The sequence below is a fragment of the Hylaeus volcanicus genome, chromosome 8 (assembly GCF_026283585.1).
Source record: "Hylaeus volcanicus isolate JK05 chromosome 8, UHH_iyHylVolc1.0_haploid, whole genome shotgun sequence".
Taxonomy (NCBI): domain Eukaryota; kingdom Metazoa; phylum Arthropoda; class Insecta; order Hymenoptera; family Colletidae; genus Hylaeus; species Hylaeus volcanicus.
The window spans coordinates 5,506,404-5,649,888 of record NC_071983.1 but is presented as its reverse complement, the minus strand read 5'-3'; the positions used below and the strand labels follow the sequence as shown (position 1 = coordinate 5,649,888).

The 143,485-nt window shown below is 43.3% G+C and overlaps 9 protein-coding genes and 1 long non-coding RNA gene across 15 annotated transcripts in view; 6 read left to right on the top strand and 4 right to left on the bottom strand.

The window, feature by feature from the left end:
* The first annotated feature begins 13,859 nt into the window (after window positions 1–13,859).
* Window positions 13,860–18,317, top strand: LOC128881040 (uncharacterized). 2 transcript variants are annotated; one of them, XR_008457971.1, is made up of 4 exons: window positions 13,860–13,950; window positions 14,055–14,208; window positions 17,587–17,739; window positions 18,043–18,317. XR_008457971.1 is itself a non-coding variant. In XM_054131694.1 (3 exons), the coding sequence occupies exons 2-3, from the start codon at window positions 14,176–14,178 to the stop codon at window positions 17,956–17,958; spliced, it is 405 nt and encodes a 134-aa protein (XP_053987669.1). In that variant the 5' UTR covers window positions 13,860–13,950; window positions 14,055–14,175; the 3' UTR covers window positions 17,959–17,980. The 2 variants fall into 2 exon arrangements, 1 of the variants encoding a protein (XP_053987669.1); XM_054131694.1 differs by lacking the exon at window positions 18,043–18,317 and having other exon boundaries at window positions 17,587–17,980.
* A 17,588-nt stretch (window positions 18,318–35,905) lies between these two features.
* Window positions 35,906–59,870, top strand: LOC128881035 (dual specificity protein phosphatase CDC14A-like). Its single transcript, XM_054131683.1, has 11 exons — window positions 35,906–36,751; window positions 55,079–55,239; window positions 55,416–55,776; window positions 55,854–56,055; window positions 56,174–56,421; window positions 56,549–56,810; window positions 56,966–57,095; window positions 57,180–57,358; window positions 57,617–57,729; window positions 58,204–58,269; window positions 59,660–59,870. Exons 3-11 carry the CDS (start codon window positions 55,662–55,664, stop codon window positions 59,863–59,865), a joined length of 1,521 nt encoding a protein of 506 aa, XP_053987658.1. The 5' UTR covers window positions 35,906–36,751; window positions 55,079–55,239; window positions 55,416–55,661; the 3' UTR covers window positions 59,866–59,870.
* LOC128881041 (uncharacterized) lies at window positions 54,912–58,732 on the bottom strand. Its single transcript, XR_008457972.1, has 3 exons — window positions 58,620–58,732; window positions 57,579–57,749; window positions 54,912–54,997 (listed from the first exon to the last, which is right to left on the bottom strand). It is a non-coding gene; the product is annotated as an uncharacterized LOC128881041 (long non-coding RNA).
* Window positions 59,871–60,849: 979 nt separating the features above from the next.
* On the bottom strand, window positions 60,850–64,980 carry LOC128881036 (PHAF1 protein CG7083). 2 transcript variants are annotated; one of them, XM_054131684.1, is made up of 8 exons: window positions 64,713–64,980; window positions 64,092–64,174; window positions 63,781–64,008; window positions 63,488–63,697; window positions 63,265–63,414; window positions 63,010–63,174; window positions 62,753–62,929; window positions 60,850–62,545 (listed from the first exon to the last, which is right to left on the bottom strand). In XM_054131684.1, exons 1-8 carry the CDS (start codon window positions 64,774–64,776, stop codon window positions 62,348–62,350), a joined length of 1,275 nt encoding a protein of 424 aa, XP_053987659.1. In that variant the 5' UTR covers window positions 64,777–64,980; the 3' UTR covers window positions 60,850–62,347. The 2 variants fall into 2 exon arrangements, with proteins under 2 accessions (XP_053987659.1, XP_053987660.1); XM_054131685.1 differs by lacking the exon at window positions 64,713–64,980 and adding an exon at window positions 64,246–64,647.
* A 3,904-nt stretch (window positions 64,981–68,884) lies between these two features.
* Window positions 68,885–77,136, top strand: LOC128881034 (phosphoenolpyruvate carboxykinase [GTP]-like). Its single transcript, XM_054131682.1, has 8 exons — window positions 68,885–70,942; window positions 72,255–72,753; window positions 73,785–74,030; window positions 74,122–74,306; window positions 74,387–74,781; window positions 75,370–75,717; window positions 75,824–76,090; window positions 76,217–77,136. The coding sequence occupies exons 2-8, from the start codon at window positions 72,500–72,502 to the stop codon at window positions 76,673–76,675; spliced, it is 2,154 nt and encodes a 717-aa protein (XP_053987657.1). The 5' UTR covers window positions 68,885–70,942; window positions 72,255–72,499; the 3' UTR covers window positions 76,676–77,136.
* A 996-nt stretch (window positions 77,137–78,132) lies between these two features.
* On the bottom strand, window positions 78,133–87,851 carry LOC128881032 (uncharacterized). Its single transcript, XM_054131677.1, has 20 exons — window positions 87,500–87,851; window positions 86,762–87,220; window positions 86,241–86,668; window positions 85,978–86,156; window positions 85,506–85,906; window positions 85,260–85,437; window positions 84,970–85,181; window positions 84,707–84,888; window positions 84,467–84,594; window positions 84,244–84,375; window positions 84,042–84,176; window positions 83,843–83,969; window positions 83,201–83,763; window positions 82,770–83,126; window positions 82,323–82,695; window positions 81,916–82,244; window positions 81,011–81,846; window positions 80,794–80,927; window positions 80,535–80,713; window positions 78,133–80,443 (listed from the first exon to the last, which is right to left on the bottom strand). The coding sequence occupies exons 2-20, from the start codon at window positions 87,184–87,186 to the stop codon at window positions 80,180–80,182; spliced, it is 5,562 nt and encodes a 1,853-aa protein (XP_053987652.1). The 5' UTR covers window positions 87,187–87,220; window positions 87,500–87,851; the 3' UTR covers window positions 78,133–80,179.
* A 509-nt stretch (window positions 87,852–88,360) lies between these two features.
* On the top strand, window positions 88,361–89,434 carry LOC128881039 (mediator of RNA polymerase II transcription subunit 22-like). Of its 2 annotated transcripts, none has more exons than XM_054131692.1 (3): window positions 88,361–88,504; window positions 88,574–88,871; window positions 88,980–89,434. In XM_054131692.1, the coding sequence occupies exons 2-3, from the start codon at window positions 88,769–88,771 to the stop codon at window positions 89,297–89,299; spliced, it is 423 nt and encodes a 140-aa protein (XP_053987667.1). In that variant the 5' UTR covers window positions 88,361–88,504; window positions 88,574–88,768; the 3' UTR covers window positions 89,300–89,434. The 2 variants fall into 2 exon arrangements, with proteins under 2 accessions (XP_053987667.1, XP_053987668.1); XM_054131693.1 differs by having other exon boundaries at window positions 88,366–88,517; window positions 88,602–88,871.
* A 249-nt stretch (window positions 89,435–89,683) lies between these two features.
* LOC128881033 (uncharacterized) lies at window positions 89,684–118,674 on the bottom strand. Of its 3 annotated transcripts, none has more exons than XM_054131678.1 (5): window positions 117,226–118,664; window positions 113,778–116,751; window positions 103,331–103,504; window positions 92,687–92,864; window positions 89,684–92,206 (listed from the first exon to the last, which is right to left on the bottom strand). In XM_054131678.1, the coding sequence occupies exons 2-5, from the start codon at window positions 116,661–116,663 to the stop codon at window positions 91,989–91,991; spliced, it is 3,456 nt and encodes a 1,151-aa protein (XP_053987653.1). In that variant the 5' UTR covers window positions 116,664–116,751; window positions 117,226–118,664; the 3' UTR covers window positions 89,684–91,988. The 3 variants fall into 3 exon arrangements, with proteins under 3 accessions (XP_053987653.1, XP_053987654.1, XP_053987655.1); XM_054131679.1 differs by having other exon boundaries at window positions 117,589–118,664; XM_054131680.1 differs by lacking the exon at window positions 89,684–92,206 and adding an exon at window positions 92,225–92,534 and having other exon boundaries at window positions 117,226–118,674.
* A 433-nt stretch (window positions 118,675–119,107) lies between these two features.
* Window positions 119,108–120,997, top strand: LOC128881038 (uncharacterized). Its single transcript, XM_054131691.1, has 2 exons — window positions 119,108–119,538; window positions 120,004–120,997. The coding sequence occupies exons 1-2, from the start codon at window positions 119,514–119,516 to the stop codon at window positions 120,849–120,851; spliced, it is 873 nt and encodes a 290-aa protein (XP_053987666.1). The 5' UTR covers window positions 119,108–119,513; the 3' UTR covers window positions 120,852–120,997.
* A 2,159-nt stretch (window positions 120,998–123,156) lies between these two features.
* LOC128881037 (uncharacterized) overlaps window positions 123,157–143,485 on the top strand; it is a 76,190-nt gene continuing 55,861 nt past the window's right edge. Inside the window, exon 1 of the mRNA XM_054131686.1 lies at window positions 123,157–125,703. Within this exon, the coding sequence (XP_053987661.1) occupies window positions 125,678–125,703 (26 nt within the window). The 5' untranslated portion in view covers window positions 123,157–125,677. The remainder of the gene's footprint in view (window positions 125,704–143,485) is intronic.

The following is a 143,485-nucleotide window of genomic DNA, read 5'->3' as shown; positions in this document are numbered from 1 at the left end:
GCCATCCGAGTATTTTTATCATAGATTCCTCGAATCGCATTAGCCATGGGAAACGTCGAAAGGACCCTGTCACGACTCGTCGATAAGCCAAAAACGTGTCAAGGATCCACGAGGAGGATTCGTCGCGGCCCAAACGAGCAAACAAAACGGTTCCTCGACTCTTACGGTCGAATCACCACCCGAAAGCTCATCCAAAGAGTGGCGCATAATAAATCGGTGAAATTACTGCGTCAACAAGAAAATCACCTCCGTTTATCGGAATTATTTCTATATCGGGACACCGCGAATCGATCACGGTCGCTCGAGGGAACCGCGGCACGACGTCCGAGACTGTCGGTACGATATCGCGTTATCAGCTGCATCTGCGGACGTCTTCGCAAACGATAAACGCAAGTGGACGAAGGTACGCAAACACCGTGGCTCGTAAGCCGCCAATTTTTTTTTCGTTCATCTACGAGAGGCTGGCAAACAGTGGAGATAAACGCGCGATCGGGAAGTCGGAGTTGGGCAAAATTCTTATCTGAGTAAAAATCTCGAACGGCGAGAGGAAAAGGGGGAAAAATGCGCTCGTTGATCGTCGAACGAAACGGTAGTTTCACGGCGTGGAGTATGAATCGCGAAATGAAACAAATACGTGGTTTGGGCTTGTTTGAGAAAATTTGAATCGATTTTGTAAGTAACGATTTTGGTTAAACCGAGGTTTCCTTATTTATTGGCTCGAAGTTTGATTACTCGAACGATTTTGGAAGTGAAGGATGAGTTGGTGAACGTTTATCTGCGAGCGTTAATTCGACGAATAATTAAACAAAAATAAAGAGAGAGAAGCAACGCGTCGGAGATCTTTGGGATTATTCAAGGAACACTCCAACAGAGTTACGAATAGAACAAGTTGTACCAACTTAGGCACACAATTGGATCACACGGATTCAATATAGTGGAAGTTTACGCAACGTAAACGTCGAATCAAAGAAATAAAAAAATTTAGAAAGAAGAATAGAAAGACTCACCCATTTCGTCTTCTCTGAGATGACCGTCCTGGTTGTCAGCAGGGCTGGATCCTCGCGCCTCTATGCCTGGCACTCTCGATCGTTCCCCTTCCAACGATCGGTGTCGCCCGTCGATCGATCAATTACGCGACGGCACGTTCGCATAAACGGAATCGATTCGCGTTCGCAATCGAGCGATTCGAGCTGCCTCGAGGTTTGCTGGAACGCACCTGAGGGGGCGGGAGGGTGTGTGAGGGGGAGGATAGAACTCTCCCATAAGCTGTCGCGTATTTCACCGTTATGTCAAACGCGAGAGAGCGTCGGACATTCCTGGACCGTGTCCAGAAGCGATCTGAATTCCGAGGACGGAATTACAATCGACGACAGCGCCTATCATCCCAGATTCGAGGTGAACGACGATATGAAAAGTCCCCTCCCCTCTCTTCTGCGCGTCCCGAGGGATACGAGGAACCACCCTTCGGTCGTGCTCCAGTTAACGGACGATTTTCCTTTCGCAGGCCCGAACAGGCCAACCCCTTTCGATTTTTTGTTCCCTCTCGCAAGGAATCTTGACCGAGTATTTGGATCGACCCTCGTAAACCGTTAGGTACGCGTTCGCCAAGTTTGAAGTTGGAAAATGAGAAGCGTTGCGTTCGCTTATCGTATGGCGGGCCATTGTTCGCGGGCATTTTCTTTGGTGGTCGATGTACGAGGCACGTGCAACGTTATGCAAGGATATCTACAAAAAAGAATTTCTGTATTAGTCGAAGGCTTACTGGAATAAATTTGATGGATGTTTGTAAATAATTTGGTAGGCCCTAGGCTATCGTATCTCTTACGTTTCTTAGAAGTAAATTGTGGATGTTTATGCAAAGAGAGAAAGAACTGAAAATTAAATGAAAGTACGTCTTATCTCGTAACGGTGTAACATGTATAACACGTATTCTCATTTTACATATTTTTGCGTTTGCGCGCATTCTTCTTCGTTTTACCATATTTCGATTTCGACTTGCCATAAATGCGTCAACACACGCAGCCTACTCATAAGGAATACGAATTTCGCGAGAATACGTAGGCGTTGGAAATCTCCTAAAAATCTGCCACGCGGAAGTTCCCGAAACGAAAATCGAATACTTTCTCCTGGCATTCCGTTCTGGTTCGAGCGCGGTTTATTTACACATAGCGATAGTATTTCTAAGAATAGTGCACGCACGCCGCGATGGAAGCAACGCATTATCGCGGGAGTACTAAGGCGATCCTGCTTTTCACGTAATTACGGCAACGAGCCGCCTCGAGCAACCGGAAAAGCGGCTCGAATGCTCCGACGCAGTCGAACGTTTCCAATATCCGAGACTATATTACTCCATCTATTTAATATTCTACCTTTTTTAGACGTTAGATCACTCGTACCAAAATGATAGTTTGTAATGTATTAATTTCTGGTTAAGTTAAAACGTTGTCGTCGTAACAAAGAACGGAAGAAATTCTACCGTATATCGCTCCACAGAATTAAAGATAAAGAAAATGGCGATAGTTGGACGCAAATCAGCAAATTAAGAAACAATGTTCATCCAAAAAATACATGCATATTAAATTCCATAACTAGTGCTCTACAAACTGCTCCATCATCACCATACCAAAGAATCGAATAAGTTTTGTATAAATTTATCACAATTTACCCGAAAACCAAAAAACCCCAAAAATTAATGAATTCAATTGCTCCAACTGATCTAAACGCCACGGAATCGAGCGTAACTTCGTCGAAGTTAGGGTTGACGGTATTTCTGCCCTGAAACGCAGAACAAAGAGGCAAGAAAGGAAAAATCAACGTTCAGAATTTGGGTCATCCGGCGTACTGAAACGGCGGAATCTTTAAATCATGATTTAGAAACGAGCACGCGTTTTGCATACGGAGCAACACGTCGCCTTCCTGCTGCATAATCGTTGCGCAAGTAATGGTCGCCCCGACTTATCGTCGCGATGATAAAATAAACGCGAACCGGTTTCCTCCAGCGCAAGAATAATTCGCCCGTGGAAAATCGTTCCACCGTTCTGGAGGCGTTAAAGTCACCAAGTAAGAAGACAGAGGGGAGGAGTGGAAGGTACCGGCCGTTCGAATTGCGGCAGAAACTCCATTTTTCGTATTAATAGAGAACCAAGACCGTTCAATTAACACCTTCATGCTCGCGGTATTAATTTCGAAACACGCTGATTCTTAACGCTGATTCCGAAGCTTAATTCTCAACGATTGCTTCCAGTCATGTTCCAAACAGATTAATAAATATTTTAGACGAATGCTACGTATGAAACGTTTCCTTAATTTTTGATATTTTTGTTTCTAGTAAGGTCTACGATTAAACTGTTATCGTTGCGTTAAATCGCAGACTTTTGCTCGGATAGTAGAGCGTTCGAACAACAGTGTTTGCATAATACAGCATTCGTGCATCGAGGGTTCGTATAACGGAGGTCCCACTGCAGCTCAGTTTTTCCTGACGTAACGATTGGCAATCGTTGAAAGTCAGCCGGTCTACTTTCGGTATCGTAAATCATTCCCAAGACGTTCATCAGATGCGTGAAACATTTTTCCGTTCTCGTGGAAAATGGGAAATCGAGGTTGAATTATCACTCGCATCTATCGACTTGGATAGTTTTTAAAACGAACAGGATCGATTTAAATATTTTACTTCCACTCCGCTTTCTATTTATCAACGTTATTCAACGTCTTTATCGCGCCAAGCTTGCTGCGCTGGGCATAACACTGGGCATAACACTTATAATATAAAATATTCCGCGATTCACTTCCGTTTATAATGATTAATCTTCTTCGAATTGAATCCTTGCGTAGATGATGCTCTTTCGAGTGCGATTCACTCCTGTTTATTATTATTATAATATTTCAGTTCAAATCCTTGTGTGGGATACCGATACATCGTATTTACGATAGGTACAACTAACTTCAATTTAACATTTTAAGTTTCCGTTAGAGTAGAATAAAATAGCAAAGTCGATAATGAAGTGATTCTGACAACAGCACGAGAGGCTGGACCATTCGACTGGCGGGGAGATCAACATTCGGATTGGTCGGGATCCGGAGGCCAATAGAAAGCGAGGGGATCACGCTTGCGCAGCATCCGGTGATCTCTCCTCTCCCAGCATTCATCTCTGCACCGTGTGAATTTCCCCGCGACGTTGCCGTTCATCTTCAATAAAAGAACACAGAATAAGAAACGCAAAGGGTTGCTCGAAATTCGAGAAAATACTGTCATGTTCTTTTTATTAATGATCAAAGTTAAACGAAACCCTGGGTTCTTTGTGCTTAATTATTCTATTCTTGTGGATGCATACGCAAATACGTAACTTTATAGACGGAAGAAGAACAGGGACTTACGTTGGAGTATGTTTTGCCTTGTAAATGTTACAACGTGTATTTTACACATATTTATGCATTTGTACAGGTCCATGTATTCCTGTGATAAACGCACGAATAGCGATGCCCGATAGATCGAAGGTTGTATGACAAAATATGAGAACGAAGCGAAAAAGCAAGGAAATTATAAAAGAGTTTGCCGCATTCAAAAGTATTCCTAAAACCCTCCCCCGTAGATTACCGGAAGTCACCTTAAATCCGCAAATGTCTATGAACGCGAGATCGCCCAGTGTACAGATCGAAGAAGAAAAGGTTGCTCGGAAAGGAAGAACCGGAACCGCGAACGTCGCAAACGAAGTGAACCGAGGGTTCACCCCGAAGGTCGAAGGTTCATATACCTGCACGTTCCACGGGGACGTTGTCCACTACCTGTCCGATCGGAAGCGCGTGGAAAACCTGATCGCCGAGGGATCGACTCGATTCGCGTTACCTGGAGGGGAGCCGTCAGGTTCGCAGGTCAGAACGGGCCCAAGGGTGAAACGGTGAGGGTCGCGCAGGTACATAACCCCTTCGAGGCCCATTTAAATGCCCTTATTTCGCGCAAACCCTTTCGTACGCGTCCAAGACGCTTCTGATGAAATATCCGTTCCGTTGAACCCTGTGCTACGATTGGAGAACTTCAAGAGACGAGAAGGAAGCGTTCCCCTGAACCGCGTGCTCTGGTTGGAAGAGTTTACGCGATTCGTAGAGCAGAGGCTTCGTGTTGGCGCGTTCGAGAATTTCAAACCGTTTTCGAGGAAAGAGGAAGATGGTCAACGGACGGAACAACCGTTGGCTGTTTGCACGAGTCGAGAGTGATCTATTGGAATCGAGCAACTACCCCTGGCTAGCGTTTTCCACGAGGAGTGACAGGGGTTGATGGACGACGACTGGTTCTTGCGCGACGCAATTTCTCGGAGACTAATTTGGATCGAGGAAGAATGGATATTATCGATGAAATAGGGATGATGGCTCGTGGAGAAGAATCGAGGGTGAAATTTGGGGGTTTCGAAGTTCGAAGTTCGAAGTGGACGTGGCATTAATTATTGACAAAGTGGGAGACGAAGAGCGAGTAGCTGTTCAAGTTAGCTTGGAAACTGATGTATATTTAGAGACATTTTTTAAATAATTATTCGAGGTTCGAGAAATTTCTATCTTTTTTATTATTAAAAAAATTGAGTGGATCCCGAGTTTTCCATCTCTGATTATTCTACGTGTACCATGAATCCTTTCTCCTTATAATTTCATTTCAGACTTTCCTTCGAACCATCTGTATTGCGATTTATTCGTCTCTTTTAATTTTACTTCTATTCATGAATTTTCTCCCATCCTTATTATCCTCCATCATCTCTATCTGTTTGGAAGTTTTGTCTAGATCTCCCGATAATTCGTTTTGTAGGTTTCAGATTCGATTTTCAGCGAGCGTTTTTCCAGGCGTACCGTATACTGAATAATGCAAAGAATATGCCTGTACGCTACTCGCGATAACAGACGATAAACTTTTACCAACGTGCCTGGTTAAATTTCAAGGTTCAGTGTATAGCGGAACACGTGGAATTCTCTGAGCAAAAACTTGCGCGCAAGTGTAACGAACACTTCGATTCGCTTATGCGCTTGGAGAATAGAATGGGAAAGTCTTCGAATTTTCTAGGAGATCTTCGTAGATCGAACAATTCATTTTAAGCCACATAGTTGTTACTATTGTCGATACTAGAGAATTCTTTAGAGTATTATCGAAACTGCTTAGGCGTTGGAGTAATTAAAATTAAATTGAATCATTAATATCAGTTCCATAAATATTCGTATCTTCCATGTCTATTAAAGAAATCTGTCTAAATTAAACGATACGTTCGACGTTTTCAAACAAATGTTTCGTTATAAATATGTACATGTATACACTTGTATGTATCAACAATGAACTATTTACTTGAAAATAGCAAATATATCGTTTGATTTAGACAGATTTCTTCAACAGGCATAAAAGGTTATGAATATTTATAGGATTGACTATAGCTAAGTGCTATTAAAACACAAGTTAATTTTGTTGTTAACATGAAAGAAAGCACGTACAGAGCCCATGTACCCATATATTAAGTGCAATAGTCAAGTTTACATACAAAGCACTATTAAAAATGCACGAACATGAATTTACTCTTGCTTCCAACGGAAAAAGGTTCGATCGATCGAAAGATTTTCGCGCCAAAAACAGGCCGCGTATCGTCCCTACGTCCGTTGCTCCGCATAAAATCGAGCCTTCACCAATAGAACTGCTTTTCCAACGGTCAAGCAGCTTGGAAACTACGCGCGGAGCTATCAAACGCGACGCAGGAGTGGTGGGGACGACCGTTGCTCCAGTTAACGAAATGGCCCTCGCCAAAAAAGGAGGAAAAAAAAAAAGATTGAAAGACAACGTTAATATCTGGACGAAGGTTTTGTCCAGGTGCTCATCCCTCAACGGTCAGCCATGTTGGGTGTCTTTCCCATCGTCCAATGATACACACCGTGTAGATCGAGCTGGACACGGGGTCACCTGTGTCTAACGGAATTTTTCGACCTGATTTAAATAGGTCCGCCGCGTGTATCGCCTTCAGCGCGGGTAAAATCCACGGGAGGGTGTCCAGGTAAAATTTTCGACCGTGGATGACCGCGTTTTCGGGGGCAATCCTCGTGGAGAGGCTGAAATTCGGCCAGGTAGCCAGCGTCCATGGGAATCTAGGCCGAGTGACCATTCGCATAGGTCAGTCGATCTCGAAATTAGAATATCGGGAACCCCTTTCCTCGGGGGATCGAATCGTCCCATGCACGGGGTTGGGGTGGTTGCGATCTCTGCCGCGGGTCCTCGTTCCATTCATCCTCGGAGGATGGAAAGACGTCTCGAGGATGGGTCTCTTGTTTGAGGAAGGCCTGCGATGGACATGGTCCACGTCTCTGGGAGGGTCACATGGGAAACTGGGGTCCCTTATCGTCCTCGACGAGTGTGAGAAAAGAAATGGGGCTCTGGTTCGCGATAATTGCGACGATTTGAAGGTGAAGGTGGGAAAAAAGGTGAAAAGTACACTACGCTTGGCAAATATACATACAAAGCTTCTTCCGAGCCAGAAATGAATAATCAGCATTTCAAGCGAGCAAGTTACTGCTTCAACCACTATTTTCGAGCGAAGTTCAAAGACGCCCTTCGATCGACTTGAAAATTTTCAAATTACACGTCTACGGTAGCGACATATAATTTCTATTACGATTAAGGACCGCCGCGCGTACTTGAACGTAGCGAACGAAATTGTTCGTACAGGAAGTTTTGAAAGCGCGTTAACAGGTCGTCGTATCGCATCCCTTTCCTAAAGCATGCCGTCGTCGCTTGGTTTGAGCTTCCAGAACAACTGATACATCACGATTAACATAAATTTACAGACGGAACGTCCGGTGCGGTGCTCCGCGGCCGGCTATCAGCGTGGTAACTGTCTGCTTTGCATACGCTTGATCCCTAAGCGTTATTTATTTCTATGGATGCGCCGTGCGTCTACCAAGGGAGGAAAATACGCGTGGTTTACACGACCATTATAATATAACAAGCTCTAAACTGTACCATTCCGCGATCACACAGATAACAAACTCAACTAATATTCTACGGCCTGCCGTTTCCTTACGAGCGCGGTGCTTCGATGCTGAAGAGCAGACAATTGCGGGTCATTAAATTCGACCGAGAATAAGGGAATCTACCTCGCGAATAACAATAAAGAGCTTCATTCAAAGTTTCTAAGAACGCCTGTAAAACTCTTCCCTTCATTGTTGATTTCGAATCAAATTTTTATCTCGGAGTTCCTGCGGCGTGCTTTCGGGAAGTAATTACACTGGATGAGTCGAATACTTTTACTTTGAGAATCATGATTCATTTACCGAGAGAATATTCCTTTACGAGGAGGAATTATTTTAAATATACCGAGATTAGATATTGAATAAAAATGACTCGAGTACTTCGACAGCACACTTTGACAGACAGAATATTCCTTTAGGAGGAGGAATTATTCCAACTATAATGAGATTAGATATCGAATAAATGTACTAACAAGACACTAACAAAACGAAAGAAACTTTCGAGACAACCTGGTACACCTCTTCCATCCCTCCCAAAAAAAAATGCGAGCGCGATACCTGGAGTCGATTCCAGTAATTTTCCAAACGTGATCCTCCTTTCGGTTTCGATTTGCATTCAATGAAACAACGAGAAGGGAACAGACGCATTCAGACCGACGAAGATGCGAGGAGGTGGAGGGGAGCACGCGGTGACGTCGGGGGCCAACCATAATCGAGGCCCAGAAAGTTAGAGCATCCTCCTGACCCATGGATCAATGAGTGATCGACATCGTGTCGCTCGATCCATATTCATGCGGTATCGACGACCGTAGGGGGCTGGGAGGGTGGAGGCGGTGGAGACCCCGTCTCGGTTAGCCTCGAGCATCGGTCGGCTTATTTGCGTGAATGTAACGATGATGTTGCGACGCGCGTACCGAACGGGGTCGGAGGTCGTCGCAAACAATCCCGCGTGTGGGAAAAACCGAGCCGAACTCATGTCAGAAATGACAGTGCCGCGGACGACGGAGAACGCGGCCGTGGAGGGGAACCTGTATGCTAGAAACCGCCGGAAGAACAGATGAATGGAGACGAAACCGTTGGGACTCGTGGTCTAGCAGCTACTTGTATTTTAATAATTCTCTGATTCGGCCGTTCGAGAAGCTTGGCTGTTTAAATACTATGTGGTTATTTGAGTAATTTAATATTACGAATACTTGAGTGCTTGTTGAACACTTCATTATACGAATACCATTCATGATTCGAGTACTACTCGAGTACAGACAATTTAAATGTTACTCACATATCGACAATTCGAGCGACATTTACAAGCCTATTTAAATACTATTCAAAAAATTGACTATCTCGAAAGCATTCTCATAGGTGTTTGACTGTTAGAATACACGAATGGAATGTAATTCTAATTGTAGGTAATAAAAAACTTGACCACTTTACTTAAACTTTACTTAAACCTCGCTATTTGCATACCATTTGAAAGTTGTGTTATATGAAGCTCGCTATTTGAATGCCATTTGAAAAATATGGTATTTAAACCCGACGTTTATTCTAATACTACTCGAGCACTGGATTGATTCGACACACGACTATTCTGGACAGATAAGATAAAATTCCTATAATAGAGGTCTCCGCGCGATTTATTTCGAGGAGTACAATAGAATTGAACGGTCGTGCGTTGAAAATGTTTTGTTGTTTAGGCGAACGAGGCGATCCACCGGACGAATTCTCTCGCTTTTCCTTATGACTGGCATTACGTACGGTTAATAGTCGCGCAATTAACCACGATAACGCGGACATTACGACAGATACTCCCCGTAGGATGAAGAAAAAAAACAAAAGCCAAATGGCTGTACGGCCGCGATATGCTCGGCTAATGTTGGTCATTGGTTACGTTTGGCATATCTAGAGTTGGGGACGCGTGACTCACCTTCGCGTATCTGCGGCGTTTGCATGGAAAACAATTTGCCCGGCTCTGACATGAAAAATGTCAGAACATTGTATGGTACTCGGTATAATTTTCGAACTTAAAGACGAACAGAAAAAAGCTTCTGTGTTCTTTTCGTTGAAAATCGCAGGGGCTCAATTAATGGAATCTATTCGTTGCTTCTAATTTTTGTAGTCCTTAGGATAAGGTAGGCATGGCAACGAATTTAGAAGATTTAGAAGCGCCTTCGAGAACTGAGGAGACCATACAAGTATCGGTGAACTAAGGTTAAACCCAGACGCACGATCAACAGAAGCTCTGCTGGCTGCTGATATAAAGTAATTCTATTAACTCTCTTGTTGTTTAATGATCGAGAATCTCTCGGCTGTCGCGAATAAATATCGAGGAGACGAGTATCCTCTCGTTTCACAGAATCGAACTTAGGCTGACGATCGATAGAAGCTTTCCTAACAACTAATATACAATAATCGTACCATCTGACCTCGTATTCTATGTTTGCACGCTTCCCACGTGTCCTCTCATTCCTAATAAATGATTCAGAGGCCTCAGGTCCCCCAGATAGACATGACAACCGAATGGAGCTACTGAAAGATTCACTAATCCATTCAGGTGTCAGGTAACCAACGGAAAACATGAAAGTATTTTTCGAAAATGAACTTAATCACTACGACACTAGTCACAATAATCTGACGACTAACTTCTCGAGATTCTCTTCTGTAAACTAACTCTTGGATACTGGTTTTTGAATACTAACTGCTGGGTTAGGTCTGATTAAGCTGAGCTACAGCTGAGCTTCAGGTGGCTCTCCTTGTATACCCTTACCGATTCTTTTCTGAATATTCTTCGAGTCACACTTTTGGTGAACATGTTATGCATCAAGTTGCTGTCGATGTTTGAATTTTCTGATAGGTAATACCTTGCCTTATTTTTGCGCCATTTTTCACCTAAGAACGCGTTAAAAAAAAACTCACTAAATAAAAGCTCCTTTTTGAAAACCAAATTAATTTCTATGTATAACCATTGGGTGATTTCAGTCTTCGCAGTTGCGGAAGCGATGCGAAAACCTAACGATGGAACTAACACGTCGGTTGCTTAGACCCGACCGTAAGAGAGGAGGTGTTAAACACATCGAGGTTCGTCATAGCCCCGAATCTGAGCCGAATCTGACGAACTCCACCGCCCACCCAGACGAGCAGGCACCCCAGGCCCCAGAGGTATCGTCGTCGCCGGCATGATTCGAGCGGCCCGTCCTCGATAGAGCCGTCTCTTCCTCCCCCATGTCTCTTTTTTTATTCATTTTCCTCTTTTTCAGCGGATAATCGTTAAAGCAGGTGTCCCCGACGAGCGTGGGAGAGTCGAGCGCCTCCCAGCGCGACTCCCAACCCATTACTATAACGAACACCGAAGCGTCGCCATGGCTACCCGTGGAGAAACACACACGTGGGGTTGTAGTAGCTCGCTCCCGTTTTTTCTCTCCCCCTCTGGCCCGCGGACTAGGTCTCTCCTCGTCTCGCCGCCGCTCGTCGATCCTCCTCTTTCAGCCCGCCCTCGCGGCCTCTCCTCTCGCTTAGGCGCGCCCGTGCTTTTTCACAGCGTTCGCCCTCGCCCTCCGACCTCTTTCGCCCACGCTGAATATCTCCAAGCTGAGCGTAGAACCCGTCTCCTACGTTTGTGAATTAGAGCCCGAATGAGCCAGCGGCGTTACCATGGCCGCCAGGCCTGGTTGCCATCGCGATACCAGGGCACAACATAAAATCGCCACTTTGACGATTTGTTTCGGGCCATTGATGCCGCGCTGGAATCAATTTCAACCCTCCCACAGGGGCCGAACGTCGCCCTCCCCCCATGCGACGACCGCGATGGATTATCCTCTGTACTCCATTTCCGAACCTCGACGTCCCGATCGCCACGTCATATGTGGGTGACAGGCCTTTTCGACGAGGAATAAATTAATTCTGGAGGTGAGCGATCGAGGGAGGTAAATGTGGCCAGGATTCTTGAATTTCGACGAGTTTGCAAAAAGAAGACCGAGTACCTCGGGTAATAGAATACTAGCTATTCCGTCCACGCTTGATTATGGATCATGGGAAGAGAAGCTATTTGGGAGAGTCTAGAGGGTACAGGGCTCAGCTACGAGGGGTTAGGTGGTACTGAGCTCGGCTACGAAAAGCTAGAGGGTAGCTAGGTTCAGCTACGGGAGCCTAGATGGTACTGAGCTCAGCTACGGGAATCTAGAAGGTCCTAGACTCAGCTACGGGGTCCTACAGGGTGCCGAGCTCACGAAGGGTGATGACGTCTATGGGGTCGTATAGTTACATAATAATTTAAACGTTTATTCTATAGATACCAAACATCACAACCCTCCATGGCACAGCTTTTGTGGCATTGAACTTCAGTTTGTATAACGCTAATTGTAAAATTTTATGAAGTTTCGAGATGCACCGAGAGGTTTTGAATTTGACTCCCATGAAGTTTTAGCTCGTAAGTAACCCTCTCGCCTCGCGTTACTTTAATTCTAAGCTACTCCGGTGTTCCGTGTCTTATTGCCATTTCAAGAATTAGACTACTTTCAACTTCTTGATATCTTGATATTCGCCGGCTTCGTTTTCGTTCCCCCTTTTTTCCTGTAATACTCCTCTCGTACTTTCCAGCACTTTTTTCAATTTAATCCAAGTACCTCCGTATACGTACATTTCTCGTACCTCTTTCCTTCTATTTTAATTCTTTATACACACGTTTTCCTTCCCTACGATAAACACGCTATCATTAGCCGCTATTATTATTACTTTCCTAGAAACTAATTCTCCGTTCTCGACATTCCATCCTCTTAGCTTCTCACGTTTCTTTTATCGACGGAAGAGTCTTCCCTTCCGTCATCAATATTTTTTCCTCGCGCCCTGTATAGTATCTGGCCGTTCGTGCAACAAACGCATAAGCGTCGTATTCAGGTATTTAGGCGTTACCACGTGCACGTTTAGGTATAACGATCTCAAGTTCAAGCTCACACGCCACGGGCACGCGGCTCTATTTACTTGATAAAGTCGAAAACTCCTCGCGAAGTTTCTTTCGGCACGGGGCTGGAATTCGGTTGAAAATTGAATTTAATTGAAACGCTCCCTTAAAATCATTTCTCCGTAATTAACCGCGCCAAGCTTTCCTATTCAATATAAAAAAAAATTCACGTGAAAAGGAAAACAACGGAATATTTATTAGAAAAAAGTTTTGTTGAAATTTGATGGATTCCGAGGGAGCACGATTTCATAACCACGTATTTTTTTACGACCCTGAATCGCACCCTTTAGGTAACATGTTTGTTATTTCTCCTCCATCATCTTCCGTCTCATTTCCAAACAATTTTCTTCGACCTCTAGGATTTTTCACAACCCATCAATTATTTCTTTTCCATTCTATAAGTTTTAGCTAGTAACCCTCGCGTTACTTCAATTCCCACCTGCCGCGAGAGGGTGCATTTTTAACGAATTTGAGGAAATCCTCGTAGCGCTAGTTTCGCGAGTAGGAGGGGTCGATTCGAGTGAAAATCGCGAGTACACCGAGGGAGAGAGAAATGTCGGAGGAAAACGACGTTTTCCGTACCCGGGCAGCCATATTTACATAACAATCGCGGATCACGTAACAGTGTTCGCGCGACGCCTTCGTAAGGTCCGCGTGTGCGTTTAGGTTTATCTGTGGTGTCGCGCACCGATGATGATGTGTGCGCACCGCGACGTGGAAAGTCGTCGTAAACGCCTCCTCTTGCGCTAGTACTCGCCTTTGTGGAACGATCGAAAGCGCGAGAGGCTTCCTCGATGATCAAACAGAAGCGATTATTTTGAAACCGTTTAAAGATACCTACATTTAGGTACATTTCTGGAAGAGTGTCGCTCAAACCTGTCGCAGGAATGTTTATTATTTATCGAATTGTTGTAGGAGAAACTGGCCTTAGTCGTTCCCGGCTCGAAAATACTGTAATCAATTCTAAACGACGAGATTTATTTCAGTCTCATCGCGAAATCTAGATCCTTACGTATGTATGTATACTTGACACACTTCATTTTACTATTAATACTTTACTACTGTCAATCATATGCACTGGCTATTTCCATATTCGAACCATTACGATCCAATTATACAGGATGGTTCATGCGTTGTGCGCTGGACGGAGCAAATATAATTTTGCAGCGATTCCTGATAAAAAAAAAGAAGTTTTGATACTTTGTGCTGGACGAGAAGAGTTGGTGTAATTTTTCAGTGAAATGATGGGTCGATTCGTAAATGATCTGGTGCAGGTAAGAAAAGGTCATGCTTAGAGGTAGCAATTTTTAATTTATTTATTAAATAGAATTAGAATTCATTCAGATTTGTTACGTAACAATATATTTGAAGATAAATTGCGAGTAAAGAAAGAGAGGTTGATATTTTAACTCCTCGACGCAGGCATTGAAGTCTCCAGGAACTCCCATGGTCACCCATGGACTTCCATCCACAATTTCCTATTTTCGCACTAGGAAGCTACAAAAATCGAAGAAATCACAGGAACCTGATACAATTCATTACCCATAGAAATAACCAAATTCATCCTCGATGCTCGAGATTCTCCTCCAAAATCTCATTTTCAACCTCCCACGACTTCCGATCGCCCATCTCGAAGAATTCTCACAAAAATTTGTATACCAGCGGCCATTGCTGGGTTGGAAATGTCCCGTTCGAGCGATCGCGCGATGGAAAACGCGGAGCTCGCATCGATATCGCTGATGCTCGGCTCGTGTTCTCGTTGGACGACTTCGCGCCTAGGAACGATGGCCGCGGAGGAGCGGCGAAGAAAAAGAAACGCTTCTGATAACGATAAACGTCGTATCGGGCCGCGGGAGTCCCCCTTTTTCCTTTCGTCCCTTGTTACGAACAGCTCTCCATTGTCGTCGGATCGCATAATGCATCGACGTGGCCTTCCACCTCTTCGTCGAGCCTTGATCTGTTGCGAAGTTTTCCTGGAATCGAGCGCGCCGAGATTTCTCGAATTTAATCGACGATCTCGACCGAGCGGGGATTCGAATTTTTCTACGGGTCCAACGACACGCGACTTTGTAGCATGGCAGCCCGTTATCGATGTACCACGTGGGTTGCGTAACCTGAATTTTCGAGAAGCGGGGTTTTTATGCGGTTTCGGGCGTGCTTTGTAGGATTTCTTCTTTGCGAAGGAATGTTGTAATTTTGTGAGGGCCTCTGAATAGTTTTTATCTTTGTGTACTTTGTTATATGCGAAATATGGTAAAGAGAAATTTGGCTTACCCTCGGTTCTTTAATTAAATAGATTTGTTTGGGATCCTGACGAGAGTCGAAGACGAAGACGCTGGGGATTGTTTTTCTAGTTTTCTGGAAACATTTATTATTGGCACCTGCTGTTAGAATGACGAACCACCCGGGAATAAAAATTAAGATCGATAATCCTGTGTTTGCAAGTTTATAAGGCGGCCATTTTTAGCGCACAGTACGAAAATAGGACGCACACAAACTTGCCGAAGACGAAAATATCTTGAACTCAGGAATAAGGTTAAGTACGCTGTCTTTATATAAAATTTTCCTTATTTTCTTCGTTTAATGAAATCAGCTGGCAAGCTCCATTGACGAAGACACACCCTGCATACGAGTGACCTAAATAGCAAAAGTAGAAACTCAAGTATTCCTCTACTCTGCGATTATTCGGTAGATTTTTAACTCGCTGTTTCGAGTTCGAATTCGATAATCGAGAATAGGACTTGTTATGTTCGACGAATCGTCCTCGAACCCCAACAACTTCTCATGAAAACGAATCCATCTAATGATTCTCTAATCCATGCAAATTCTATGCGGAACGAAGGCGAACGTATTTGTCATTGCGTCGCTGATAATGCGCTTCCATTAGAGCAACGTTCTCGACCGAAGAAACGTAGAAAACAAAGCGCAGAAACCGTTTTCCTTTTCAACGTTGGCGTTTCTAATGTCCTGGGCGAATTTAATTAAGTCGTCACTATGTCACGTACGCCACAGTGTTTATCGGACTATCTATCTTACACCAGGCCCTCATTTAGGAACGAATTAAGTAATTCATGATTAATCTACAATAACGAAAAAGGAAAGTAAAGAGAGATGTAGACGTAGAATGAATAATGAATATAATATTCAGGCGAACAGGTGAGGACCTTTTCGATCTTGAAGATGTTCGACGATGTAAGTACGAGGTGGATCGAATCACACCTAATTTGGAAATTGTTTATGACGATGTTTGGTTTCTAACGTTTCTTAAGGCGAAGAAATAAAATAGCTTTTCTGAAACAGAAACGAGCACGTCTTAAATCATTTCTCGGCGTCGAAATAGATCAACAAAGCCTGGACTCGAGATCGGAGACGTCAATCGTCACGTTTCGCCACTAGCGTACCAACGCAGCAACGATAAAATGACCTTCCACGGCAGTATCGACAGCCGAATTGGCAATAAACTGCCATAGAAGAGATAGTCGCTAATAGTCGCGTAAACATCTTTATTTACCTAGCCGTTTCCTGGAATAAAATGTCGAGGCGAAGACAGAACAAAAAATTGAATAACATTTCCACAACTGGCGGAGCCTCTCCGTTAAGTGAAAATGAAAACTTTTATGTTCTCCTATCGCGTTATTAATACATTGTCGCAGTTTTCCAGGCCGACAAGTCGACGGCGGCGTCTGAACAAATTTACACTTTTCGCGTAGATCATTTTTCCGCTGACGTACGCAAGTGCAACGTCAATTTCCATCCCATCAATAATTCATCAACGAGCGCTCATGAGCCCATTCAGGAATCATTTTCCTGCGACGATGTGTTCCCATCATCGGTTTCATTGATTACCCAAGTGGCTGTTCATAGGCTGTTGATTGGTGGGGTCCCATGGGGGTGCGCAAAATCCTTTGGAAGGTGAAGTGAAAATTCAGCGAACAAAATAATTCATTGAATAATGAAATTGGACATCTTCCATTCGATAACTTCTCGTTGTGAAGTTAATTTTAACCTGCCCATTCGTCAGCTTCTCGATATTAAAAATTATTTTAACTTGTTCATTCGATGTCTTCTCAATGTGGAATTAATTTTAACCTGCCCATTCGTCAGCTTCTCGATATGAAATTTATTTTAACTTGTTCATTCGATGTCTTCTCAATGTGGAATTAATTTTAACCTGCCCATTCGTCAGCTTCTCGATATGAAATTTATTTTAACTTGTTCATTCGATGTCTTCTCAATGCGGAATTAATTTTAAGCCACTCATTCGTTAGCTTCTCGATATGAAATTAATTTTAACCTATCCATTTGATACCTTCTCGATATCAAATTAATTTTAAGCTGCTCATTCGACACCTTCTCGATAATGAAATTAATTTTAGCCTATCCATTCGTCAGCTTCTCGATGTGAAGTTTATTTTAACCCATCCATTCAACATATTCTCGATATGAAATTAATTTTAGCTTATCCGTTCGATACCTTCTCAACGTGAAATTAATTTCAAGACGTTCGTCCAACATCGGTGTGGTTCCTGCACCCACTCGGAAGTGTGCCATCATTTTCTCACTGCAAAGATCGTCATCGTCCCGATAGTAAAAGTCGTACTTTCGCTTTTGACGAAAATTACCGCAACTGCCACGCGTTTATTGTTTCCCAGGCTGCTGCGGAGTGTGACAAGTGCGACAGTGCGGTCAGCCAGTGTGTCAGGTCGTCTGCCATTGGTCCGTTTCGCGCGGATATTTTCATCTGCGCGGGATCGTTGACCGTTACGGGCAGGAGATGCCGATTAAAACCGAGAACAGGGAGAAAGGTAACGCAACGTAATGTAAATGCGGACGCGGTTGGCGCGTGCGCCTGCAGTAGGGCAGGGCAAGACGACAGCTGTTTCAGTCCTCAGGCAACATCAGCGTTGCACCTGCCTACTTGCTTGCCTGCCTGCCTGCCTGCTTGTCTGTTCACCCGCCCGCCCGCCTGCCTGCTTGCCTGCCTGTTCGCTGTTAGCCCGCTTGCCTGCTTGCCTGCTCGCTAACCTATAACCACCTACCTACACTATCGTCGCGGGCTCGTCCTTATTAGGTGACTGATCTCCCGATTTTTTCGGCGGGCCTCGAAGGACACCACGGGGTCGTCGACTCGTCCTTCGCGATTCGAGGGATGTGGCCACGATGCGGATTGGATACAGGGGATCCTCGTTTATCTTTTACCTGAACCGTGGTGGATACTGGGAACAGTAGAACCTCGTTTATAGTCATCTAGTTGAACTCATGGCTGAGCCTCTATTACCTGAACCGTGGTTGAACCTGGAGGTTTATGGTGGAGAGCTCACGAAGAGGACAGCTCTATTATCCTACTCAGCATATTAGGTGCTTAGGAATACCTGGAGTTAAATAATATCTATAAACTCATCATTGGAATTCTTTGATTCTCATGATTCAAATAAAAATCCCAAGATCCTTTAGTTTCAAGATTCTCACATTCACTGTCGCCCCTTTCATATCGTCCTTGTCGATCCTTCATCTGTTAATAATAAACAAACACGCGTTCGTCATTCAATATCTACGTAACCGAGGCATCGTCTCTCGCTGACCGACCGCCCGTGCAGACCGCTTGGTTTTCATCAAGGGTCCGCTCGGTCGTCCTGACCCTGTCATAAAACAGTCGCACTCCAAAATGCGACGAGCTATTTACCGTAAAAGGTTCCTAAAAGACGACGACGCTGACACATAAGTATACTTAACTCGAGGAGCCTCTTGTTCCTCTACACTCTTTGGCAAACAAAAAGATACAAAAACTCGTTTACTACCATTCTTGACTACCATGGAACCCATCTCGGTATAATGCAAAGAACACGTCCCTTGGTTATGGTTTTCCGCGTGCTTTACACCAGCCCCCCCTCGGAATTATGATTTCAGGAAACCTCTCGATACGTCGAGCAATAAATTCCACTCGAGTACCCCCGCATGCAATTTGTAAGACGTCCACGTAAGCACGTGTTAAGAACGTTAGCAGTTTATTTTCGGACGCGTGCACGCATAGTTCGGTGACGCCTAGTGTATCGGACGCGTCGTCGAACGTCGGCGCCCGCATAAGCAAGCGCGGCACGCGTCACGACGCCCCCGTCGCCGGTAAACAACGCGGTGGAAACGAAAACTAACGGGATTTAAAGACCGATCTCCGACTTTCGACCTCTACCCCTCTCTTATAACTTAGTTTTCCTACGGTGGTACCATGCGACACCTGCTCATTTTATTTCTAATGTAATTGGACCGTCGATAGTATCGGGAATCGATTATTTAAAACAGGGATCCTGAAGAGAATCGAAAGTATTGCAGACTTGACGAGAACAAAATGACAGAATAAAAATTGAAGACACGATTCTCATTTGCCGCGTGGCTTTTTTTTTTATTTTAAGTTACGATAGTACGCAGCTAGAAGCCACAACAATCGAACAGGTTTGATGTCGTTAGATCTTGGCTGGCATTGGGGGCCTGGTAATAAAAATCACGACTTAGAAGGTGAACGCTGTCACTGCAGGCCTACTTCGTGACACTAACGGAAGTCTCTTGGCCAATCGATCCATCGATTCTTGGTCAACGGGTCAGTCGGATTAAATGGAAGAGAAAATTAATGTGGCTCGACATCGTGGAATGCTCCTACATTTCACTACTCCTGATAGACCTCGCTCGCCTTCATCGATCTCCGACAAAAAAATGCTGTATAATCCTAAGAACCCGAAGAAAAATTTAATTTTACCCGTAGAATCTCGTCGAGTAAATATTGTATCGTGGAATGAATCGAGAAGAAAAAAACGCATAGATGTGTACGTACGAAGATGGTAAAGTTATGCCAGGGCTCGTAGCCGTGGTTTATTACGTTTAATTCGCCGTTTCTGCTCGGCTATTTATTAGACCGCGATCTAATCATGGAGGTTTATGCTAATAAATTGCCGTAACGCAGGAATCCAACTGAAGATTTCGTGCGGGCATCGTTTCTGTTAGCGGAATCTAAGTAACGAGGTATTTTCTCATATTATATGGCATACGTGGATCTCGTATTATACGCGGGAGCATCGGCGAGCCTAAGCCCGTTGCTTAGAGCTAACTGTAACGTCTCTTTCTCCTCGCAATTGGCTAACCTGCTCCTCGCTATTTCTCAGACTCACTCGAATCCGTGACCTTTTTGTCGTCGCGTTTTCTTTTCAGCTTCGTCGACCTCTCGATCCGCGCGCGCTCTCAAACAACCGATTCGCGTGTTACACTTCGCAGAAATCGCATCGAGTGACAGACATCCGGTGAATAATATGCGATACGATAATTGTATCTTTACAGAATCAAATTAATTCCGCCCTATCGATACCAGCGATCTACGATTTCGCGATACTGGATATCGAAACACGAAGCGTTCGCGATAAATCATTGGCGTTCGCAAAAATAAAAGGAAATGGCAAAAAATAATTACACAGGCGTAAGAAAATTGAGAGTCTGCCTTTGGGAGGGTCTCGAAGCCCCGATGAAGCTGCGCCCGCGAGGATAAAGCGATGACAGATGTTCCGGCCGCATTAGATAATTAATCTGCCCCGACGGAGAGGATCCCGAGCGTCGGGCGTGGAGAGATGATTATCGAGCGCGTCTAGTTTTATTAGGTCGTCGCTGAAGGGGGCGGTTGACCCTTGACTTCGTGCCCTTTTAGTCCCCACCCCCCCTCCCGTGATTTCGGTTCAACGCGCTGCGGATAACTAAATCTACCGCGAGGAATCCTGTGTGAAAAGCAAACCCCGTTGCCACACAAAGAACTTTGGGGTTGGAAAGGTAGATAATTAAGCGGGGTTTGTTGTGGATTCATTCGAATTGTGGGTGAAACGTTTCTTTGGTGAGCTAGCAGGTCTAAAAAATCGACTTTTTTTTTTTTGCTCAAAAATCTTCCTAAAGTTTTTCTCAAAACCACGTTTACCAAATTTGCGAAAGACACAGCTCATCGATCACCGACGCAATGTTGCATTTTATTCGATTCACTCGATTCAAATCTTAAATTGAAGATAATTAAGTTTATACGCGGATGAACCTCAACTCCCAATGAATGATTATTATTATATTATAAAGTTATCGCGAATTAACGGTTGACGTGTTTCGTTCGTTTTCATGCTTTTTCCGTCGTTTTTGCAATTAAAAATTTTTTTTGTGTAAACCGAGGTTCATCATCGCTCTCTCCCTTGTTTCGAAAATAAACGAAACCATCTCCCGTGTTCGCGTGGAGTTTGGACGATCCTCGAGCTCCAGTTTAGCAAGGAACACCCACAACCGCGTCGACGACTCGACGGACAGGAAGAGAGCGTAGATCGATTCCCAGGAAGCCAATTAAAGCAAAAAGTCAGTGATCGATCGGGCGAAAATGGGAGCGCGGCGGGAAAGGACGAGGATCCACCTACGATACGGGGAGAAGGATAAACAACCGATCTCCCCTCGGACTAAAAAAGAAGGCTCCTCGGGCTGGTTTCCTCTCCTCGGTCCCCTTTCACGTTCGAGAGGGCCCTTTGGTAGCGTGGTGAGCCACGCACCCTGACATTATCTCCCGGTTTATTATATAGGTACCTGGTGGCACGCGCCGTCCAGGCAACAGCTGCTCCTGTGCCGAACACCGGAGGTGGATGAATAAAGTGAGAGGCACACCTTGCTGCAGACGCGTGCCGGCAGCTTTCAAGATGTGAATACCGAGATCCTTCGGTAAGTCTGGCCGTTGCCCTTCTATCTCGAGGAATCGGACCTGGCGAGCCTTTCGAGGATACGGAAACCGTTGGTCGCTGTTTCACTCCGAAACTTCCGTTATACAGGTTCTTCCGTTAACCCTTTTATTGGAAGGCGATGTTTTTAATTTAAAAAAAAAAAACATCATCTTAGAGAGAGTGATAAGACGAAAGTTTTTTATATTTACGGCCTGCTCGTGCCATGTTTAGTTTCGAGAATAAAAATTCGAGACTCTTCTTACATTTGTAACCTAGCATCTCGGCCTCTATCTCCAGTAGCCTATTCAAATAAATAGAATAAAATAAATAAGAGGATTGGGCGCGAGGAGAGAGGCCTGCCATCGCTCGAAGGCGGCGTTGGTTCGTCCAGCGTGAAAGTAAAAGTGAGAAATTACCTGAAAATATCCGCGGTCGTATCTGGGTTAACGGAACGTCGAGGAGCCCGCTCTCGACTCGCGATCGCGTCGTCGGTGCGTCGAGTGATAAAAAGAAAAAAGAAATTTGTATTCGAGGATCTTCATCCGAGCGCGCATTGTTGGCTCAGGTAGCAGGTGCTACCCTTCATGCTCCGGGATGAATACTCGCGATATACAACTGGAGCTGACTCTTACACATGCGCAAACACGGGTCCCGCATCTGCAAGATGGTCGCTACGTTACGCGCATTCGCAGATGCGCCCTGTCCATTGTCGTCCATTGACTTTCAAAGTAATTTCGGCGCTCGGTCATTTTTTTCTTTTGTTTTTTTTTCGGAGTAATACTAACGAGTTCGTTAAGACTGATGATAATCACTGGGACGAGAAATGTTTGCGATACGGTTCTATTCGCAGGTGCAACAACTTTGGGTGTGGAGAAGATTCACGCTCGGGGTTGAAAGGTAGAAGCGAAACGTTGCCCTTGTTGATACCTTAATTCGATCATTGATTAATTTGGACTTGGCAGAATATTCGAAGGAACCCAAGTTGACGTTTCAGTCGAATGAAATATATCTCGTACCAGGAAAAAGTTATAATTAATTTCGAGTAAATGCTTGGCGTTCAACTACTTTGCTTCGGTATTTTAATTTATCGCACACCAAGGTTTTTTTAAAGTTGAAGATTGCTTAGACAAAGGTCGAAACGTTTAGGTGAACTATTATTATTTAAATCGTGCGTGCGTTAAACATCGTCATTTTCCTATTGATTTCACATTTCGCTTGAGAAAATTGCCGGCGATAAAGCGCACTCGGCTCCACTCGTTTCCGCGGTAGACTTGCAAAGAACCAATCAGAGTAAACTGTTTCAACGAGAATAGCTTCCCAGGTTGAGAATATCGTGTGAACCGCAGAAAAACGCAGAAAATGTTGCGTACGAGTTTGAGCTAGCTATAAAACGATTCCTTGGAATGAAACATGAAATATCCATTTTTTTAATAAAGACATCTCCATAAAACTCTAGGTACGCTTATCGACCGATAAAGTCAATTTATGTAACGGACATAAAAGGGTAATTCCAAAGAGTGGAGTATAATTAACGAGACAAGTAAATTCAGATATGCTTCCCACCTCTTCCCAATTAATTTGATCGGTACAATTGCAACATCCGAAGCGAGTTAATTCTTTATTTATCCACGAAGAGCTAAGAAGTCGTCGATCGACCTTTTGGAGGGAGTATGGATCCGCGGAGCGCGAGATCCAGATAAGATCGGATCTCTCATCTGCTCCTCTGGTATCGTGCTACCTGCATCATGGCTCGTGGCTCCGAACCGTCCGTTTAAATTCATGGATGTCACCTGCTGCCTCGAGAACACTCGAGGTGGCTTTTAGTTTGTACCGCGCAACACACGTGAAGATGCGTATCGACTCTCGACGACAGGGTGGTATTGTCTCGAACCGGTCTCGAATTTCCCTTTGCTCGCTATATATCATCGTACCGGCGCCATAATCACGCGTTGTCGATCGTGATAATATTTCCAATGCACGCCTAATTAAGACGACCAGAGAGACCAAACGCGCCGCTGCCTCGAAAGTAGCCGAGCAACTACAATGTAAAATTTGTGTACGCTTTCGTTTTATAATGGGAGCAAGCTTAAAATGTTGTGTAATAATTTTAAATGGCAGTGCCGGCGATAGCGGTACCGACTACACGAGAGATGTGATCTTGGCTGAGAAGATACGACTGGAATTAAAATGTGCCATGCCAAAATATTGGAATTGGGTGTCGAGATATCAGTCGAGGGGAACTGGGGTTGGATAGATTACTGCAATTTACGTTGGACTTCCTTCTACTGGTTCGTTTTTCAGTCTCTACTTGTTACTACTGCTTTATTTTTTCATTAAAGTATCAGATGCGATAGCAGACGTAATCTAAGCAGTCCAGTAATAAACTACCAAATTCTATTTTTGAAATATAATACTTTCATTCGTGCAATGATACTTCCATTCAGATTTCGTCTCCAAACTGAATAAATCGCATGGTATTCGAATTTTGAGTAAAAGTAACGAAATTGTTGCCTAAGTGTCCCTTAAGTAGTACAATGGTGTATAATGTGCTGAGGGTACGATAGTCGTTTCAATTAATTGTAACAACGATACGGATCTCCCGCAGCACGATATTTGCAGATCGTCGAGGAAAACAAAAGTAAAGACGCAAGAAAGGAGAGCAGGACGAAGTCGTAAAAAGTAAGAACGCGAAAACACCTGTGCCATATTTCTTCTGGGCTTCATACAGTCCTACCGAGATCCTCGATACGGGCAGAGCGTTTAAAAAATGGTCCACGCGTGTGCAAACGCTGTCCTTGAGTCGTTAAACGGAGCAAGTAGCGCAAGATAAATTGCACGATCATTTTACGCGAGAAGATCGATTCCAGGCCTCGATTCACATGGTGGATAGATTCCATAAAAGGTAGGCAGGTAGGTAGTTGGGAAAATTATTTTACGATTCGTTTGTATGAACGCAAGACAATTTAGATCTCGACTCGAAAGCTTAGAAATGACAAGAAATTGCCATAAATTTCAGCACAGGCGAACAAATTCATTCCTGAATGTTCTCCAATTAGGAAACGAGAAACTTCCGAGAATTCTAATTTAACGTGAAATATAAATAGCGAATTGCGCGTAATTATTTTTGAAGAAATGAAGCGTTGAAACTTGAAGACTGAACCAAAGAGAACCGTTTGGAAGCAGCAGTCGGCGACGAACCGCGGCTGTTTTAATTGTCGCGTTCGCAGAATAAACGCTGAGAACGGTTGAGCAACTGGCCGCTCGCTGGTGGCTCTCGTTCGTGACCTTTTTTTAAAACTCGTTGCCCATATGCGTTCGCATCTTCGGCCGACGGATGGGACTGACAATAACCTCCTGATCGAAGGCAGCTGGACCTTCCTCGAGTCATCTGCCCGTGTAGCTCGCGATGCGATAACTATTCCCCCTTCTCGCCACGACCGCATTAATGGATATTTATTATCGTCATCGAAGGTGGGTACTCAGGAGACAGCTGACTCCGAGAGGAGTGCTGATCAACGCGCTGGATGATGCCAGCGAAAAAAACACGCTGATGCCTCGCGTGCCACCAAGATTAAACGTTCTCGTTGGGGTGGAGATGGCGAACACGAAAACATTGTTCTACTATATTCTACATGTACTGTATCACTATAATATTCGTAAGGTAGCTACGATACCTTTATATCGATAGAAAATATAGTTAAATTAGGAAGAAGATTCGAACCTCGGTCGAATTAAAGAAGAATTCTATTATTTTTTTGTATCGAAGAAAACTTTTACGCAAGAGTTCTAAAATTTCCAAGACTTCAAGACTCTCTAAACCTAAAATTCAACTGTCCTAAAAGTTTCTAAAATTATTCTAAAACTGCACGCTCGTTCGACCGCACTGATCCTATTGAGAACATAATTCCGCTCCCAGCCACTCCTCCGCAACCCTAATCTACCCCTCGACAGTGCAATTCTTCCAAGAATAGACTCAAACGCGAGACCTTGACCTCGGTGGATCCTGGAAATGATCGGTTGTTCGATGCCGGGCGAAAGAGGACCCATCGTCCCTGGCCCGATCGGCCACCAGGCGTTGGACCACCAGCGAAATGATTATCGCTAACGAGCAACAAATATACCCGGCTCCCCGACCGAAGCAAAGCAAATATTTGACGCACCGAACGCCAAGCCAGAGTGTGCAATTTCATCCGTGGAGCGTGTATCTCAGTGGCGCGCAACCTTTTTCTCTCGTCAGGTAAAACGAGTTACGTTCTTTCGTGCAGAGGGTCTGAGTACCTCTGACGTATCGTGTCGCGACCATAGCGGCTTCGTAGCGCGCGTGCCACCTAAACCGAGTGTGGGAAGAGCACACAGAAGGGGAGAGGCGGGGGATGATGGCATTATGTCATCCAGAAAGGCGGGAAACGTTCTCCGGGTGATATTGTGTGATCAGATAGGAAATTGTGTAGGGATGTTTAACGAGGGGGGACGAGGACCCGATGAGAGCCTCGAAATGCCACGCTCTTAAAATGTCAGAGCAGCATCCCTCTAATAGGCTGGTACCAATATACCTCGACCTACAGGATAGTTCATCAAGTCACTTTGTCACGGTTCGATGTCATCTCTCGAGTCGAGGACAGACGAACCTTGTGCATACCAAAATTGATTAAGTAGAAATTAATTTAGGATATTCCCACCGATATACGCACCTCGCTGGAGATGTCATTTTTGGGATATTATAGTACGTAACGATGAAACAATTTGCTAAACGTCTAATAGGACAAATTGTAAAGTTCACGTGGATGTTATATGTATGTTACGATCTACACGAATATATAAATGGATATATGAAGCGTTAAATTAAACGTTAACGTCGTGTGCCTGATCCACATTTAATCGTTTCGACGGTGGTATTATTCCGACATAGTCGCGTGAATCGTACGGATGGATGTGGGTGGAGGCTTTCGAGCACGTTTACGCAGTGTTTTGTCACGGTTCGGAGACGCCTTTTAAATTTCAAGAAGAGAAGAAAGCAAGGACCCACGAAGCATTCGTGTCGTTTGTGAGAAGCGCCTTTGTTCTGTACGCCGCGTTCCTGTGCCGTGAAACGACGACTTTCGTCGATAATGAAACGTGGAACCGATTGCACAATATCGACGAAGAGAATGCACTCGAATTAAAGCAGAATTAAATTAAAGCTGTGGATGTTCAGGCACTTATAGCAAGTGAAAATGTATAAAGATGGAAAATACACGAGTACGTGTTACACTGTTTAGAAGATAGGCATACTTTCGTTTAAATCTCGAATCTTTATCTGAATTTCTAAACAAATAAATTTCCATAAACGTCCTTAGGCTAAGAATGATTTATTCAACTGGTCACCTTGGATCATTTCAAGCTATGCCCGAGTCACGAGAAAGCCTCGATTAATATCGTTATCTCACCGCGAAATGTTCCATTCTACAATTAAAATTCCAATTTTCGACCGAGTTTCGTATCTTCTGTTTTGATCGAAGCGTTCATCCAGACGAGAATTCCGCCCATCCGTGGTTTCCATTCGTTTCGAACGTCTTCCAGAGACAGGAGACTGTCGTTTCATGCATGCACGCTCGAGTGTCGCATTTTTCCTCGCGTGTGAGACGGCCACCCACACAATCGCGGCGCGTATCGAAAGGAGCGTGCACCTATCAGCGTGCAAACGTGTCCGCGAGTGGTCGATAACGGGCAGAGACGCCGCAGACTTGTAGGATGTTCATCGGACACCGTATATCCTGTTATTCGGCCTACTACAGAACGCTGGATCGCCTCGCGAAAACTAACTCGAGAGAAAAAAATGATGGCCGCGGTATTAGCTGCCGTTTCAGGAATCGTTAGAAACAGGCGATGGCTTCCGTCGAAAGATGTGGATTCGATCGAGATCGAATTTATTTTTCTCTTCACCCTCTCTCGAGAATATTCAAGCGAAAGTGCCTAATGGTTTAAATTTTCCGACTCTTCGAGCTCATTTTATAAACGTATTATTTTCCTATTCCCTGGAAGTCACGATCCCATGTTTAAAGAGCTCCAGGAAGAATTTCCGCAGTGTACGTGTGAAAATCTATTTTTGCGGTACCCTTAATTTTGGGACCCCTTAGGAAAGTTAAGAAGACGCGTGCCCTCGTGAAACGATGAAAAGTTGTCGGCGTCACAAAGTTTCTCGCGTTCGGACTCACGACCTGCACGACTCATTAGCGACATTCCACGTTGTTGCCTGACTCACCGCCGATGTCTTAGACCTATACAACACTGCATAGCTGAAGACAGAAGCTCGTGTTGTGATTTCGATCTCACGGAGTCGATAGGCGATCGCGAGTCGTCTTTAATGTGCCCACAATGGCGACTACAGAGCGATTTAACAGAGAGAGAACTTTGGTGTTTTCAATTCGACATGTATATTTTTTTTTTTTTTGTTCTAAGGTACGATACCTCAGCTATATCGATAGAAAAAGTAGTTAAATTAGGAAGAAGATTCGAACACTACCTTGGTCGAATTAAAGAAGAATTCTATTATTTTTTTTTATAGTTGACGTGCGTTGTAATTTTGATTTCTGCACCTATCGGTTAAGTAGCTTGGTCGAAGCTTCTTTCTTTGAATTCAACGAAGAAAGATGAATGTTTTGCTAACAATGTTTGTTGTGGTTTGAAGATTATTTATGAGTTGTACGAAATTACTTAGAAACGAGTTGCTGTGCTTCACGCGTCATTTGAAATCGTCGGAATCATTCCCTAAACGTCGCTGGGGACCACCTACATCGAATCGTGCTAAATACTTTCGCTGAATGGGGCGCCTCGAGATTTGCATCGACACGACACGCGCCCGAGATTATTTATATCACACGTAGGGCCGCGTGAAACGTTAAACCCCGATCGACGAAGTTACCTTGCGTTGGATAAGATCTTACTTACACGTGCATCGAATTCGGGACGAAGAGGAATTTATTTTCTTTGAATCGAATTCTCTTCCAATCGAAACCCAACGAATACCTGTTCGTACCTTAGCTTATCAACGATACCTCGAACCGACCATTTTTACCATTCTTTCATTTCCATGCAGAGCAAGCTAAGAGTTTCTAATAGACACGTTGATCTCGAATGAGTTGCACGAATATCGGCCTGGTCTCGGACGTCCGTGGAACTAGGGATAAACGTGTTTTTCCAAAGCCTTATTACGGCGTCTCGAATCTCGGATGAGCGTCATGCAAGATGCCTGTAATCACACAATACTGGTACCTTGAATTCGCGTGTTCGCGGATCGTGGGAACTGGTGTAGTATCTTTCAAGAGCGTGGGTTAGCAGTATTAGTGTTTATTCAGCGGGCAGAACAATGCACAGGACTGTCGGTGGCCGTTCCGCGTTGCTGCTCCCAAGATCATCAGCAGCCCGTTGCTACTGTTCTAAGTGTAGCTTTGTCACTTTCGGATGACTAAGGTGGTCCCCCCACTTCTACAAGTGGCCATCAATGAAATCATAAGCGTTCCCATCTCGCCAACGGATTACGTGATGAATCCTGCACAACAGAATTGCTGAGCAACTTTTATTGTAGAAGATTCCGTCGGCGACAAGGTTTCTATATTCCACGCTAAAAAATGCCCTTCTCCTCGCTCTATAGAATTCCAAGCTCGTAATCGCTCCTTTTCCTAAACTATACCCTCCAATTGAAGCATATTCGAGTAACACTCTTGCCAATATAAATGCTTCCTTGAATACGGATGTCTGCTATTAGAATCTTACTCTAGACATAGAGTATACCTCGGTTACAGGTGCCCTACGATGGATACGGTAAAGCAAAGTGGCTCTACAATTCGTAGAGGTGACAGAGCAGAGGTCATCTCCCGTTCGCGACTGGATAATGGTCGAATGGTCGATTTCTCGTGTGAACCTTGCGCCGTTAACGCAATTTCCATGAAAGGTGTGTACTCCGCGGAAGACAGCTCGCAGAGCTACCGAGGTCCCTGGTTATTGATCGCCTGGCTGGCTGGCTGGCTGGCTGACTCGCTGGTTGATTTTACTCCCGGCCCGAGAAGGACCATACTGGATGTGGTATGGATATAATGGTCGCCTATATCTACGCGGTACACCCACACCTGCCTGGCGAAGCTACACGTAAGCCTGGTTGCACGAGGGAACGACGCAGATACCGATTAAACTCTGCCTAGATGCTTCGACGCTGAATATTGCAATTTATACGTTCGGAATGAAACGTTGACGAAATTACTTTCTCACGTGAGAACGATAATTAGGTATTTCGTAGGATTTTGGAGGTTGGGAGTTAATTTTAAGATTCAGTATTTGGGAAATTGGGAATTTTTAGGCTCGAGTGGGAGGATCGTTGCAGACCTATCATTGGTTGCCTGTTTAGAACATCTGACCAGAGTTAGCAAGTTTTGTAGGATTTGGAGTTGCTGGGGCCCTAAGATTCAGTACTTGAGAAATTGGGAATTTTGAGGTTCGAGAGGGAAGATCGATGCAGGCCTATGCATCGGTTGTGTATCTGGAATGCGACGTGTCTGGAACAAGATAATCCTTTTATCCATCTGACCAAAGTTGGAAAGTATATGCACCCGTAAGCTCGTTAGTCGTCGTGCTATATTCAGTTTGTTTACTCGTAGAAAGGTTTACGTAATCTGTGCTGATGCAGAGTGGAATGTTACGATGGTAACGTCCAGGGTAAGGGCCCGATAGTAGAAAGCTCTTGTAAGAAACACCACATCCAAGTCAGGACTTCGATTGCATATTAATGACATTTCTAATTTACCATTTTTACTATCGTCGTCGCTTTTGCATTTCAAGACGCTGTAACCTTCAGCTCGTAGAAATAATCCGCGAGGATGCAGGGTAGAATATACAATGGTACAATTTTCAAGATGGACACGTTTTCGATGATTTTTCTGGTTTGTTCTAGCAAACGGAAAGATTATTATTGCAGGCCTGCGGGGGAATGACGCAGACATCGAGGGCTGCGAGCTCGCCACTGTGGAGTCGAGGATCCCAGGTAGGTGGTTTCGTATCCAGGCAACCTGGGCTAGTTCGAGCCGTAACCACACCCTCGATTGACCAATTTATTACTCATCTAACAACCGTCGGCTACTGTGCGCCGCAGTGTGTGATTCTGATGTGGCGCCTTGTAGACCGAGGTATCCTGGGACGTTGCAGGGCTCCCGCTTGGATAACCTAGATTTTGATACTCTCTCGCTTTCAATTAGCCGTCTGATAGCCCGCTGGCCGGCTGGATCGATAACACTCACATTCAAATATTTTCTGCGGAACGTGGAAACCGTGGCGGAGGCTCTATCGAACGCAGAAGATCCATTGCTTGAATAGAATTCAATTACAGTCGGGGTACTGATAAATTTTAGTTGAAGGAATCGCTTATCTCGAAGATACGTCTGAGGAAGTCGGTTGATTTGAAGATGTTCCAGGATTTAATAATTTTAGAAATTTTTTGGAGAAAGCACGGATATTGGTTGCGTTCGTGATGTTACTTTAGTTTTCAGACTTTTTCGAATAGTAACGCAGGGGTGGCTTTGCTGTGTGGACTCCATGCTGGAGATAGCGGAGTCAAGGTGTACGGAGGACGTAATAGACGAGTAGATATACCTATATCGTGCGCCATAGTGGACGTCATAGAGTGGAGATAACAGTACGATGCAGTAGATACAGTAGAGTAGGGGTGCTTTTACATTTTGTATCCTATCTATCTATTAGCGCAGAGATACCCCTACAATTTGGATCCCACGATAAACATAGAAAAGCTAAGTTCGTTCGAAATCTAGACCGTCTACGATTCAGACCTTGCAGCATCAAATATGATATCCACGTCGTAGACAATGCACCAGAAGATCGTCGCGAAGCGTATCCACCAATGGTGCAAGCTTCCATATCCGAAAAAGTCCATCGTCGACGCCCCAGCTCGGGGATCCCGAAGCTCTCGCGAATCAACGGGGAATTCAGCCGCGACACGTCAGCTTTCGCCTCCCAGGCCGATTCCGTGGCGGTAATAACCATCTGGCCTCCCTTCCCCGCGATTCGTGACGTGGGCGGAGGTACGAACGCGAGAACTTGCGAGGAAGCCTTAATGATCGGGCGCTTCTTCCACGAACCCGGGGAATCTGATTCAAGGGGAGAAAGAGGCGGCCAGCGTGGGTGGACGGGCGGCTAAAGTCAGATCTCCAAGGTTTCATAGGTGTGTTGGCTACAAACGGTTGCCAGGCTACCGACTAGGGAGGCAACCGGTCAATACCTCGCCTCTGGTGCCGGCTTACCTCCGCATAAGCTAAAACGTCACCGGTGGAGAGTTGCTCTCCACCTGTCCCGTCCTTCCCACCGACCCTTCCCTCCCCCTCGACGGCCACACATCAGCGCCAGCAGCAGCACCCAGGACACCGATCCCCTCCATCGACCCACGCCACCATCCACCGTTTCCCGCCGTTAACGACGACCACGGGCCGCTAACCCCTCATCCGTATCTCGCTATCCACGCTTTTCGATGTGTGCATCGGCACCCTACCTCGGCGCGCACCGGCCGCGATCGCTGCCAACGCTTTTAAGTCGTTCGAAAATGGATATAAGCGTTTTGGGAGGCATTCGAACTACTCCTTTGGAGGCATGCGCAGGTTACAGGGGTGGAATTGTAAAAACAGTAGGGTGTAAAGGGTACATCTTACTAAATTACCATCAATTTTAATTTGTGATGGTGTCAACGCAATTCGTCCTCAAAACCATAATGAATAATGCAGGAAGCAATTTTTTTCGGTGGTCCAGGTACACCTAGTACTTTAAACAACGATACATAGAAAAGAAGAAGCGTGGATGATTGAGTTTGATGGCATTTGAAACGAAGGGTACTCTGTAGGGTACGAATTATAAAAATGCCTCTACTATAGAGTACCAATTACAGAGGTATCTCTGCTTAACGATACCTAATGTAGGGTCCGATTTCCGTGGGTATCAGCAAAACTAATCCCTAAATCCACCAAGAGAACCTAGAGAGACGAAGCGTCCAGGTCTCCAACAAGAAACAAACCGCAAGACACCGCGTCGAAACGTATTCCCGCCGCTGGGGGAGTCCCCCGTAATAACGTTGACCTTTTAGCGTCGAAAGGAAGGCTTCGGGGCCGAAAGCAACGCAGTCATCGAGTCAAAAAGCGACGGAAAGGAAGCAGGACGCCCCCGTCGAGCCAGGGGATGCACCGACACGGGAGAGCCTCGCATGTTTGCGAGCGCCGCGAGGAGCGAGCGAGAGGGGAACACCGGGGCTTCCCCTGGCTGCGGTTCCCGGAAATGGGTGGCTGGCTCGGTCGCCACGAAAGGAACACGCGTGAACACGAGTACGCGCGAAGGGAGATATCAGCCATTTCATAGATAATTTCATGGAGACCTGGGGGAACGATCGACCCAGGGGGTTCGTTTCGAGAAAACGATCAAATATTCCAGTTACTCGATTATTCCACGGGCAAAATTCTCGAACGTCACGAGGGAAGAGCTTGAGCTTGTTTGTTTAAAAGTACTTGGTTGATACCTTTAACCAGTTGGAAAGGATTTCATTCTGACATCGTTGCGATAGATATCATTAAATACAAAATGGATTCTAATCGACGAAATCCTTCATAGGATATTCGCCTGTATTCAGTTTCCCTCCAGCTTCGCTCATCAACCTCCGCTATATGTACCTGATCGAACCTATCGAATTAACATGCACCTTCCACCGTGAGGACACAAAAAACCGCTGCAACCTCATTATCAAACATCAAAGCTCAAACGCTGCGTCATCGAATTAATTCCACTTAGCCCCGTCCTTGTTCTGGTTTCCTGTGGAAGCGTTTCCAGCTATCCAGGCCGCTGATCCTCGGCCAACAGTAGCATGTACGACCTCTGCTCTACTACATCTAGAATACAAACGCAATAGTCGAAGCATATTCGCTCTACTATGTCTAAACAAAAAGAGCGTATCTTGCAAACATTTCCTGGAACCTAGGCACGTTGAACCTTCGAGAATGTAACCTGAGAGGAGAGCTCGCATAATTCGGTATTTAGGGAAATCGGCCGAGTAATTGTATCTGTCACGATATTAGGAATATCCGTTAATGGCCTGTTCGCCGACGTACCATTGCTTCAGCCGCGATCATTAGGGCCTCCTTAACTCGCGGCGTCTTGACATTTCGACTAGAAAGCTCAATTATTCATTTTAACGAGCTGATTTTATCGAGGAACCGTCGAGACGTACTGTAAAGCTCTCGTAGACGCGTTTTACGTCGTTATGATTTATACTCGCGCGGAGGATGCGAGGTTGCCATCAGATTCGAACGAGATCCACTCAAAACTTCTTATCGACCATGTTTCCAGGGCTATTTGGAGTTACGCGAGGCTCATTGTGTAACCCAATGTGATGTAATAAATTGGACCACGTGATTCTTTCCTTCGTGAATAAATTTCGGTTGAATATTTGGTGGTTTCCCGTGAACGAGGTTTCCTTGTTATATGCGGAAAAATATCTCTGCACTCGTGTATGTGGTTCGAAGTCCATTATTAAGCACAGAGGTATGCGTTGGCCTGATACTGATGGCCGAAAAGTATTCACGATGTGCAGTCTTATGTAATGAATATACTAAGCATTTTATGTATTTGTAAACGTACAATATAACGGAACAAAAAGTATTCATAATGAATTTTTAATGAATTTTTCTCTAATGACACTCTGCGAGTACCATAAAACCTAATCTACGCGAGACATGATCCCCAACTTCGTCTCGCCTACAGCGAAGACATAATTATAAATAAAAATTCATCCGTTTCTATCGTTGCAACGATCGGGGCTCGCTGAGAAGTCTAAGAACGCAGTACAAAGCCCTCATCCTCGCAGCCGAGCGATCTGGCCGCGGGCGACTCGATTCCTCTGTTTCAGCCGCTCGGCTCACCTGCGCTCACCTGTCTTCCGCTCACTTTCCTTACCCCTACGTGGGCGACACACAACTCGCGATCCACTTCGCGGCGACCATTTAAACATCGCTGTTTCCCAACGGAGCTCGCCCAGCTCCCACATTACCGATTAGACAGCCACGCGACTCGAGGCCTCGATTACGCCATCGCAGGAGTCTAGCTATGCATTTAGACGTCTGTCGTATATGGAGATTTTCCTTCGTGCTCTTAGAAATCCGCTCGAACAATCGTCGTTGCGATGGTTCGCTGTTCTCTCATTTGACGCGTACGAACGTTGCTGGAACTTGGTGAAACTTTGCTTTCGAGGAGGACACTCGAAGTTGGAAGATCTTTTAGTCGAGGATGGTCGGAGAATTGGTGCGATTAGGTAACAAAAAATTGACATTGGTGTTTCTTCTATATTTCTACGTCAAATACTGATACGGCTAATTTACTGGTACCTATTGGTTTGTCTTGTTTCCTCTTTTGAACATTTTCCAAGGAAGGAAATGAGACAAACATATCGACGAACTTCAGATTTATTCGAAGCCTAGGGTTTTGTCCATCTCTGCTCGAAACTCCATTGCAACTAAATTTCGAAGAGTTTGTAGCCTGCTGTGTCTTGAAATAATACAAACGGTAAAAGTGGTGCGTTGACGTGGAAATGGGGAAGAAATACATAGGTTGCCATCAAAGTGGGACGAGCCATGCGTCTACGTAAAGGATATTCTTGAACATCGAAAGATTTAATCGAGAAACGCGATGAAATCGAAAGAATACACTGTTCTAGAGAGAAAATGTTCGAACGAAGTAGGTAACTCTGACGGAATAATCAACGGACTAGGAATGACAGACAAGAATAGAAAATTTCATCGAAGAAGAAGGAGAATGTATAATTGGTGCGATCAATTCAAGTGTAATAAATTCTGTGAGAACCACAACAAAGACCAGTAGACGGAGGGGAAAGACGAGTGGGAAACTAACGTAAAGCGAGTCCACTTCTTGAAGATGAAATTATTCGATATAACCAATATTCAAATTTCTCTGTCAACTATCTTTAAATACGCAATCTAATGCTCGTGTAGAGAATCGCGGTAGAGGAAACGACAAAATCTTACATCGCATTAACCCCAACGAGCGTTTGTTTTCGATTCTTCCTCACAGTTCAGCCATTGCCATCCGTTTAATTTGATATTCCAAATCGTAGTCGTTCCCTCGCGATAATAACGGAAGAAAATAAAGGAACGAGGGGGAGAACGGAAGGTGTAAGCGTGACTGGTGCGTTCTAGAGCAGCTTTAATCGCGTTTCGCGGTCCGCAGGTGCATCGTTTCGCGAAGGTAAGCGCGAGCGCGAAAGATGAGAGAAAAATACGTGCGTGCGTCTCGGGCGAGCGTGGATCGCGGAGAGAAAAAGAAAAAAGGAAACTGTATAAGAAACGCTTCCGGATGCGGACACTCTAATCTCGATCAATTCTCGCGGCTAGATAACGAACGTAAGAGCTCTGACGTTCGTGTGCACGCTGAGAAGCCGATTCGAGAGATTGCTATGGAAATCCTGGCTTCTTTCGCTGCCAGTGTGATTCAGCTGACGGGACGAATTGAGTTACTGAAAGAGGAATAAGGTTTTCCTTTTAGGGAAGGAGGAAGGAGGGTAGAGAAATTAGAATTAATTTTCTTCGTTAAAATTTCTTGCAGTGAGATGAGATTGTAGTTTGAGGTGGTGAAGTGTAATTAAAATAACAAATTGGCGACGTTCTAGATTAAGGGATTGGAAACGTTGAATAAAAATTTTTCTAGAGCAGCGAGACGAAAATCTCGTCGAGTACACCAGTGTTTCCCAATCTAGAAGTGTGACCTACAACAGAGAGGAGCCTAGAAGCTTATCAACTGAGTATATTTACCTTCCATCGTCTCAAGTATACCACTCACTTGGCTTAACAAGTCCCTGCGTTTAAATTTGCATTCAAGAAAAAGCGTTCATGGTCGTCGAGATTTAAAAGAGGTTTAAATCTCCTCGCTCCTGTTGCATCGAATGTTAATTAACGAGAGTGTATATCGACGCTGCTCTCCGTCGCTTCGGAAGAAATTGAGAATATAGAAAGTAACCGAGGGAGAAGAATCGACGCACTGTTGCGGCTGGGAACTATAGTCGGGCTGTGAAGCAGAGGTAGGAAACTTGTCTTTTGTCAGCAGCATTTCGAGTTCAATGTTCTCGAATACCATCATCGCGCGGTATAGGTTTCGGTTCATAATTCATGCTATACCTCGGCTCGTGGAACACCATTATTATTGTTATTTTCATTGGATACACTCTAAACAACACTTACGCATTAATAATCGTAGTCTTCTATTATTACATGATAAACCTAAATCGATTATATAATCGCTATAGTTAATTATAATTTGCTCTAATCTAGCAGGCAAACTAGAAATTACTACCTGCAAGGGAAGTCATTTACGAGTTAATCAAATAATTAAGCACTCGAAGGGAAGGCTTGATTTCGTCAACTGTTCAAGTTGAACTACTATTATAATTTTTTGCTTTAAATACTTTCACAGTAATGGGAGATTCCTAACCAAATTTTGAAGGAAATCGGAACGATTCATTCGAGCTGATATCGAAAGATTTCCACGCGACATCGGTACCACGCGCTGGATATCTTCCGGCGCGAACGTTATGCTTCTCGTTTATCAACTGCCTTTTGTGATACGCGATCTGCTATATTCGCAACGGTGTCATCGAAGCGAGTTGTCGTCGCTATAATACGAGAACGCTTCTGAGAAAACGGATGCGGCGCTAATATTTCTCAGCCACGTGTAACACGCAACGCGATCGCTCGAAAAATCGTCGACTCGACGACATTGTTTCCAGATCCACGACAGAGACGTTTCCAGTTCGAAAAGACTACCGGTACAATCAATCCTGACGCTTCGTTCATCGTAAAGTCAGTAAAGTGAATTAAACTACACTTCCGTCGATTTTTATAATTATTTTCAACGGATGCAAACTTTGTTGACTCATACATATCTTCTACTATTACACGATAAATCTAAATCGATTATGTAACGTTATAAAAATTAGCGAACCGAAGTTCAATTTACTTTATGAATTTACATGCGTTCATTTCGAGGAATAAAAAGAAAGATCAACGTTCGAAGCCAACGCCAGCCGTACGTGGACTCCGTTTCCGATCGCCGTAAAGGAAACGCGTCTCTTGTATTCATTAACGTTTCGAGAAGACTCCGTTGGGCCCGCTGATGAGTTTTTAGGATGTGCGCAAACTCGATGAATAATTCACAAGCGTGACCAGCGCAGGTGAAGAGGTCAGCAATCAAGGGTCATTCGCGCGCATAATGCGACCGTTTATACATTCGATCTCGAAACAGTATCAACCGAATACATACGATGCATTTTAGTTCCAACGGTTCTAATCGACTGTATATATAAGAAAAAAAGCCTTTTCTCTACAATTATACCTCGCAGCTCCAAAAGTTTAACCAAATCACAGTCTCTGAAAAGCAATCGCGATCCGTCGATTCCTCTAGAGTCTAGACGATCTGCTTGCAACAACCGCGAGTACCGGCAATTTCTGCTGGACAGTTTCGTGGGTGAAATTAAAACGTGAAAGCGGCTCGTCCTTTTTGTTTTTATCAAAGTCGGTGCTCCGTCCGCGCGGCAGGTCGGTAAATTACGTCGAAAGCTGCAGGTAAAAGAGTACACACCGCGAACAGATGCTAACACGCGGCTCGGTTTACGTACGGGTTATCGAACGTACATATTTATGAGAGCAACCTGTGCCATCACTTTCGTCGATATTTCACGGACGCTTCCCGAACATTTCACGAAACGCGAACCGCGGCTATTGAAAAGGTTATTTCGCGTAACATCGCGCATTAACTAATTTATGGGTGGCGAGAGGGGCAATTACTCGAATGTCGTTCGTTATCGTTTGACGTTTATTGCGAGTTGGTCGACTGCTTTTCGAGAAAAGGCGCGGGACGAGAGGGAAATCGTGAGTCGATGGTGTGTGTATGGTGCGGCAGGTTGAGGGGACAATGTGACGTGAAGTGGAGATGAAAGATGTTTTATCGTATAACTTCCCATTTTTATATACTTTTCCTACCGATTTAGAGGCAAAAGCCCTCTTATGCCGTGAAAAATTGGAGGCATGGCGTGGAGACACGATGTGGCGTGAACCCGAGGTGGAAGAAGATTTATTAGGACAGTGGATATCAAGTAGAAATACTCTGGAGTGATTAGGAAAATTTAATTTGCGTCCTTCCTTTTCTATAAATTCTCTTTCCTACTGATTTAGAAGCTCAAATCCTTTAAGGCGTCAAATATCGAGGACCTGGTGTAAGGAAGCTCAATGTAGCATGAATTAAAAATAGGAGCTTTATTAGAATAACAGGTACGAGCACTTTGGAGTGATTTAGAAAATTTAATTTGTGTTCTTTTAAATTTTATATACGTATCAATATCTGTAATGTGAGGTATGGATAAAGTAGGTTGCTGTGGTAAATGAAAAGGTTGACTCGAATTAATTATGATCCGAATAATTTGGTTGAAAGTGTGCGTGCAAAATAATGACATTGAGGTGGAGACGTGTACTTACATGACACGAAGACATGAAGATAATAAATTGCGAAGCGGTGAGTATGTTGTATAATTAGCAAGAATGTACAGCGAGAATTGCGATTACTGGTGTTAGAAACAGCCCTCGAGGGATTAGAAAAAGGGCTTGGACAGCTTGAGGCGTCGAGAGAATGTAACTCCACGCGACAACGAATACATTTTAAAAAATCCTTTTTTAATTCGGTGTTTCTATAACTCACTAGCTTAGAAATGGCCTGCTCGAGCACCTTAGAAGCTACATAACAAACTTCAGCAACATCACTTATCTACGAGACTGAACTGTCGTTAAACCAAATCGATTAGAACAGAAACCTCCGATAAGCAATACAGAGAGCTCTAATTGTTGAATCGTGTCGCGTGTCTGTCCAAAGAATCACAAGTTGTAGCTATTATCTATCGAGGCAGATAATCCGAACAATTAAGGAACCCGAGTCTTAAAAACTGAATATCGAAGTTGCGCGTGGAAAATAGAAATATTCGATACACAAAATTATTCAACTTGCCACGCAATACCTTGCCTCGTAAAAGATGATGGAACGCGTGCTCCTAAGACACTGTCCTTCATTTCCATTATTCTATCAATAAAAAATGTTATTCATTATTTATATTTACCTACGCATACTAACTCTAAGATTCCAACAAGTAGCGTACTAAAGTCAGTGCAACCTTCAATTCAACAACGAAAATTATTAGTTAACGTCAGTTAACTAACGTTTGAATAATACCTAGTATCTACTATGTCTTCTAAAATCTCTCATTTCTACTTTTTCTTACAACTATCTATCCATACAACCTTCTAAGTTCGAAGAGCCAATCAGCAATAGTCAACCCACACCTTCGAGCAAATTTTCAAGAAAACCAGATGGGATGTCCGAGTCCCAAGGACCCAGATCCATCCAGAAATCGCGGTACCGCGGATCTAGCTGGGACCTAGAGGATTTTCGCGAGGCACGTCGAGGAACGCGCGATTCGCAGATGCGTTTCTCGTCCAGATGTATCCACGTCCGTCGAGATACGCGCGCATTACCCGCACACACGTGCGCCACGGTGTGTAGGTCCACCTGAGCGAGCACGGAGGAGAAGGTGTCTCACATGGGTGCCTCTGTTCCCTGCAACACGAGTCCCACAGATGGGGGAGACATCCGGGCAGCTGACGTTCAAATGAAACTGACTGACTGACTTCGGCTTAACCGACTCCACATCCTCCTTCGATTAAGGAGAACTACGTCCGGAGAAGTTGGAGAACGGAGGATGGGGACTTTATATATTCCATCAAATTGTTTTCCCTGCCTCTAGAACCCGCCCCCTCTGGCCCCCTCGTCACGGCGTACCCGCTCCTTTGTCTCACCCTCTATCGTCCTCGACCCGAAGAAACGATCGAAGAGAGTTTAAAATTAGCGAAGGGAAGAACCAAGAGATAATTCCCGAAGAGCTACCGCTTAAACGTGGAATCAAGCACGAATTCACATGCATATTTATTCACCGGAGTCCTTCCGATAGGGAGGAAAAGATCTCGATGATTCTTGGAAGATCGCCGGCGGATCGGTAGATGGAATCTCTCCTTTTCGGGAACCGTGCCCGTACGAGGATGGAGCGGAATTTAAACGTGTCAGGGCGTGAGAAGCGCGTAGAAAGTGAATCGTGAGAAGTAAGCGTGACGAGTCGTGGAAATACTACTAGGCTCTCTGTTATTTTCGTCTGGAACAAATGGAGCGATGCCATCTGTATAGGCAATTTTGCGTTTGGGACGATCCGTCTGGAGGGGATCTAAAATAAAGGTCGTGCTGCGATTTTATCTGTGAGATGATCGTTCGGGGAGGAAAGTACTTTGTGTCTTCCTACAAAAGTTGAAATATTTCTCTCGAGTGGAGATTGACTAATGCGAAATTAAACATGTTACTCGACCAAGTCCTCTTCAGGGAAACTTGTAAATTGTTGTAAAGCCTGATGTGATATTACCTTCGAAATGATCTTCCCATGAAAAATACAATGTTCTACGTTTGGTAAAGATTTCTGGGAAAGTTTGGGAAACTTCTAAATTGTTGTAAAGTAACAGGGTAATTTTAATTTCCGTGCTTCCTTTTCGTTCAAAAATTATTCCTCTCCCCTCGAGTGGATCCCATCCTTGTATCACCTTGATCGCTCGAAGAGAATTCCTCGGGTCCAAGGGGATCGTCTTTGATCCCAGGAGGTATCGAGTTTTCGCGCATAGCTTCCACGAAATCGAGGAGGAATTTAAATGTGCCAGAATCACGGAGACCGAGGATGATTTATCAAGGAAGGTTTCCATCGATCTCTCGCAGCCGAGACTGTCAAAATGTGCTGGTATCAGCACGGCCTCGATAAGATTGCGTGATATACGCAGAGGCATGCAAACTTGCCACGCAATACCTCGCCTCGTACTAATTCAATCGACGAATCGTAAAAGATGATGGAAAGCGTGCTCCTAAGACGCTGTCCTCCATTTCCTATTATTCTATCAATAACAAAGGTTACTTATTATTCGTATTTGCCTATCTATACTAAATCTAAGATCCTAACAGGTGGGATACTAAAATAAGCGTAGCCTTCAAGATAAACTCGACAATCTTCTAAATTTCAGCACAACTCTCTCGAGTCTCTAATCTCCGAAAGAAGATCTTCGTTATTTCCCATTTACTCAAACAGCCCAATTCAAAGATCTCAACAAGTAACGCAACAAACGAAGGGATTCGTATATCGTCTCCCGCTCTCGAAGTTAAACAAACGATACAGACTTCAATTTAAGGCCCGACAACAACAAGATCCCGAACCTCCAAAAAAATCCCCGCTAAAAACTCAGATTTCTTTCAAAAATTTTGGATCGAAACAACCGGACCACTCCCCCCCCTAATATCGGTCCCATGGTCGACTAGTCGTAGTCATCGAGCGTTTGGTCGATACCGTTCGGTAGAATCGAAATTTCGGTTAATCGTGGCGGTGGTAGCGTGGCGGTTGCACGGCCTGGAGAGGCACGCATGCACGCACGCACGCACGCACGGTGGTACGGGCGAGGGGACAGACCGACAGAGATAAAGAGCACTTCCGGAGGTGCACGGGGAGACCAAGGTCCGCGTATCTGTTGCTGCTGGCAAGGAGAGGCAAGAGAACCCGCGGGAGAGTCACACCTGAGTGCCCACGCTTCCTCTTATCCGTTCCCTCCCCTTCTCTCCCTTGTTCTCCAGTTGTCTCTCCCTGGCTCTCCCTTCTCCGTTCCTCGCGTTGTCGCTTTATCGAAGCCCTCCTCGGGCCCTCTTCGTCGTTTCATGGGCTGCTCCCCGTCGCTGGGGTACCACTATCTCTCTTTTTTTTTCTCTCTTTTTTTTTTTAACTCTCCTTCCTCCTGCGCTCGGTCTCCCCTTGTTCGCGCAAATGCCGCGCTCTATCTCGTTCTACTCGGCTCGGTATCCTGGCGCGCGTTGCGTACCTGGTACGTTGAAATTGGTCACCGTGAACGCGGGATCAGCTGAGAAACCGAGGGAATTTGGTTTTCGTGGCGAGGGAGGGGCACGCGTCTGCGCAGATGCTCGAAAACGGTTTGATATCGGCACCGACGAACAGACTGGGAGTTGCTAGCGAATTTTCGCGTGCTCGGCAGTTGATGCGTGCCGAACAGTTTCGGTGTTTGCAGGAAGCACGCGCAGATGGAGTCTCGTTTCTCGATGATGCCGAAGGACCTAGGAAACGACGGAAACTTGGTATCTTGGTCGGAGACATTTGCTTGGGGCACTCCACAAGGGTTTTCGTCTTGGTTCTGTACTGGATATTCGATTGTTCGTGTCCTTTTGTAAGCATATATCCTTGGGTACGGATCGTAAGTTTCTCTCTCGCAGATTTATATCAGCATAACCATCTTGTAGTGCACTATGTCGATCGATTGACACGTATATTTCATCGCGAAGAATTCCAGTCATTTTTCTCAGCTGTATCAAGCCTGAGAAGAATATATCCAACTTCAAGAAGTCCTTCGTCTCATTGTTGTGGAACCATTGAAATCTCTACCACCTTGTATTTAACATATTTTCGATGCTTCTCACGGTTAGGAAAACAGTGAAAATCAGAGTTCTTGTAAACGACGAAACTTGTACATTCATCTCGCTGAATAATTTTGGCAATTTCGAATCGAACATCGAGAAGGGGACCTCGAAGACCTGCATTGTATTTTGAAGAAAAGAAAGTGGCGCATTGCTGACATGTAGTGGACACAATGTGTGCACCACCTGCGACATACACCGGCCTCTAACTGTTCTCTCTCTCTCTCTCTCTCTCTCGCGAGCCATCTTGAAAAATCATCCATTTTTTCATCAATCACGATTAAATTTTCAACGATGCTAATAACGATTAAATTTGTTCCGTGAAATTCCGAATAAATATGTCTAAATCTCGCAGAGAAATATTCTCGCGACGTCTCTCCAATGTTCCTAGAGAGAATTTGTGAATTCGAGTTCCTAATCTGCGAGCAATCGAGACATCGTTAGCTTTTCGAGGGATCCCTTCGAGATGCGCCGCGCGTCGCAGTCTCGACAAGGAAACCGGCACAAAGGAGACACGAAACTCGGTGAAATTCGCGTTACGTATCACATAGCGATGAATCGAACGCGTCTTCGAAAGGTAACGACTGGGCGTGCAGGTGTACGATGCAACGAGAATGATCGACTATTACTCGATTAGACGCATTTCACGCATTTATTTACACGCAAGACTACCCGGCGGCGCACGTAAGCTCGAACCGTGGATTTTCTCGGATTTCGTAACCCAGCTCTCTCGTTTAATTGCTTAAAATCGAGGAAACGTCGAGGTACACTTTAAAATAGGCGAGTTCCAGTGCAACCGGATAACCGAGCTGAATCTTCTAAACGATTTCTCCAGAATACCAAATACCTTCACTGTCGTTAATGATCTCTAGTAATTTACGCAAGTATGTGACAAAGAGCGTAGACAAATCAAAGTTGAATGCGATTTGTTTGCGTTGGTCTGAAGACGAGAAAATGCAAACGCAAAGCCGATGAAACGAAAGAATCACGGAGATGGGACAGCCCAGGGAATGGTCGGGATGGGGCTTAATCGGATGAAGAGATCGACAAACTGGACGTCCTCTTCAGCTTTAGAAGCTTCGACTTGTGCGGCACAAAAACGTGCAGTATGTGGGAACTAAATTCGTTACTTTATTCCACGTTCACTGCTGGAAACTATGTTTCTCGATATAAACAATAAATGGACAAACTGCACTGGAGGAGAAGTATGGCGAACGAATCACTCGTGAATATTAAAAAATGGCGAATAGGTAATGGCGTGGTTTCAGAGACGTCAAATTTGAGATGTAAAGTCTCATTCCAAGTGAATAACTAAAGAGTTTAGAAACCTATTCGTGAGCTAATGCTACGTTAAGACTCGAATATAAGACTTGAGAGGGCTCGATAATTCGATAAATTAAAAATAAACAAGATCTGTCGCCGCTGTGGTCGTCTCTGGAGAGCAAAGGGGTAACACCTCGAGCGTTTCCAAGGCCGAAGCGACCTGAGCAGTGGAACAAATGGCCAGGAAGGACGAAATAATCGCGGGAAGCAGGGCTCTTTCGAGAAGGTTTTTTTTTCCCCCCGTTGGAGGAGGAGAGCAGGGGCGAAAGACAACGGGGGTAGACGGAGAAGAGAGAAGAGATGCCGGAGAAGCAATGCTAATTCCTAGCTTGGAGTTGGGAGACTCCGAGAGGTTTCCCACCTTCTACGGTTTCCCTCTTCTAGACAGCACGACGGCCACTCGTCCGTCATCCACTGGGGATGATAATCATTTCGTTTGCGATACCTCGTCCGGTCAATTGACGAACGTCAGTCCTTTTCTGTCGACTACGCCGCGACCAGCAGCGGTCGCGTCGATTCATAAACGATCGATAATAATCGACGAGGGCCGCGCGATGCAAGGTGACTCGTCCGATCGAACGCGACCATCAAGAGGAATTCCAACGATTCGATGCTGGAAGATTTGTCAGCGATTATTTCTTTCGATAATCCGATTCGTTTTCGAGAATACTGTGAGTCAGGAAATGATTGCCACACGTTGGCAGTGAACGAAAAGAAACTGATAATGAAAAAAAAAAACGAAACGATTCTGTGGGATATTTAGGTCGTAAAACGATCGACGTTAGAGAAAGTTAACAATAAGACTGCGGATGTTTATGCATTTTTGGCGAATGAACGTGTGGGAATTGTTTTAGGATTTCTATCGATTCGAAAATATATAAAATACATGTTACACTGTTTTGATGACGAGACATGCTTTTTTTTAAATCTCAATTCTTTATACAGATCTGTACAAATTTGAATCCAATACAATTTTTCGAGTCGTATGCACGAATTGAAAACGATAATTTTTAATTATTAAACCCTGGATACTTTTCAATTGTTACAGTCCACTTTTTCTGTAGATGGCGTTTTATTGAATCTCGCGCAAATTGTTGATAACGCGAGTACCGCGAACTCGAACGCGTTATCTGTCTTGTAACGTTAGGACGTAATATCAAACGAAATCGATGACAAGATAATGAACGCAGACAATATGACGTTCGGTGGTGAATATAAATCGTCTCTGATTATGAGTCAGAATGTCGCGTGCATGCGGCTTTGTTCATAACACTTCTCGAAATATTGAACAACCTGGAAGATTTGTTGAAACATCGCGACATCTGTTGGGAAACGAGCAAAACGATGAAAAACTTGACTGATAAATATGTTACCTATAACGTTTCTCGACTTTTAAGCGAGGTACGACGAGAAAGAAGTTAATCGATGCCGGTGGTATCATTAATAAACGTGTAACGACAATAATAATCGAAAATATATAATATAAATATAAGTATGTACTTATATTACAGTCAGTCCCATAAGTATTTGTACCCTCCGTGAAGAATATTTTTTTTTTTAAATCGTACGACTCAATTAACTTCGAAACGCATCACGAGTTTCTGAATGTATGAATTCGTTATTCGCGTGAATATCGCCCAAACTTCACAAACAGATTCATTCGTTACGAAATCGAGATACGCTCCGTTACTGTCGATGCGATTCGTAATTTCCTCCGTGCCTATTTCTGGATTGGAAATATATAATTTTATATAGTCTGATTAACGTCGCATTATTGAGAACTTACGTACTACCATCTCGGCTCGTTCTCCGGATAACACAGCGGTTCTCCATTCTCACGAATTGCTACAATTTGTCACGAGTTCTCTTATCTACGGAACGAAGAAAACATTCGGCCCAAATATTCCATTTGAAAACAATGCGAATTATCAGCGAAGTCGCTATCCTACGAAATTTAATTTCCGAAGGCTTGGAACGCTCATATTTCGATCCACGTCATTTCCGTGGTTCTTGCTCGACGAGGATCCGATTCCATCGATGGCGAACGGAATAGCGCTGGCAACAGAATCGCTAGAAAGTCGAAATTCCTCGTCGCGACGGTCGAGAACCTCTATCTGTTGTTCAGCAGTTGTCATTTCGCGGCTAGTAGTCGCGAGTTACGACGGCAATACGGGAAATGCTACACTCATCCACCCTGGCCAGGCAGAACGACCCGTTACATCGTGTGCTCTTACTGCTATTCTCTCTTCTGCGTCAATGGTCAATCGTGGAAAAAGAAAATCCAGCCCGTACGGCAGTAATTTTTATGAATTAACCGACAACTAATAGCGTGCATCCGCTGCCAATGCAGTGGACGATAAACAGCATCTTCGGCTTGATTTCTCTTTCCAGAAATCTCTTTGAAGCTATTACTGTAATTAGTACTCGAAAAGGCTTCTACTGACAAATGAAAAAAAAAATCCTCTCTTACAACGATCTCGAAGCACGCTATTAAAATTCTACTTTCTCGTTTGTTTTACGTCTAAATTACGTTTCTTAACGATCCTCCCACAACTATCACTCCCATTTACAACTTCCAACAGCACGTGCGATACGCCTGAAGAGATTAACGCGTCGAAGCAATTCCGATCGACCTGATCAATCACTCCTAATACTCGCTGAAAACGAAGACCACTCCAGATAGAGGATGGCCGACTCGAGAACGTAGACTCAACAACAATACAGCGTTTTCGCAACTTTTCGAGCGCGTTCAAGTGCCCCAGGGGCTTCGTTATCGTCGACTTTAAAAACTCCGCGTTATCTTAATGCGCACGCCACGCGGGTAGATACGTATTCGTTTCGTGAGATCTGCCCGACGGTTTAGAGGTTCGCGTTGAGGCACGTGATGACCGGAAGTTGTCGATACCGTAACGTTCGGGTACCAGCCAACCGGAAGTATGTTCCACGTGTATCGTGTGCTACAGAGAGGCCCCCACGTGGAGGTGGGGGTCAGAGGAGACTCGTCTGCACGGTGACTTTCTTAACGAAACAACTCAATAAATCGATCACGTAAAAGAAACGTATGCGCAATGTTTTTTTCGCATATGCGCGACGAGTTATTAAAGGACCAGCAGCTCGGCGACGATTAATTTTCACGAAGTACAAGCCTACTTTGCAACCATAGCCCCTCGAGGGGACGTGACTGACACGAAGCGCGCGGTTTCGCCATCTTCGAGGAAGAAACTGATTAGCAGGGTGAACCGAGGGTGAACAGGGTGAGGTAGAGGTGCGAATGAATCGAGGAAGCTGAAACTAACGGAAGATGTAGGGGTAGATATTTTTGTAACCATGAATCGATCTCCTCGGGGTGGAAAAGACAAGCGAAGACATTCTGTTCTACAATTTTGAATTACTTTTATTTCAAGGCATTGCGTATGTTTTTGAAACGATTTCAGTCGCAAGCTATCGACACGTTGGTCTCGGGACGAGAAGAAGATATCGATTCGATTAGAAATTGGGTTCCCAAGGTCAGGATGATCGCGACCCGATCTCCGTTTCCCAATGAGAAAGCCCAATAAAGAGCCCGGCGCGGCGATCACGATCTCACCGCATCTAAAATCACCCGGCGGTCCTCGTGATTGTATTAATTCACTTGACAGAATACAGAATACGGGACGCAAAGTGTATACAGATGCGGGAGCGACCGTGTGGATGTGGATGTATTGTCTTCTCGGCTCCTTTCTCGCATTAGCATAAGAATTCAGCGTGTACCTGACGCGCGTATCAATGGTCGTCCCGGTGAATCAAGACTTAAATCTTGCACCATGATCACCACCGACAGTCGAATGTTGAAATATCGTCATCAACGATTGAAACCTGGGACACGTTGACCCGCGAGAGAGCGGGAAGAACAGCCAGCGCCTGGACGAGCGTTTCAGAGAAGAGGAACCCTGTCGCAACGCCATAGAAAACGACCACGACCTCGACAGGGATTCCCCAGACTAGATAAAGGTAAAGAAAATCCACCACAGAGTCGACATCTTCCAGTATCTTCAAATCACCTCTTTTCCGTTCGATAAATTAATCTATCCATGCTTGTATCATATGTATTTGTTTATTTATTATCGAAACCTCTTGTACGCTTATAATGAATCAGAGAGTGCCCTGACAGTTTCTGAAGAGAGCTACCGGGAAGTCTACCTTCCAACCCTCGAAAGCTTCAACTATTCTCGTCACCCTAATGAAAAAAAAATTGTTTTGCTATCCCAGGTAGGTCTGTGACACTTCGGAAGGGTCATTCCGCGTATTAGGTTACCTTATGAATAACAATCGAATCTTTCGTCCGTCGGAGCGTCCGCGCACAGTTATGAAGATAAATTCGCTCCGAAGACGCAGCGACCGAACCAAGACGTTCATCATCCTAACGGGAATCACGTAGGATCACGATAAATTAAAACAGCGAGCGGAATACTTCCAGACGAGGATCAACAAATTTCTCTGCTCGCGGATCTTTACATCTCAGCTTTCGAACCGAGGCGCGGACTATCGACGGATAGTATTAACAAGAGTGAATTTCACAAGTCTTATAAAGATATCTAAGCTACGATCAATTATCGATGTCAACCGAGACTTTCATGCCCTTCGAGCAAGATACTCGTTTAGAGCATTCGAGGATGAACAATGTATATAAAAACCGAAGTCGCATAATCGACTAAATACGCGGAAAGGCCGCAGGTGCTTCATCTTGCGGTTCCCTCGTTCTATCTTCCGAATCGATTTCGCGCCCCCACGGCCTCGCGCCTCTCCCAATATGTTCGCCACCTCTTCCTCGGGAAGTCGTGCAAGTGCAGGGGACGAAAGGCTCGAGAGAGGCTCCCCGCCGACGAGGAAGATTAAAAACGCGCGTGTCCAAGGCTGGACGGATGCGCGACGCGGTCCCAACTGGAAAGGATCGCCATCCAGTGGCTCCAGTCCCGAGAACAGAAATTGTTACGTGCCCGCTCGCGCCCGTCGTGATTCGAATGCTCATGCGTATCGACCGCGGTCATCCGGAGAGAATAGGAGACGAGAGGAGAGACACCGGGAGAGTAACCCGATGGCGTGGTCTCAGCCACAGCTTTCTTCGACAAGGCTTCGCGGTACTTAGGTATAAATTGTTTTCGATGGACTGGAGATGCTTTCGTATTATTTATAATATCGAAGAACATTTTAGCTACCTCGATACTCGAGATGAAGAGACTAATTAGCGACACGATGTGGTAAGAGGAATGTTTTAGGGAAGCTGAGAACCTGATGCATCATGGATCAGAGACGAATTTGCATTAAATGTAGCGATCCCTAAACCCGAGGAGTCCATCTAGTTTTATGTAGAAGGCTGATCGTCCGATCCTAAACTAAGTTTTCTAACGAAGAAGGGCTTTGATATTCAAGATAGAGAGACTAATTAACGCCACGATATGGTGAAAGGCTTTAGCAAAGCTGAGAACCTGATGCATCATGGATTAGAAACGAATTTGTCATGAAAGTAGCCATCCCTAAACCTGAGGATCCTAAGCCAAGTGTTCTAACGAAGATTCTCCGTCGAAGAAGGACAGAACTTGAAATCCATGTGAAAAGAGAGCAGACGCATGTCAAAGGCAATTGTCCAGTCCACGCGGAAGCGGAGCCGCCTGCTCGCGAGCATCTATCCCTCGCTCGCCTCTCACTCGCAGAACACGTACACCTCGTGTCCCCGTACACGTTCCTCAGGCTGGCTCTCTTGTGCGTCGGTATTTTGGTACCGGTGTGTCTATGTGCCAGTTACTCCGCTCTTGGCTCGCGGCTGTGCAACCATCCAAATTATCGAGCCAGGGCGGAGGAGACGCACCGATGCTTTCGCGACGCACATTCCAATCGTCCTCGCGGTTCGATGCGATTTCCAGGTGAAAAGCTTCGTCTTGGCGGTTCTGTGGGAGGACTGATTCGATGGTTCCTTACGTGGTTTGAATAGAGGATGTTCTGGACGCAACGATAACACGATGGACCTTCTCGGACCTGTGAAATTGAAGAGTAGCAACTAGTTTTCGTGTGTTTTACAAGGCATTTGAGTTCTTCCTTAAAATGTCGTTGTGTAACAGAAGAGCTTCTCCTATTTTTAGACTGCTGAGCCTAGTTGAGTCTTCTTTTAACCTTCTAATAATTAGTTCTTTGGAACAGCGATGCTGCTCGTAGAGATGGTTTCTTCTATTGAGTTTCGTGATCGAAGGACTAGCCTGATGTTTTTTTACGTGTCTCGAATCGAAGATATCCTAACCAATCTGATGACACGATTAACTGACCCAAACGTAGCGAGCCTTCATTTCTGACGCTTCCGAGACGGTGACCTATAAACCCGAAGAATGACAATCGCTCTCCGAGTAATCAATTTCAGCCATGGTGTGTTTTGTGACAGGAATCTCGTTTCGTACTTATTGTTAGATACCGAGGCAAAGACGTCGCCTCTTTCAGGCATTCCATGATCCACTGTACTTCAAAGAAGTAGCAGTCGAGAACCGACATCGTCCAACCAGTAACGTCTCGTTGATATTTCGGTTGGTTCGATGTGGATGGCCAAACAGGGATATTGATCAAAGGATGGAATCCTTCTATAGGGTTTGATGAACGAAGGTCACGTTCGATGTTTCTTTACGTGTTCTGAATCCAGGATGCCTTATCCTAAGTTCAGCTAGAATGATGACACAACGAGTTGACCCAAATGCGGTGATCCTACTTTCTTGACGCTTCCATAACGCTGATCGACGAACCTGGAGGATGGCCAGTTCTCTAGATAAAGTGGGAGAATTTTTAGCTTATTTCTTCTTTCTTCGTTCTTCCGCTTTCAAAAATTGCCGCGCCACACTTAAACACAAAACGTATCGAAGACTACGTCTTCTAACGTAAGAGTCAGAGAAATCGATCCCCCGCTAAAGTTTAATGATCGATGACACTATTCAGTGTTTCCCTACGTGCATTGAATCAAGGATGCCGTAGCAATGACTTAAAGCATTCAGCCTATTTCCTGACGCTTCTTATACCATGACTCACGAATCTGAAGAACGTATATGATCGATATACGTCGCGGAAGCTCGTCGAATTTGAGAGCTGTCGATTAAGCTCATCCCGAAACAGCGTTACGTAAGTCGCCATTCCTAGGATAACGTTCCTATACGTGTCTCGAATCGATGAATTTTTAGCCAACCTGGTGGCACTAGTTACCAGTCCGAAGTGTGGTAGCTATTTTTGGAGAATTTTTACTTTTCTTTTCCTCGTAGGTTACCGAAGCGAACACGTAAATACTTTCTTCAATGATTTCTTGAGTCACTACTCTCTGGAGAATGTATGTCGCTCGGAAGATGTCATCCAGCTACCATAAAATAATTACAGTTAATCTAATTCCCGCTGTTCAAGAAAGTCGAGTCTCGAACATTTGTGGAAAATTCAACATTAGACTCGATCTCTTTTCGACGATCGACAACCTCTCTCAATCGCCACGTATCGGAGCAAGGTCGATCGAGGAAAAAAACACCTTCCATTGCTTGGAAGCGAGTTCACGCTTGCTAATTACGTTTACAGCGAGTATCGCTCGAGATCTATTTTAAGCGAGCGTATCTCGGGTAACGTTACAGCCGGATAAGAGCGTTGAATACCGACGAGAGGATTCCGATTCTCGAGTACTAGTCTCCTGTTGGAGTTTGACGCAACACCAACAGAATTTTACTTTGGAAAGCGTAGATACATTTAGCGAAGAGGTCTGAGGCCTCGAAACCTACAATCTGTTAGATCCTAAGACAACTAAACAGAATCGAGTAACTATTCCCATCTTCCTAGCTCCCTCTAATCTTCTCCAGTGTGAAGGGCGTCTTCTCCCGCGCTATTGCTTCCTACAATTTTAATACGACACCGTCGGATGGCTAATCCATCGACGTTTCGTTTTGATTGATCCCCAAACAGGTAAGGCACCTCTGCGAACGCGACCAGCATTGCGCGTGGGTAGGTCCGCCGAATATGGACGCGGCTCGAAGATGAACGTAGCCGATGGGACTGCTTAGCGAATAAGGACGTGACGTACTTATATCCCTGCGTATAAGGAAAACGGATTTGCTGTTAATAGTCAATATGCATTAGAGAAACAATGAGCGGATCTTGATGCCGCACACGATGACCGCAGAGGATGTTGGTCGCGATCAGCGTTCGCGCGGACGCCTTCTCGAAACTTTTAACGACCCGAACGTTCGCCAGGACGACTCATCGTGTCTTCTTGGTAAAATTATCTTTGGGGGATTTCCTTGTAAACAACGGGAAACTTGGACGGAATTTAGATTTAACGATCAGAGTTCTCGAAAAATGGTTAATGCTCGGTTCTTCGGCACCGGTATGAATTTTGTATGGCGTAGGATGGTTAATAAATGGGCTAACACTGACAAAAATTGTTTTGCTATCCTAGAAAGGACGGGTTTTGCACCGCGTATTTTTATGTGCAGCTCCTCGCGGCTGTTCGAGTGATAAAACCTGAGCTGACTGACTGACAACACCTCGAACGCATCCAGCGAAGAGACGAAAACCGATTCGGTGTTGCAAGTCGCACCCGTTTCGCGTAAAATCACCGGTGAAATCTCACGCGACTCGTTTACCAATTGGAAGATCTGCCAAGCAGGGCGAGTCGAACGAATTCGATTCGACCTTATCGCCATGCGTTCCGCCTTAGTAGCGCGCACACGCGCGACCGTATCAGCTTGAAGATATGGGTTGGGCTTTGCATACGTGTACGAACACGATTACGATACCTTCGAGGAGCCAAAAGAAAAATGAAGAGAACGACAGCCCGAAGCACAGGAAGAGAACTTCGAGGAATAAGAGATGTGCCAGAAGTAGACGGAGGAAGACTTCAAAGTAGAAGGAGGTGAGAAGTAAGACGATTGGATTGACATTTCAGCCAGTAGATGGCGAATCTTTCTGATAGATCCCTATGGGATCATAAGAAAAGGTGGAGATGTATGCGAGAGATCTAAACATCCACGAATCGTAAACCAATGACAATAAATCAATCGATCGATCACTCCTGTGGGAGGCAGCATCCGAGAAAGAGTTGGTAATACAGAACAGACGGTCGGTAAGTCAGGTCGCTCTGATTAGCTACTGCTGGGATCAGAATCCAAGTTGGTCGCAGCTGTCTAAATTACCAGCCTTGCCGACCAAGCGTTCTACTTTACCGAGTGTTCCCTACAGAGTACTCTATATTATGTAACATCTAATTCTCCCTTCAAGGGAGTAATTCTACGAGTCCCAAAATTACAATACAGTCTGGAAAACAAAAAGACGTGAGACACGACAGGGAACAGAGAATCCAAGGGTTCTATTCCTAGCCAGAGAGAAAATAACGCGAAAAGGGTCAGTTCTAGTAGTGGGGAGACGTGAAAGAGGGAACGAAGGAAGACGACAAGGTGGAAGAGCGGAGAAAGGAGAGAATGGTGACGAGATGTATTCGAATGCTTCGCACGATTCGCTACGAAATCTCGGATTCTATTAACGGAGAAATTATAACGGATTGACGGACGCAGGAATGGATGCACGGACTGATGGACGTAGCCGCCTCCTGTCCCGAGAAAAGATTTCTCTTGAATCGTAAATACCGATCGGACGCCGACGCGATATCCACCGCCTCTCGTCGCTTTACCGGTCGGGTTCCATGTTGCATGTTAAAGTACTTCCCGGTGCACTCGCAAATTGTACTGCAGACCGATGCCGCGGTTTATGCAACCTGGATAGGGAACACGTCCGTGTGCGACGTCTCGATTTAGAAGAAAGCACCGCCTGTGACGAGTTAAACGATTGAGCGACACCGCCATCGATGCGTGCATCTTCGAGGAAAATTTCCCATAACAATACAAACGGTAGTTCATTCTTTAAGGGTAATACTTCGCAAAAGTATTGCTTATCTCGTTGAGTTATGCTGTGTATACGTTATACTTATCAAACGAAAATGGTAAAATATAAGTTTCATGTATATCTAAACGTGGCATGCACATATTATACTGTTACAGATAAAAATTTTAATTTGAATGTAAATCGATAATTTAAAAGCTGAAAAAACCTTTTGCAAAGAATGAAAAGTAAAAATCGATTATTAAGTATTATGTTTGAACGTCTAAATCGTGCAGTTCAAACTTTTAAAGAAACATATACAGTGAGATTTTGTAATCTTACACGCTTGATTATTGAAAATATTAAAATATTTTATTGCGTTCTTTTTGTGCATAATGTGATTGTTATTTAAAAGTGGAGGACTCGCCGTTCGCTGCGTCCCTCGGGATACCTGCGATCTGCGACTCGTTCCCACCCTCTCCATTCTCCAATGTCCTCCGTTCTGCAATCTCTTCATTCTCCTCTTCCTCATTGCGTTTATTCCCTGTAATAATTCACGATGTATTAAAAATTTACAATGGAATTATTCGAACTTGAGTATCGATTGTTCATCTTTTTCCTCAAGGTAAACCTTATCGATGATTTCAAAGAAAAACCTGAAAAACGCGAGGACTCGACAAACACTTCACGTTGATGTGTCAAACATGAGATAAGCAATTTGGCATGTTAAATTATCGTAAGTCTAAGGGCAGGCTCCCCTTTGTTATAAAATGAGAACTACCTAGGGTACGTAAAAGTTTAAACTCGTGTTTCTAATACTTTCCCCGTTATGTTCGCCTTGAAAACAAATATTTTTCATCTAAAAATTATATAATATTTTCTAAGTAAACTACCTTTTTGCTTCCACCACTTTTGTTAATATTTTAAACATCGTTAAATCACATTTTATTTCTATGCTCTAGGTTTAGAGAATCATGTGCTTTGTTAACCGTGAATCAATTTTGGGAGCAGCTGCTTTCCGTGAAACTACGTAGAAATAATTAAAAAATTAATCTTTCCAAAACGTTTCGGCGTTAAATTAAACAGCATCTAACAAATCCTTACGCAAGATATGATTGTGCAACGTTCGACTATCACAACCCAGTCACAGGAGAATCTTGGCAATAGATTTTGTTACCGCTATTGAAAATTCGCTCGAAAGATGATAAATGTCCAGTTTGCGAAGTAAAAATAAGTATCGCTGCGCGATGTGCGAGACAAAAACTACGAGACTCCTAAGAAGTTGTCGAAATATTTACGATCACAGACTCTGCGATGTAGAAGGTACGAATATAACTCGGCCAATAATTGTACGAATTTGATTCAATTAAATCCGAGTTTATCTGCGTTTTTATTTTCAGCAATTGCTACAGTTTACAAGCATCCAGATGTTACAAAGATTTGCGAATACATTAAAGACAAATTTTACTTCGCCACGTTGGCCAATGACCGAAAAAATCCAAGAAGTAACTCGAGCATTCATTTCTTTACCATCGACGACGAACTGATTTACAACAATTTTTACAGCGACTTTGGCCCTTTGAATATCGCTTGCCTATACAAGTGAGAACTGATCACATGCTCGTTTAAAATAAATAATTTAATGTACTGCTTGATCTTGCACTTTGTGCAAGTAAAGCTTACTTAGGTTCGACGATTTTTAAAAGTAATTTGCCAACAGATACTGTTCCAAGGTAAACAAAAAACTTCAAAGTCCGGCGCACAAGGACAGACAAATTGTGCATTACACTTCGCAACGAGATCACAAAAGAGCCAATTCCGCTTATTTGGTAGCTTCTTATGCCGTCTTGTACCTAAATAAAAGCCCGAGGGAAGCTTACAACGCTCTCTTCATGGGAGGCGACGTACCGATAAAACCGTTTCAAGATGCATCTATGGGGACTTCCATCTATACTATCCATATATTAGGTGAAGACAACCCCGCAAAATGAAACGTATTCTTTTCAATGAAAGAATATCTTTTCTTCGAAGAATGCACGACAAAGATAACAAATAATAAGCAGACGCGTCCTTTTATCCCCGTTTGGGGAGACAGATTGTCTGAACGCGCTTCAGAAAGCAGGCAGCTACGGTTTCTTCAATTTCAACGACTTTGATCTGGTCGAATACGAGAAGTACGAGGACATGCGAAACGGTGACTTGAACTGGATGGTGCCCCAAAAATTCCTAGGCTTCGTTGGTCCCAGCACCGAACCTGGGACCCCTTACAATCCTCCAGAGTGTTACATCGATTATTTCTTAAAAAACGGAGTCACCGCTGTCGTCAGACTAAATAAAAAGACTTACGATGCGTCCAGGTATGTATGCAAAATTTACAAGACTTGTGGAAGGTCTACGATTCTAGGTTCGACATACTCTAACACGAATAAACACTGTCGACGCTCGAGTGCAAGGAGTTAAAGTAACCCTTTGCTCTACCGTTCCTCTATTACACCTGATACAAATTTTACAGATTCACCAAAGCTGGCATCACGCATTACGAAATGTTCATGCCAGACGGTACCGTTCCACCCAGAAGAGTTTTGAATCAATTTCTCTCGCTCAGCGAAAACACCACCGGACCGATAGCAGTTCATTGCAAAGTAATATCAATCCCTACTTTTTTACGAGACTCGTGTGTTTACCTGCTGTACATTTATTTTATTTTCTATTTACAATCGTCCCAGGCTGGTCTCGGAAGAACAGGTTCCCTAATTGCGGCATACTTGATAAAACATTACAAAATGACGGCCAGAGAAGCTATTGCTTGGATAAGAATTTGCCGACCCGGTTCTGTTATCGGGCACCAACAAACGTGGTTGGAGAACATTGAAAAGAATTTGCTCCACGCAGGCAGACAGTACAAGTAATTGAAATTTTTGCGTGAAATCGACCTTAACATTATCTAGAACGTTTTTATATTGCTAACAGTTAGCAATATAAAAAAATATTGAAAGTAAAATTCATATTATAATATTTAAAGTGAAATCAATTCTTATTTAGTTTTAATTTTTTTAGCTTCGTTTGCAAAGATTTTATTTTGCATAAAGATAATAATAATATTTAAATTTATTTTATACACTTACTTTGTTTATGGTTTCCTAACCATGAGTTTATGTTACAGATTGAAGTACTATGGCGATGACAACGTGATACTTCGCCACAAATTGGGAATATACTCGGTAGCAGATAAACTTGAAAGAAGAATGCGCGGTTCTTCTGATAATGGATGTACAGGTAAATGTTTCTACCAGCACCTGAAAAATTTAAACAATACAACTGTAGGAAGGACTGAAGGAAAATCGTCCTGGCTAGGGAAATTTATTTTGTTGTTCTTAAAAATCGGCCCTTCTACTATTAAGATATTCAAGATTAAAAGGTGTTAGGTGATTAATAGACTGCGGATCTTTATGCATTTATAGAAAATTTGAATGTGCAAGAAACTACAAAATGCAAACAATATGCAAGAATATAAAAAAGATTGAAAGTAAAGTTCATGTTGTAACATTTTCAGAATAAAATATATTTCTATTTAGGTTCAATTTTTTATAGGGACGTTCGCGAATATTTTATTTTCCATAAAGATCCGCAGTCTAGTGATTAATAACAACAGCAACTGTAACAAAAGCTCTTCGAAATCTAGAATTCACCAAATTAGAAAAAGTATATTTGATCGAAATATTGAATGAAAATACTTTTGAATAATTTCAGAATCCAACAAGGACGAGAATCGGCCGTTGGAGAAAACGAACAAGACGAAATTCACGAGAATTTTAGGTATATTCGATTCCAATATTTTCACGCCTTTATATTCACGAAAATTTATTCGATCCATAAATGACGTCCACTTTTATAAAGAAATGCAGACGAAGGGATCGAAATAATTGCAAACGGGATAATTATTACGAGTGATTGTTAATTAACCATAGATTCGTAACAATACTTCGCAATAATGCATTCTTTTAAAACCGAGAGCTACTTTATCATGAAATATTGCATAATTATGCGAAAATTCTAGCAAAATGTTAACGTTAGTTGTAGTTGCATCAAGGTCGAATCGGTCTCATACAATATTTCATATATTCATATCGAAAAGCTATTGATCATCAATTATTATGCATACATACACATCATACAGCAGGCACACATCAAATTTGTCATTCTGGAAATGTCTTGAAGGTCATTTTTCACAAGAAATTGGGAAATTATAATGATGCTGCGACGTCCCATCTTCTCCTTTACATTTTTCAACCGACAGTGTTGCGCGGTCAATCCGGCACGCTGCGCGCGCATCCTAGTTCGAGTCTGATTTGATCATTGAACGTAAAGTTTTTTATTTTTCAATAACTTTTTACACAAAAGGAAGAGTAAAAATGAAAGAATAAAATATAGACATTTTTTAGAACCCATAGCTCAAACTCAAGAGACTTCTATTTATAAAATATTAATGTTCTTAATTGCGCATGAATATGGGACTACTTGGCAGACATCTTTAGTCCGCGCAGAGGCAGTACGACGCAGCATCCAATATCGATAAATAGTTCTCCGGTCAATAGTAATTTACTTTAAATACAAGGATTTCTAATTAATCAAACAGAAATCTAAGCAGAACGACTAGTCGTATGTTACGTACAATATGTGTAATCGTGTCAAATGAGGCAGTTTTCTACGAATAAAATATTTTATTCGATGAAATGAACTGTCGCGCCAAAGTCAGTGTTACTTCAAAATCGCGCATGCGCGTCCAATATGGCTAAAGGTGCAGTACCGTAACTACAGAAATTGATGCGGGTTCCTAATTCATTTATACTTTTATTATTTTCTGGGGCGATTAAGGGCGCCAATTTTATGGTCGTATTAAATATTTTACTGGCACGTAAAACAGTGCGTATGCGCGAGTTGGAACGAGCCAATGAACGAATTTGCACGTTTAAAAGCAATCGTAATTTAAGTCGCGACGTGTCTCCTCGTTTTATGTGATTCTTTAAATTGGTTTCTGCGTTAATTCCGCTCGCAATGAAATATCAAACGAGTAAGTTATCAGACAACCCATTAGAAAATTCTCAATGTTCGTTACCTGCGTTGATCAATCGACTGTTTTGCTTCTCGAACCCTGTGTTTTATTTCATTTATCATGAAAATAATCCCCCGTTGCATTTCCTTGCAGGAAAATTAAGGAACATCAGAGCAACGGAGAATTCTGAACGCGAATCGCAGAAATATAAGGACAACGATCCACGAGCCATGACACAAGGAGACAGGTTAAACGAAATTAAAATGAACAGGTACAAACTGTCGCGGAGCATCGAACCACAGCAAAGTTACATCGCCCGTGGACTCGACAGTTTAAGAAGCCCTCGCAAAAGGAAATAAAAGAGGTAAACCATAAACAGAAATTGCTGTTTTATTACATTCAAAACATTTGATGTTCGAATATCGTTTTCGTCGTTCGCGAGCAATGTCGCCAATCGGAGAATAAAACTTCTTAACGAGGAGTATTGAAGTCAGAGCTGCGAAAGAGAAATGATTTATCGAAAATTGTTTTACACGATTTTATAATTCATTCAATACAAAATTATCTTTTCGTATAAATTAAATAGAGAGAGATTTCAGGGAGGATTATTGAAAGTAATTACATAGAGTACGTAATTTCTGAACGTTCCTGCTGATTTGATAATTGTTTTTTTTTTCTTTTTAATTTTTTCATCGTGTACTCGACCAGTTTCAATTTGTAAGAAAGATTTCATACTCTGTATATTTACTTCGAAATAGTTTCCACGCAAAATCAGTTTATCGGAGCGTCACAAAATAGGAGGTATTCCGTCGAAATAGGATTTTGAGAAACAAGAACAGGCGCAATTTACTAGTTGCGCAAGCGCCGTCTGCGTCTCCCACTTTGCAAAATTACGAGTCGATTAACACTTTTTTCGTTCACCGTTTATTTCCCCATTTCGTTTTCGAATCGTGAGTTTGACGCGATGAGATCACTTGGCATTCGAATTCGAAACAGCAAAGAAAAGCCAGCACTTGGTAAAAGCGACAGAATTTATACAAAATTCATTTTGAAAATTAAAGAGAATCATAACAGTTACTCCTTCCTTGCGATTGAACACAAATTCTGTCAAAGAGCTTTTTCGCTTCAGGAATAACAACTACTTTTAGTTACAAAAATGAATGAAATTGTTTCTTCTGGTTTCTTTAATTTTCAAAATTTTGTGCAAACCAACGTAACAGTATTTTACTTTGAGAATGTGGATGTAACATTTTCCTAGACGAGCGAATAGGATAAACAAAGCTATCGCGAGTCTACGCAGATAAAAGTGTTAATCAAAGTAATTATCGTTCATACGTCGTATGTCCATTCAACGGTAATCGTTATTATATTTTACGATTATTATTCATTACAGATCTTATAATCATTGTAATTTATCAACTATCGAAGTTTATACATTACATAAAACATACTTTTTTTTTTTAATACCCTATAATTAATGAGAACAGTTCGGAATAGGGTATACGATTGTGCAATTTAACATCGAAGTGAATTCAAATTTGTAGAAAAAGAAACTTTCCGTGAGTAGCTGCTTTCCAGCAGGTTTATAGAGGAATTCAATGTTACATTTAAATACTAAAACATTAACGACTAATCGGATTCTGCGCATATATTTATACCGCGATATTACCTAACGGCACAGAGAGAAATATAAGAAAGTATATTATTAACTAAATATCATTTTTTTGTGTGTTAATGCAAACAAGTAATCGATATAATTAATGGGCCTTATAATCTGGCGTATCACAATGGTCAGAGTTTAATAGATGGAAGTGTAAAAAGCAGGCCATCTTCCTCTTGTACAAACAAACATATTTATGTTTTCCTCCGTAGACTGTTCCGTTGTCCGAGTACTTTTTGTTTCAAAAGAGAATCCATTACTATTTTTATTAAGAAATTAATGTAAGGTACATTTAGGATACTATAATTCATATTTTTACGTTCAATTCTATACAGATTGAATGGGCAACGTCATTCGTACGTGTATCGTGCCTATTGCGCCGTGTGATTTCTACATCCAAACATTATTTTTGCTCCATTCATTGTTTGTTCGTTATCTGTTGTCCGAAACACCGGTTACAAAATTTTGGTTTACGAAAGTTAGATATTTCTTTTACTTGCACTAAGCACATTATTATATTTTACGGTTATTAATCGTTATTGTTATAATCACTGTAGGTTTATCATCATCTATCAAAATTCTTATTATCCTCTGGAACTATTTTTTTTTTTATCGAGCTCAGATATCGTAGTATTGATTGCTCACACAAAACCATTTTTTTTTTATTTACTATATTTAAAACTTATAATCAAATGATAAAAACGGTATATTAAAGATGATATTATCGAATATTGCAGACACTTGTACCCCTTAGTTGATTTCTTTTTGCGTTTTTCATATTTTTTTTTCGTTTTTTTTTCTATTTGACTTCCTTGATAGATAACTCCAAGGAAAAATGTAAAATGTTATAAGCAACAATATGTGATATTCAAAATGATATCGCTTGGTTTCTGAGTCTCACACCACATCGCCTTCTCGGTAATCGCACGTTATTTTACCTAACATCCTCACAGTTTCAGGTTACATTAGCGTTAAAAAGAACTCCGTCAGTGTTTTTACATGCATTACTCTTGACACTTCTGTTCTCGATCGTACAGCCTTTCGAACGAATGTTATTATGTAATTGCCAACATTGAAACTTGCCCATTTTCTTTTTTTTTTTTTTAATCTTTCTAATGCCATTCCTTTATCTGCTCATTAACGAGCGCTCTATAATGCACCATAGTATGTGATTATCAAGGTCACGCCGCTCTGTATAAAGTTACACTCGCAATGTGTTGATTTGCCATGACCTCGACGATCGCGTCGCGTATACCATAACAAAACGTGCAACCAAATGGATTTGTCGTGTTCGTCGAAGACGCACGGTTCAAGACCACTGGTCGTGCACTCGCCTTCAGTTGCTCGCTTATTCTATCCCATTTTGTATAGGCAGTGATCTAAAGAAGAAAAAGAGGTTGAAGTTATTTTGACTTCGGTATAAATACGCATCCTAATTATAAAATTGTAGGACGTAGCTCGAGTAAAACTTTGAGAAATAATTATCGATTCAGAGTCCTGCAATTTGATCGAATCGCGTTACTTTTGGAGTAGTTTATATAATTTCAAAATTTCAAATATAAATAAAATAAATAGGTGTATCATACCATAACTGGAGAAGGGGAAACATCTATGAGTTTTGCCGATTCACTGGAATTATTTTCGGGCGGCAAAGATAAAGAGAATTCGCAACGATGATACATATTAAAATTATAATGCCCTGGATAATTTGTGTGTAACACAAATTTCTTAACACATTGGGTTTTGGCATCGAATAAAACGTCCTACAAACGATAACGTGAGTTTTAAACGTACAGCTTTAGTTGTAAAATGTACACCATTCAGTTGAGTTAAAAATACTTGCCAATCCTAAACTGAAATAATTATAGAAGAAATCCGATCGCCTTATTTTATCACGTTTGTGCGCGTGAGGACTGTGAATACGCATCTTGTCCTCGGCTTTGAAAAACACTCGAGAAGGTGCCCCCAAGGCGCTCAACACATCTTCGCACGTATCGCCAAATAACACCTAAAATAATATAACATTTTTGTTGTCCAAATATAAAAATACTCATACCGAGTCATAGTACGAGAACAAAATTATATTATAAAATATAACCTCTTTGGTTAAGCAGCGTTTCTTCGGCTCCAGTAGTACCCTTGTTACAGAGCTACCTTCTGTGAAAAGATGCAATCTGAGACCTCGAGTACGTGCTTTGTCACGCAAAACATCTGCCTTCTCCAAATACAAGTTATTGTGATAGCAGACCTGCCAAAAGATGAACATGTATCATTCTCATCTTAGCTTGCACATATCCTAAACTATAACAAAAAATAATTACGAGCGGTAGAGGTGGCGGTGGTGCCTTTAAATTATGTTCGTCGCTTCCGCTTCCACCAGCCATATTACCGACATAGATGGCTGTTTTTGCTACAAGCGGCGAAGTTCCATTTGGAAATTGCAGTGACCCTAAACCATGAGCATACCCAGGTTGGAACTTAGAGTCAATGGGGAAGTAAAATGATAATCCTCGAAAATTTAGAACAAACACCTAAAAATAATACAAGATAATTATAGATAATCTTTAGATGTCCACATTCATGTCAACTTGTCTGTAAAATAGATACATCATACCTGTTTGTCACTATCATAAACACCAGGATGTGTTGCTCCAAAGGAGTGTTCAATCTGTTCGATCGATGGCAAAACCTCTGGTGAATTGAATGGCAAACCGCAGTACTTAAGTTTGACTAATTTCATATTATATATTTCAATTATCTTGAGCCTTTGCACCACAGGGTCAAATATAAGCCGTACACCATCGTGAGGTAAGTTTATTACTAAATCTACATCTAAAGGATTCTGTGAAACATATTTTAATTTAGTAACCAAAGACAATAGAGGAAAAATAAATAGAATATAAATTTCTATCAATGTATACTCACACTATCGCTATAAAGTACTTGTACTCCCCGTATAATGCCCACTTGGGATTGAATTATTGACACAGACTGAGAAAAATGCATACCTAGAATAATACCAGCATTAAAAAAGCCATCTTTCGTAAGCAACTTGCACTGCGGTTCATTTTCTATCTACCATTCGCGTGTTACTTTACATTAAGCACGCATAAACAAGCACCTAACGAGGTTCCACACATTTCATTCCAAGTTCTATTCATATTTATGATGTTATTGCAACTATGTATCTATTTCTGCTTAATAATCAGTCTGGCAATCGACTATCTCCCTCTAAAAGCTTCAACAAAGTGGCGATAGTTGTCAACAATTACATAATAATGCAACAAAATATTCATAATAAACTCCATTTTCTTTGTTTACGCGCGATTGTCAAACGAGGTGTTTACAAATAGAACGAAATAGCAGAGCGAGAACGCTGGCATGACAGGCAGCATCGATAAGACGCACTAGACACTCGGGCTTCCGTTTATATTTTTCGTTGTTCGTCGGAAATTTCGCGGATCGGGTAGGAAACGTTTAATCGTTGGAAAATTATGCGTAATACGACATAGCCGCGATACATTATGAGCGTGTTTCGTCACTTGCCTAAAATAAATTCCCACTGCTCGCAGCCGAGGGATCTCTCGGGCACCACCTCCAGCTCCAACATTCTACCGAACTTTCCCTCGTTTCTTACTTAAATAAACTAGAACAGAACGAACAACGCGTCTCCAATTATCATGAGAACTGCGTTGCCCCTTTGTCTGCGTATCGCACTGTTACTAATCACCAGATAGCCATATTGCTTCCCAAACAATAAACCTCGACACTCTGCTACGGCTGGCAAACTGTCACCGAACAGCTGATACGTACCGCAGAGTACGTAAAAGCGAACGAGACTATCGGCCGTGTATTTACACGCCAGTTGATACCATATTTCGACGACAAACTTCGTCCAGTATTCCACAGATGTCGCCAAACGAACTTTGCTCCGTCGGTCATGGTAAACAGCGCCAAGATTCGAGTTTAACCCTTTCGACCCGACTTTATCCTGTCCGTACTCTATTCGTTTCTCTTTTAGAAATTAATTGTATTAAACTAGACTTGACTCAACTTTCATCTAAAATTGAGAGACAAAGAATACCAACTATAAATTAATGTTCTATTTAAGTAATTTCAAGCGAACGATAGACAGTTTGGATGCTTGTTTCCCAGCTAGCACCAGACTCCAAAACATACAACAAGAGTACCGATAGAGCCGCTGTTTATGCAAGACGGGGTTAAAGACCATAGATAATAATTGTATTTTTTTGTTCACGCGTCGTGGGGGTTCTTCGATCTAACACGGTTCGAACCAATATACAGAAACATCTAAACTTAATTAGAAATTTTCCAGAAATTTATTTATCGTACTGATCGACCAGGATCGACGAGGATCGACGAGGATCGCTAACGAGAGAAGAATGTTACATGCTGCGTCATGTAAATAAACTATGAAAAAAATGCATGAAATTCCAAAAATCACTCAACGATTGATAACGACAGTTTGTAGTAAATAACGTCGCAAATTTGTAGAACTTACGCAACCAGTCGGGGCAAAATACAAAATACCTCTCTCCCCTCCCACCGAACACGGCGCGTGTCGCTTAACTGTAATCGTTATATTGATAGCGAATTCTGTCACTGTCAGATAAGAATGGTTTCATGGTCAAAGATTTGCCTTGAACTTTGTATCGAAATCGCTTGCTTGATGGATGGGAGTGTTGCAAGAAAATTGAAATAAATTCCCAAGCAGATCACTGATCAATCATCCATGATACTCATTGAACCAAGAAAACAACCCGAAACATTTACCTGATCCTCATCGATGGGAGTTAGATCTACCCAAAGAGAGTCGAGATCGAAAATTGCTCGAGATAACGACAAAGGTTCTCGTCAACAACGAAACGTTATTATTCTGAGATAGAAACACTTTTGCCTTGCGAAATCGCTGTTGGGATATACATACAGCACGGTCGTGCCTACCACATTATGCAATCAATAATGATAACCGTATCGTGGACCACACAGGCGAGCCTCCAGAAACGTCAAACCACGCATGACTTTCTTGTCTACTGTGTGCAACGTGTACACTGTCTGCGGAAAGTTTCTGATCGCTTTCATTTTCATCGCAGATGTGACTATTAATTAAAATCACCAGCTAAACCTGTACTGTATACAACACCTAATTGTATACTTGAATTGCGTAGGTGTATATAAATAAAGCAACAAATACATTTGCTCATCGTATACGATATACGAAGAATAAGTTTTTTTATTCGAATAATTTGATTATTAAGATCAGTATTAATATTACTGTATCGTCAATTTAGTAAATATTTACTCGAATGACGCTTGCGTTAACGTTTTTAAATAGGAATTAACACATTTCACACACGGATACGAAATATTACGTATCGCTAATTGTATCGTGGAGGAATATTTTATATTAAATTGCATGTTCGATAAGAGAATCGATGAACGAAAAAGTTTTCCACCGGCAGTGTATGAATTATGCCTGCATTGAAATATATATATTTCCGGGGTATCGTGAGGCGTCCGTTACGGTAATGATGTAAGTCCACGTTTCTTTGTTTCGTGATGTAGACGGTTTTGCGTTTCAATCGACGAAGTGTGATCAAGGTTTTTGGAAAAAATCGCGATGCACGCGTGGTTGTACGCGAATAAATCCATTTGTTAGTCCATACAATGCCGGATTTACCATAGTCCCGAGCCTCGTCTTCAACGAGGCCTCGTATTTTTCTCGGTAAAATTGTATGAAAACTTCTCAGTGAAAACATTTTTTGCTCACGTTAAATAATTTGAAAATTCGCAACGTGCGTAATACATCGATTCTCGAAGAATTTGAATATGTTCCGTCGATACATCAGGTTTTGGTGTTCGCGCGATTGATTCTACATTTCGAGGACTGCTCCAGATTCTGTAACGAAACAGCTCCGAGAGGAAGAAGATTACTACGAATCGTTGACACGATCGCTTGACACGGCAAGGTCCACAGCTTCTTCAACCTCTAACACTCGATGATGACTCAAAGGGGTCAGGTAAATAGCGAATGATATCATCCTCGGTCGCTAAGCAACCCGAATTTCAGATCGTTGTCTGCCGCGTTTCTGCGAAGCTGGATATCGCGATAACATTTGACACAGGATCGTTCTTAGCTGGAACAAACGTTCTCCAAATATATCTATGGACCGTGGACGCGAGATTGCTGCGGTACAAAGAATGAGCGATAAATGTTTACTGCGTCTCTGCGATATGCAAGCTTCCATAGCGAAAAGAAAACGACATGTACTTTTGTCTCCAATTTGTCTTCAAACGTGCACCTGCAAACATACACCGGATATATTTTTGTACTTTTCCTCCCATTTGTCATCTGTTTACATTGATAATTCTTTGTTTCGAAAATACGAAGATGCTGCGTAGCATTTTAAGGGGTGATTCGCGAGGTCGTGCTGGAGATCCGAGCAAAATTTATTGAGCATAGAAAAAAAAAAAAGCAAAGTGTGCACGTATTGAGAGCAGCTGAAACACGAAAGCGTTATCTTCTTAGCTGAAAAACTCCTCGGTCGTGATCCTTTTATCGTTGCCTGTTTCGCGGGACAACTTAATATTTCCATAGTATGCTTTGCACTCGGTCCAGTCTGGTAAATTAGCGATTAATTAACGAGCTTGGGGTGAAGAAAAGTCTTAGATACCGATGAACTCGTAGGGGAACGTCACCTTGAAACGAGTACACATGCATATAAATCGCGACACTAACGAGCGACGAATCGAAATTTTTCTGTCCGAAGCAACGAATAGAAAAATATGTCCTGTCGTTTACATTCAGCTAATAAAAGTACAGTTTCTCGCCGGAGAATCGCGTATCCTTGTTACCATTACACGTAGTCCTTTGTTCCGAGAGATTAATCGCCGCCGCGATTAAAAGCGATCGATTCTAGAAACGCAAAGTTCGAAGTTGTTCGAGAAATCCATGTAAACAATAAAATTGTATTGCGCACCGGCCAGCTTAGAGCAAAGTACAATCAATGAATACGTTTCCTTTCTCCGAGTAATCTGAACGTCGATTGCTTTTCCGCTCGCGAATCCGCTTCGCTTATGCTTAATCGATTTTATCAAATTTTTTTTTTATCGAATATTTTGCAATATACCGAGAACGATTAAATACTCAAAATGTATCCGTAACGATCGATCACCAGTAAAATATTCGAACAACCCTGAGTCCTAGTTTCAATTTACAAAACTGCCATCAATCGTTCGATCTAATATTTAAGAAACGTACGATTTAATTCGCGTATTTGTTAGCTTTCAAATAATTGCGATCTTCGTTATTGGTACGTGACTTCAATTTGCTCGTCTGTCTCGTTACGTTGCATCGATGCAAGCGCATCTGGCTTGGTCCGTAGTTCACTGTCTGGAGATAATTTACGAATGCCGCGTTTCGCGTGATAACGTGGCGAACCGTCGAATCTCTAGTCGCGAAGACCAAACGTTGCACTCTGTTTTGTTACTTTTTTTCAACGACTTCTTTTCATTTTCGTTTCGAGATGTCGCGAGATACAGTGTCTCGACCAATTACTCTCTTGACTAAAAAAAGTTATTCATGGTTTACAGATAACGATTGACGGACGCTGATACGCGAAGCACAGTTTTAATACGCTGCGAATGAAACAGTGGATACAAATGGAATAGTAACAGCGTAAATGTCATGGAAACGGTATTAGAGAAAGGTAATGCAATCTGGGATGATAGTCCAATTAGAAAATTTGAAGGGATTACGATTCCCCTTATCTCGAGAGTTGATTCACCTTTGAAGATTTCGTGGCATTCTCCGATACTTATACTTTGAACCACCGTCTCGCCGAGTAGATTATTTTTTATTAATTAGCGACATTCGAGATTCATTCTCCATCCGTCTGCAGTAAATAGAATTCAAGTTTGTGTAAGGCGAAACACAAGAGACTACGTTTATTTTGTTTACAGTTTGATGATATACATAACATAGACATAGCATACCATAAACACTGGTCTTATCGATTAGAAATAAACCCACAACCTTCGAAATCTAAAGAAAAAAAAAAATTGAAGATGGAAAAAGCTCCAATGCTCGCCGAATCTTACAATAGATGCTTCGTATGCACGGTGAAATTATCTACGCCAATTGGACCGCGGTAATCGAAACGAGGTTCCAATTCATAAATTAGAAAGTATTAGCGCAACACAGTCGCAAAACTGCAGGACTATTCAACCTGCAGTAATCGAGCAACTTCTTGCGTTAGAAACCTGTCATTATTTCTCCTAACATACTATTTCCTTTTCTAATAGAGACTTTCGATCTTATTGTATAGTTCTCATCGTTTTTATTGGCGAAATCTGCAGAATGCTTGCCAAAGTCTTCGCGTAAAGTGGCGAATCATGATCGAGCAAGCGAAAACGATTAGGTATAAAGGATATTCACGTTCTGCGAATGTCGATATTTCCGTTTTATTTTTGTAGACTTTGAATTGTTTAAATACTCCTTTATCAGCGATCACTGTCTAATCGAACGTAATTGCTTCAACAGATGACGACTCGGATCTTATCGATGACTCGCGGTTCCTCGACGCCAATCGCCCATGGATAAATCTCGCTAGCCTCAAGGACGAAGAATGCGTATCTCTCGAGCGCTATCGCTCGTTACTTTCCCGCGAAAATAACTACAGATCTTTCGCAACGATTACCATCGCATAAATCCACTCAGAGATCGAGTAAAGCCTGAGGTCAGTTACCTCTCGATCGCGAATGAATCTCCATGCTCGTTTAAAGCCTGAAATTATACTACAAAAACCCTTTCTTTCCATGGAGTAACTAATACTTTTGGTACAAAGAGCAATTGCTTTATGACCCGGATCTGCCGGTTGAACCAATCGATAAAGCTTATCTGCCAGGCTCTGCTTTTAATGCGAGGCTATTAATTTGCTGACAATCTACTCGAACCAATTACGTACTAATAGAAGATCGAGTAATTAGAGCGAGTAGATGAACTGTTCAAAGCGGGTTTGATAACATGCCTTGTGGGAACAGTGCGAGTTTGTTTAATCGCTTTATCGAAACGATCGATCATCACGCGTCCTAGAGAGTTGGAGAGATTCCTTCTGGAATTCAAATTTAACGTAATTAGGATTTGCATAGAAGATTATGGACGACCGCTACCGTGAAGATGATTATAGTAGGCAGTACAGTAGACTTTAGTTTTGTAAATCCGTTATTTCGAGAACCATGTAAAGTATCTTGTAAACCGTGGGTTAGGCGTACTTGAAAGCGTAAGACAATTTTCAAATGTGATTAGTAAAAGAATCGAGGATTCTCCCGCAGGAGGTGATTCTTGTCTCGCGATAATAGCCGACGGGCCAGGTCTGGCTCGCGAGCCATAGTTTACTAACCCGTGGTGTAGATAGTCGCGCGACACGCGAACAGCTAGCACCAGGCGTCAGTCACGCGAACGAGCGTCGAGCTAGATAGCGAGCAAGGGAAAGTGTTCGCGCGAAAATAGAAGAGCAAGGCGTTTGCTTTCGGTGTAAAACCCGACCGGCAAAGATATTCGTTTCGTGGGCCGATTAATCGCGCCACGATCGCTTCTACTTCCCGCAGCTCTGTGGCCCGGCTGCAGTCTACTAGCAGCAGCCCGATCGACCGTGTGTATTCGAGTGCTGTACGCGCCTCTTCGACCGATCCGATTTCCTCGCTGGCTGCTCAGGTCGCCGCCGACTCGCTACTCGACGATCGCCGCAAATAAGGTAGGCAGCTGGAGAGATCAGGGCAACGTTACACGAGGAATGCGGTACGCGACGTTCCCTGTCAAGCTGTCACAGTTCCGTCAGGTTGTCAGGAAGTTACCCCCACCGCATCGCACTCCCATTGTGTCTCGATTTCGTCTCCATGTAAAGTTGAACGATCTGGAGACGAAGTCGAGCAAATTTTAATCTACCAGTCCCGGTATTTTATTTTCTCTGATGTTTTCGAGTGCCGTGAGCCCGAAAATGTAGAAGAACCGGTTGCACGATTCTGTTTACACGAGTGTGAATGTGTGTAGGTATGTTGGCTGTTGTTTTGCTTTATATTTCAGGAGTGGTATATCGCAAAACCTTGAAGATTGATCTAGTGGCTTCTATGTATAGGGCATAGATACCACTCAATTTAGAAAAACGTGCGTGTATGCATATGTAAGTACGCGCTCGATAATAGAATGAGTATCGTGGAAGAAAAGAGAGACCAATACTGAAAGGAACAGCGACCAGTATGTAGTCAGACGGCGCGGTCTGACACTGTCCACATACTACTAATTTATGGTAGCCATTCTCTTTAACCCAGTACTGATCTTTCTCCTTACAACGCGTGTTTGGTATTTCTAATTTGTATGCTGCGTATTTGCGCTACGTATATTTCTATGCTAAGAGTATCTGCCAGATGATAATTGTGTAACGTGTATCGTATATTTCTGTGATGTGCGTTGTGTGAGAGTTCTATTGTATGCAGTGTGTACGTTAGAGAAGCCAGGATGAAACGAGTAGCGTTTTTCGTTGGCATTCTTACCCTCGGTCATATCTTGACCACCGTCATCCAAGACCATTTTAGTTGGGGGTTTCGAAAAGTACCTTTCGTAATTATACAGTTGCAGCTGTATTCGTATTCCGTTATGCAATCAATTTTCTTTTTGTTCGACCACCTAAAATGGCCATTTCCAGACGCAATACTACCATCCTCAGCTTCTGACAACCTGGAAGAGAACACACAGCGACGAGTATTTGTTATTTTACCAGCTGCGTAAAAAGTTACCACGTAAATCGAGAGACGAGCGCATATCTAAATTCCATGAAAGTCCGATTCAACAAATGATCAGGCCCTCCCAAACCGGACCAATTCGTTACAGGGGCCCTTATTAACCGTTGGCCAATATCAGGCTCGATACGTGACGTCTACTTTTTACGCGACTGCAAGTCGCCGTTCCAATTAAATTCCTGATACTCGTCGCGGCCGATTCGTCGATCGCGTGTCCACGGTAAATACGTTCCTCGACGTTCCTTACCAGGCTCATCGTCGTGTTTTCAGTGCAAACGACACGCTGCTTTGCATCATCCCTCTTGGTTGGAAAGGCTCGTTAAACGCAAGACCGTCGAAACCATCTTGGAACAGATCCACGCGAACGACTGATCCAGGGCCCGCGTCCGATTCCTCCGGCGTTCCGCTTCGCCCCTACTCTACCCACCGGAAGTACCGTCGGCCAATCAGCGGATAAAACAGCCGCGACTCCACGCGCACCTTTGTCGATCGTATAAAAGCCTCCAGCTAGGAACATGTCCGCGAGATTCGATCTATTCCGCTGGCCGAGCCTGGTCAACGCCAGCTTCCGTTACACAAAACGTTTCCCCGTGCTGACTGGACCAATCAGGAGGACCAGCGCGACCCTCAGGTACCCACGTCCTGCAAATTCGATCGATGTCCCCGAGGCTGCTCGACAGTCAGGATACCCCATTCTGAGCCATCGGACCATCCCCGCGACCGGAAGGATCCTCAAGATGCCTCACGCGGTCGACGTTCATCTACCAAGGTGAGTAAAGAGTTCTTTGCTTTCGTTTGCAACGACAAATAATATCGTTTTGTTCGTGGACCCTCCGAACTTTCCAGTCTGCTCTCGCGTAAACAGGAAAACTTGAGGAAACTTTTCAGGCAGCGTAATCGCAGAGTAACCGACACATGACCTAATTCGTTGCGTTATGAGCTGTAAATCGAAGAAATCATTTTTTAGGCTCGATACTAACTGCCTTGCAGATATAGATAACGGTAAAGGCGAATGTCAAAAGCTTCCCTCTTCCTGTATTCGACGGGTAGACGAAGATTAGTCGTTAACAATAATTTCTTCGCGTTTATTCCAGTTAAAGAATGAACAGCGAACGCGTAAAAGTTGCTCGCGTGCAAGTAGCATGAAATTTCATTTTTATCTTCGACAAGGTCTCGCTATAGTGATGAAGTGAGAGTGGATTGATCGAGTCCTGTTGAATAAGTGGAACCACCTGTTACTATTACCCACCTGTAAATTCGCCCGTTCGGTCTAGAGCGCATTATCGCAGGAAATTGCGTGCACGGCAATATAAAGTCATGTAAATAATTCCATATGATAGATCCTAAGCACAAATTATAGGAAAATCCATTTAACCACGCGTGGAACAACCTTGACGCAAAAAATAAATCGGAGAGAGTATAATAACAGGAAAGAAATTTATTTTTGAAACACAATCGCGCTGTTGGGAAATATTCTTAGTAAAGGCTTAACAGGATAAGCTGGTTTATAAAAGAATGAAAATGAAATGTATAAAAATAGAGTGGAACTTGAGAATTTCGTTTGTTATTCTTAATATCCTTTGCGCAATTTCTTGCACGATGTTCAGCAATTTCTGACGAGTACACAGCTCCACTATTATGATTAATTAACTTATCGCATTACATTCCATCTTTCACTTTTGCAATAATGTTAGGTATCACGCAAACCATGATGAATAGACACTAATATACCCTACTGTGTCTCATTAGGTAAATTCCTCTGCGCGTCATTTTTTAACAAACGATTACGTTACGTTCCAGAGTGTCCAGGTTGCTGGCGACTCACGCAGCGAAGAACCCATCCATCGATAATAAATACGACTACATAGGGAAGACACCTACGGAACCCCTGGCTCCCAAACTTCGTGCTTACATCGAGGAGTGCGCGTCGCTATGCTGCCCTAAAGACATCTACATCTGCGACGGAAGCGAAGCGGAGAACATCCATCTGTTGAATCTACTCGAGAAGGAAGGCACCATCTCGCCCTTACCAAAATTCGAGAATTGGTGAGCGTAATCTCAAATATGAATATCAGACATCGCTAATTCTATCTAAACGCGAGCACGTCTAGTTCTAACGAATCGATACGAATTCCAGTTGGCTGGCCAGAACGAATCCAGCTGATGTGGCCCGCGTGGAGAAGCGCACGTTCATCAGCACAGACAACAAGCACGACACAGTCGCCACGCCTCGCGAAGGCGTCACTGGAGAACTGGGTAACTGGATCTCCCCGCCGGACATGAACAAAGCCATCCTAGAACGTTTCCCGGGATGCATGAAAAGTATGTGCCTGCTGTAAATCTCATTTATTCATAAAGAATATCCAGAAGAGCGTTGAATTCATGGCAACGTCATATTACAGATCGCACGATGTACGTCATACCGTTCAGCATGGGTCCAGTAGGCTCTCCGCTCTCGAAAATCGGCATAGAGATCACGGACTCCCCATACGTAGTCTGCTCCATGAGAATAATGACCAGGATGGGAAAGAAGATCCTCGAGACCCTCGGAAACGACGACTTTGTCAAATGCTTGCACTCTGTAGGCTCTCCAAAATCGGGCTCGAGCGTTCAAGTGAACTCTTCGTGGCCCTGCGATCCGGAGAGGACGATCATCCTTCACAAACCAGCGGAAAACGAGATCGTTTCTTATGGAAGCGGTTATGGCGGGAACTCCTTGTTGGGCAAAAAGTGCTTCGCCCTGAGGATTGGCTCGACCATCGCTAGGAAGGAGGGCTGGCTCGCTGAACACATGCTCGTACGTAACACCGTGTAACAGATATGAATCTTGGCCAGATACCTGTTCAAAGAAGATGCGTCGGGTCCTGCAAAAAGTGGTTGCGTTTTTTAACAGGGGGCGATAACGCGATGAACAAGACTCGATGAGGTTTAATAATAGGCATCGTTTTACAGCTACACAAAAGACAAAAATGTTGATGTGCGACGTTTGATAACCTAGGGTAACGAGAAATGAACATTGAACTTTGAAATGTACGGTTCGAAAAAAAAAGACAACACTTTCTGCGGGACTTGATACCGAATACAGAGAGGGACTAGGTTAGATCAATAACAACTTGTTTGCTGCGCCTCGCCTTTTCACCGTAAATGTATATTTATCTCCATTTCTGCTCTTCATGTTCTATTTAATCCTTCAATTCTAACATGCTATTCTTATTATTATTACTCTGAATCAATCGAGATTTGGATGGAAATTATTCTAATAGTAACTACATCTTTAGCTACACGTTTAGCTTCACCTTTTCTTCCCCTCGCATCTTTTCAATCGTTTCTCCATGCGTTCACGTGTCATCCGTCTAAAAGATTCTGTATCAGTTGCCTTTTCTAGATACTGGGTATCACGAATCCAAAAGGTAAAAAGCGTTACATCGCCGCCGCGTTCCCCAGCGCCTGCGGTAAGACGAATCTAGCCATGATGCAGCCGTCGTTGCCTGGTTACAAGATCGAGTGCGTTGGCGACGACATCGCCTGGATGAAGTTCGACCAGGAGGGCAAGCTGCGCGCCATCAATCCTGAGAACGGATTCTTCGGGGTCGCGCCAGGTACCAGCTGGGCCACGAACCCGAACGCCATGAAGACCATCTTCAAGAACACGATCTTCACGAACGTGGCAGCCGTCAGCGACGGTGGAGTCTTCTGGGAGGGTATGGAGAAGGAGATCGCCGGGAACGTCGCGGTTAGAATTCGTTCTACGTTGTTTTTAGTTTAGATAGTCGTGACGTTGTGTTTACCGTGACCTACTGCGATACATGGTATAAAAAGCGACCTTGATCTACTCGTAGATCACCGACTGGAGAGGCAACCAATGGACCGGGGGATCCAAGATGCCTGCAGCGCACCCGAATTCAAGATTCTGCACCCCTGCCAAGCAGTGCCCCATCATCGATCCTGCTTGGGAGGATCCAGTCGGTGTTCCCATAGACGCTATTCTTTTCGGAGGACGAAGGCCTGAGGGTGTTCCTCTAATTTACGAAGCGCGAAACTGGCAGCACGGTGTCTTCATTGGGGCTTCGATGAGGTCCGAGGCAACTGCTGCTGCCGAGCATCAGGTATATATTCTTCTAAAGAAATGTTTATTGGTAACAAACAAAGAAATTATAGATCATCTGTATATCTAGAAGAAGCAAAGCAAATTAGTTACTGTTCTAAATAAAGCAAATGTCTGTAACTATCAGGGCAAGGTGATCATGCACGACCCGTTCGCGATGAGACCCTTCTTCGGCTACAACTTCGGCCACTACCTCGACCATTGGCTGAGCATGGCCAAAGTGGAGAACGCCAAACTACCAATGATATTCCACGTGAATTGGTTCAGGAAAACCGCAGACGGGAAGTTCCTCTGGCCAGGATACGGCGAGAACTCTCGCGTCCTGGACTGGATCCTCCGCAGGATCGATGGCGAGGACGTCGCCGTAGACTCCCCCATCGGTCTTTTGCCGAAATTAGATTCGTTTAACTTGGAAGGCATGCAGAACAACGTGAACATGGAGGAATTGTTCAGATTACCGAGAAGCTTCTGGCATAAAGAAGTGAAGGACCTCAGGGAATACTTCGACGCGCAAGTCGGTGCCGATTTGCCGCAAGCTATACGATCCGAGCTCGATCTTCTCGCTACTAAGATCGAAATGCTTTAAACGAATCTATTTTATCATTACAAAAAACAGATCAGTCTTTTAAACGCGAGCCAAACGTTAACGATCTATGACAAAAATGATTTTAAAATTATTGTTGTAAAAATAACGTGTAATACTATCAAAGTGTACGGATGTAAAGGTGATCGAGAGCTTCACGCCATCGATAAAGAAGATATCTGTTCCTGTTATACAAGAACTTTTATTTTCATTTCTTACAATTTTTATTGAATTTTATTCCCACCAGAGCATACAATGCGTGAACTTCATCACTGAAATTATTTGTTGAATGTTTTTATCGTCTGGACGAGAATTCATGGATGTATGAGAGAGTTCTTTTACGAGAAACAGTGTGTAAGCGGACAATGTGTAAATGAATGTTCAATTAACCGATTCATTGATTGTGACAGAGAAACATGTATTTTGGATAATATTTTTCTGAATAAAATATTAAAGAAACTCAACACTTTTACACTCCTTCTAGTAGTACCAAAACAATGTACAACTTACGAACCACTTTTTAAAGTAGGCATTTAATCCGTATCCAAATAAATTGTTTATTCGGTTGAAGTATCTAATACGGATAAAACACGTCCTTTACAGTAAAAAATGAATAGATTAGTGTATTAATTTATACGAAAAAGACTACAAATGCTTCTAATGAACTTTAGTTCAATTAAATGGTGTAATAGACAAGTGAAGTATTGACCACTAAACAGGATTAGAAGAACGATGTATCGGTGTTTTATTGTTGCCTTCTTTTTTAAACTTTTAAACTATCACAGTGTCTTTTGTGAGTTTCCGTCATTTTCACGCAATTTTTTTACCGACAGCATGGTAATGCATCGACAGCATGGTAATGCACCGACAGCATGGTAATGCACCGACAGGTCGGTAAAAAAAAAACACCGACAATGGCGCCATCTAGCAGTGAAAAAAGGAACTGTTGAGGATAAACTTGAGCGTTTTCCCGATAGAGGCGCTGACCATACTCCGAAAATTAGTTCGGTCTATTCACCGCTAGATGGCTATTCGGTTGAGCGAAAATGGCGGAAACTCACAAGAGACACTGTGATAGTTTAAATGTTTAAAAAAGAAGGTAGCAATAAAACACTGATAAATCATTCTTCTAATCATGTTTATTGGCCAATACTTCACTTGTTAAGTACTACCGGTGAAAGACTTCATATACGATCACATTCAAAACTGTACAACTGTTTGTACAAGATTATTGCGATCCGTATACATATACAGTGAAACGCAAATATCAGTTCTACGCTGAGTTTAAAAGCAATTTGATTCACTAAAACGCTCCAAGATACAACAAAAGTGTCGAGATTGTTTATTAAAACTTCGTATCTCTATTTTGTTTCTGACCTTACAATTTAATTCCACTACTTGCGTCGATCTATTTTGAAATTGTATTAGTGTTCTTTAATCGGAATAAAGAAGTTCTGTGATGCAAACATACTTCTACTTTTATTTGTGGGTTTTCACTTTGTGTACTTTTACAATTAAAATGCAACAGAATGTGTCTACATGCAAATACGATTCTTTCTTTTCCTACTATATCGATACATCGATTTTCTAATTAAAATTAGACGCACGTCGACGAAGAATAACAATAATACATTATTTATAATATATAACCGAGACATTTGTCCCGACCTCTGATAAGATCGCCTACTAATATACAATTCTGGCATATACTTTGAAGACTAGATCAATATATTTGTCATCAGTCGTTAGTACTTCGCACCAATTTTTTTATAATTGCAAATTATAGACAATAACTACATGTATTCCCTACTTCCACTTTTTTTCTATTTTACAACATTGATATAACAACTACTGTACAATTGTATATCGTATCTTTAGAATGATTAATATGTTTGGTTAACAAGTACATTCATAAATTCCATACATGGATAACATATTAATTTTATAGCCGTTTTCATATTATTCGACATCTTGATCTTTCATTTAAAATTGTTCATACGTCGTAATTATCATAAAACACTAAATGACTTCGTAAGTAGTAGTCAATTTTTACGAAATAGTTAAATTGGTAAAACTATTACAGAGTACAAGTCAAATGTAAAACAATTTCTAATAACAAATTTTTTCAATTAACATTGCAAAAGTCAGCTCAAAATTTATATAGTACGTCACTATACTGTTAAAAATAATTGGTCTTACGACGTTCGCTAATTAAAATAAGATTTGTATAGTATCACGTCAATGACTGAATAAGAATCCCTCGGAAAAAAGGTATAAAAAGCAATAATTTTTATTTTGTATTTTTCAATTTTAAATCGTTGTATCTGAATGATGAACGTTTATTACTTTTAAAATATAATACTCCCGGCCTCTAACGTTTCTACATTTTACATACTAACTAGCACTGTTACCCGGTTTCGCCCGAGTGAATTATCAAAACGTCAGGATATCAAACAGCCTTGGTATTTTTCCTGAGACTTACCTATCTCTACCATCCAAATTATTTCGAAAATTTGTTTACGTGGAACTTTCTTACATATATCCATCTTAAAAAGGGACACCAGCGTGTATCACCTTTCCGCAACTCAACTAACATTCATCACATTTACTGATTGCCCCAGACGAGGCTAAGTGTAAATAAATTGTTATAATAAAAAATGTACATATACCCTTCGATGGTGCATACACACACTGCATCGTCAAACAACAACAATGTAACTTTCAAAATGCAGTTTGCGACGAGCCAAAATAATTTTCAGCTGCAACGTGCAGCAAAGTAAAAATGAAAATCTCATCAATATTGGTTCGGTATAATTTTAGTTTTTAGCGTTCGGACCGACAGTCATACTACTTGTACATATAAAGAGAAGAGAAGGAAAGTGGTTAAAAAAGACATATTCTATTACGACTTCCCTACTTTTGTAATGTTTATTAATTTAGACCAGAAATGTTAAAGTTCAACGTTGTTTCAATTTGTAATTTAAAAGATTTTATAGCAAAAGATATTCGAAACAACACCATTTGATTGGCGAACACATGGAGTCTGCTTTCACAGTGAATATATTAAATTTCAGTGTGCGTAACGAAGTAATCCTGATATTTAATAAGACCGCGCGAGTCTTGAATAATAACAAAATTAATACACTATAATTATTCGCATTTAGTAATGCAGTCAATAAATTTGTTTCGCCTATGAAAAATTCCCTTTGGATATAGATAATGTAAAAAATATTATGTAAATGATATAGAGAGCTTTAATCTTGTTGGTACTTTGTAATGCTTTTCGAGAACAACGTTTCAATTACAAGGAAAAGTATTTTGTCAATTGAAACGCTTTGTTACATTAATAAATACTAAAATGAATGCTGAATTTGTGTCTTTAGTGTTTTAGTTCCTTACAATCAATTTAAACGTTCATTTCACGTGTATAACTTGAGCCCTTTAAGTATCTAAGAAAAAACTGTATAACAATTATATTTTTTAAATAAAATCTCAGGTACATACTTCTCATCCATTATTCTTCTTCACCAGTGATCCCAGTGCTCGTGGTATGCACGAAGGACACAGTATTTCTGGCTTAGACGTCTCAGATAACATTTTCTCTAAGTACTGAGCTGTACACGGAAGAACCAGCGAATCGGATGTTAACAACTCGGTTTGCATTGTCGGAATCACTTCTGTTTCATACATGGACAGTGGGAAATGATGTCCACATGTGAATACCATCGTATCTTCTTCAGCCGCGAGGAATCGGTAGACTGAATCTGGATCCTAATTTCGGGATCGTATTAAAATAACAATAAACAAAGAAACTAATACAATTGGAAACGAAAATTATAGAACTTGTATAGATTAGATTTACCTTAATATGTACAAACGACCTAGAATCGGGAGCGTCAAACGACACGGTGCTCATAACTCCTTCTATCATTTGTTTCGAAGTACTATTTCCACTCGAACCTGGATATCCAGTGAGCGGTGGCCCATAATGGTCAGCCGTTAAAGAAGACAGTAGTTTAATAAATTCAGGTGTATGTTGACCTGTAATCCATGAACATATAATAAAGAACATAGCATGAAACATATTTTAAATAATGCATGTGAAAATTAAGACCGTTTACCTTGACCGATATGATGCAACAACATGGAACAGACTTCAAGACAGAATTTGGTAGAGAAGAAGTTAATTACGATCAAACTTTTAACTTCCGTATCATTCTTGTTCATATCCAAGTATTTCTCCATTATTTCTTGACTGTAAAAATATATAAAACTTGTAACCACGATAATTGCATACTAACTAGTACAACATCATGAAATATTTTATTACACACTTACCAGAATAATAATAATCCGAGAGGATAAAAAATCGACTGGATATGTTCCAAAAACACATTCTCTATACTCTGCATTGGTAAATTGTGTTCAATCCAGAAGTCCAGAGCATCCTGTAATATTTTACACTTCACCGTATCCGTTTCCGTTTCCATCTCCCTTAAGAAGAACTTAATCACTTTTATAGCTTCGTTGATTACAATATCTTCTCGAGAATGTGAAACTTTATTTTCATAAAATGCTTCGTTATACTCTTTATCTGTTCCTTCGTTTTTCACGGTGGAAGTTAACGAATTATCAACATTGGATTCAACTGGTTTCTCCTGCTTTCGTAACCGATCGTCTTTGAAGATAATGTTTTCCATCCATTCTTCCGAATCGGAACTAATATCAGAATCGAAAGTGTCTTCAAAAATGTCCAAAGGTGTATTCTCGCATTTCATATCCTTGCATAATTCCTCGGAACCACCTTGGCAGTCGAACGTGTACAGCTCTTCTTGTAGTAGTTGCAAACTGTTCAACGATCTGCTCGCAGGAATTTTCATCTTATTCTTAGCAGCGCAATCTTCAACGGAATCGATCAAATTCTTTTCTACTTGTTTGTTGAACAGTTCGGTATTCTTCTTGACGTGACGAGTCGACGAAGACTTTCTTTTCGAATTAGATGCGTCCGCAGTCTTTTGGTCTGTCTCGTGGCATACACTTTCCGATGATACTTTCGAGTTAAATCGAAGGCTCAGCGCGCGCAATATCTTTAGTTGGTAGACGAATGCATCAGAAATATTATGCTGTAGCATAGCTATTTTTGAGCAAGCTTGAAAATTTTCCAACTCGATGCACTGAAAATATACGCACTTTATAATTTCAGTTCAACGCCGTTTATCAGTTATGTGAAACAGTACACCAACCTTATCCATGACTCTTGAAGAATCGTACATGCCGTAGAAGTATTCGAGCGCATAATGCAACGTTAATTCACCTGGTGTTTTCTCGATAACGCTTAAAGGACGAACAGTACCCGCCAGAGGAGGCATGTCATAACTCAGATAAGAAATTACAGGAGCTGGAAGGTTAGGAACTTGAGTAGGCACATCCAGAGCTATGTGTATAAGATTTGGAATTCGCGCAACTCTCTTTTTAATCAACACAAGCTTGTCCTCGGTGTCCAAGCGTGCCTCGGGAGGAAGACGACCTAACTGAGCTCTTCTATTGTTACCCCAAGCCAAAACTGTACCCCCTGAAAGAGCATATATTGAAAATTCTATCACCTAATAATAAAGTTTTTATTTTTTTTTAAATCGCGTGATTTCTATACCTGATTGTATAGCCACTGTGTAATCATATCCACAGCAGACACCAACTGTTTTAATTACAGAATTTCCTTTTTCCTTAAATTCGTTACCCTCCGCCTGGAATGATCTAGATTCGGCGTTTAAATTTCCATTTGTATCATTCGCGGTGGAATTCTTTGCTCCGCCGTCTAATTCATGTTCTTCTTCCCCTCGATCGTGAGCATTATGCCTTGGAGGTACTTGTGCGAAGATAGAAGCAGGATTGTAACACAATGGCGTGGGAATTAATACCTCCCGTTTGGTACCATTGCCGATCTGACCATCCAAATTTCGTCCCCAAGTGTAAAGCGATCCGTTCTTCGTTACAAGAGCGTTGTGGTGACAGCCAGTCGATATCTGTCACAGAAAACAAGAAATTCGTAGTTTTATTTTTCAAGTAAACCTACCTAGTCACAAATTTCTTCACTAACCTGTACAATATTTCCTACCACTAAACTCGTATCTACAAGGGATGGCTTTAAATGTGCTTGATTCTCTTCGAGTGACCCGATTTCGACGTTCTTTAAACACATGTCTAACTGTTTTCTTCTCGTCTCCGTACTGGTTACCGTCTTTGGTTGTGCATTACTTTCCAGTGCCTCTTCGCCCGTGTCATTTGTGCTCGGGTGGTCCGTGACGTTTTCAAACTCCTCGATATTTTCAAACTGCTTGACGATAGCGTCTCGCTGCTCCAATATTCGATTCCTCTTTTGAGTTTGTGCTTGCCACCGTAGAACTTGCGGGCTAGCTCCCCATACGTACAATTTGTTTGTGTGACTAACGGCAAGCTAAAGTAAATGCAAGGTATTAACAGGCACGTTTATACGTTATACATGTATATAAGAAGGTAGGTCTCGCTTACATTGTGGAAGTATCTAGTTGTGACGAGATATATGTTTTCTGGTAACGATACTTTCATTGGCACAGAACTTTTAACGTTACTACCTATACCTAATTGTCCGAAAACATTACATCCAAACGCATACACGATACCCTCCGCTGAGAGAGCTAGTGTATGCGCATGCCCAGCGCTAATAGAACGTATGAATACACCAAGTAACGATGTCACTAACGTAGGAGTATCTTTTTCATCGGTATTGCCATGACCCAATTGACCATGAACGCCCCAACCCCATGTAAAGACTCTCCCATCAGCGGTCAACGCAACGGAATGATATTGTCCAGCCACTGCGTCGACGATTATTTCTTGAGCCAAAGATGTGACTAATTCCGGGCTAGAACATTGTACAATTTTGCCCAAACCCAACTGGCCAAACTGACTCGAGCCCCAGGCGTAAACACCGTTATTGGTCACCGCTAAAGTATGACAATGGCCACACGATACGCTGAAAACTTCGAGCTCCATCAGCCAAAAGAAAGGTATATCCTGAGCCGTGCCATACCACAACAGGGACGGACCAGTTCCTAATGACGATTTAAAAACAAAAATATGAAGCATAAAGATACAAAAATAAATACGTTAAATCGCATGTAAATTATTTACCTAAACATCCCTGTACAGAACTTCCCCAAGTATAAACATTTCCGTTTCTGATAAGAATAACATGATAGTATCCGGCACATAATGCCCTTCTTTTGAAATCGGCAACTGAATTGGAATTATTTTGACTCTGAATCGATAAATGCATAATTATATAATTATCTATTGATACAAAATGCGAAGTGTATATCGTAGTAATTACCTTCTTAAATCCTAATAATTCAATGTTGCATGCAATAGTAGGTTCTTGATCTAAGGTAGACTTCTTATAAATCAAAGTCAATAAAATTAGTAAAAAAGTTTCTATAATTTCTTCTACCAATGCGTCGCCATCCTCCTGAGTAAAGAATAACAATGCGCTATTAATGTATATCTTTATATATTACAGAGCGAATTATACTTACATTTACAAGGAGATCTATAGAATCACATTGACTAGATTGAGAACTTTGAGAAGTGGTTCTATGGCGCAGTCTACATTGTATTATCCTAGGTCTTATTACTGGATTCGTTGGATCATACAATGTTACTAACCTCTAAACAACGATTAACAAACGAAAATTTAATTATTTATAATATGCTGTAAGAAGTTCCTTTTTTTTGTACAAAACATCTGGTTATGCATACCTGAAGTACAAAAATTTGAGAATCTTGAAGACCGTCAAGAATAAACGACATATGACTTCTAGCTAACTCAGGATTCACTAACATCGCTTGTATCAAACTTGGTTCGCTTATGCATATTAACATACCATCTAAAACGAAATAATTGTTTAATATATAAATTGTATTTATTTTACATTACGTAGATGAGTGTTATTACTTGAATCATTTCAGAATTTAATTACGGTAAGTATTATACGTTACACGATGTCGGATGAAAATTGTTTGTGCTGAAAGAATGTATTGTCTTCATGAGTACTTCCAACATTTGTCCATAAAGACATTTCTGTGTAGCTAAGTGATGCAAGACTTCCCATAGACATGTTTGACCAGAAATATTAACCGCTAACAGTTCATCATAAAAAGGATTTGTAGATAGGAAATGTCTGTAATTCGAATCACTTCCGTTAAATTCCGTTAGACAAAATTTACATGTTAGTAAAATTACAAAATATTTAAATGCTTACAAAAACTCTTTGTAAGTAATTCTAGATTTTTGAGGTGGTACTCTAAGCGTCATTTCAATAAACGCAAGTACACATAAGTTAGAAAGATGAATTCTTGTTGTGACAGGCAGCTTACTAATTGCTGGAGAGGCTAAAAACTGTGTGAGACACCTCAACACATTCGCCGTATATCCAACGGATGCATACTTTAATACACTCTTCAATACTTTACACTAAAAGAAAGTAAAGACACAATTATGTAAAAGTCTAAACAAGAATAATTACTTCTCGTTCCTTTTATATTTGCTTACTTTCGATAATTTATAGCAAGCCACAGCGCGCGAAAATTGTTTATTCGACAAAAGTATGTCGCTGGCTTGTTCTAGTAACTGTTGCGCATTAATGCCAAATACCAGAGCCAATTTTATCGCTTTCTCGGGTTCATTATCTTTCAATACTAGTTCCATAAAAATTGATACCACCGACTTTCTGTAAACATAAAATAAATTATAATTTTTAATCGAAACAACGGAATACGGTAAGAGGGGGACACCGACCTCAGAACAACTTTATACACAGAATGATTTGTTACAATTATACAAGTATCCACCTGAAGCAACTCAACTTCGATATCTTTTATTCCCTTTGGTAATGTGTATTTGCTTTTAGTATCTTGAGAAACTGGTGTCGATGAATTATGCGTAAAATCGATAGCTCTGTATACAGCGCGTATCACTTCTTTACTACTCGCTAAAGAAAAGTGACCGATGATGGACTCTGGATTAAATTTACAGTTATCATTTGCACGTGTTTCGGATAATCTGTCCGATATTATATATATTAAACGTTGACTGGAGTCAGTAATAAAAAAAAAACGTTGAGTTAGTAAAACATTTCTACATGATTCAAACAGTTTATGCACTGATAAAGGTACGGTAGAAAAATCAGGTCCATGTACCTGCAATCATACAGCTTCATAAATATAATACTCATTCCTATATACAAAAGAATAAATATATATTATCTTACTGTTATATGATTTGTAATAGCATGGTAACATGTATACAACTGTTGACCATCTCTATCTGACTGTGATAAGAGGAAAGTGTTATTTGATATTGGTTCAGGTGTTATTTGATTCTGATTCACTTCCATGGACGAATCAAAATTAATTGTTGTATTATGAGTATTACGATTATTTGCCATATCTGAAAAATCGGTAAAAGACACTTGCTATTTTCCGATAAAAAAAGTTACTAGCGATAGTATTTCAAAATAAAAGAAATGTTTACCTAAACTCTGATATTTTTTTTCTATAAATTTTCGTCTAAGTCGTCCAATATTCTTGGCGGACAGTTGGGTGAGTCCTTGCAATCTGGATCTAGTAGCAGCAAACGTTTTTGTGGGATCATAGGTATTATCGCTCCCGTGTAACGAATTGTAAGTTTCTCCATTTTCTAAATGTTGCAAACAACTGTAGGCATGCTGCTTTAACAGTAATCTCCACTGCTGTTTGGATTGACTTGTTATCAAGAGAGACACCCTATTGGTAATTTCATTGCAACAAATATGCAGACTGGCGATATTCCCATTGATACGCGCAACAATTGTTTGATGACCACTTTCAAGATTTATAAATATAATCTCTCCATATTCGGTTCCAATAATACCAATTTCGGCTGACGTTACTGTATCTTGCCACCATACTATTGCGGTGGGTCTACAAAATTTTAATAACCAAAGATATAGAGTTAATAAACACTGAATGAAAATTGTTATTATATTGCACTAAATATTCAATTAAAATATGTACTTTGAATGAGAGGATTGCAAACTAATAGAAGGAAAAGATGTTATATCATCGCTGGTCCATCTTTGGTCTATGTCACAATTATTATCGACCAAGCACAGAGCAGGAATTATATACACGGATCCATCTACACTTGCTGCAAGCAACCATGATCCCGTAGAATGAAAACATAATGTTGAAATTTCCTTGTGAGACCCTTGAAACCAAGGAATTCTTTTAATAATTGGAGCACATGTAGAGTTCTTTTTGTAATACAAAAAAATTTCTGCATTCCCAGTTGTGAGGGCTAAAAATAATTTCTTTCCATATTCGCATTGAGCACTGTGTTGTATTTCTGTTGCCTTAATCAAACATTGCAGCTTGAACAGGTTTTCTTCTATGAAACTTGTCATTGGCTGATAGCCTTCTGCTCCTATTTCTGCGAACATTATATTTAAGGCGACCAATTGATCCTAATACTACCTGAAATGTTCGTTAAGTAATATTATGACAAACAGTTATAACATTAAATTTCAAAATGAATAAAAATTTCTACAGAACTTCGGGTACATCGATTGATAATTATTAACAACACGATCCGAACGTTGTGCTTTCGTAAAAGTACATTACGGATTTCCACGAAATATAAATATTTGGATCGATTGAAATTGTCGAAGCTTTAAATACGCTTTGCGAATAATTTGAAACGCGTACGTAAAAGAAAACGTGAAAAATTTACGTGTAAGTCACGTTATACGTTACCTGGTCTTATGGTCGCGTAACAGAGCGATTAAAATATTTAGCAGGATATTGCGTGCCACTGCACCTGTGTTTATATGCTTGAAAAATAGTATAACTGACGAGCAGAGGAGAGCTTCGCGTCTTAAGAAATTCTTGTTGTGCTAAAAATAAATGATTGCAAAAGAAACCTAGACCAAATGTCGCATCGCACATTACGCCCGAGCCTGATAGTCTTTTATGCAGAACAAACAAGGAGAATCAATTATTCACTGTGCATTACATTTTTGCAATAACACCGCCGTCAAATTTCCAAACGTCAGAATATCAAAGGTTAGATTACATATCACCGTCAACGTGACCATACCAAGAAAGATAAAATTACCAGCTTGCCATACCAACGTTTAAAACTATACAGGTAACTATTCAAATTGTCCCACTTGTTTGCAAGGAAAATTGTTGAAAAACAATATAAACACTCAGCGATACAGATTCAATTGGTACTTTGTAATTTGTATTAAATAATAATTGTTTAGTCGTTGAATAAATAATTTATTTATTTAGAATTAAGTGCCGCCATCTAGCAGTAAAAGTGTGAAACTATTCCGCAAAAAACTTGGGCATTTTACTGATAGATGGCGACACCATTAATTTTCCCTGAAATAACAAACAGATATTCTAAGACATTATTTTATTGTTACATTTTAATTTCTCGTGCTCCGAAACAAGCTTACTAACTAATTAAATCAATAGCCACTGTTACAAAGCTTCATTTTTTTTATATTACAATAACATTTAAATAGTGGCGTCATCTAGCTGTAAAAACACTTGAACTATTCCTTTGCAAATTTGGGCGTTTTCCTAATAGATGGCGATAGTTTTTTTTTCCAGGCTTATAGGGTTTAATAAATAATACTTTGTTTATTGGATTAATAACCGTTTATAAAGTTTAAATAATACACGGCATAAATCTCTGTCTTCATATGTATTAGAGATAGAAAAGAAAACTAGTCTAAAACATTGAGGAATGTATTCTATATGAGTAAGTAGAATGTGGCCACTGTTGAATAATTTCTGCTTCGTCGCTGTTTTAGGAAGCTTTTCTAAAAGCTTTTGTCTAATAAAGGACGCAAGACCTGCCAGGACTCGTATTTCATTCTCTATATAGTACATAGATTCGTCAGACAAAAAGGTGCTTCGAATGTTTAGATTACTCTGTGTCTCGATAGTGTCCAAGTTTTCGTAGCTACCAGTACATTTTTATGAAGGAACTGTGCTTAATTATACGAGATAATGGCAGCACAACGAGCATTGCCTCAAAGCAAAGAAGCTTTATTAAAGTCTTACACGACGAGATTAAAAGACGACGTGAAGTCGATGCTGGAAAATTTCGAAGGTAGGTCTCCCTAACCTCACTTTCACCGTAAGGCAATAATATTCCTTGGACTTTTAAAACAAGTGTAAAATTAGATTATAATTTTATTATTGCTTATTTGTTTCGCAGAAATCATCAAGCTTGCCAAAGGAGAAAACGATTCCCAATTATCTCGGATGACACAATGCGAACAAGACACGTATGAAATGCACGTCAGAGCAGCCAATATTGTGCGCGCTGGAGAATCCCTAATGAAACTTGTCTCCGATATAAAGCAATACCTCATACTGAACGATTTTCCCTCTGTAAATGAAGCCATAGCACAAAACAGTAAATTGTTCAGGACAAAGCAAGCGGAATGCGATCAGAAACTGGCATCCTTGAGGGACGACATGGCCGCCGATCTGTACGATTTGGAAGAGGAATATTATACGTCTATATACAAATAATGTAAACTTTATCTTCTCGGGGGATATGTAATTGTGTACTTGTCCTATGGACCATACCTTGAACTGAAATGTGATTTATTTGTTTGGTAATACTGTATATATTTATTTAAATAAATAAGAATAATTTTGATAGTACATCCTTACTACTGAATCGAGCACTCGCGTCAAGACACATGGGAAGATAGGCTCGACGATAATACGGGGGGTAATTATTTCATTTTATTACTTGAATACTTTATAACACACAGACGATACATCACACGATACTTCTTAACTGGTAAGTATACTCGATAAGGTAATGTGGATTCAAGCGTTGGATAATAATAACAATAATAATAATAATATTGAGAATAGTGACAATAATAATCTTAGAGCATAATACTATTTTCTCTTTAATCCTTTTACTCGTATGACGATGCCTTTCCATACTGTACAGCGATAATTTACAAAATTAATACGGAGTTCCCTCAACCGGAGCACCGAGATTACGTATCGATGTATTTGAACGATCGACCGATGGGAATAAAAACTAAACAGTGCAACGTCTCGATTCGGAATGTTCTGCGATCGTAATCTCGTTCGCTCCGTACACAGTATACTGTAGAAAATACAAACTGAGCCGGTCGACGCGGTATTGTTCCTTAAAAAATTGGGAAGCAATCATATAATCATATCGATACTAGGAAAAAAAGAAATAATTAAAAAATATCACAGTGTAAAATGCAACGCTGTGACACAGACCCATCAAGCATCGATTGAACGATAACGTGGAATTAAATGGAAAGCGACATTATGTCGCCGGGACACGCGAGTAGTTATAGCCGGAATAGCATTTAAATACAGCGACGGAAATTAGAACACAGTAGTTGGTTCGGCGTATAAATGCACCTTTTTCGTGCATTAATCGTTATTATTATCATATCGCACGTTTTTTTTTTCCTTGAATCAGTCCGCGATCACGCGATTAAATCCTAATCCAATTACCCATACTGCCACAATCATACTCTTTAATGCGTTAAACGCCACGCAGGTCCCCACAGAATCGAGACAATGTAAACAAAGATGGGAGTTTCTTTCGCAGATATTACATGTAACGTTTGTTTGGTAACCTAGCAGCTATGTTACTATTGTTTACATGTAGATTGTCTAACGATGTATTATCCCCAGCTTTTTTTCAGCCTTGGGCACTCAGTGATCGGAATGACGGCGTAGCCTAATCAAAAAAATGTAGCTACAGTCCGTGGAGACCAGGCCAGCATTTAACGTGTTAATCACTTAAACGCGATTCAACGTAATAATCTGAATTTTACGACGCGTGTTACTGCCTCGAACGTAATTGCGGACAACAAGAAGAAACACAAGTACACGTAGAATTTTTTTCAACGAAAAACTTTGAGACTGACAATAATTTAGTATGTACAAAATTTGATTCGTTTAAAATTAACATTAATTATCAATAAATCAATGTTTTTTCAAAGAAACATTTGAGAATAATTGGTTTTTTTTTCTTTTTTTTTTTGGTCCTCGTCCAAACGTAAGAAACAAAAATGCGCAACAAACCCAACGAAACAAGAACGTATATATGTATATATATATATGTATATATGTATGTATAATATTAATATGTATATTTACACTGAAGTATGAACGAACCTTGAGCATCCGTAAGAAATATTAGTATGGTTTAACATACCCTCAGTATAAATAAGGAATTTTTGGAATTTACAATTGTTACAATTATTCTTGGACTGAAACGTCGACTTACCGTACATATACATTAAATATATACTAAGTAGACTTACGTTCTACTTTGGCAAAAACTTTTACAAATCTAAACTCGACTGTTAATCGTTTACTACTTCGTTTCTTTTTTCTGCTTCGATCGATGTTTCCCTTGCACTCGATCGTTCTTTTTTCGTTTTAATTTTTGTTTTTCTAAAAAATCTTGCATAAATTCCTGGCCTTTGACTGGCAGCTCGAACATGCTTTTACGGCTTAGCATTAAAGTAATCTCAAAAAGGTTACAAAAACGTTCAGTTCCATCGTCGACTTTCTTGGTTGTTGTAAAAATGCGCCAAAAAAAAAAAAATAACAAAAGAAATAAGTGATATGCTTTCGGTTCACGTCTTCTTTTTTCTTCTGTTCGCCCTTGCATAAGCGTTCTCGCCGTTCACCGGGCTCGACGTTTCTCTTAGTGTTTGAATACGTAAACGAGAAACACGCATGCAAGGAAGAAAGAGGAATAGAAGAAAAGTACTGACATACCTTGGCAGTTCTAAATTACACGTTACTTAGGAAACTCTCGTTCGTTTCGTTATCGTACTAATACAAATTAAATGCATATACTTGGAATGATATTGTTTTATCTTGTCTCTTTGCTTCTCCTCCGCTTACTTATCTAAGACACACATCGCTCTTCTCTCAAAATGCATTCTTCTTTCTTCAAGAAAAAGAAACAAAATTTGTTATCTCGACCAACGATAATGTTCGTTTCTGGACGTTTCTTTCACGACGACTTCTTACTTCTTTCCTGCTCGTGAAAAAACAAAAGGGAGGGGTGTGGAATACTTTTAAATTAGTCTTTTCAGTTCACAGGACTTGGCGATTCTAGGGATCGGCTCCGATCGAAGAGTCTCGCGCTTTGAGCATCTAGCGTGTTTTACACATCTTCATTTGGACTTTGGCCTGGTCAGTAGAGAAGGTCGCCAGTGGTTTCGGATCCCCAGGCGCCGGCATCCTGAGCTGGTTTCAAGTAGTCCACGTCGGAGATTTCGTTCTCCGATTGGCCTGGCGTCGACGGCGTCGACGGTGTCGAACTCGAAGACACGGCTCTCGTCACGCCCAGCTCGAACCCCTCGGACGTCAGATCCACCTTGCTCGGGGTGTAACTGGCTAGACCTCCACCACCTGCAGGAAACAAGCACTAGCGTTCAGCACACTATGATCTCTAAGCTGAGGATGGAAACAATATAATAAATGAGACTTTGAAAGATTTAAGGATAGAATAATTTATGAGAAAATTGTTGATGATGGAAAAACGAGAAAAATGTTGATCTACATCGAGCAATAATTGAAACGTCTGGATAAAAATAAGGAACTCGAAAGATGCGACAAGGATTATGCATGATCTAGCCGATCTACACTAGTGACTCTTTTACTGGGTCGATGTTTAAAAGAAGCTGCAACTGATTGTAGCTTTTTGCGCGCGATAGAATGTGGCTCGCGATCGTTGCATCTGCAAAAGACGGTAAACAAAGAAAGTGGTTTTTAATCGATGATAGTAAACACTCTGTAAGAGTGATTCGTGTCTACATTATTCGAGATAGAACGGAGAGATACGCGTTTGACGATACGTTCGTGGCAGCGAGAAGTAACGATTAAAATTACCAAGAAGGGTCGGCATGCTTGTCGGCGAATTGCTCGAGGACGTTTTATTGCTAATCGGAGCTGATTGCTCGACGGAACCGGAAGTTTCGCCATCCACGCTGCTCTCGTCCTCCAGCATCGATGCCTCGCTGGGATACTCGAAGGTTCGGGTTGCCGTGTCATCAAATTGTATTCGATGCTGAAACAAGTGCACGCTTTACATATAGAAACGTTTGTCACGACGAAGAGAAAGTTAGGTACTTTAATGCTCGTGATGTCTACCAAATAAAAGATCATACATGTTCTACGATCACTCGATCTAACCTTGGCCAACCTAGATAGTTTATGTTTTATGTTACATTACTGAATCGTGCACGATTCATTTTGCTCCATTACTGTTACAACATGAATACCTATGAAATTAGATCGTCTATTTATATAAACACGACCACATCAAATAATCGAGCGCAACTCACGAAAGAAACTTTTGGGACAACCTAATACTATTTGCAATTGGTTTCTATTTTTTTTTTTTGTTAATAAATTAGTTACTGCACCGAATCCACGTTCCGCTAAATACGACGATGGAAATGCAATTAAGAACTTTTGAATTACAGCCCACGTTGGCCGTCAGCGCACCCCTGAATCGCTGCGGCACCCACACAGGGGGCGGTGGCGCCCACTTTGGGAATCACTGCTCTAGAGTTTCTTTAAATATCATTCCCCCAGTTTTGAAGTACGTTATTTTACGAATCATGGAAAGCCTCGCCCTGAAATATCTCATTCGGTGATAATCGTATCACGAGACGAAAAGCTTCGACAACGACGGAATACGTTTGGGGCACGCGACCATTGTCGACAGGGACAGTTACACGGCAGAAGGAGCCGCGTGTTCTACGTGGTGTATCGCGAAACACGCGTGGCCAGGTACAAATAAGACACGGGAAGAACAAACAACGGCAACGGCACGCAGCCTCGAATAACAGTAACCCGTCACACTGGATGCTTTTTCGACTACGAGCGAGGACATCGCCTCCTCGTTCGCTCCTTGTCGACGAACACGATCAAAAGAGAAAGCAATTCTTTTTTTCTAGAGAGCCTAGAACCAGCCTTCCATCCTGCATCTGTCACGATGGAACTTGGAGGAATTCATTCGTAGGATTCGACGGGGACCGTTATTAAATTTAATTATTTACGTAAGGTGACGGCAAACCGGGTAAGGTGAGACTTTACGTAACCTCGCACCAAATAGTACTTATTTAACTAGCAATTTCAAAGTTGAAAAGAAACTATTACTTATACGTCAACATGATATGTGGGACAAAGCAAGGCTCGTCGCGATTCGTAATAGAGTAAATCTGCACACAGGGAGAAAAGGCTTTCTTCTTGGCGCGAAAATGGCCCAGTCGTTAAACAGGACACGTTTTCTGTTGGCCAGAGGTAAATATCAAGATGGAAAGTTGCGTCCCCCGATGTCGACGCTTGGTTCGCGAGGACGAGCGTGCAACGAGTGTCAAATCGTTCCCCGAACAGGGATGCATGGAAACCATCGAGACCTGCTCCCATTGGTCGACGGTATATTGATTTTCACGGAGAAAACGGCGAACCGGACTACCCTCAAAAGAGTATAAACCTTTTGTGCCGCTCGCGTGCTTTCTCGGCTGTAAAATCAACCTCGAGCAACCGACGGAGTTTCCGCGCCAACTTTGCACGTGCTCGCCGATATATCGCACCGGTGCATAGGCATCGAATCGAAAATTGGTAGAAAGTTGAATATTAACAATCGTAATTGTACGAATAGCATTCATCACCGTAGGTTTATTTATGTGACACGATTATGGCTCAAGAGGAACGTCGAGATTGTCGCGGACGGGTCCGTTACTTTCAACTAGATCCGACGAAACAATGAGCCTCTTATCGTTCGCGAGAAAGGAAGCAGTTTATCGCCGAGGACAATGGGAGAAGGAAGTTAAACAAGCTTGTACGCGTTTACGCGTTACGTTTTGCGTCCTACTGCCTCGTAACGCGATCAGAATGCGGTCGCTCGACTCACTCAAAAATTCCACAATTATTGCAAAATATGCTGGCCACCTCGTTTGCCTTCGGGGTCAAAATCGACAGAGGAGAACCAAAAGCTCTCAACTTTTTCTCGTGTAGCGAGTAACCATTAAAAATTAACGTTTCCTTCTTTTTACATATTTCAATCTCCGTGATCGTTCTGAACATACATCCAAAACAAATCCAAGTAATTTCTAAGGAATGATAGAGAAATTATTATGGATAATCCGAATTTCTAAAGAAAATCAGATAGTCTCGAATAACGATCGCCAACTGATAAAGTAACGAGCGGAATTAATAATTGCCAATTATCTTTTCAATCCAAAGAAACAAGCAACTAAAGAACCTGTATCGCGTGCGATACGAGTATCATCGAGTGAGAACCACTGGCTTATACCAAACAAACAGGTATGCCGCGGCCAGTTTGATCGTTTTATCGCGATCCTCAAGAAAACCGCGTATTACGCGGGAGACTACCAGTCATTTAAAACGCGTTCGAAAACCCGTTTAACGAGGAACGGATAAACACCGAGTCGAACCACGAGTTCATTCAGATTCATTTAAAACAGACTTTTGTCGCGAAGTCTATAATTTCATCTCTACTTCAGCTGTAATATTGATTTTACTCTTTATATTCCAACGGCGAGCTAATCTCACATTCCAGATCTCGGACTAACCTGATCGTGTCTACGTTTTCCGACTAATTAACTAAGGTGCAAAATATGGCTAAGGAGTAAAATACACGAATATACACCAGCGCGCAAATATAAAATTAGGATGTTATAACGCACCACCACTAATTTCCCTAATAGTCGCACTCCTTTGCTATATATCACGAACCCAATCAACAAATTTAATTAGATTTCTACGCACTAAAATTCAGTTCGAGGCAAGATAACATCGTCTCGACGATTCCGTGAGGCTTAGCATAAAGTTTAACGACACTAGCGTGAACTCCGGGTTACCTGCGCCCTTTGAAACACGATTTTGCAGAGGGTTGAGGGGGGACTTGCCACGCAGTGGCTTTTTCCCGGTGTCAGGGAGTCGTTCCAGCCGTACGGTAGGTAGTATAAAAGCGTCCAGGAATTTATCGTCGCGACGCCCGTCTCCCTCGGTCCCTCTCGAACCACCCGCGTGTCTCGCCGCAACGGCGGCGTTAAATGGACGCATAAAGCTTGTTCCTCGCTGTAAAAACTAGACGCGAACGCATCCGTTATGTCCTCGCGAAACCAGCAATCTTTTCCTCGCTGACAAGATTAAAGGCCCCTGAAGTTATCGCTGAAGAGCCAAAGGAGTCTTGAATTCAATTTAACACTAGGTTTGCGGTGATTTCTTATCGGATTTTTATTAGGATCTAGTCTGTCGAGCCCGTGACCTTGGCACGACCTTGAATTCGAAAGAACGCGTTAAAGAGCGCAGGAAATACGCACGATGGCCACGATAAATCCGACACCACGCGTAACGCGCTTTTCGATAAGAGAGTTAACGGTCGGTAGCCGCAATTACTCGCTGAATTTTCCGTAACGAAGCGAGATTAGAAATTCAAATTCACTTTTTGCTGCTCATCCAGCCGACAGCACGCGTTCCACCGCGAATCGACTCTCGTGGGTGAAGAAAACGCGCTTCGAGAGATCAGAACTGACCGATCGGGGCGAAAGGACAAGTTCGTTAACCGACGCAACGAGTAAATAAGTAAATCCACTGAAAAATGACAAAACCTTCGTATGTAAAATATTCATTTATGTTACGTGCTTCCTTCCTCGAGTTCTCCTAGATTCGTCGCTGAAATTGACTCCCGTAGTTTCTCGACTCCCGCAATCGCGTCGGGACGCTGCAACCGTGTTACAATCAAGAAAGAGAATTACCAGCGTGCGGGTAATTTTCTCGAGAACGGAGCGATTTCGCAATTATTGCGAGAGGTGACGGCACCGAGAGGGTCGATGGCCACGATAGTCACGCGAACGAATAAAAATACCAGCGAGAAGTTTTCCCTCGATATGAAACACGGGCGAACTCTTCCAAATAGACAAGGAAAATCTTTATCTGAACTAAAGTGGCAGGTATCCATTAAAAAATAATAAATGTTCGTCCATTATCCGCTATGCAAGGACAGGCGGGGTTACCAGAATTTATGTGCATTTCGTATTATGGCAGCTAGTTTCTTTTTAAATTTTAATTTAATATTCGATTTAACACTCCCTTCTTTTCGATCTACTTTCGAATATTAAATATACACCCTTACGAAATAGTGGCTTACCAAGTGAATTTCCACGTAAACAAAAATTTCGAACTCGAGGCCCAGTTTCGACCAAGGCCAGGGTCGTTAGTCGATGAATCGCTGACGATTGTAAACAAATCGGCGACGATTCCAAAGGCACGTTTCGTGTGTCGCTAATTCAGCGTAATGCAGACACGTGGTTAAACCGTCATCGTCCAACGCAACGGTCATTTAAGAAGAAAACCGCGAGCGCTTTTGTTTCGCGCGATGCAATTATGCAATCGACTCCGCATGCTGTCGTCGGGATGCCTCGTTATCGCCGCTTCTGCGAATTCCGCGTTAATTATTCGCCGACTCGACCTTCGTTTCAGTTGCCACGTACACTACGTAGGCGAAACGGTTTTGTAAACGGGACTGGAAGCTGACAGTGACAACCACGAGAGATAGGAAAAGACTTCTTATCTAGATAAAAACGTCAAACGCAACTATTTGGATTTTACTGGTTAAATAAAGACTGAAATTTGAATTATGAAGGGGTATATCTGTATTTAACGAAGGCTCCTGATTATTATCGAGCAATAAAACGAATTTAATATAAACAAATAAGTCGTAAAAATTGTTATGAATTTGTTTGATGCATCGAATTGATCGAGTGGCCTTGAATCCCGATAAATCTTGGAATTTCAATCATGACATTAAACAATGTTGTTCGAGTGTAATTATTTGTCCATCTAACATTCGAATCGTTCCTATTTATCGTGTGTTTGCTGAATAAATAATTCACGGAACATCACTCTATCCGTTACGCCAAGTCAACATTGATTTAGGAGCACGTGTGTCGTTAGAAAACTCAACAGTTTGCTATTGTGTGCTCGATCCCTTGTGCAAGTAGTTCATCGATGTAATTCATCGAAAGTAAGGCCAAGGGGATTCTAACTCACATTCCCTGGAATACCAGTCGAGCGCCTTCTCCACTGGACCATTTCACATCCTACCACTCGTGTTCTTAATTGACTCTCTATGAGCTCCTCAAAAACTAACTAAACTCGAAGAAAATTCCACGCATGGCTCTTCTATGAAATAATAAATGTGTAACGTGTATTTAGACGTCGTTTCTGGCGTTCGGCGATGAAATTCAGTTCCCGCGAGGCGCGCGTCGCGTTATTGTTCACGGCGTCTTCGATTTCAGGAGAGAAATCTGCGCTACGCTGAAATATTCGAGCAGGAACAGGGTCAGTAAATTTCGCACGAGTCTTTGCTTTGTTTCTACTATACTTCTAACGCGCCAGAGCCGACCAAGACACGCGAAGGTTTATCGTTCGACGACTTCGCGCGGGACAAGTATACATTGGCAATAAAACAGATTGTTTGCGAGCCAAAAATGCGCTGGAACAAAGTGAATCGTAAAGAACGAATTATCCACGCTGCGCTTGGCTGGATTGCGTTTGAAAACGACCGTTTGCAAACTTCCGTGCACGGTAACTTATATGTATATTGGGTGTAGAAATGTATTCTAATTAATTCGTTTTGAGGTAAACCAGGGTTGTGAACAAATCCGAAGGCAGAGAATTAATTTCTACATCTGACACTTTCGAATATCGAAAGAAAGACAAACTTGATGTTTTGTAAGTGTCACGGCAGAATGACCTTTAAATGATTCATTCCACTTTCTGCTTCGCCTTTTACACACGTTCGCGGGTATAATCATGGAAAAATAAATTGGAAAATTGAGCAGTAAAACGGGTAATTGGTCGGATCAGTCGAGCGATTTCAATGGCTCGGAGTGCTCGAGGCTCGGTTCGACGCAACGCCAAAAATGACAAAAGAAAGGAGAGTTTCGCAGTCACCGTCGTCTTAAATGCCTTTACCTTAAAACGAGGCTGGCCGAAAGCAAACGCTTGCGCGTACCTAGCCATAAAAGTAGGCATGCATCGCGTAAAGTTTATCTTCTTGGCGCGAAAGTGCGCGTTTCCGTGCGTTGGAAGCGTGCGGGGCTTAGAAATGTCTTAGACGGCGGGAGGCGGGGCCGCTCCTCGGCTGGCACGCTATATATTTTAATTTTATCGATGGTAAAAGGAATTCTAACGGTGAAAAATTGAGAGAGGCGCCGTAACCATTTGCATCCGCGGCTCTGAGAAAAATGGCAAAAATCTCTCGACGCGCCGCGAATGTTGCCTACCCTCGGCACTTAAACCCGCGGACGTTTCTCCTGACAAATTCTTCCTTCGACAGCAATTAAAATGTTGATATTCGAAACATTTAAAGTTGTTGAATGTTTCGCTAAATAAAACACTCGGGTTTTTATGTCGTCCACAGCGGCAATATATTTAAGAAAGAGAAAATAATTTAGATATACGACGACTGATTAAATTCGTTCTCTGCGCGACAGTAATGACCGAAACAGTCGAGTTCGGTAGAACTGTCGATCGAAAGGTCTCGAACAAAGGCAAAGTGAAACCTCGAAGTTATACTAGTTTATTCTCCAAGAAAACTAATATCGCAAAAATATTTTACGCGGCAGTGATAAAATTAAGCGTTGAAATTTTGCAGGAATTAGTAGGACGAGTCGTGGAGGGAGGAGCCAGCATTTTCAAACCGACAATTGTTCGGCGATAAACTCGCAGCCGCGCAATTGCGCGTCGTGCGATCGATTGTTCAACGTTTCTATCGATCAGACACGCTCGACGAAGTACATAAATTCGAAGGAAATACGATGCATCGACGAACAATCGATTTTCTCGAGTGGGCACTCTGGAAGATCGATCGCAGTACAATAACCGCGACAATAACTGCGAACAAAACTAACAACAAGCAGGTACTGCCCGATAGAAAGTTCTAGCGCTTGTTATTTTTGTAGTTGCCTCTCGTTGAAGAACTTCGAGTATGAAATTTTTCTGTGTTAACAGATGGTACTACCTGGAGCTACGAAAAGATGATTTCCAAGACGTTAGGCCAGGACTTTCGAACGATACTTGTCTGGTCTACTTTAGAGCACGTGCTCGAGGCGATACCGCTGTCACAAAATTGTCCCTAATATCTTCAACGTACGGATAATTAGGTACCTCGTGGTATTTTCTCTAGAATCGCTCCTCCCGTATCGCGGAACTTTCGAATATGCAAATCCCACCTTTTACCGGTTTCGATTTTTCGTATCGCTCGTTTGCGCAACGTTATTAAAGGTTAGGGCTCGTGCCGCTAATTGGACACGGAAATCTAAACGAAAGACGAACTTGTCCGTTGTCCAATGTCGTTATATTCAGGCACGCGTACTGTACGTAGATTTTATTTTAAGTGTTGCAATATTTCTTACGTTACAAGATAATCACAAGTCTTAAAAGAACCCTATAGGGGAGTTTTGTTTAGGGTATGGGGGTACTCGTGGCTGATCTACCTAACCAAGGGCCACATGGGTCCACAAAGGATGGGAACCAACGCCTCCGCGATTAAAACGATCAAAAGTTTGCAATTTTGAATCTAAATAAATAATTTTCTTTTTCTTTTAAGTCGCGTGCCCCGAAGAGCGAACGTTGAAAAAAAATGTAGCGGTTTCACGCACGACCTTTCGTTCGACGTGTTGCGTAAACCAGGGAAAATCCTCGAACCCGGAAGTGATAAATGCGGGGTTTTCCGTGCGAAAGAGATATCGTAGCGCCGTTTAGGGAGGCGCGTGGAGAACGCAGCCCGACGTTTTGCCGCGTTCTCATGAACCACGGTAGATTAACTCCTCCGACGAGCTGCTCGAAAAATCGTTGCCGCGGTTCGCGCGTCGGCTACTTTTACTTTGCAAATCGGCACCGGTAACGGGCCGAGCCTCGACGGTTCTGTCGTCACGGGAATCCGCGTAAACTCCAGCCCGTGAGAAAGTCGATCCGCGAAACGCTTCCATCTTTTAACGAGAAAGATTATCGACGCTCCAGGCGTCCGTCGAACCAGAAACCAACGAAATTCTCAACTGGAGAAATTATTTCTTGATCTGAAGATATTTCATACGCTACCTGAGGGATGCGTCTTTCTAGGAGTGCATTCTTTTTTATGGAGCAGTCTCGAGGCAATTTTTATGATTTTTCTGGGGGCAAAATATTTGAGATACATTTATTTCAGAATAATTTATATGCGTATATAGACGATTCTCTGTTAGGGAAGTTAACGCGAATCGATTCTCGAGACTGTTCCAGAACAATATCTTTAGCAGCGGCTGGGAGGAGAAGTGAGGCCGTGAAATTTAATGACGCGCCTTGCACAATGTTATAGCACATTAATTATTTAGAACGTTTATCTATAGTTGGAAAGGAGAGTGCTATCGTTTAATCCACTTTCAGGCCATATATGTAAAGCGATCGTGTACCTTAGCGTGATAACGCAATCAATGAAATTTTCCTGTTTGATACACGGTAAACTAAACTAACCTTCATATTTTCTTTAAAGCTTCTATGAAACCATTACAAAAATATTCGAAGTCCTGTTACATCTCAAAGCTTACAAGTACATAAATGTGTCGGGACATGTCGTGAAAATTCCACAAATATTCTCGTAATATTCACTTGTAGCATTTTGATAAAACCGATGACACCGAAAAAGAACGGAGCGTTTACTTCGTCAAGTTTTAATTACACAGACTCGAAAATGACTCCGCACGAGTGCTCGGCGCATAGATAACAGCGGGACCATTAATTGCGCCGATTACGCAAGTTTGTTATTTTTGAACGTCACAGCTTGTCAAACATAAACAGCAAAGACGTATCCTTCTTCCTGGAGCAGTTAAAAGGAAAACAGACGCGAGGAAAGTACTTGCCGATGTGGTTTGACTGGTTCAGAGGTGGGAAAATTCGAATTTTGTCCTTAAAATATTGCGATTTCTCCAATCTTTAATAGTTCTTATCGCATTCAATTCAACCTATGTCCAGAATCAAGTAAAATACGAGTTTATTTGCCTTGTTTAGGAAGACTAGAGCGAGTTACTGTGCCAAACGTGAACGTTTTTATGCGCTCTTATATTATATCAACAAAATCAATGACTTACATATTTTTTTAAATGTCTATATATCTTGTCAAGAAATAAATAAATACATATTAGGTCTACAAATCAATGTTGTGCGTTTCATTACTATGAATCCTAGTACTACAATGATCAGTAAATATTTCTGTTCAAACTATACTCATACATAATCCGAACGGAAAGGCACCGAATTAATTTCAGCGCCTAACGTTACATCTTCCTCCGATTCTTCGGATCACGATCTGCTCTAATCTACACGGATACGTGCCGTGGGCCGAGTAGGAGGTTTAACACCGTCTCGAATCGCTTCTTTCCAGTGGGGGACAAAAAGCGCATCGAAAATTCCCGCGTAAAAGAGGCTACACGAAATAACGAGCGATTCGAAGGGAGGAGACTGAAAGGCGTGCACGGTCGCTTCGCCCTTGAATATTTTACAGTCTCTTTCACAAGGGAAAGTGCATTCCCACGAAGAGCGAAGGGCCTTGGTTACACGGTATTACGTCGCTTGCTTTTCCACTTAACGGAGCTCCCGCGGCGCGATGGAACCGCGACTGATTAGATTAGATACCGCGGCTTCGGTCGCTCGCGAGATGTAAACCTATCTCTTCGAAGAGCAAAAAAGTAAAACATCGATAAACGATTTATTCACGTCGATAGAACGCGCATGGTGTTATTTACAAAGAAGCTTTCACGATTTTTCACGAGCTGGTGACGAGTTTATTCGCAGAATAGATTACGAATACAAAGAGAAATTATTTGAACAAGGTTCTACTCGTTCGATGGAAAACATTTTAAAAGGGATTACGAAACGAAGAAGAGATTATATCTTTTACAACTGGATACAAATAAGTAGTCTGTAGATTGCACGCGAGTATCGTAGGATCGTATTCTTCAGCATTTTTTTCACGACGAACGTTTATTTTCATTTTTAAGAAGATAGTTCTAATAAATTTATTGCTTACATGGTTATCACTGATAAAGTCTAACAGCTGGGTATTTAAAATGCTTGAACCTAAGCTGTTCTCTTTAAATAGAAACAAGATAAACCAAAGCCAATGTTACGTGAATATGAACTCTTCATGAATATCGGTCAATGCATTGAATTTAGTAAAAAGCTTCAACTAAAATGTAATTAAATTACATAATTAAAATACGTAATTGAATTACACTGTAACTTAATAAGCACAGCCGTGATTATAATAAAACAATCAAACTGTCGCGCATGATTCGCACAGTCAACGACGTGTACGTTCAAAAAATAATTCTTCCCAAGAAAAAATTCAAAATGAAACGAACCCTGGTCTAGAAGCTGATTCGATCCCAAGAACCTTGCATCACGAGCATTTCCAAGTAGACTAATTTCTTCGCGGCGAAGATAAGAGAAGCATCTTACCTTGTGATTCCGCGGTGTCCTGGAAAGGTTGCTGCGTCCATTGATGAGAACATTGTCGTTGAAAAACGACACGTCACATGGCGAGGGTGGACCACCAGCAAGATCCCATTCACCGTCGTCGGTCGTAGACGCGTCCAACGTCGCGTCCAAAACTATGATGCCTCCATCGCCGACCTGCCAAGCAGGAAAAAGGAAAACTGAGCTCTCCAAATACGAACGATACATTCCTCGTGAAATCCTTCGAGGCGACTTTGCAGTCTCGTCGATCGAGTTCGAAGGAAACGCGTCGATTGTTCGCCTCGGCCATGGAAAATTCATTTGGTTAAGGTGTGTCGTTTTCCCAGCGTGGAAAAACGTTTGACGACGCTCTTGCGACCGTCGCGGTCGTCACTGACTGTCGAAGAAAATTTCGCGACCGCGCGTGACAACGCGTGTCCACGTGCTCGTCACCTGCGATACACGTGCCAAATTTCCGCAAAAGCACGAGGCGAGCTGCTCGATCGAGAAAATTCGCGTGATAATGAAGGATTATTATTTGCTGTGGTTCCAGGAAGGCATTAGCATACCTATTCTGAAATATCTTTTAGTGTAGAAATGACCCATCGGTCTGAATGATATAAACGCGTTCGAAGGACATTTATCCCCGGTATGCGTGTCAAAGACGCGTTTCATCGAGCGTGCTTTCCAAATCCACAGGATGTTCATTCACGAAATAATTGAAAGGCGGCGGATGTGAGCGAATAAAGCGACCGAGTATTCGGGAACGCGTGTCGTTCTGTACGCGTTTTTACTCGACATTGAAAGTGGACATCTGTCTTCAATCGCGCGCGTAACGCTCCCATTCGTCTGAAACTGTAACCATAGGATCACGATGATCGTCTCCACATCCGTGTGGAGCTGTGCAATTGTACTTTCCAGAGATCTCGAACGTTTTACCAGAGATGAAAAGTATGTATGTGTACGTGGAATGGTCGTTAATATAAATTTCGTTAATATAATAATCGTCGGTCATTGGTACGATATACTTATTGATCTTCCGTTTCTCTCCTCCGCGACGAAGAATTCGGGTTGAACGGCGATCTAAGGAAAAATGCGGTCACGGATCATAACGCGAAGAAGCCGCATTACGGACGAGCAGAGATCGGGGCCGCGTAATGCAATATCTGGATTTGAATGTAACGTGCCTTGGACGCGCTGGAACGAGAAGATATCGATCGCGGAGTCGGACGGATTATCGATCAACTCTGTGAAAGATAGTCCTCTCGTCGCCAATTCCTGGCCAGTGGTTGATTTCATAAGTAAATCCACTTTGAAACGTCGAGTTCAACTTGCAGCCAGAAAAGGGGATTAGAAGATGTCGAATCATCTCGAAATAATCAATCTATAATATAGCGGAAAAATGAACACAAAGTTTGAATTATTCATTTATTCGTACTTCCACGTTTTAGGAGTCCAATTCGCGAGATAATTTATCTGCGCGTTATCGCCGCCGCGGGTAATAAATATTTACGCTATTTATCGATAGCGTCGTGAGAAGAAAGTAACTCAATATTTCCGCTCCTCCCGGCGCAATTAATTTCCTATCCCTTTGTTACGTCGTATTATGCAAGCGATTCCACGCGATAACGCGCCGTGAGAAAAATGGCTCGTTCGGCGTTTACCGTGTAATCTCGCGTAACGCTGGAACAGGTAGACGGATTAACTCTGACAACTTAAAATTAGCTCTGATATGCACGCCCGTAAACCTGACTAATTCACCTGCCCGCATTGTTTGGAACCTGAGACGCAAACGGATGATTTACGACTCTAAATTTCTGCCTCGACGATCGCAGGCCTGCCATGAGACTTAGGTGCACCAGATGGAGTCCTCGAGTCTTTATCGAGATGATACCAAAAGATTTTTCCTTCTCCCTTTGTTCTTTTACGTGGTTTGTTTGTTACAGTGATAAGAAAAGACACCTTTTATCGGTGTTATAATTACGGTGTGACGTTACACGTTGACTTATCATTTTCTGCAAAATAATCAGATTGCAAAGTAAAAATAATAAATTCATGATTTCTGTCACGAAACCAAGACAAATTTTTATTAGACTGTTCACTTTTCCATGCGATTAATCAATCGCACAAAAATGTGGGTTAATTTAAATAAAAATATCTGCAAGTATTATGCAGCTCTCGAAATCGAGCACAGGAGCAAGGAGAAAAAAAATCTGTTCGATTAGTTTCCCAGTCCGTAAGGCTACTTTAAGGGCAAGGACGAAGCGGCAACGAACCTGAAGAGGTCTCCGACACCATGAGAAATTCCCAGGACGTTTCTTTCCATTATTCCGAGGTATCACTCCTACAGGCTGGACCTTGAACCCTGGAAGAGTCCAACGACGGTCGCCTAACGATTGCATGCGAGTGTACTTCTCCAGGTAAACACCTGCGTCCGCAAAGTGTGCACGCGTCGTCTGCAACCCGCATACGTTCGTTTCTTGGCGTGAATCGTTTCGAATAAGGCGGGAAGCATGTGCACAGGGTGTACAGAAAATAATACCGTGCCAAGAGTCTTGCAAATTAAAACAGAAAGAGAAAAACAGTTGTAAGATTGGAAGAGGAGATGTGCTTAACCGGTGACGACAGGCCTAACTGACGCAGAACTGCCACAACGAACCTGAACTTCTGAATGCTCGCTTTGAATATCAACCAATTTTTGTTTCTTTGAAACAAACTGTAACCGTCATGTTCAGCTGGTTCTCGACACAATACCTGACAAGCGGAAAACACGAGCGCGAAAATCGCGATAATAGGAGCACGAGGAGACTCGTTATTTCTTATCAACGTGCTGTCTTACCGAATGCCACGTGCAAACGGATGCACGTTTCGCAAAGCGTGTAATGTAATTGTTACTAATAATATACTACAGTTGTACTATAATTATCAATAACTTGATCTTCAAATATTATAATGTTATAAATTGTGAGTAAATTGTGAATATATGTCGTATCTCGAAGTAGACAAGCTTGGTGTCACTGAAAAGGTCTCGGTTCGGAGTTGTAGCCGACGGACAACTTTTCACCTGAGAAAACCGCATTTGGCGGTTCGAACGCGGCAAGGGTATCGCTTAACAAACCTCTCGAGCGTGCCTCGAGCATCTCGCTATATCGCTTCTACCAACTGCACCGTAATCGAGTTTGCTCCTCGAGAAGGTATCCTTGACCTTCTTTCCTTCGATAACTATTACCATAGTCTGTCCCGTTCGCATTCTACGAACAAGACCACAATATTTCTCACGTGTGCCACGAATTCGCGATACGAAGGCGAGACAAGCTCTGCCTTTTACTTTGATAAGACATCGATTGTAAACAAAGCGATCGTCTTGTCTTCGTCGAGGTTCGTTACGTTATTCAAAATTTATTCGCACTTGTCCGTTCAGAGTTTCATTGAAGTATACCAAAGAAATGAGAATTTAATTCAACGCTTACGAGGTCCACCGTGAGTGAAGTTTCGGAAACATTGTCTAGGGCACCCCAAGTTGCGATGCTTTAGGCTAATTAAAGCAAACATCCCTTTAAAATATTAGTAGTTCTCTTTCCTCGATAGAGACATCCTAAGACATCCCGAAGGACTCGGATTCACAGGGAAACTTGAATTGTGCGCCGATCGGTTCGCGGTCACGAGAGGTCGTCGTTGCTCCGAAGAAATAGCGAGGCAGAGGTTTAGATAGCCGATCAGCCAGCTAAGAAATGGCATTCGCGTACCGTGGCCGGTGACATTCCGTGAGATGCCATGGGAGTTTCTCGTATATGGCCGTCCTAGAGCGACAGGGGACGAGAGAAGCTGTGCGCAGAGGTCCGTTATCGTGCCTCGCTCCTTGCGTCTACCTTCTATGGAGCACTGCGCTCTAACGAACGTGTCGCAACTGAATCGACCGCTACGATTTTTGGTATGTAGGCCGCACGACAATAGCCTCGTCTACCTTGGTTCCTGCTCTTCCACCCTCCCGAGCAAACAATACATTCTTCTATAATTTGTAGCAGAATGGTACCTTTATGGTACATCTGAAGGCTGACGCTCGAGTTTCTAACCATCCAATTCGATGGACGTTCAATTTTCATTTGAGTTTCCAAAATGGAGCGAAAGGTGCATTCTATCGAACTAGGGTGGAGGAGGATTTGCGACGATGAATAATACAGCTCCTTTTTTTTATAACACTGACATCTACCGACTTAATAAATCTCGAGTAATAAAATGATGACACAACTACATATCACAACTCACACGTGCGTTCATTCGTCATCTACTTTTCGAATAAAGCAAGAGTTCGCTGCGTTGCGGTTTATTATCGAGCCTGTCCGAAAAAGCATGCGAAGCGGCGTCGATAGGCGACGGCGTGACGCATCGGCGATACCCAATAGCGAGGCTTGTCTGTGTTCTTAATTACCAATCGATAAACAGTTTGTATGACTCATCGAGGTGTACCCTAAACTCGCTGGCTTCTCGAGGAACGTTTGTTCGCGCGCGAGGATAAGGCTGCTATCTAGCTTGGACGCTAGTTTAACGCGTTGTTTGACGCGCGACGATGAACGTGTTGGAATTCGAAGGGAAGCGAGGCACGCGGTTGGAACACGACTCGAATTCGTACATACCAGCTACCATTCTGTTTCCCTAGCACTCGCCCCGCTCGGAAAACCAACGCGAGACATGGGGAATCATCGAACGTATCGTTGGAAGAATGTAGAAATATGAACGTGGAATCGTTGTACTTCGAGTAAGAGAAAAATGATTTATTTGAAAATGCTATTCGGTATTTATTTAGAATTCATGCAGAATTTATTCCTAATTTGTTACTCGAATAAGAAACTTACTTATATGAAGCTATTGAGGGATCACTCGATCGCTATAAAGATATACTTGCGGCTATGATGCAAGTAGTAGGACGCTCGTATAATTATAATAAGATAGGAAAGGCAGAACGATGAGCGTTTCAAGGAGTCCGGTTTTCCTTTCTGGTCGTTACGCGCGCACGAATTACATCAGCGGCTCCCGGCGCATTTATTGCGGAGCGCTGTTCGTGATAACAGTAATAACACGGAAAGCGAAGAAACGCATTTAATAGTTATGCAATAATGCAGACCTCCCTTCCGGTATTCGCGTCCTTGTATGGTCGCGAGCAATGTCCGTTGATCGCGACCATGCCGTAGGATATCGAGCGGTCTATTGTACCGACAACAATAACAGTAATGATAAGGAAACTGGTCACCGATTGTACGCTCTCTTGCTGGGCGAGTTAACGTCGACATTCCTAGTCAATTACAGCACGCAACTTTCGAGTCTTGTGTGTTCGGATCTGTGTCCATGAATTGGTTGTTCCATGATACATTTCGACACTTTTTCTTTGAAATTTAGGTACAGCGTAATGTCTTTATCGATATCTAAGTGTGTATCAAAAGATGTCTCGAAATGTTGAGATATTGTGAGTTTAGCAGATGTTTGGAGTTGGCTTATTTAGTAAATTATAACTAGATTACGTGTAATAATGTAGAAAATAACATCTATACACGTGTTCACGTGGAGAACCCTACTTCCAATTTGTTAACTCTTTCTAAACAAATCGATAGTCAAAGTGTCCATGCTCCGCTAGACAAGCTCACGCGAGTAGAATCCGTGAAAGATGACAAACGCTTAGGCTACTCATATCCGCGGTAGAGAACGTCCCACGACTGAGAATATATAGTTCAGGTTCGTCAACCCACCGTCTGAATAGCGAGCCTGGGATACCGAACAGCTGTTCGTCTAGAAAGTGCTGCGTTACGGGGCTTGATTGATGTTGATGTTCATTTGATGTCTCTATACGTCTTTACGTACTTTATATTGTTATCAAGAAAATGTACTGGAACTGTATAACCGCTGGGTTTCATCAAGACGGACTACCAGGTAGAGAAGAGCGAAATTCGAATACCATATGACGAATAGGGACAACGCACAGCGATTTATTCGCAACGTTCACGTAATTTAACAGCTGTTAAAATGCGTTCGTGTTCCCAACGCAAACTTCTATCCTTCATCGATCTCTGAGACTCGGAGTAAGGTTCAGTAGAGATGTAAGTGATTGGGATCTGTCCTGTACCTTTTTTCGTGATATCATCTCTAAAACCGAAAAGAAACTCGCGCCCAACGAAATTCTGGATTTTCGTCGCGGAAGCGACGTAATTAAGGCACGTAGAGACGTCACGTAATTTCTGCTTTCACCGGGGGATAAACTTTCAAAAGATTGTGAAAGATTTTACCGTTAACGTGCCGTTTAAACACGCGCGTCTCGCGAGCCGCGGAATTGATAATATTTACAGGGGTTAACGACAGAGATCCTCGAAAGCTTCGTGAGAATCAAATAGAAATCACGGACTAAGGAAGACAGATGAAAATTTTAGGGAATCTGGTATACACATGTACAAATACACGTACAAAATTTCCAAAGTGTTACGTACCGCCTTAAGAAATTTGGGTTGACACACGTCTGGTTAAAAGTTTTCAGAACAATTCATTCCCGATTATGAGAAGCTTCCTGTGCAAAGTGATGTTTGCATCGAGGCGATTACGCGTCACAGCCATAGATTTCTATTAACGGGTTCGAATGAACCTTTTTGGATGAATCTAACAACGCATGTAACACGTATCGCCGCTGACGTTCTGACGTTGCAATTAATTTCTTTCCGGCTACATTACGAAACGAGCACCGTTTCGGTCGGCTACCTCCAGGAATTCCAGCAGGGACGCCTCAGGAATTTCCTCCCGTTTTCCTTTTTCTTCGAATCGTTCCAGTCTACGTCTACGTCCAGTCTTTGTCTTACTTTACAAGCCTTTGGCCGATACTGTGTTCCACGGAGCCATGATACTGTTTCCATGACCGAAAATAGTTTGGAAATAACGCTAGAACAGAGAGAATCGTTCCACGACCTAATTCGGCGAACGCATTGCCAGGTGAAGGGAGCCTTTTACCTCGTTACCGAGGCCCGTCGAATATTTTCGTCGATTAATCAGACCGATTATGCCGTTCAATTACAAAGCCAACGTCGTACCCTGCCGACTGGGTGCAATGTTCGGGATTGCGTAATTATTACGAGGTCGTCGAAGGTTAATTAACGCGACGGACGGTCGCGCGCGATACGATCGCGTCGCGTGCGATCCGCGACCATCGCGACCAATCGCTATTCTCCCCTAAGACTCGAAGGACGCGTAAACCGTTGGCTGTTTTTAATCTGACGTAATACTACGGATAATTAATTCATTATCCTGATCATTGCTAACGAATGACCATTTGTTAACAGTTGTAATGACGGGAAATACTAACTTCGAGTATGGTGAAATATTAGGCGTGGAAATGAATTCTGTGCGTTTGTATTAAAACTCTTATATTAAAACTCACTGAAATATGCGAAAGGTCAGCCAAGACTATTTAGGAGTCGATCGATAGCAATAGCTTGCGTCGATTTAATTTTGTATAATCAGATACCAAACGACATTGGGACGCGCCTATACTATTTCGCGTTATCGCCGTACAAAGTCACTTAATCTCTGTTTAATTGTGAGGGGGAAAGCGACCCAATCAGAAGCCGCAGCAGCTGTGCCTGAAACGCGCGTTAACCTAATGTTACATACAAGGAATCCGATACACGCGACATGTCATCAATCGAATTACGCGTGTTCGCGCGAAATTTTATACGAGGTAAACGTACACGAGTAACCGTATACTACCAGCCACGAGAAAAATACCTTTAAGATACGTTTCCATGTACTCCGTACGACTTATACTGTTGTATACTGTGGACAGTTTGAGGAACATGAAATTTGTCGAATAAGTGTGACAAGTAACGAAGAAATCTATTATTTGTTATGCCAGGGCGTTAAAATTAGCGATCTCTAAGTCGTAGCTTTGCTACGGCTCAAAGAATCCGTTTTAAGCGGTTGATTTCATCGGACGTTACGACCTTAGACTAATCCAATTATTTTGGAGAGGATCAAAGGCTTCTTAGACGCGAGCCTTCGGCTGTGCAGCGGTCGCGGTGACATTTCAACGAGAACGCGAAAAATTGGATGCTAGTCGCGACAATTTTGGAACATGGAAACGACGTTTTTCCAGGTCGATAACATGCAAAAGAACACGTCGCATTCTAGATTCCGAGAGGCCTTTCAGTCGATCCAAGGACGACCAACCTTTTCTCGCTGATCGAGCTAGGAAAGTGTCACGCGGAGAGTCGAGACTGCGATTCTCTCCTCCAAGCCGTGCGTGAACGTCAAGAAGAACGCTATCGAATAACGCTACTCAGAGACGTGGAAAATCCTTGCCTAGTTAAGAATTTCTAATGATAAATTGAAAATAAACAGAGGTAGAAATTTGTACGTTCACTCGATACATAAGTGTGAAACTCGTGTATCAACAATTTTGGATCGTCGTTGTAGATTATTTATTCGTTAGCTTTGATTAGGATAAAAGTGTCCCCCTGTCCCCAACGCTAACAAGTCTGAAACAGTTTGGCAAAGATCGCGGCGTTTCTCGATGCACGCTCCAGTTTCCGGTTCGTTAAACGGTCGTCTTTTATCGAGTCCACGGCGGCTATTCTTCATTTTTTTTTCCCGACGGCCGAGTCGCGCAAACCCCGTTACGACCATTAGATAAGGTAGGGTCGATTTCTCGAACAAGCTTCGACCGGAGATCGTGCAGCGAGAAATTCGCAACCGTGGAACATCGTTTGCGTCGGGGCAATCGTTGGCAAATAACGGGGGACCCCCCGAGTAATGCGGAACGGTCCGTATTCGACCGGACGAACCGAGTTCCGGGTTATCTAATGCGAGAAAGTAAGTCCCCATCGATCGCGGCCCCAATTCTCATTCTTCTTCTATCCTCGATTTTCATTTTCATCGTGCTTCGGTTATTAGTTTATTAAATATTCTCAATTTGCGGCCACCGCTAACGTTTGTGGCTAGATAAGTACTAGCGGTTGGACGTACTTATATAATTGAAGTTAATAAAAACGTTTCACCGTGAACTTGCGTCCGGTCCAGCTGACGAAACTCGAAAGTTCGGTTTTGGTCGAAGGTAGCTTTGAAACCCGTTCGAGTTTGGCGATCGAACGCGAGCGAGTTATAATTCGTCGCCCGAGAACGTGTCGCCGTTTCGGTTGGGACATCAGCTGTTCGAGCAAGTTTACGACAGTTTAAACGCGTCATACTGCGCTCGACGATGGAATGGAAAACAAATAAATACCGAGTGTTGCTTAAACGCGTGCCTCGAATGCTCGGGCGTCGCTTTAAAATTCCGCGTGTGCCTGTCGCTCGGGCACGTATTGTTCCAGCCAGGATGCTTTTGTTTAACGCGCGATATTAAAGAAAGTGAAATGTGCTTGAATTATGTATACCTACGAAAAGAAAGTCGCCTCGTACCAGGCTCCTATTGAACCGTATCGATTCGCGAACTTCTTGCATCCAAATCACGGACTGTTAAGTTCCAGCGTTAACTTGCTCGGAATCGATCTCTCGATGGGACTTCTTGCGATCATTTTCGTTCGTTTGATACGGTTTAAAACCGTCTTACGCAATCGGGGAACTTTCAAATTGTACCTTCGAGGATGCACCTGGGACGAAGACCATAATTAGACTCGCGATTGCTGCTAGATTTACTATCTTTATCGCTACCTACTATTTATCCTAAATAGAGTAAACTTTGTAGATTACACAGGGTGGAATATTCATTTCGAACGCGAGAAGCAAAACGTATGTATATTTGTACTTTTGAAATGATTAGTCTCACCCGTGAAAAGTTGAAACATCGATAGAAAGTATTATGTAGACCGTTGCGCGTGAAACGGCGAATTCCGCGAGCAGTGCACGTAATTGGTTAGATTTTCATGAATGAGAATCGCCAATGTGTCACGGATTATGTATTCCATTGATACAAGAATTTCCATGGAATTCGATAGACTGAAAAGTATTCGTGACAGGATCATCGATTGCCGAGATTGCGATAGTACGATATAGTTACTGTTGGAAAAGGCGAGCCTCTGTATACAAAAATCAGTCTTGTATGAACATACGCGCTAGCTATGTGCAGTGATACTCGTAATATTCTATATATCTTATCTTAAAAGCTTATCTTCGGATGATTTTTACTTGGAGAAAATATTTATCGATGACTTGCGAGTAAAAAATTGTAATTTCAATTGTAATGACTCATTTGATTCATTCTTGGATAAAATTAAGTCCAGACCTAACTCGGCCTAAAATTATTCTCAGACCAAACATCCGCTGCAAGACTTAAGCTAGTTAGGTTTGTAGCGACATACCAGCGTCATTTGATCTCTGAAAGAACACGGATCCGATAAAAGAATCCGCCGTATCGCGCTCAACAAACCGGATAATCGCCTCGCGCCGGTGACCAAACCAAGATAAAAAGTGACCAATGACTCACCTTCGTCTTCTCCCGTTTCCTCTTGATAATAAGTCCGTCGTTCTCTATGTAGTCGGGCACGTCCTTTCGGTTACTGAAGTTGAACACCATGGTGTTGTTTTGTTGATTCCACGGCTTCGTTTCCCAAAGTCCACCGCCCCCCGAGCCAGCTTTCTTCGGAGGTTGAATCTCGTCGGCGCTGCTCTTCAAACTGACCACTACTTTAGTAGGCTGCTCTATGCTTTTCACGCGATTAATAAGATTCTTTTCCAGCTCTCTATTGCTCAGATTTTGCTGAAGATGTTGGGTCTTCGTGGACACCAGCGGCCTGATGATACCGATCTGCTTCTGAGGAGGAGACTCGGTACTCTTCGGACACCTGATCTTTGACTCGTTGCTCTGAGGATACGAGGTGGTCGTGGTCTTGATCAGTCCCAGGCTGCAGATAGCACCGATAGGTTTGCTCTCGACGTTTGGCTTAACCTCGACCTCTTCCTTGTGCTCGTCCATCTTTCTATCGCACTTGGACAAGCTCACCTCCGGCTCTAATCTCTCCTGCAACCTGGAGACAGCTTCCTGATCCGTGCCACCGTTCACGGAACCATCCCCCGACAAAAACGACTTGCCCCTGGATTCCACAGACTTGGTCTCGGCGCAAACCTCCAACGGTTGCTCTTCTGCTGGCTTTTGTCCGTTTTGTTTATACCCTGGCAGATAGCTCTTCTCCAAACTCGGTTTATCGTTGAAACTGAACTGCATGGTGACCCCGGTTCTCGCGATATTCTCCAGGGCAGCTTTGGAAATGGTTTTCGTAATGGCAGTCGGTGCATCCACGTCCTCTTCCTCCTGCACAACATCATTATTATCTTCGGGGAGTACAGCATCCTCCGTGGACGACATTAGCTCGTCGATCGTCTCTGTATTGATTGGACTAGGTATTCTCTCGGGCACCTGTTGTCTAGGATGTTCGGTATTGTTCGGCGTGTCTTCCGTCGGCGGTCGAGGTGGTTTCGTCAGTTCTGGAGAGGACATTTGCTTGAACAACTCCCTGCTGGGACTCGAGGATGGCTTGTGGTGAACAGGACTGGAATTCTGTCTGTCTTTAGCGGGAGACGGGGGGCTGTGCACGTGCTGTCTGAAGCCCGGATCCTTCATCGGTGAAGATGGACTCTGCAGCCTCGGAGAGAGTATTCTAGGCGAGAGAACGGGCGTTACGGGCGGCGACTTGACGTTGATCTCCAAGGAGGATTTCAATTTGCTCAGCGAGGGTTCTGGACTGGCCGCAGGGGAGAACTTGAGCTTGAAGGAGGGCTCGGGCGAAGGCGACGGCGAGTGGGACTTCTCGATCTGCTGGAACTTGCTGACCACAGAGGACACGGACTGAACGATGGGATCCGTGATCACCCCGTCTATGTGGTACTCTTCCTGGCCTACCTGAGTCTCGATCAACTCCGCGGTAGGTTTCTGAGGGAGGACGATCTTCTTCGGCGAGCTGAGAGCTGGCCTCGTGTTGCCGTTGACGAAAGGCTTCGGCTGTACGGGGGGTTTCGCCATGACCTTCTTCTGCGCTTGAGCCTTAAAAGTATCGTTGATGGTCTTGAAAGTGGCGACCTTGGCGGCGACCTCGCCTCTAGGTCGAAGCTTCTTCGCGGAGCCCTCGAAGATCCTCATGGTGGTCTTGACTAGATCCGGCGGGGGCCTCTCGGTCTCCGCCAGCAACGGTTTGATCCTCTTGGGCTTGTTCACTGGCTTTGGCCTGTCCAATTCGCCGAGTCGGCTCTCGATTTTTACAGTGGTTCGATCTATAAGGATGATGTGATCGTTGGCCAATTCCTGCTTGAGCCCGTTCGTCGGCAATCTGGCATGACCTGCCCCTGGTTCCTCGGTTCCGTTGCACCTCATCAAAGTCTCCACGCTTCGCGCTCGTTTCATCGATTCATTGCCACGCGAAGCATTCCTGTACCGATCGGTTCTCGCGCTGGTACCGGTCGTCGTTCGTTTCGCGTACTTTCTCGCGCTCTTCTCGCCAGGCTCGTCGTCGCAGTCGAGCAAATCCTCGAGGCTCGCTGCGCGTCGGAAACGTTGCACTGTCATGCGACTCTTGTTCATCTCCCTCAACGCGAGGTTAAGGTACTTACTCTTCAATTTGTTCACTATTCCAGGTCCGTACTGTAATTCCTCCGAGCTATCGCTCTCCCCGTCCTCGCTACCCGCTCTGTTCCTTGACATTTCCATCTTTGATAGCGATAGCTCCGCCAGAACTCTCTCCGTCTTGTTGTTGTTCCTACAGGTGGATCGGTGTTCGTCGAATCCGGTTAATTGATCGCCCCCTTTCGGATCGTCGTTCTCGGAGGCGTCACCGTGTTCCGATTTCCGTTCCATGTCCGTCGTCGAGGATTTGCTCAGCGTCCCGTTCGCGACATCCTCCGAGTCAGAGCAGAGCGATAGATCCGCCTCGAGACGCATGTTGCACGCGACTGTCGACGCTTGGTTATTAGCGGCGGTTGCTCCGCTGGCGACAGTGGCGCCACTGGCCGGTCCTCTCGAGAAAAACGGCGAAGACGACACAACGACACCGGCTATGGCGCTTCCACCGCCACCGATTATGCTACCGGACGAGGTATTCGCGGCACTGTTGACACGTGTGTCCTCTCCGACGGACGTCGAACGCTGTCTAGACGATAAATTCACGGTACCGCACTGCTCCTGACCGCAGAACGTGTCGACCGATTCCGTGGTCGCGGACGATCCGATCACCGCTGAGCACAGCTTCACGCTCGCTCCGTTACTCGCGAGAACTTTGTTCTGTTGCCTGCGTCGCTGAATCAAGTCCCTTTTCCACTGTGGCACGACGTTGTTGCCGCCCGTTTCGCCGGCGCTGGCCGTCGCGTTGCTGGCGGTAGCCATCTTGGACGCGCGATGGGCGCGTTCGCAAACGTGGGGCCGATTCTCCACGAGCAGTCCTCCCCTCGCGGTTCGTTCACCGATTCTGTCGCTGTCGGGACGTAACATATATATCTCTCGATTAGACGCGACCAGTGTCGGCTCGTAGGTACGCGGAGCCCTTAGGGCGCGATTAGCAATTTTAGTTCTATCAGATTAATCCTCGTTACTCCGTCCGATTGTTAGTTCAGAAAATCGACGACTAATCGACTACGGTATATGTAGCTACTGTCCTTTAGATACAATTCTTTCGCGTAAAATTCAAGACACTTTTAACGGAATGTTGAAATAGTTTTTCAATTTATGTGAGACTAGAAGAGTTACATATAATCAATGACCAACAAAAACAAAATTGAGGGGTATATAGTAAGGTAAACTATAAAACAAGTACAACAAATGACCAAACAAAGAAAGATTGTCGAAAATATGTCTTCGAATTAGTCCTCGATTATTTCTCAAACATTCGTCTCGCGTATTTCGTTAAGAGGGAGGGGGAGCAAGGTTGCCTTATCCCTATCCGTCTTACCCTAAAGCCGGCCCTGGACGCGACGCAAGGTTTCCATCGTGCTCGCACGAGAATTCATCCCGCGATCGCGGATTCGAGCAGCTGCCAACCGATAGCAAGAAAATCGATGTTTACAACGCAACGTATATACGCGCGCGGTGTTAACGTAACGCACGTTTATCTCATTTTTCGAGTTTCTTGTGATACGGAATGATGCGATCGTTGGACGGTCGCTCGCCGGGAATCGCGAAATCGGTCATTCTACGGCGGGTCGATACGATACGAAACCGCGAGTCAAATTCGACGGGGACGTGTAATCGAAAGAAAAAGAAAAAAAATCGAAAAAGGCACCTGTTCCGTCAAGGAACACACACGCACTCGTACCGTACACACCGCGCGCAGAACTGACAGGACGGGAACGCTGTAACTCTCGGCGCACCGTACACGTACTATTTCACTCCATGGTTAACTATCGTGTCCGCTTCCTGGTGCAGCGTGGTGGCCGGCGAAGCAAAAGGCTCGCCAATCGCTGGAAATCGAAAGTACCAACTCTCGTGAGCACGCACTCGCGCACGCACTCACACCGCGCACCCACACGAAACGCCGACGAAAGGCGAGCGCACGGCCGTCCTCGCTCGTTCGCTCGCACTCAGCTCCTGCCCCTGTCTGGTCGTCACTGACTCGTGTCTCTCTCCCTCTTCCGTCCCCTATGCACCAGCCCCCTCGCGTCGCAACAACGCCGAAACCCATCCGAACCTATCCTCTCTCTTTCTCCCTCTCCTCGCCCCACCAACGGCCCTCTTTTCGCTTTGCGACTGCTCGCTCCGCCACCGTGACGTCACGTCATGGACCGAGCCGCTCCTATCGAATGCCTCAAACCAATATCGAAAATCGCACACCTGGGGGTTCAAAGGTACATCGCGATCGGGACCTCGACTCCTGGGGAGCGGGAAATACGAAGTAGGAAGGGATGACGGTACAGAAAAGTATTAAACGAAAAAAAAAACACTACTACGCTCTTGTTTGTTTAATGACTGAAAAGAGAGAATTCATGATGCTTTTTTAATAAAACTGTTACATAGTCCGTTGGGCGAACGAAAATTTACCGCGTCCTTTATCGGTAAACGGACTCGGTGAAAAAAGGGTAACACGTGTTGAGCACGTTTAGAACGAGGGGGAAGCGCATCCGGTGGACGATAATAACGAGTATGATAGAAACAGGACGTATCTGAGAATCGGAACGAACGATGACCCAAAACGAGGAATCCCGAGCACTCGTGACGTTTCCTCCTGTCCAGTATCGCTCGACAGTAATCACGGTGAATAGACTTAGACGTATTGTCACGATGAATTCTTTATTGATCGCCAGGGGCGACAGACCTGTTGCGAAACAATCAATCGATTCGAACGTTGCAATTCTTCTCCTCGAAGGGAAAGTAAATCATCGGGTATCGAAATCAATGCCTTACCGAGATCGCGTAACTGCGCTACCATCGAAGGTGGATCGTTCTCCAGTATATCGACTGGAGCGCTCGTTATCATCGAACGATCCACAGCGGTCGATAATTATCGTCACAAACGGTGAAAGGTCTGATGCAATGAAATTGTAATTGTACGAATGTATACAAACATGTATAATTATATATGAGATCGTCGTAAGTATCGAAATGACTACGACCCATTAGATGGAAGGCATAACAAGTTATGCAACTGTTTAGCATGATCTAACGTGCAATGCAACGCACATGCGTTATCAGCAAATCTGGAATGCAGCTTTAAGAATATTTTCCTTCGTATGAAACTCGATTGTAAATTGCCTCAAAGTGGTTCATTGGTTTTGCAACGATTCTTTCTTCTCGGCAATAACATAAATTATACTTCGATGCGCAGTCTGTATAATCAATTGACGAACTACTACAGAAATTATTTATTATGCAACTATGCATCTTTTTCATAATTCAACGATTGCTATCCCCTCAGAAATAGTTTACATCAACTTATATCTTCATAGAACACAGCAAAAAGGATACACGAATTAGTTTACCGTCGAATATGTTCCAAACATGTACGATATGATTAGTTTGAAGATGCATATTCTAACATGTATCTAGAGTCTGCGAAAGACACGAGGGTAACATGGCCGTCAGTTCTCGACGCGTACGGAACCAGTTCCAGGATGAAACCGGTTTGGAACTAGTTTCCATTGGTTTTTCGGCCCCCTGCGAGACCGTGCCACGACCGAGATTGGCACTCGTGCCGGACTTCTCTCGGAGATTGGAACGGAGGTTACGTTACGAGGGCACGCTAATATGGCAGATATTACAGAACAGAAAGGTAAGAAGCAACTGTTCTCAAATATGGACAGATTGTATTATTGCGCTACATTTTGCGTGAATTCGCTACAGCTTCAAACGTCTGACATTCGCATTACTGGTATGGTGTTCGAAGGTTGCACGGGCGTGGGCACGCTGTTAGCGCCTAATCGTATCTCGAACTATTTCCGCGGGAAAAACGAATACCGTAAATTACTCGTCCTTAATATTTTTCAATTGCTAGGTGTAGAAATTCATTCTGTGCCTCTATATTCAACCATATATAACTCTACCAATCTTCCAAGTTCCCAACCTGATCTCTATTATGATATGTCTATAGATAACATTTCAGCGTAATATTTTAATAACCTTATCTCATGATATCCTAATTTATGTGAATTCGTCTCCCCGACTTAATTCTATCGCTACTCTCGATTCAACCGAAACTGGTTCGAACCACTTTGACATGTAAATGTATTTTCAAAAGGGGGAAAGGTCGACGCTCAAATGGAAATCAAGGTGGAACCGACGATGCAGTGTTACGTCGAAGAGGAACATGAGAACGGTTTCCCTGCTTTCGACAGTAACGGGGCAATACCTTCCAGTGCCGACGTTGGCGCTTTGAATCTGTGGACCAGCAAGGCAACTACGTGTCTCATCAGCCAGTACAAAAAATATCGATCGATGGTAGGGCAATCAACGCAGATCCGTAGTTTGCGCGAAATGTTTGAGATGATATCTCTCGAAATGCAAAATTACGGATTTTACTTCAGCCCGCAGAAGTGCGAGAACAAGTGGCGCGTACTGGAACGTAAGTACAAGAACCTCGTGTTTCGGGAACGTTTGAAGAAGCCGGGCAGAATGAGACATTACGGCCACTGGGAGCACAAAAGAGCGCTAGACGAAATCTTCAACGAGAAAAAGAGACATATGTATTTGGAAGAGAGCGATTTACCGCTAGCAACCGGCTCGGCAAAGTACACGTTCATATTACCGAAACCGTCGTCGACAGAAGAGCAGAGCACCACGACCGATCGTCAACAACACGAAGACCCTCTGGCGGCGCCGACGCCGAACTCCTCGACGAACAACAAAACGGAGGAGTTGGATCAAACGGGAGCCTTGAACGTGCTCTTTGAGAAGTTCTTCGACGAGATGTCGAAAAACTTGGCGATCGCGGAGAAGAACAAGGAGAAGAGGCACAAAGAAGAGATGGCGATGAGGCAGAACGAATTAGAGATCCAGAAGAGTATTCTGAAGTTAAAGGAACAGAAGCTTGAACTGCAAAGATGTCAAATTATCGCTGCAGCTCAACACTTGCATCTAAACATGTAGCGAAGGAACTCTGTTATTAAGAGCGATGTGAACTTAATGCTTGATGTAGATTTAAGATCAATTTATGTAAATGTAAATAAATTTATTATTCTCCGTATGTGATGAAAGTTTTGTGCGAGATTTGTATGATGTAAAGATGTAACATAATAACATAAATCCTTTTACAAATACAGTCAAACACATATCCTTACCCTCTATGTTTATTAAACACTGAGACCTGGTTTTCGTTATTTACAATTTTCACGAAATAGAGTACGTTTTGATCGACCAACTCGAGGATTAGTTACTCGAGGCAGCTGTCAGATGGTAGCACTCTCCATCTTGATTGAGTTCTGTTTTTCCGACTGTTGGATGAACACATGACACCCCCTCAAAAATATACATAATGTATGTTGAATATAGATTTGCATAAGTGTACATAAAATTGTAACTCGTCCGAAGCACATAAAACAATTACAAAAGAAAGTAATATACCGCATGTACTATACATATACTCGTACATCATGTCGCAGATGGCAAAAACACGATGGGTTCTGGTTTTATTGTTACAAGTTGCTCCACAACGTTACGTTCGTTATGCGTTCTGTCTTGTGCCTCTAATGACTCAATTTATTAAGCGGCGATTCAAAAGATCGCCTCCCTGGGCTCCGTCGCACTGATATTGCACCTTCGAAGGATCATGCAACGCGTAGAGCTCGACAGAGATTTATGATGGTCAAACGCAATTTCATTATTCTATCTTATCGGATTAACGGACGGCCTTTTTGTCCCTTCTAGCGTTTCGTGTTGCGCATGGACCATAAATTATCGAGTCTCCCAAAGGGGAGCATGATCGAAATTTCGTCAAGTACATTTTAAATTATTAGATACGGAAATGAAATCTGTGCCTTTTTAAGGTAAACTTACCATTTATTTGTAAAGAAATCTTAATTTTTCCTCAGTCACACCGTTGATCTGAAGTCTGACGATTAGAATTCCTCACTTCGGAACTCACCCTTTAAACGTCGAAACTGTTCCCGCCGATCGAGAGCAACCGGCTACCGATGGGGAAAGTCGACTGGGAATTCAATTAAGTCGGTGAATCGTACAGTTCCGTGTAATTAACATTCTCGGTACAATGCTATTCAATTCGCGCTGTGATTAATCGAAACACCGCAAGAAAAAAATCTCGTGGAAAGAGAAATGGCGTGTCTCGATCGCAATGGAATAATTCATGCATCGGTAGAAACGGAAACGAAATCGCTTTGCTCCTTGGCTGGAACTAATTTTAATCGAACTTCCTACTTTGTTATCAACGCGATCGTGCTCCATTACCTTGGGTTTTTACCGTATCGAGGCTTTTCATTCCGAAGGATTTAGCGGGTAAACAGTATAAATCAATTTTAGTTTGACGGTATATCGAAGTCAGGAGAGTCCATTCGACTGAGCTTGGTCACGGTGATATTGGTATTGTATCTCGATTCCGTACTGGACTGCCTTGGTGTCACCTTACATTATCCAGTGCATGACGATTGTACGGTTGGAATTTTGAAAACTCCATTCCTGTTACGCAGGATCGACGAATAGGTAGGCCGCTGTTTCGCCTGCAGGGTCGTCCAATGTCTACGACTAATAAACATGGATATTTTCTTTTTTAATAAACATTTCGGCCGTTTAACAAGTCTCAAAATTCTGTAATTCGTTACTTTGAATACGAAGATACGATCGAAGCGTTTATTAAAATATAAACCATGCCTGCGTATTCTATACCTAGATGTATTTTCCAGCAGTATACGCGCGTGTCATGAAACGACAAAGGGCGCACAATTTTATAAACCGTCGCGAGGGCTTTTCGGGAAAAAATCAGTGAAACCGGTTACACCCAATCGTTGAAGTATTTGTACTCACAGACGACGTATATGTGCTCTATATGATAAGCACGCGATACGAATCGACGCGACGTCAGAGTTGACAAGAAAATACCTCGGTTAGTAGTTCATTCGCGTCTCTTTTTGATCATGGAAGTAAGTAATAAATTGATTTTATATTACAGATTATTCGGAGTAAATTTTTCGGAGTAACGCGGAGATCCTCTTAAAGCGTTGCTCGGTTTAAAGTAAACAAGTTGAGAAAGGTAAAGAAACGTTGTGGATACAACAATACATCGTAAATACCGTGGCGAGTGCACGTTGGCGGGGGGCGCTGATTCGCTCGGTACGGGTGTGAGTGCGACGGGTAATAGCGCGGAGGCGGCCAGTCGTCCAGTCGAGCCGCGACCACCGAGCGGTAAGCGTATCTTTCGTACTTTGTCTTCCACTTGAACGGGGAAAAGGAGCGCTAAACAAGAAAGGAATTCGTAAACATCACTGTACCCGATATGTATTTCCATTGGTGCGAGCGGGGATTATGGTGCGACAGTTGGCTGCGCGAAGGTCGAGCTACGTTTTCCCTGAAATCTTGCGTGACACACAAGTAAACAGAGGGTGAAAGAGGACACGCGATTCGTCGGTGTGTGCCCACGCACGCGTACACGTTCCGTGCGTTTACATTATACGCAATGTGCATTCGTACCGTGCAATTCGTTTCGCGTGACTCGTGACTGTTGCGCGTGAACTCGCGACAGGGCTTTCATGAGTTCGAATTTCGCGGATAAGGCGAAAACGGTTGCGGTGGATCTGTCGTCCATTGGGACTAGTTTCTCGAGGCGGACCTTGGAACGAAACCGGAGTTATCGAAACATTGACGATACCGGATCCATCCACGGCGATCACCGACTGCGACAGCGTAAAATAAACGAGTACGTCACAGGTGTACGTCGAGTGCATCCTTGAGCTCCGTCGAAAAGGGAAAGACCGGAGTAAATCGAATCGGTTACCAACTCTGTCGATAAACACGGTTCCGTATCTCGTTACGCTTGATTGGCGAGAGACACCTCGCGAAAAAGACGGTCACGGAACAGTCGGGTTTTTTCATCACCGGAATTATATGCACCTCGTCCTGGTCTGCATCGCGTTTTGCAGCACGTTGTGGGCCCCGAAGGCTCTGTCTAAGTAACAGTACTTCCTCGCGCTCGCTGGAATAAGCCTCTCTCCGAAGAACGGGACCCACACTCCACGAGTCCGCTCTCCACACACTCTGTCCTCCCCTTCCGCGCCACCCTTCCCGCCGTCCCACTCTCTTTCTGTGTGCGTTTCCCTCTCCCTTTATCGTGTTCGAAGTAGTCTGGCCGGTCGAGCACGGGGAGTCTCGTGAAACCAGTCCTCGTACGGTGGACCTCTTGGTTGGTGGGACCTGCAAAGAGTGGTGGTCGCTCGCTTCTCGGTGTAAACCGGCATCTTTTGCACCTGCCGCGCGATTCCAAGTTTTTCGGCCTTTCCAAAGTAACGTCTCGGTGCTCTAGGTGTTCCGCAGGTGTTTATACCAAGAAGATTTCGCGTGGATCGTTGCCTACGTAGTTTTCAAACGAACGACACAAACAAGTGTATCGTTACGCGGGCACAGCGCATCTGGCGTTTCGACTAACGACTTTGGCCCTCTTCCGTGTAATCGTTCGAAAAAGTACAGCGACCTAAAAAGTGTGAAAAATGTGCGAGGAACGGTCGCGAAAGTAGGAAATAATCGAGGTTACGAAATCGGAGTAGAAAATTTCTGACACGAGACAGCAGCCCGAACCTTCGGTACTTTTTGTTCGTATCGCGAGTCTCGAATCGATTTCTCGCGAACTCGCCGCGTGTGTTTATCGTGTAAACCAGTCTTGCCGGTCGGAAGGACGCATCGGTCGTTCGTTAAGTGGCACGCTTTTGCGTCGGACGCGATACCCGATTCCGGGTGAAGTTTTCAGTTCGATAGCGAAAAGACTCGAGGAAAGGCTCCGAATCTTCGCGTCGAAGATAATCAAGGAAACGTTACCGTGTACGAAACGAGAAAAAAAGGGCCAACAATAACCATTTCCGACGACAGAATCCGGCACCCTGTCACGCGAACGTGATGCTCGCGACAAGTTGCGTGTCGTTTTATTTTCTCCGCTCCAATTTTCGGAGCACGTCGAGGAGTAAGGTCGAGAGCAATTTCGCGAGCGAAGAAGACAGATGTCAGTGAATTAATCGAATCAGCAACACGTGCGAGTTTCGAGGGTAAACCGCTACCGCCGCTATGCCAATTGCTATTGAAGCGTGCAAAGGGTCGAGGCGGGCATCGTAAGAATGAAATGAACGACAGAGAGGAGTATTTCGACGGTTTCGAAGCATTCAACGTCGTCGCCACGGTTGCAGGATCATCTGGTTGGTGAGCGAGAGGTTATGTGGCTCTCTCCGTACTCGACCTAACCTCCAAGTGTCTCGGTCGCGAGTCCTACTAATCCAATTCGTGCCTCTTACCGCTGTGTACTCGATGGAAGCTACATAACATTTATCATCTTATCGTCGACGATCTGGCTAATTCACAATCTGGTAACGAGAACGATCGTCTAACTTTGTCGCTGGAAGATTTCCACCCTCTATCGACGAATTACAAACGAATTGTTCGAAGTGATCGATATTCGATATATACATATAGTTAGTGTTTCTGTTTGTTGCCGCATTGTCGATTCCGGATAGCGCTGTCGTTGACGCTGGTCGTTCCGATATTCGACACCATCGGGGAAATAGGCGCGAAAATAACGTTGTGAAGTGGTCACTCGGTGCTGATCGGTTCGCAATAACCGAAGCTTTTACTCCCGCGGTGTGCGTGTCTAATTGTGCCAGTGCATCGTTTCTTTTACTCCATTGTGTCCTCGAACACCGAAACGAACCGATGGATCAACGCTGAGGGGAAGCTGCTTGGACGAATCTGCGGGGAACCAGCCAGAAATGAAGACCACACAACGCGCGTTAAGGTAAACTCGCTGCGAAACTTTCTCGAGGAAATGCACGCCACGTGTATCTAGTTACGCTTTACGTCCCCTTGTACAGTTAACAATAACAGTACGCGTGTAGTTGGCAATAAAAGCTCGTTCGTTTAACGAGGAATGTAACGAGGCGCGTTTGTTTGGTCCGTTGAAAAGTTACGGCGTGTTAATGCTCTAACGGACACACGCAGAAACGATCTGTACGGGACCGTTTCCCTTCGTGCGTGCGTGTTCATCATGCATTTCTTTCCCGCGCGAACATGGCGGACGTACTGTTTCCTCGCGTAAAGAGAAGGAAAAGTGGTAGCGCGGAATTTGTTAGGGATGATTGCAATCTAATTCGAATGATAAACGACAAATAAGAAATCGACGTTTATTAGAGCAATGAATTTCACAATGATTCATGAAATATTCAATTATTATATTAATTAATAGATTATATTCAGCATATATATATATTAGGTTGTCCCGAAACTTTCGTTCGCGAGTTGCACTCAATTATTTGCAGTGTTTATATAAATAGACAATCTAATTTCATAGATATCGATGGTGTAACAGTAATGGAGCAAAATGCACGATTCAGTAATGTAACATGAAACATAAAATATTGTGCATGTATTACTTATTAATAAAGCGAAAGAAACTTTTGGGACAGCCTAATACATGTATCATATTGTTATACGCCATAAATGCATAAAACCCAGTCAACCGATAATTATTCGAAATTTTTATCTATTTTACGAGATTTTTAAAGAAAGAGGCCCGACTAGCCAAAATGGGAAAGTTACATGTTTCTAGTGTAATTTCTTTGGGTAGACATGCATGCGAACTATCTTTCTGTACGCCATAAACGAGACACCTCATTTCCTAAGAATGTCTGTAGGTGGTAGTAGTCAGCGTTGACATTTGCATCATTCCGTAACATCTCTGGATACTTTTTTCACGGTTCACTGACGCCTGATCGTAAATACAATTGCAAAGGTGTGCTGAACCGAATGTCTTCGAAAATCAGTCAAATGAGAATAGGAATGATAGAGCGCAGAATGGTCCAGCGCGAAAGCTCTCGGCTGCCACTCCAGGGGTCCCGGGTTCGATTCCCCGTGCCCTTAAAAAAGAAAACCTGTTCTAATAAATCGTTTTTAATAATTTACCGTGCAACACGAATTATGATCGATTTGAATGTGAAGTTAATAGATAGAAAATGAAGAAATAAGCAAGTTCGAGACAGAGTCGAGGAAGAAAAATAACTCAAAAAGAAGAAATAATTGACAGTTGTCGTGCGTCAATGTAATAACATTTGTTCATCGGTGTAGAAAGGCAGATAAGATAGGATAGGAGCGCGCAGGCGGGTTATATGTAAATGCTATACCGTGAGTATTGTATGCGGACGCTTTGCATTGAAAATGTCAGGTGCTCGCACGGCTGACGACTCGACTCGACTCGACTCGACGCAACACGACACGACTCGTCGATCGTCATCGGTGTCGGTGCCGCGGGTGCAGCCTGCGGAACACACCTGCGCGGACAAATTGAAATGCTAATTTTGAAGCTTCCACTTCGCGGTCGTCTGTGTTCCCACTGTTTCGAATCGACCCTCGGTTTTTGTTTTTTCCGACGATTTTCCGTTCGCCAGCTGCGGTCGCAGCCGCGGTCAAATGGTACGATCGGCAGGAATGTTGAAAAACGCGATAAGCAGTCGTCACGACCACTTTTTGTTGTAAATATAGGTAGGAGAGAGGGGGTGGTATTGTTTAAAGTGGTTAGAAATTCGTATTCTTCTTCTCGGCACCTCACGTTTCATCGGTGACTCGCGACGAGGAACCTTTCTCCGACGAAAGATTAAATTCCCGAGGCACGCAGCGGCTGGACGCTCGTTTAGAAACAATAACAGTATCGCGACGGGGTCTTTGCATACGAAAGTGGTCGCTTATCGCGAGCGATCCGAAAGTGGGCCTCCCCCGAAAAAGGGAATAGAAAGTGGGGAAAAAATATAGGATGAGAGTGCTCGAAGCTGGTAGCCTGATCGCTCTCAATCGACGAACGTCGACTTACGTAGGAAACTACTCGAGGAATTGCGAGAATTGCTCATTGGGGAATTTTTTCGGTGGACTAGTCCTTCTTAACGATCTTCATCCACTTATGGGAATTCCAGACATACACATATTATAATGTTTTGTGCAATAATAATAAAAATACATGGTGTACAAGTAAATATGAAAAATGCACAGGCACGATATATCCTATGTAGAGCATCAATGAACTCAACCTCGATACTTGCACGCGAGGCTCGTTCGGTGCACGGTGTATCGATAGGTTGAATGGATGGTCGTTTAGCAACAAGTGAAAGTGGAAGTGGAAGTCTTCCGTTTGAGACTGAAGCAGATCGTTTAAGATTGCGTAAAAGGTCGATCATAGGCACAGGATAGGGGATGAATTATGTAAGACGAGTTCCATTTCGAACTACCTCGATAAATGCACGATATATCGATAAATCCTCGGTAGAAATTAATTTTATGCACTTACGTTTACTTACTTGTGATCTTAGTTTAAATAGAAATATTTAATATATTACCTGAATACGCTCCGACATTTTATTTTTACACCTACTCTCTTGGAAACGTGTGCCTGGCACTGAATTCATTTCTTTAGAAAGCAGCCGAGCGGTATCCTATAAAGTACAAGAACATAAATCCCTTTCATCGGATTTAAATTGGGTCGTTGCGTTTTCTTGCAATTGTCGAGATTCCATTGTGCTAATTAATTGGAGGATATTCCAGGCCAATTGCAGGATTTCGTTCGGCGAGGCGATTGTTCCCCGACACGGACGCAGGAAGTTGCGACGAATTTGTTCCCATCGCGAGATCATACTCGCCGATGAGCGACCGATAAAAATTAAGCGTTCTAATTATCGCGGGAATTCCTCGCTGTGGACTCCGTCTGGGAAAAACTTTCTTTTTCCCTCCGTTTCGTCAAAACAGAAGCTTCGACTGCTCGCGACACTCCTTCGATCGTTCTTCTTCATTTTTTACGTTCCCCTCGGTCCTCTTTTCGTTCTCTTTCTGCTCGCTGTTCGTGTTCGGCTAAAGCTCTGATTAAAGCATTTCAATTAAAGAGATCAACCGGCCATTGTGGCTCTCCGAGCGATTCGATCCGATGAATTTTCCCTCGACATCTCCTCGGAGGCCTGGGAAAGTCGTCCTTGATGCGATTAATTGCAGAAAGCGGATTTCACTCGTTCCATCCTCCTCTTTCTCCAGATTTTCTATCCCAGTCTCGCCTTCGGTTGTCGCGACGGAGAAACAACCCGAGTTTCTTCTTTCTTCGTTAACTCTTAATTGATCGAACTCCGTTGAACATTCTTGCACGTGGAACAGTCACTCTATAATAACTGTCCCCTGCTGTTCTTAATTCGTTTCCTAAACGACCATACCTTAAAACAAGCGACGACCAACGGTGGTGGTTTGTATTAGATTAAGGAATGAATGTTATTATTTACAAATCACCCCAGTAATAGGAACTGAAAATAAGAATGATCGATCCGACTGCGAGGCGTGTAATTGTACTTGGACGATACCTGGCCGCGATAACGTAATCTCGGAGCCGTTGAAAGATCACGGAACAGGGATTCGGTTCGCGTATGAATTCGCGCGTGAGTCACGAGTGATTCACCGTGGCAGAGGGAACCTGTTGGCAGAGAAATCACGTACGCGCTACGAGGTTGTTCGTACCGAGTCGAAGTCGAAACAATTGTGTTCTCCATGGGTTCGCAATCGTCAGTCCGGCCATTGTTCGTCCGTTCGGTAGCTCGAATGTACTTAGTTATTTTCCTGACGAAAAAAGAGCCGCGAAAACGATCCCGTCCGGGGTGATATAACGTTTCTATGCATGTAAAAATTGAGCACGGGGCCTGGTCGGATTTCAGAAAGTCGGCTAATAAGATTACGTGGTTACCGGTTTAGGAAGGCATATCGGTCGGGCCCGAGAAAAAACCGCATCGCGAAATTACGTCGTCGTGAAATAACCGTTTCGACGCGAAAGCGCCGCCGGGACACTTCCTGCTTCTCCTTTTTCGTCCCCTGGCACCGGTGATCCGTGACGAGCAGCGATTTCAGCGGCGATCCTGCGATATCCTCGCCGAGATTCTCGCAGGACACGAGGCTCTAAAACCGCGTCCGCTTGCGCGGTGGTCTCGGAGCGTTTAACCACTTCCGTTTGGTAGGACGCGAGCGCTGATTTATCCGTGTTGGAGTTACGAACAGGCTTTACCTTCCTCCCACGTCGCTTGTGGCCGATGCGCGGCAGAAATGTAAATTTCAATCGTGAGCTGTTACGGGGGAGAATATAACGAAGATCCTCGAGTTCCTTGTATTCCTTGAGCAATGCAAATTTTCGAGTTGCTTGTGCTTTATTCATCTTTTTGAATCGACGGTCTCAGTGCCCCCGTTTGGAACTCATTAGGGCAAACCTTACGATATTCTGATCAACTGCTATCAAAGGAATCGCAATGAAAATCGTCGAGTTGTCTAGTATTCCTCCATATCGTTTCCATTTGTTTAATTGATGGCATCGTTGTCCTACATGGACGTCGCCATAACAATCTCTCCTGAGATTTAAACGAACGGATTGCCAGCGGAAGCGGTCGGTGTATCCGTGCACTTGTGCAGTCACGTATCGATGCCCAGCCTTGACACACTCACACGCCGACACAACAAAAGTTACGTGGCCAGCTGATCGTTACGATCGCTCAGATTTATCCATTCGATCCCATTCGATACGCTTTCTTGCGACATGGCTGTTTCTCCATTTCTCTGAGAGTTCTGGGACATGTTAAGTAATCCTGCATGGGTCGCATCGAGAGTTCATAGTACGAACTATAAGTAACATTAGAAACAATGAAAAAAAAAAGGCTAACTATACCTTAGTGATTAGATTAAAAAAAAAAAAGTTTTTTTTTAAACTTTTCGCTTCTATATCAATATCTTCTATATCAATATCTTCGCTTTTATATCAATATTATTTATCATCGCTATTTCAGTAACGGTGATATCGTTTGCCAAACTTGCCTCCAGTTTACCTTTTACTCCATTTTTCGCTGACGCTCGAGAACGCCAGCGGGAATTTTCACCCTTTCATCCGGGGGTGAAAATTCCAGGGGTTCGGGTTCCTATGCCCTTTCGAAGCAATTTGAGCAATATTCAACGGCAGCTCCGACATGCGTGCGTGTGTGTGGAAGCCGTGAAATTTCGCGATGACGTCAATCAGCCTGAATCGATGCGGCGCGATACTTGGCGCGACGCGAAACGTTCGAGGATCGTCGATCGTGTCTCGCCAGGATCGAGACACCCGTCTCGGGGAATCTCTTTATTTCTATTAAACTGTTTCGTAACCAGTCTCGTCGCCAGAAGCGTTTCACGCGAGATCAAATCGTTATCGAGCAGACAGCGACGAAAGAAGTGGCAGACGGTAAATCGGATTAAATCGAATTTGCGATATTCAGAATGTCATTGGGAATTACGTGTCGCTAGCCGACGATAGGGCTTCCCGTAATCCACGTATCGGGTGTACGCGTGAAAAATTCGCGCAACGACACGAACCGCACATGTGCGACTTCGTGTCCCGTCCATCTCGCTTGGAGTCGGCGGTGGATCCTTCCGTCAGCCGGAAATTGGGTATATCCTTGTCGCAATTCAGCAGGAAAGGTGCGCTCGTCGCGTCACGTGGATAACCGTCGAGCTTTATCGGATCGAAGGTGTTAGATTGCTTTGACACCGTCAGAAATCCTTTTGGGAATTTATTTGCAGAGAAACTCGGTACAAAATTATTAGTTGAACCGAGTATCATAACTGTCTGATCAAAACTGAAGGTATATCAAGCTAGCTATTTTCACTGATTATCCGTTACACTTAAAACTTGGCTCGTCTCTGTCCGAGACTATAAACCACCTTCTAGTCGAACGAGAAGGCGAAGGCGCGCCAAAAGCGAAAAGAAGGTCCCCCGATTGATCTTGCCGAAATGTGCCGAGCTCGGGGTACCCTAATCGCCTTCTACACCCATGACTATACACTTGTAGTCTAGGATTCGGGACCAGTCCGAAACAAAAGGCTCGAGAAGCTGTCCGACGGAAACCATTGCCCCATCGACCGGCCTCGCAACCGACCAGTAATTACCTGTGAGCTGAAAACCGACCGACCTACTCACGAGAAACGCTCGCGTGCTCCGACTCCGGACTACCTACTTCAATTTTTATGATCCCCGACCCCTCGGGGATCTCAGATTCGGTACCTCCGCGGAATGGACCGTGCGTTATTTATATCGCGTTTCCGTGAAGTTTATGCTGGCCATTCGGACGCAGGGGAAAGATTTCGATGGAAAAAGGGATCCTTCGGTGACCTGGATACAGTTTCGGATTGCGGTGCTTTTGCAGAGGGGGATTCGAGTCGCGGTCCGGACGTTAATCGATTAGAGGATGACGCTGTTGCGCGCGTGATTTTCCATGTTTAAAATCCGTTTAAATCGACGATGGACGCGAGTGGAAAGGGTAGGAAATGATCGGTGGACAGCAAACATTCGCCCATTTGATGCCGTACACGCATTAGACTGTGCGAGCCCGAGTGCAGCATAAATGCACGTGCGATGCGCTCGCGGCTGATTGGTTTACCACCTGCGGCTACTTGCCTCGAATGCCCTTTAAAGTTTTCCTTTCGTCTCCCTCCTTGTCCCGTTCTCTCTCGACACAACTCTCAAATGGTCAGTTTTGGATTCGAGTTCTCGTATCCCGATGATAAGAATATAGAAAATCCTTCCGTAATTTGAAACCGTGAGTCAAGTAAACGGTTATAGTTATCGCCTGCTATTTTGCGGGTTAGTATTCCTCCTCTCAATAACCGTTTCAAGCTAGACGGAATCGTTGTAAAATCGCGTCCAAATCGAACTTTCCAATTCAAATTGATTCGAACCTCGGCCGCTGTTTTCTCTCGGCTCGTTTCGCAGGGATTCAGAAGGACAATACGATATTTCCTCGGAAACGTGTTCCCAGCGTAATTTGCTTCGATTATTCGCGCCAATTCTGCGTATTTACGCTGAATCGCGGCAAAGATTACAAAGGCTCGCAGGGGAAGAGAAAGGTGGGCTTAGCGAAATGTCGACGTATCGATCGATTCCACTCGAAAGCGAAGCTGGCTGGGGCAGTTTTCAGGTTTCACTTGGCGACCGCGTAAGCGTCCCAGGAGCTCTCCTGGCGCGAGCGCATCGCCAATGGAAATAAAACTCGAAGAGAGGGCCATCGATATCGTTGCTACTTGCACCTGTAGATTTACATATCAGTGTGCGGGGCAAATATACAGATGGTCGCCAAAAATGGGAAATAGCATCCTAGGACACCCGACTCTCTCAAGGAAAAATATTAAACGTATATAAGTATATCAGGATCCATGTTTAATCGATTTAATAGTAAAAGAAATGAAAATTTCATATTACATTCATAGAACAGTGTTTTCCACATTTCTCGGACATACAGAGTCGCGTAAAGAGGAGAAGGAGGAAGAAATGGATTCCCCCGAAGCCAGAGAATCCCTCGAGGTATAACAGCGAGGATTATCTACAATTTAAATACATATACGTAGATTCTCCCACACGTGTATCCGCAAACTTCTTCGTACTTCTTCCTCGTTTGCTCGCATCCTCTCCCGGTACACGATTGGTGGCCGATTCGCGTTCGCTCGTCACACGATTACGATTCCGCGAAATCCCGATCCAACCCCCTCGGGATTTATGGGCGTATTCAAACGAGGGTGAATTTTACAAGGCGTCCGAGCGAACAGGACACCGCTGCTCGCGCGATACGGTCGAGTTAATGCGAGTCGCTTAGGTATCCGGTGATTTGCTCCAACATTCTATCACTCGTTTCGTTCTCTCTTTCAATTTGCTCTCGCGTCGTTCGAGCAGCGGTCTCGGTTTCAACGCGTCCCTCGTTCCTTTCGAGCCTCTTCGTTAACGCGTGAACTCTTCGAGGTTAGGCGGATTAAAAACCTTGTTTGACTATTTTTCATTCTTGTTGCAAGCGAGTAAATCATCTTCTAATAAGAAAACGTGTTACCCGATGTTTTGTATTAATTTTCATGCCGAATAAGTAACGGGATTGTGTTCCGCGCAGCTTGAGTTAACGTTCGTTGGGGTCTCTCGCTATTTTGCAATCCGATGCTTCGCTGCCGAGATGTAATCAATTAAAGTTTATCGATATGACTCCCGGTATACGCCATTTATATCCCAGTCGGCTGATAGCACGCCGGTGCACACTCCCACACGAGAAGCTCGTTTCCACGCGGACATACACGCACGTGTAACAACTTTAACTGCTTCTATCTCGATAGAGAGCCATTGCGATACTCTGTAGAGAGGAACACCGCGATTCGTATTTATATAAAGATCGATCGTGGGGTGTTGGCTCGCATTTTTGGCGACCAGTTGTTTGTTTATACACTTGGGAGTAATTGTTTAGGTATGAACGTGGCTAGGAACGGCGAGGAGGTACATTTAAGATTGTTCCTTAATAGAGTCGATCGTAGATGATGTTTCTAGGTCGATGAACATCTATATACGCTTGTTTATATAAGTTTGTAGGTATAAACCTAAGTGAAAACTTGTGAAAGTGTACGTTTACCATTTTTCCCTAAAAAGACTCCAAAGGATCGACCTATTTTTACCTACTGGGATGCATGTGCCTTTTAAATAACGGCGTATTGCGCCCGCAGTCTCGTTGGCGAAGCGTTATCGCGGCGTTCCTCTCGATGGAACGTCGAACGCGAGCCCGCCTCGAAAACAACAGGAACAACAGGATCCCGTTGTTGCCAGCGGGTGGAGTCGAAGGTCGATTTTAATGGGCTTAGTCGCGGCAGTAGTGCACGTAAGAATGATATACAGCCAAGAGGAATTGCTTTTAATTGCTCTTCGGCGTCCGTGACCATGCGGAGTTCTCTTCTTCTTTATAGTCTTCCTCTGCCACGGCTTCGCGCTGGCTCCATTCTTTTCTTCCTCCCACGAGTCTCGCTGTGAAATGCATTAGGCTACATCTAGCCCAGTTTTTTTTTTTTGTTATATTCTATATCGTTAGAAATATAGGAAAATTTAAAAAGTGACGTTATTACCGAGTGTTTCATTTGGCAAAAAGAAAAGAGCGATTCGTACGTGAATCGTTTCAAGTAACAACAACTAAAATAATTCACTTGTCACGAATACATAAACATCCGCAGTTGTATCATCTTTTTCTGTAACTTTTCTTTCTGAAGTTTGGAGCGGTATTATCGTTATCATCGGAACTTCGTCCGCGAATAAATCTGAATCTAAGTACGCGCAACGCATACGGGAAGGTTGCAGCGCATCCCAGAGATCTCGTAGTTTCATTTCGAAAGGCGGCAATAAAATGTCCAGCCTTTTCCGACCTCGTTTCAAGTCCCTCTTTCGCATTCCACTCGCGCTGCGTCCTCTCGTTCCTTTATCTCGCGGTCGGACATTTTTAACGTTCTCTTGGCTGTCTTCCCTTTACGAGAGCCTCGTATCCTCCGCGCGATCGTCGTGATTGTTTTCCACGCTTCTTCGAATCCATATTCTAGATTTTGATTCCCTATATCTAGATTACGAAGAGAATTTTACAGTGCAACCGTGGAACTTAATACACGCATACTTTTTTGTGTCGATGTATTATCGGGACCTTCCTTTTCGGTCATTTTTAAATATATTTTACCAAAAAAATTTATAGGTGTATCAAGTACGACGCTTGTACCGTAAAACTGCGTTTTCGTTTGCGTTAAAATTCTCCTTTAACACCCACCCTCTCTAGGAATCCTCTTCCTCGGTGTTTTTTACTGGTCCCTCCGACGGCGATTTTATGCAATTTCTTGTTTGACTCTCGCCGCCGAGCGGGCAGTAATCGTTTTACGATTCTCGCAAATGAGTTCTCCAAAGTCGCAGGGCCCTCCCGCTGTGCGTCTGTCCTCTATATCTTCTCGGTGTCCTTCTGCCCTCCTCGCTTTCTCCCGCGGCCCTTTGTCTCCGTCGTGTCGCGTGAAATGTCACGTGGCCGTTTACCCCGGTCAACGGAACTTTCGCGTTTCGTCACGTGCAAACTGTCAAGTATACGGACAGAAGACATCCGACAACATTTGTGGCAAATTTCCTTGTCTTTTCTTTTGGTAATAAGTATTTTCGCGGTAAACGCGATAGTTCTCGATATATCTACGAAATACCGAATTTTTTGTATTTACCAGAGCTTGCAACCCTCTTTGGTGCTTTACATTGAAGATTTCATGAATAGTATATTCGGTTACCATTTTTTCTTCGTTTATTTTACTTTGTATTTATATCTAGCGAGTGTATTATTTGCATAAACTACGCCATCCTCGAAGACTGAGACCAAAAGCATTCGATCCGCACTCTCGAATAACTTAACTAAGGAAACAAAGGACCGGGGAACTCCTGGAAGCCTCTCGCTTCATCCGGAAGCCGAGACTTGGTTTAATTTCACGGTAGATCCACCCCTGCAACCTTCGAACCTGCCAATCGCGGCATCACGTGCTCCGTCTCTTCAACGTTGCCTCCTCTTCTTCGTCGATCTCGTCTATTCGCGAGGGCCGGTTTCTTCCTTCCATCCTTTCTTTCCCCGTCATTCTGACATAACTTACAGATGCCTCGCCATTATCGTAACTTACCAGCGATCCCCCCTCGGATCCTCCCCCCTCCACCTCCTTTATCCCTCGTTCCGTCGATCTTCTCGCCTCCCGGGTCCCTTCGACTCGACTTTCGCGTCTATTTCAGACGTCTCCGCGGTGGTCGGCCAGTAAAAGATTTCACGACCCCGCTCGCGATTTATGGACGCGACCGTTTCACAAAGGACAGGAAGCACCCGGTGACTGTCTTCTTTCGGAGACGATCTTCCTTCGGATCCGTCCTCGAAGAAGTACGTATCTGCGGACGAGAAAAGCAAATGGTAGCTAGCGTTCAATTTTCTCCTCTATCGGTTGCTTGAGAAAAAGAAACATCGTCAAACGTGCTTTCATTCATCTACCATTTCGAATCTTGCCAAGGAGCAGCAATAATCACGTTCCATCTCTCTTATCATCATTATTTAAAAGAAAAATGAATCCTTCGCCCGTCGGTATTTTCATTCAAATACAATCGAGACAAATTTCGCTGATGGGAACAAAATTGTCCACTTTTCTGTGATGCGAAAATGGGTTAATTGAAATGTAAAAAATAGAAGCGGTGACACACAGCCTTCGAACCTGCCATGTTATGTGTATTATTCGTGGTCAATTCGGTCAGAGACGAACAGAGAGTGTCGCCCAATCGTTCTCTGCTCCAATTCGCCCGCAGTCTCGATAAGCCGGATCGCTCGCACGAAACGATTCTTTTCAGAAGTTCGATCGGCTTTGGGGGATCCCCGATCGAGCGTAACGAGACGAGACAGGACAGAACGACAGAAGCGGAAAGTAAAAGTCGGCGCGCGTTGTTCCAAGCCGATCGCGGATGCGATAGTGAAAGACCCGCGAGAGATCGTTGATCTGAAAATGGCGCGTTAATTGTCGCGCTTTCTCGCGTCACCGTACCGAAAGGTTTCACCGATGAATTCCCTCGGAACCGCGTCGAACGGGACTCCTATCTGTCGACGAACGACGGAACGAGAAATCTCTTCATTGAAAAATCTTTTTTCGATCTCCTGTCGCGGTGTAATGGTGTTACGGGGAATTAGAAACTCCGACGCCTCGTGTATCATGTAACAGGAGTCATTAGGAGTAATTTTGTTGCAAATGGAGCGCTAATTTCACGGAGATCTCTTGTTAGATTCGTGGCGGGGAAGGAATGCTTTTGCGAACCAAGTTGATTTAAAGGAGTTGATTAGGAGGATCAGATACAAATGAATTTAGATACAGGCACGCTTGGCTCTTCAGACAGTGAAACTTTGAAGCCATCCAATTTATTGTAGTGAAATTTATGTGAATCCTTAGAGGGGGGCACTTTCGCACATTTATTTCTACCGCACAGTAGTCGGGTGACTTAGAGATAAATGAATTTAAATATGTAGCGCTTATCTCTTTAAACGCTATAATTCTGGAGCCACGTTATTTTTTGCAATAGTATTCAATATTTGGTAACATTTATAATAGTAACTAATATTTTTGTTCAATATCTTTTCTATGCCATTTGAATGGATACCTCCATAAAACCTTACTCCAATTTTTAATCGTCCAACACTATCTATGGTGCACTCTAAATTGTTAATCGTACGTTCGGATACATTTTATACAAGAACGGTTTGAACCCTAGCATACCAGGGCACGTTTATACACATCGATCCTTGTACATCGCGCCCAGCTATTATTATCTCGTCGTTATACCGCTGACGACGCAAGCCTTCATTCGCGGGTGAAACGACAACTTTATCGAGATAATCTGCTGTCTCTGCTCGACGACGAGAAGTCGCACAGACTCGTCGCCAATTAATTCCAAGGACCTGCCGTGGATTAAAAGTCGTGACTCTGGGTTCCTTTGCAATTTTATCTGCGAGGGCTATCGGACCGAAAACATACCGTTTGGCTAATCGCGTGGGATATGGAAGACATCGACAGACCTAGGTGTTCGTCGTAGTATTAAAACTGTATTTGCAATCGCACGACTGCGATTATTAAGCAGATATGAAGGATGAGACGATTTCGTCGTCGATCTGTTCATTCATTTTCTGGGACTGATAGAGCGCCTTCGAGTTACTTATTTAATTGGAATCTTTGTGTCGTGGTAGATTTTGTCATCTTGGTCACGAAAATGTAGTATTGCACGGGCGGAAACGTTTGTGGTAAAAGTTTCTCACTCCCAGGGGGTGTGATGTTTGTCGTTGAAACCTGAGCTTATTACAGTATTCGTTGATTATTGACACTACGCGCGTGGGAGCAGAAATTAGTGACTTGTACTACTGGCGATCGGCGTGGCAGTCAGCTGTCTCATGGCGAGGGCAATGACCGCCAGTGCCGTAGCCACGTAGGACCCTTTCGAGCAGTCCTTCCCGCAAATAATTTTCTCTCCTTCCTTTACGGTAAGCGAGTGTTCACTTTTGTTGATACCAGTAACGATAAATTAATTTCTCCTAAGCTAATTTCTCCTCCTACAACAGGGTGTTTTCGACTATCGATAAGTCTATTTGAAAGTTATTCATCGTCGGTCGTTCGAAGGAAATCGAGGTCCGTTAGGATGCATCGGCAGACTCGTCTGCAGGCCACGCTTGGTTGCAACCGATTGCGAATGCGGTCGAAGTCGACCTTTATCGTCCTTCGCCTTACGAAATAATCACTCGGCGCGGGAGGATTAATCGTCCTCACCTTCGATCGCCCCACCTCGTTTCCGCGCGAAGGTCCCCGATTGGTCGAGATCGGTCGCCACGGCGCAGGAACGATTTCATACGTTCACCTTTTCCTCGGCAAATGCCAAGTACCCGAGAACGTGTTTCTCGGCTCTAATGCTGATATACCACCGCGCTCGTAGACCATAAGGGACCGGAGATACGGCGGGAGAAAGACGGCGCGAGCGTGTATTTTTACAGCCCCGCTGCGCGCCGCGATTAATTATGCTGGAAATCCGATTGAATCTGGCCGTTTCTCTTCGTCCGCGGAAGCTTCGCAAGCTCCCGCTGACTTCGGCCCTTCTTTGCCCCGTTGGCTTTCCCCCGTTGGCTTTAACGTATTTCTGCGACGCTTGCGCAAGGTGCGCGAGAAAGTTCCCGACGAGACACGAATTTCGGTACACGAACAGCCGCTTTCCAACCATAGCGAGATATTCATGCATGGAACTTTATTCTTTGGATTACTTTTTGGTTTGTTTGGAAAATCATTCCGAGATTCCAGGACTCTGAGCTTCGAAGATTCTAAGATTCTAGGATTCTGAGCTTCGAAGATTTTTAGATTCTAAGATTCTAGGATTCCGAGGTTCGAAATTTCTTAGATTCTAAGATTCTAAGATTCCAAAACTCTAAAATTCTAAAATCCTAAGATCCTAAGATTCTAAAATTCTAAAACTCTAAAGTTCTAAAATCCTAAGATTCTAAGATTCTAAAATTCTAAAACTCTAAAGTTCTAAAATCCTAAGATTCTAAGATTCTAAGATTCTAAAATTCTAAAATCCTAAGATTCTAAGATTCTAAAGTTTTAATACTATTAAAACCTAGCGTGCGGATTTTATCCAATTAAACGTCGCCGAGAGGTATGCGGACTTTGCCCACGAATTCGGGCTATCATCTTGCTCCCAGTTTTTTCCTCCTTCGCGAGGAAGACAGTCGATCAAATCTGTGGCGAACCTCCGTTAAAGCTCGGCCGTGTATGGACCGTTTAAAGGCGACGTAAATTCCGAGAGCGGGCCTTTGTCGTCGGCAAGAGTGCGGCCGTTTGGACGTTAATGCGCCGTTAAGTTGGCTGAGGTTTTGCGTCGCTTAATATGGGTAATAAAGCTCTTCCAGCGAGGAACGATGGTCTTCCAGTGGGGCGTTTGCGGAGGATTGATTATTGTTTCCCATGATTCTTCATCGTATTACTCCAACCCTTTCGTTACGGCTACACTGAACGGGTTGTCGTGCCAGAAAATGTCTGTTTGATGATCTCGTCCAGGTAGGATCGAAACAAAGTGAATATCGAAAAATCTTTCAGGGAAATGTTTGAATATTGAAAGCAGGCCATCAAACGCGCCTATTTTTCGTAGAACTTCTATTTCGTTCCTTTCCAAGAAGACGACAAGCGTTAGTCTCCTCGTCACGAATAATTTGATCCGCGGAGTTCTAGTCACGCAGTCGTTGGCGCACCGGTATCGTAAAACGTCTCGTTACACGGCGACACAAAAATCGTGGTCGAGAAAGCAAACACGGCCGTAACGAATCGCGGTTCGTACTTCTCGGACGTTTTATCTTTCTCCGGTTACCCGGCGACGACGATTTCGTCGCTACTCTCGTATATCAGAGACGTGCTTCGTGTGGGAGCGTCCGCGAGCCGCGAAGATAAGTAATGCACAGTTTGCTCGCCGCTGGGGAGAAGTTACGGAGGCAGGACACCTTCGGTACGTACGAGCAGTGAAAAAGAACCAACAGAGAGTGAGAAAGAGAGAGGAACGAGAGGAGGAATCGAAAAGGACGCCAGGACTCCTCTCATCGGACGAGGGCTTCGAACCATGGCTCGATGGACCGAGCTATATAAGTCCTGAACGACCTTGCTGCTTTTTCAATGCAAGGACGACGCGAGCTGGGTAGAGCAATAGAGGTAGGAGATACAGAACAGGTAAGGGACGGAAAACGACCAAACGTATCGGTAGACCTTCGACGACACGTTTCCCCCCGCGCCTCTTCGGGACTTGGGGACACGTTCGACATCCTTTCGGCCTTTGTACCAGGACGCGGAATCGGAGGATAATACGTCGACGTTACCTTCGACCTCTTTCGAGGATCATCAGGTCCTCGTGACTCTAAATTCCGTGTAGATTCCATGCGAGATTGGAACCCTTTTGGAATCTTGGATTTTGATGAAATTTGAATATGTTGATAGTCTTCAGAGATATTTCAAATTTGAGGGTTTTTAACACTTTGCACTCGAGGCTTTTTTCTGGTATCTACCAGACACAGTAAATTTCGGGCTACTTTATTTTCAAGAAATTATAACTGTTGAGCGGATTATCGGGTAAAATTTGGCCGTCGTTTATCGGACATGGAATTCAAGCGGATTAGATTTACGTAACCGGTAATGAAAGGGCGGCGCGCTACGTAAAGGCCTTGGGCAACGATTAGACCCTATTAGACTCGAGATACGGAGACCATTGCTAATTTAGGGTTGGTTGCGAAAGATCGGTTCGCTGAACCTTTTCACCTTCCTTTTACTCGTCTACTTGAATTTGCATCCCCTTATCAATAATTCCCTAATTTGAAAAAGTAGCCAAAAGTAAAAATTGCCCGTCTTACAAATTCAAATGGTAATCAAATTTCCTTAAATATCAACGAAACACCTTTCTCCGTTAATTCTTCGCCTCCCTCACTTTCATCTCGCGCCAGTGGCTCTGATACGCCCGGCGTTTGTCTTCCCGCCGAGGCGTCAGAAGTTTCCCCCTCGTCGACGCCTCGCGACGCCGTGCGTCTGTGATCTCTTTTTGCTTCCGCGCAGCTCCGAGCAGTTTTCCTTTCTGTTCCGTCTTTTTCCAGCGACTCGAACCCTTCCCCCTCCGTTCTTTTCGCTATTTTTACTCGTCTTTGTTCCCGTTCCCGTTTCGCGGTCGCGAGGCCTGCTCTTTTCGGAGCTGTCGTCGTCTGGAAACGGGAGTCAAGGGCGACAGACCAGAAGGCGCCTGGGGTTGGCTCCACGGGTGCACACACAATCGATATAGCCACTGAAGTTCATGGCGCAGCCAACCACCGACCCATCCACCCACCGCCATTACCTTCCCGCGGTTCTCTCGCCGGCTTGCTTTCATTCCCCTGCGAGATTCCTCTTTTCTTTTATTTCCGCGCGCGCCTCGCGTGACCTTACCTACCTACACGTTCGAAGCGTGCTTCTTCCATCGTGTCTCGGTACGTTTGCGATTCAACCTTGAATTTCCCTTCGTACCCTAATCACCCCCTGCGTTTCTCCCCCCATCGAGGCGCTGGCTCGCCTGCAACGCGACCAGCGTTCGTCATGCGCGATCGTGTAACGGATTGCGATAGCGTGGTCCTCGTAATTCAATGTCGTTGCCACGTAAAATTCGAACTTCGTCGCATTTGAATTGTCGAATTTAATAGGGGATGGGAGAAATTATGCGATGGAGCATCTTGAAGAGGAGAAGGTGCTCCATCCTTGTACCGAGTACGAACTCTAATTTAAGGCTTCATGATATGCTTAAACAAGTGTGTCATGGTTGCATATGGAAAAAGACAATTGTTCCACGAACAATCACCGATTGTACTCACTACTACAGTATTCGTACAATAGCACAAGAGCAACAGAAACTAATAACCTTAGGCCACCCTATACGAACGCGAAATTAAATTCTTCCAACACAAATTTCCATTTGAAAAAGTAATTTCTTCCTTAAATCTCCCTTACCAGCATTTCCACGAAACAACTGATTAACGATCTCGCTTCGAACGAAACGCTCCACGTAATCAGTGTTCATCTTACTTCACAATTGTCCTCCCCAAAGGGTTGAATCGTTGTTGCTATCGTTTCGAGTTTGCTTGGCACGGTTGACGCACGATACGACGACAGCGATAATTTCGTGTACGTAAACGATGACGCACGCGTCATTTGCTCGTTGGCGAGTGTGTCAACTCGAGACCGGAAGAGAGCAATTAATTTAAGCGTTCGGTGAGTGGTTAATAGGGGCAAAGTGACTGCAATCCCGTAACCTCTATTCTAGGCTAAACATCCCCGAGGCTGTTGGACTATGTATAACAAGCGGGCCGTTTAATACGCTAAACAATTTACGCGGTATTATGCGAAGCTCGTTTACATTTAGTGCACCGAACGAAATGTAATTATCTTCGTAGCGGTAGCTCCCCTCTCTTGGCCGGCACTATGAAAACGTGGTGCACGATGATTGCGCATTAAACGCCACCGGGACTCGATGTCCCGATCGAACCGTTTTCCAATCCGTTCACCAGCGAATCTCGCGAAAATTATGGGGGAATTTCGCAGCGTCGAATCGCCAATTCCAACCAGCTCTAATAATGCTAACAGAATACTTCGATCAGAATTTGTCGGAGCGTTGTGTTCGTTGATTT

Coding starts and splice junctions, on each gene's coding strand:
- LOC128881040 (XM_054131694.1), top strand. CDS start 14,176: ATGATGGGTCGATTCGTAAATGATCTGGTGCAG. Junction 14,209..17,586: donor TCGTAAATGATCTGGTGCAG/GTAAGAAAAGGT, acceptor ATTGTTTCCCAG/GCTGCTGCGGAGTGTGACAA.
- LOC128881035 (XM_054131683.1), top strand. CDS start 55,662: ATGTCCAGTTTGCGAAGTAAAAATAAGTATCGCTGCGCGATGTGCGAG. Junction 56,056..56,173: donor AATATCGCTTGCCTATACAA/GTGAGAACTGAT, acceptor ATTTGCCAACAG/ATACTGTTCCAAGGTAAACA. Junction 56,422..56,548: donor CTATACTATCCATATATTAG/GTGAAGACAACC, acceptor TTGGGGAGACAG/ATTGTCTGAACGCGCTTCAG.
- LOC128881036 (XM_054131684.1), bottom strand. CDS start 64,776: ATGTTGGAGCTGGAGGTGGTGCCCGAGAGATCCCTCGGCTGCGAGCAG. Junction 64,009..64,091: donor AAGTACTTTATAGCGATAGT/GTGAGTATACAT, acceptor TATGTTTCACAG/AATCCTTTAGATGTAGATTT. Junction 62,930..63,009: donor ATTATTTCAGTTTAGGATTG/GCAAGTATTTTT, acceptor TATCGTTTGTAG/GACGTTTTATTCGATGCCAA.
- LOC128881034 (XM_054131682.1), top strand. CDS start 72,500: ATGTCCGCGAGATTCGATCTATTCCGCTGGCCGAGCCTGGTCAACGCC. Junction 74,782..75,369: donor GGCTCGCTGAACACATGCTC/GTACGTAACACC, acceptor TGCCTTTTCTAG/ATACTGGGTATCACGAATCC. Junction 75,718..75,823: donor AGATCGCCGGGAACGTCGCG/GTTAGAATTCGT, acceptor ATCTACTCGTAG/ATCACCGACTGGAGAGGCAA.
- LOC128881032 (XM_054131677.1), bottom strand. CDS start 87,186: ATGTTCGCAGAAATAGGAGCAGAAGGCTATCAGCCAATGACAAGTTTC. Junction 84,889..84,969: donor ATTACTTACAAAGAGTTTTT/GTAAGCATTTAA, acceptor TTCGAATTACAG/ACATTTCCTATCTACAAATC. Junction 82,696..82,769: donor TGGTAGGAAATATTGTACAG/GTTAGTGAAGAA, acceptor TTTCTGTGACAG/ATATCGACTGGCTGTCACCA.
- LOC128881039 (XM_054131692.1), top strand. CDS start 88,769: ATGGCAGCACAACGAGCATTGCCTCAAAGCAAAGAAGCTTTATTAAAG. Junction 88,872..88,979: donor GATGCTGGAAAATTTCGAAG/GTAGGTCTCCCT, acceptor TTTGTTTCGCAG/AAATCATCAAGCTTGCCAAA.
- LOC128881033 (XM_054131678.1), bottom strand. CDS start 116,663: ATGGCTACCGCCAGCAACGCGACGGCCAGCGCCGGCGAAACGGGCGGC. Junction 103,505..113,777: donor GGAAACGGGAGAAGACGAAG/GTGAGTCATTGG, acceptor CCTGCTTGGCAG/GTCGGCGATGGAGGCATCAT. Junction 92,207..92,686: donor AAGCATGCCGACCCTTCTTG/GTAATTTTAATC, acceptor TGTTTCCTGCAG/GTGGTGGAGGTCTAGCCAGT.
- LOC128881038 (XM_054131691.1), top strand. CDS start 119,514: ATGGCAGATATTACAGAACAGAAAG. Junction 119,539..120,003: donor AGATATTACAGAACAGAAAG/GTAAGAAGCAAC, acceptor TATTTTCAAAAG/GGGGAAAGGTCGACGCTCAA.